The 142,449-nt window shown below is 52.0% G+C and overlaps 3 protein-coding genes across 13 annotated transcripts in view; 1 reads left to right on the top strand and 2 right to left on the bottom strand.

Annotated features, from left to right (window-relative positions):
- Positions 1–6,586: 6,586 nt before the first annotated feature.
- Positions 6,587–7,979, bottom strand: LOC100424564 (uncharacterized). The gene has a single exon (XM_002805692.4). It carries the CDS (start codon positions 7,977–7,979, stop codon positions 7,194–7,196), a length of 786 nt encoding a protein of 261 aa, XP_002805738.4. The 3' UTR covers positions 6,587–7,193.
- PALD1 (phosphatase domain containing paladin 1) lies at positions 6,587–116,995 on the bottom strand. 11 transcript variants are annotated; one of them, XM_028826536.2, is made up of 20 exons: positions 116,599–116,995; positions 49,518–49,731; positions 46,727–46,829; positions 45,986–46,165; positions 44,610–44,774; positions 43,292–43,452; positions 42,989–43,064; positions 42,071–42,222; positions 41,618–41,717; positions 41,295–41,399; positions 38,130–38,225; positions 37,625–37,753; positions 37,040–37,156; positions 36,801–36,956; positions 36,324–36,506; positions 34,697–34,837; positions 34,405–34,476; positions 28,416–28,556; positions 10,478–10,633; positions 6,587–8,475 (listed from the first exon to the last, which is right to left on the bottom strand). In XM_028826536.2, the coding sequence occupies exons 2-20, from the start codon at positions 49,700–49,702 to the stop codon at positions 8,323–8,325; spliced, it is 2,571 nt and encodes an 856-aa protein (XP_028682369.2). In that variant the 5' UTR covers positions 49,703–49,731; positions 116,599–116,995; the 3' UTR covers positions 6,587–8,322. The 11 variants fall into 11 exon arrangements, with proteins under 11 accessions (XP_028682369.2, XP_015002940.2, XP_015002939.2 ...); XM_015147454.3 differs by lacking the exon at positions 116,599–116,995 and adding an exon at positions 97,634–98,257; XM_015147453.3 differs by lacking the exon at positions 116,599–116,995 and adding an exon at positions 97,232–97,769.
- An 18,106-nt stretch (positions 116,996–135,101) lies between these two features.
- The window catches only part of NODAL (nodal growth differentiation factor), a 10,513-nt gene continuing 3,165 nt past the window's right edge, over positions 135,102–142,449 (top strand). The window contains exons 1-2 of the mRNA XM_028826539.2: positions 135,102–135,314; positions 141,797–142,449. The exon at positions 141,797–142,449 is cut by the window's right edge and continues 45 nt beyond it. Of these exons, the coding sequence (XP_028682372.1) occupies positions 135,122–135,314; positions 141,797–142,449 (846 nt within the window). The 5' untranslated portion in view covers positions 135,102–135,121. The remainder of the gene's footprint in view (positions 135,315–141,796) is intronic.

The following is a 142,449-nucleotide window of genomic DNA, read 5'->3' on the forward strand; positions in this document are numbered from 1 at the left end:
GCAGTGGCATATGCCTGTAATCTCAGCACTTTAGGAGGCTGAGCTGGAGCTGGATGGATCATTTGAGGTCAGGAGTTCGAAACCAGCCTGGCCAACATGGTGAAAACTGCCTCTACTAAAAATACAAAAATTGTAAGTAAGATTGGCCAGGTCCAGGTGCATTCTGCCTCTGCACAGTGAATAAATCATGATGACATGGGTTTTGCAAAAGAGAAAGATTTATTTGCAAGAGCAATACATGAGGAGGTAAGAGAACAGCTCTGAAAACCACCCCCACCCAACCCCTGAGGATAAAGGTTATGGATATTTACAGGTAGGGGAAGTGGGATGTTCTAAATCATGGGGAAAGGTGACGGGCATTGGGAAAAAATGAAGTCACAGGTTCCTCCTGAGCAAGGGTAGTCAGGCTTCAAGGCACTTCATAGGGTGCATGAACAAAAATGGCAGCATTTGCATGATCTGAGGGTGGAGTTGTCAGCCCTCTGACATCAAAAGGCCACCCCTTGGGCACTTGGGCAGTCTCGGGTGAAGGATCGGGGTCTCAGCTAGTTTGAACTGGACAGGCGCTGGCCAAGTTCCTAAAAAACAACTGAAGTGAACATTACCATGGTGACCCAGGAATGTTATCTATAAAGTAGCCAGTGACGATTAAGTTCCAGTGTTCAGCGGCGAGGCCTTCAGCTACCACGGCCTTCAACTTCATAGAAAAAGCTTGGGGGGGAGAATAAAAGAAGCAAGCCAAAGCAAGCAGGGTAGGTAGACCTGATGGAATCAGCCCGTTTTCAATGTTGTGTGTAAAGAACTTAGCGCAGGCCTCAGCACACAGTCAGTGCCCAACAGACCCTGGCATCTGCCCTGCCCTCCTTTAGGCCAAGGTGGAAAGGGAGAAGTGCTTTTTCTCCTTTTCCCTTAGGCTGCCTAGAGGCAAGAGGGGCAAGGATCAGTCTGCTATTGCAAAGGAAGGGACACCATCCAGAGAAGGCAGTGACTGGCCAAGGTCCTCAGCAAGCTCTAGAATTAAAGTCAGTCTGGAGCTTCCTGTCCCAAACCTGCTGTCCTGGGCAATGCAAAGGAGGCAGGTTTTCTGGAAGCCAGGTCGTCTGCCCTAACCCAACTGCAACACATTTATGGAAATGCCGGCTACACTCTCCCAGGCCCGATGTGCCAAGCGTTCTCCTGCTGTTGGCTTCCTCTGGGAAACCACCAAGTTAACCTTCCCAATGACTCTCCCTGGCCCACCAACCCCACCTCTGCTCTCATCATTGGATAATTCTGCATGGCTTCCCTCAAGAAATACTAAGAAATGCCTTCATCCCTCTTACTGGCTCCTCTAATGCCAGAGGACAGCTGAGCTGAGGTGCTGCATTCTGAGAGCCAGTGGTGCCCTCTGCCCCTGACCCCTGCCATCAGTCATGAGTAATGTCACTTCCATACCACTAACTCAGATACTCCTCAGCTGGACTCTTCTGCTGCAGGACTCCTAATAACATACCCTACAGAACAAGATAATTTCTGCCGTGAGCACCTGCTGTGCCTAAGGCTCAGCAATAGGAACTTCACAGCCATAAACTCTGATCCTTCCATCCTTCCACTTACCCTACAAAATAAGCATTTTCTTTCTTTCTCTTTCTCTTTTTCTTTCCTTTCTTTTTTTCTTTCTTTTTCTTTCTTTTCTTTCTTTCTCTCTCTCTTTCTTCTTTCTTTCTTTTTTTTGAGATGGAGTCTCACTCTGTCGCCCAGGCTGGAGTGCAGTGGCATGATCTTCACTCACTGCAACCTCTGCCTCCCAGGTTCAAGTGATTCTCCTGCCTCAACCTCCTGAGTAGCAGGGATTACAGGCGCCCACCACCATGCCCAGCTAATTTTTGTAGTTTTAGTAGAGATAGGGTTTCACCATGTTGTCCAGGCTGGCCTTGAACTCTTGACCTTAGGTGATTCACCGACCTCAGCCTCCCAAAGTGCTCGGATTACAGGCATAAGCCACCACATCTGGCCCAAAATAAGCATTTTAATCCCACTTACAGTTGAGGACATTGTGTCTCAGAGAGGCAGTGTGATTTACCCAAGCTCTTTTGAACTACTTCACTGTGGGGATGGATGCTGAAACCACGCTTGCTGGCTGAGCAGGAAGGGGTGTGTGTAGCACATAGTATTAGGTGGCCAGAGAAGCAGGCGCGGATGCCACACAGCCTGGGACAGCACAGAGAGGAGAAAGGCCCAAACACCCACGGGGCTGCATGGGTCACAATGATACCTTTTAAAACCAGAGCCCAGGGAGTAGGAGTGAGAACAGGGAGGGAGATAAAGATACTGGCTGAATTTTCACAACTAGTGGATGGTTACACTGTACTTGGGTGAATAAAGGATGAACAGCTTTTTGTAAGAGAAAACCAGTTACAATACATGTGTGCCAATTCTGCAGATACAGTTTGAGGTTTCTTTACTGAACACCACAGGAAAGGACCAGGCAGGCGATGGCCAGTGGGCAGCTTCATTCTTCCTGTTCATCCAAAACCAGTTCTTGTGACAAGTAGAGAAACCAAAGGCCTTTTGTGGATGGGCCCTTCTCAGGGTCTGGCCAGATCTGAAGACTGGCTAAAGGATGGGAGGGAAGGTGCAGAGATTGTGAAGAGCTCAGACCTTCAGTGCTATATGGTTTTGGGGTGTGGTGGTCCCACCCAACACCAAAGGCCCTCGGCTCCCCCTCGGTCCACAGCATTGCTGGTTCCTTGTTCTAGAAACTCCGGAAGAAGCCGGGCGCGGTGGCTCAAGCCTGTAATCCCAGCACTTTGGGAGGCTGAGACGGGCGGATCACAAGGTCAGGAGATCGAGACCATCCTGGCTAACACGGTGAAACCCCGTCTCTACTAAAAAATACAAAAAAGTAGCCGGGCGAGGTGGCGGGCGCCTGTGGTCCCAGCTACTCCGGAGGCTGAGGCAGGAGAATGGCGTAAACCCGGGAGGCGGAGCTTGCAGTGAGCTGAGATCCGGCCACTGCACTCCAGCCTGGGCGACAGAGCCAGACTCAGTCTCAAAAAAAAAAAAAAAAAGAAACTCCGGAAGAGAGGGAAGTGGGGTCCTGGCTGGTTCTGGCCTATCACACTGCCACTGTTCAAACCCTGCCCTGCCCTAGCTCTCACACCTGGCGAAAATGATTTGTTCATTCTCTCTTGTCCCTGCAATGCCACCAGCTCCTGGAAGGCAGGCTGTCCCTGTCCACAGCTCCATGGTGCCTGGCATGGTGCCTACTTTGTGTAGATGCCCAATTTTGCAGTGATCTGCTGCATCACTGCCCACAGCCCATATGCACAGACCTCCCCCTTGCACAAGTCCCCTTATACACAGAACACTAAGGGCACTCAACACCACGCTCAGGGGTGTGTGTCCCGGGTGGACCCAGCTGATGCCCGCCTAGTCTGGGCAAACTGGTGTGACAGGACCCCCAGAAGATTGAGGGGCTTCCAGGAAAGAACATGTCTTAAGGGAGTGGGAGCCAGGCATATCAAGGCTGCTAGCTGGGGTACCGGGTCTCCACCAGGGCAGCAGGGAAGACAGGGTGGAGGCTCAACCAGGGACCTGCGCAAATCCTTGGTTGAAAGTAGGCACAGACCCAAGGTCTCGTCCCACCTGACACCGCCCAGCATGGGCACCTGAAATGGGGGTGGGGGTGGGGTCAGGGTTGTCTGAAACCCTGGAAGCAGTGAGGATGCCACATGACAGTGACCACATGTGTAGGTCAATGGGGGACTCCTGAGCACTCACAGGGCTTGGAGAGAGAGACTGGGCAAAGTCAGCTAAAACTGTTTGTATACTCACAAGCACTGTCAGGCACTGTCCTAAAGGTTAGATGTGTATTAATTCATTTTTTATTATATAATTCAGCAATATGTACTGGTATTTAAGAAAGAGACATAACAAAGGATGTAACAAAACATCACTAGTGGCCGGGCACAGTGGCTGATGCCTGTAATCCCAGCACTTTGGGAGGCCAAGGCAGGTGGATCACCTGAGTTCAGGAGTTTGAGACCAGTCTGGCCAACATGGCGAAACCTTGTCTCTATTAAAAATGCAAAAATTAGCTGGGCGTGGTGGTGCATGCCTAAAATCCCAGCTACTTGGGAGGCTGAGGCAGGAGAATCGCTTGAACCCAGGAGGCGAAGGTTGCAGTGAGCCGAGATCGCGCCACTGGACTCCAGCCTGGGCAACAGAAAAAGACTTTGTCTTTAAAAAAAAGAAAAAAAAAAAAAAAAGAAAAAAATTGCTAGTTTAGATTAACACAGAGGAAATATCAGACTAAATGGTACTTTCTTAAAATGAGCTGATAAGTAAAAGTTGTGTATGTTTATGGTGTATAAAAGGATGTCTTGTGGTATATATACATTGTGAAGTGGCTAAGTCAGGATATTTAACATGCGCCTTACCTCACACTTATCATTTGGTGATACATAGCTACCAAGTTACGAGAACACTTAAAATCTACTCTCGGCAAATTTCAAATACACAACACTGTTATCAACTGTAGGAAACATGATATACAATAGATCCCTTGATCTTACTCTTAACTGAAATGTTGTGATCTTTGACCAACATCTCCCCAACCTCACCCCATTCCACCCCAGCGTCTGGTAACCACCATTTTACTCTGAGTTGGATTTTTTTAGACTCCACATATGGGATCATGTGATATTTGTCTTTTTGTGCCTGGCTTATTTCACTTATGATAGTGTTCCCCAGGTTCACTCGTGTTGTCACAAATGACAGGATTTCTTTCTTTTTTTGAGACTGAGTTTTGCTCCATGGCCCAGGCTGGAGTGCAATGGCGCGATCTCAGCTCACTGCAACCTCCACCTCCCGGGTTCAAGCGATTCTCCTGCCTCAGCCTCCTGAGTAGCTGGGATTACAGGCGCTCGCCACATCTGGCTAATTTTTGTATTTTAAGTGGAGACGGGGTTTCACCATATTGAGCAGGTTGCTCTCGAACTCCTGACCTCAAGTGATCCACTCACCTCGGCCTCCAGAAGTGCTGGGATTATTAAAGATGCGAGCCATTGCGCCTGGCCAGGATTTCCTTTTTAAAGGCAGAATAGTGTCCCATTGTATACAGACCACATTTTTTTTATCCATTCATCCACTGATGGACACACTGGTCGAATGTCTCGCTACTGTGAATAGCGCTGCAGTGAACATGGGGTGCAGACACCTCTCTGACACAGATTCCATTTCCTTTGCATGTGTACCCAGGAGTGGGATGGCTGGATCATACATAGTCCTATTTTTGGTTTTCTGAGGAACCCCCCCAGTGTCTTCCAGAACGTGTGTACTAACCGACAATGCCACCAACAGGGTGCGAGGGTTACCTGTCTCCACATCCTCGCCAACACTTCTCTTCCATCTTTTCCTACAGCCATCCTAACAGGTGTGAGGTGGTTTCCAGTGGCCTTTCCCTGGTGATTAGTGATACTGAACATTTCTTTCACATGCCTGTGGGTCATTTATGTGTGTTCTTTTGAGTTACTTTTTTACTATTGTATTGTTTGGGTTTCCTTTGGATTTGGGATATTAACCCCTTATCAGATGGATGGTTTGCAAATGCCGTCTCCCATTCGGCAGGCTCCCTAACTCTGCTGATTGCTCCTTTGCTGGGCTGGGTTCACTCATTTAACAAGAGGGCTGAGACGATGCTGACCAGCAGGAGCCACTGAAATGTGGGTCAGTGCCACTCATGTCATTGCTAAGCGCTCTCCCACAGGCTAGAGCAGGCCCAGGGCAACTTCGGGACACACACAGGCACACCCACTCACTCCTGTGTGTCTCCACCCAGCCCCTCCCCACATCCCAGGGAGAGAACTGCAGAGCCACCCCACTCCCACCCTCCCCCACTCCGGTGTACACAGCTCTACACTGGTGTCTGGAAGCCACACAGAGCATTCTAGGACCCAGAAAAGACAACTTCCATACCCTGCTGGGCTGGGGACGAATCCCCGGGGCCTTCTCTCCTAGTCTGAGGAGAGCACCAGCTCTAGGGGTGGTGGGGGCTCTCGGTTCCGTTCTGCCCCCCCAGCTGACCTCAGAACTACAACCTTGTTCCCCTAACCCTGCAAGCGCCGGGGGAGAGGCCTGGAGTCAGTGCTCTCTCTACCCCACCCTCCCCACTGCCTCTTTAAATGCCAGCATTCAACCAGGGGTGAGGTGTGTTCAATCAACCAGGCGCCCGAAGGGGTCCAATGGGGTCCACACGGGCTAGGGGAGAAAGTGGAGGCTGAGATCCACGTTTCTTCACAGGCCCCCAATTCCACTTTGCTCTATACCGTTTCCCTAGATGCAGTAGTCCTTCATACATTAGCGAGAATTCACCGGTTCCTTTGCTTTCTTCAAGGAGGAGCTCAGTCTGACATCCAGTTTAAGAGGGTGAGGCATAACTGGGAACGCGTGTCTGCAAAAACCCGACCGCTCTAGAGCTGGAAGTGCCAAGAGCAGGTGCTCTTGACCCACTCTGCCCGCCCACCCTTACTCTGAAGGGGCAGGTACCCCAGCCTGTTGTAACAGTTCCAGAACGTCTGACACTAGAGACGCATTAGCAGCCAGGTGCACTCACATTTAGCTGTTTTTAAAGCTTAAAAGCTCTGTACAAAAAAAAAAAAAAGTCACAAATGAATCCTCACAACACCCCTGTGAGGTAGGTAGGCAAGTATTATTCTCCCATTTTACAGATATGGGGAAACTGAGGCAGAGAGGTGATGTGATCAGCCAGTGGTCCCAGTTCAGCTGAAAGTCAGAGCCAACCATGAGAATACAAATGATCCGTCCCCATTCAGTCCTATCTCTGACTCCGCATCTAGACCTTGTCTGCAAAGAAATTAAAACTTTCAATTCATGCAAAAATAAAAACAATAAACCTGAAAAGGTAGTGAACAGACATACAGTAGTTTTGCAAAAGAATTCAGCCAAGGGGGTCAAATATTTTCCAATACTGGGTAAATGGGAACAACTTCGGCCTCCTCCTCTTTTCAAACATCATGACCAATGGCACATCCTTTTTTTTTTTTTTTTCTTTTTTTCCTGCAGAAGTACACGATCCTAACCAAAGACAGGCTTTCCTGGTCCCAGTGAGCCAAGCAAGGTGGACAGCCTCCTCACTGTTCAGCTCCTGGGTTTCAGCAAGCACCAGTCCCCAGCTGGAAGAGCTGCAAGACTCAACTCAAACATGGCACTTCTCTACCACCTGCTCCCAGCAGCCCTCCCGCTGTGTGGACAGAGTGGATCCCAGCAGCCTCTAACTCAGCAGGGTCTGGCCTTTTCTGCTTCCACCAGGAGGCAGGCTCAAAGATGCTCGGCAAGGACAGCCTGGAACCCAGGTGATCCCCTCCCACCACCCTCAGTGCACCCCTGCACACCTCACTGTCCATGAGGACCACCCCAGCAACCGCCCTTGGCCAGCACTCCTTGGGGCTCCTGCTGCAGCAGGTGGGGGCACCAGGCCATCCTGGGCCGCTGGGACAGGGAGAGGTGCCGGGGGAGCTGCAGCTCCAGGCCGTGGCTTCCTCTGTGCCTCCTGCCCAGGTTCCCAGGCAAGTGGAGCAGGCCTCTTCCACTGTGCTGCGTCCGCATCCTGGAAGCTCTTTCCTCCCCGAGAGGGGCTCCCCAAGGTCTCCAGCTCCTTGAGAAACCTCCACCATCCTGCCAGCCCCACCAGGCCAGGTAGGTGTTCTTCCTGCAGTCTCCCAGGTTGGAGATGCGAGCATGAGAGTCCAGAAAACTGGGTGAAGCTGCCTTTCACATAATAGGTCTATCCAGAACACTGTCCCCTCCACCCACCTCAGGCTTCGAGACGCCCGAGGGCAGTGCTTGGGCAGCAAGAAGGGGAGCGGCAATGGCAGAGCAGCAGGAGTAAGGAAGTGGGGAGCTACCAGTGGCCGGGTCTGCTCTGTGCCAGGGGCTGCCAGGCCAATCTGAGAGCAGGGAGAAGAGGACAAAGACATCCACAGTGTCTCGCAACTGGGGGAGTGAGCTCCTTGGAGGCCAAACGCCAGCCTGTTTGCAGATGCACACAGCAGAGTGTGCACCTTGTGAGCACTCCAGTGAGTGCTGCTCCCTGGAGGTCAGCCACACACCTTGGTGGTTTGCAAGAGATGGCTGTGCTGTCTCCCTGTCCTATAAAAAGTTCTTTCTAAAAAGGCTCCCAACTCCGCCCAGTCTCTCTAGGAAGCAGGGGAATCATTTCCTCAAGACCAGCACCCCTCAGGGCCACTCCCAGCCAAGAGCACCTCAGACACCCCAGGCCCGCGTGGGGCCCTATGGGTAGGGGACAGGGAGTAGGTCCCCCTACAGCAAGTCCTCGGGGGCGGAGGGCTCGAGGCTGCAGCTCTGCGCCTGCCACCGGTAGCGCAGCCTGGAGAAGGGCTGGTCCTCCCCGCTCTCCAGCTCGGGGAATCCCAGCTCGTTGAGGATCTCGTAGATGCCAGCCTTCGATGCCACCTGGGAGGAGAGCAGAGGCAGGGCAGTGTTTCAGGGGAGGGAGGATGCCACTCAGGCCACTGAGTTCTGAAGATGAGTCTGTGGCCCGTGAACTTGGTGACCTGAACAAGTTTGCACCTTGACTTCTGTTAACTTCTCTGGGCCTCAGTTTCCTCATAGGAAGGAAAAGGCTCTACCTCACAGGACTGTCTCGAGGAGGACTCTACACGTACAGAAGTACTGGGCAGACAGTGAGTGCTCCATGCAGAGAGCAGCAAGGGAGGCCGGGCACACGCTGGGCCCTGTGTGGCTCAATGCTCCTGCATGGACGCCCAGGAGCGGGCCTGCAGAGGGCTGGAGGAGGAATACGGATGCAGGGGCAGGTAAGGCTATGGCCTCTGCCCCAGTTGGCCCCCCTGGATGCTCAGGCCTGTCGCCTAGCAGCCCAGACCCTGGCGCCAGACTCAAACCATCCACAACCAGTCCCCTTCTTTCTCCACCGTCCTGGGGGTGGGGAGGGTGCAGCCTCCACTTAGAACAAAGGAATGGGTCCATCCCGCTCTGGCCCTGGGGCCACCCTCACTGCCACCCTCCACTCATCCGCAGGAGAGAGGGGCTGAGGTCCCCTGAGGATGGAACCCACACTTCGGCCTGGACTGGCAGCCCTCCTTCCTTGACCTCCCCCAGTAGGGGATTCAGCTGGGGAGGGGATCAAGCTTCCTCTCAGCCCCAGATTCCCCCAGCTTCCGCTCTCCAAGCAGAACCAAGCAGGAAGCGTCCTCATCCCCTTCCACCTCCACCCCTCCCCAGGGGCTCACAGAGGAAGCTGAGCCCAGGCCTGCTCAAGAGGGTGGCCCCGACATGGCCTTGGTGTGACCACATCAGGTCTCCTGACTCAACACACATCACATGCACCGGGGGCATTTCAAATGCTTCTCCACCTGACGACCTGAGGCCCACCCTCAAAGCCTGCCACTCTGCCTCCACTCCTTCACAGCCCTGAGTCCACCTCACACCTGCCTCAGTCCCCGTACCCTTCCTGTGCCCACTCTGGCCGGGTCACCAGCCCCTGCTCTCCACCCACCCACTTCCCAGGAGCTAATTCCAGCCTCTAGTCCAGATTAGAACTGCCAGGATCTGCTGGTGAGGTCTGGAGGGGCCAGCTTCCTGGCAGAGGAGTAATTACAGGCCGCTTTGCCAAGGAGGGAAGGAGGCCTCTCTTCTGACCTAGAGGTGCCAAGGTGGCAGCTCTGCCTCTAAAACAGCCAAGTGGAAGACGAGCCAGGAGGCCAAACAGAGAGGATCCAGGAGGCTGGACAGCGAGGGTGGTGTCTTAGGTCAGGATATGGTGGGCTCTGGAGCCAATCAGTCAGCCCTAATACCAACCTTGAACAAGTCACCCACCCTCTCTATGCTCAGTCTCCGTCTCTGTAAAATGGGAGAGCAACAATCACACCGTGCTAGACCCGCCTAGTACAGGCTCCAGCAGACAGCACTGTGTGTCTCCCCACGTCCCCACGGCAGCCTTCGGGGCTGGCACCCACAGGATCACATCCCCTCCATGTTAGTGCTAAGGCCAGCAGCTGTGGAGGAGTTGGCTCACTGGTACAAGGCCATGGCTGGAGGGAGAAAGGGGCAGGGCCACCTCGCAGAGCACAGGTGAGGGCTGACCACAATTGTGGGCATGAAGTGCCCAGAGCCGCCATCCACGCAAGGGTGGCTGTGCTGATGTGTGCTACAGGGTCCCAGTCCCAAAGGCTGCCCTGCTCTGTCCCCCACCACTCTGTCCCTCCCTCCTCCTCATTCATCTGTTCATTCATCAAACTCATCAACTGCCTGCCAGGCGCAGACAAACTGCTCGGGACCCAAAGTCAGATCAGACAAACTCTTGGCCAAACAGAAGCCTTCTGCAGAAAGGGGGATGGAAGCTCTTCCCGCCTGTCACGGGCACAGCACGGCTGTGACCCAGCTCCATCTGCAGGAGGTAGCTAAAGAGGCCCTCTCGGCCTCAGCCTCCCCTCACCTCCTGCATCCAGGTGCTGAAGGGCCTCTGCCAGGAGCCGGCCTTCTCCAGGTGGAGGTACGCATTGAAGAGAATCAGGCAGACATAGCGTTCTAGGTACTGCAGGCTCCGCAGCTGCAGCCTCCGCATTTCCTGCGCCTCTTTAGCTGCCTTTGCCTGGAGGACAGGACAGGGTGCGGTCAGTGTGGGGGGTCAGTGTGCCCCCAACACACAAACATACCACCCCGCTGCCCTGAGCGCCAAGGTTGATCCAACCTCAGAGCCAAGGGCACTGCCACCACCTGACTTACAGGACGAGCAAGCCAGGGCTGTGGGTCAGGAGCCCACTTCCCACCTGAGAGGCATGGCCGGCCTCCCGGCCTCCCTCTCCTCGTCATGGAATCACAAGCACTGTCCTGCTCTGAGGGGTGAACGGGGACAGCAGGAGAGCTCATTGCAGATACCCTCCACGGTGCCTGAGGTGCGCTGAGGCCCTCCCACATGGCAGGATCCATGTCCAGGGTGGGAGGACCCTTACTGCCACTTCCTGCCAACTCCCAATCCTCCAAGGACCAGAGGAAAGGCTTCACTCCTCTCTCTGCAGCCCCTCAGGCCTCCCGCAGGGAGGGTATGAGTGCTCTGACCAGTGGCCTGGGAGGCGCCGATGGCAGGGGTCATTAAGGCTGCGTTCTTGGGGCTCTGCCGTGTGGATGCACATTAACCTCCTCCCGCCGACTGACCCGCTCCTGCACTGGGCCTACTGGGTGGGTGAGTTCATCCTCCAGCCTTGAAAGGGAGAAACCCCATCTTAGCCTCTGGGCCCAAAGGTCCCTAAGTGACTTCCAAAAGTGAAAGGGGTACACGTACAGCCCTCACCCTCTCCAAGGCTGGGGACAGGTAACAAGAAAGGCTACCTGGCCGACGAGCAGCAAGAGATGAAGCAGCTGAGGAGAGGGTTTGGGAGAGGAGGTGTGAGTGCAGGGGAGACTGTGGGGCATCGATCTTTTAAGCAAGCAAGCCTAAGCATGTTCACGGGAAATGGCACCAGGCCACGTGCTGGGGCGAGAGGGACAGCAAAGTCAATTAGAGAGGTTTCCCAGAGAGTGTGGGAGTGCCACTGGGCCGTGGAGGCCTGGTGGATTTGCACAGACAGAATGTGGACCAGATGGGGGAAACACAGAGGTGAGGCTGGTGCCTGGAGTATGGGGGCTGAGAGGGGCTGGCCTGGCTGGAGGAAGAATGAGGAGGGATAAGAGGTGGTTCTGCCATTCTGCTGGGCTGGATCTATTATGGAAGCCACCTGTGTCACCTAGAAAGTTTATCCCCAGGTCAGCGGTTCACAACCTTGCTGTCCATGAGAAACATGAGCAACTTTAAAATGCAGATGTCTGGGCCCCACCTAGAACAATCCAATGAGAATCTTAGCAAGGTGTGGCCTGGGCATCGGGGTTGTCAAAAGCCCTCGGGGTGACTCTCTATAGCCAGGGTTGCACACTATGGCTTCAGTACTGGGGAGCCATCGAAGGCTTGAGAGTATAAGTGACCCGTTAACAGAAGACGTATGGGAGATTTGTGCTCAGGAGGAAGGGAACTTAAAAGAGAGTCCTTTCTAGGTTCTCCACAATGTGGGGGGTCAGGGGACAGGCCACAGGCCAGGGATAAGACCCAAGACATGCACAGCCGGGTTCTCCTACAGGGCACCCTGCCCACCCTGCTCCTTCCACCCCTCACAGACATGTCACCCACCCAGCACCCTCCCCTGCATGCTATGGAAGTGGAGTTTGGAGAGTGAAGGCCATACCTCGTCTCACACCCACCCCCCAGACCCACAGCAGCTCTCCCTGCTCCAGGAAAAGGACGTGGCACAGGGGTCATCCCTCGGGCACCAGGAACATCTGTGCGAGGACACAGAAAGACCCAGCCTCTGGGAGCCGGAAAGGGCTGTTCGCCTCACAGCTGGGCTGCAGCTGGAAGCCCTTCCGCACAGGAACACGACGTCAGACTACATGCATCTCCTCCTCAGCCCTGGGGTGGGCTCTGCGGCCTCAGACGTGGCATGGCCCACAGTCCCAAGAATCAGAGCTGGAGTAGCCTGAGCAGGGCCTGTGGTCCCCAACCTCCCACTTCTACCTCCACGGCCTCTGCTGTCTTTGCCTCCAGGGTCGCAGAGTGGACGGTAACTTGCAAAGCCTGCCCACCCATCCACCCAGAAGGAGCTCTGGGGCCCTGGAGATGGGGGCAGGGGTGAAAGGTGGACAGTGGGCTGTGCCCAAGAGGGGCGAGGGGACTAGAGCCAGCACTGTGACTCCCTGGGAGACGTGAGTCCCATAAGCTGGGTTCAGGTCCTGGTTCTGCCATTTAAAGTCACAGGCCCCAGGTTTGTGGAGGTAGGATTTCTCAGCAAAGTGAGGGATAAGAAGGCACCTGTGCACCACAGAAAGCTCACTAATCCACTCATCCATCCAGCAGGGAGGGGCCGCTACACCATGCCTATCACCCAGCCACAAACTGGGGATGCAAAGATGAACTACTCACAGGCCCTGCCCTCCGTGCCCGGAGGGGATGGAAATCATTTCAAAGCAGCCAGAACAGCTGCATTCCAGGATGACAGAAAGGGGAGAGCGGGGCTCAAGGAGGAGGGGACATCCAGGGTGGGTGAGGTCTACAGAGGAGGTGGAACGGTGTCTTGAGAGGGGGAGGGCATGAAAGGCAGGAAGGGGGCCCAAGAATGAGATGAGTCCCCAGAGTACCCCCTCCCAGGGTGGACAGAGGGGGAAGAGCTCATGGCGGTAAGAGAGGGGTGAAGGTGAGAGGCCAGGCCTGGAGTGGGTATGGAGGCCAAGCCAAGGCCTGGCCCTGCAGACAGAGGCCAGTGAGGGCTTCTGGGGATCTGAGGATGGGAATGGCCTGTGGCTGCCGCAGAAGGGATGGGGCCACTGGGGGCAGGATTTGTTTAGAGACTGAGGAGTGAACAACAAAAAAGATTTTACCTAAATATAAACCGCAGCCAATACAATGCAACCCTGCCTATCTGCAAGGATGGACGGTCTGCACCACAATGCAACTGGCTGCTCTCCACCCCACCCCTTAGGCTGCTGCTTTTTTTTTTTTTTTTTTTTTTTGAGACGGAGTCTCGCTCTGTGCCCCAGGCTGGAGTGCAGTGGCGCAATTTCGGCTCACTGAAAGTTCCGCCTCCCAGGTTCACGCCATTCTCCTGTCTCAGCCTCCTGAATAGCTAGGACTACAGGCGCCCGCCACCGCGCCCAGCTAATTTTTTGTATTTTTAGTAGAGATGGGGTTTCACCGTGTTAGCCAGGATGGTCTCGATCTCCTGACCTTGTGATCCGCCCGCCTCGGCCTCCCAAAGTGCTGGGATTACAGGCATGAGCCACCGCGCCCGGCCCCCCTTAGGCTGCTTCTATCCTTCCCCAAGCTCCATCCCAAAGCCTAGAGCCTACTTCAAAACATTTTCTTAGAAGGAAGGAAAGGAAATCACCCACAGTTCCACTGGGCAAGAGCCATTCTAAACTACTTTCAATTAAAGAGCTCAGAGGCAATGTGCTATGGGCGTGAAACGCCCTCAGCTCTGGCTCTGTGCCATGGACATGACCACACCAGCACCATCCTCTCCCACAGCCATGGGGATGCCTGTTGCAAGAGACACGGGTAAGGATTAGGTCTGAGGAAGATTCTCTGGGGTGAGAGGTGGAGTGGCTCCTTCTGAGCTCTACTGGCAAAGGCAGAATTATCTCCGAATTCAGACCATTGTGTACAGGTGACGCCTGACCCCCACCCCCAGAAGGTTTCGAGGGCACGTCTTGCTGGATCACAGGTCTGTGATTTGAGACACACGCCCATCTTCCTGTCAAGGCCCTGGTTTCCTTAACACCGTCCCATGTTAGCACCACTGCCTGGGGAGGAGGATGGGTCAGCCACCTCCTGTCGATAAAAATAGTGGAGTTGTTTATAAACGGCCTGGCAGGCCAGGCTGTCATTAGCTGTGGTGGAGCCGGACGAGGCTTCCTCACCCATTGGACTGAGCCCTAAAATAGAAGAGGGCCAGGAAAGGTGGCTGGGCCACTGGGTACTTCGGGCCTCTCAAACCTCCAGCCCACCTGGCATCGAGGTAGCCCAGCGTTGCCAGCGGGGGCTCTCATGAAGCTCTGCTATTTGCCGAGCCACCAGGGAAAGGCCCACTGAGGCAGGGCTGGGGAGCCTCCCCAGGCTACCACACAAGCAGAGCACGAGTGTTGGGGTCTACTGAGTGCCACCTGCGGGTCAAGCATGTCACATCCTGACCTGAGGATTAGACCTTAACACATTCTCCTAGCAACCCTGTGAAGGAGGCGAGACCATCCTATTTTGCAGATGAGGCTCAGCAAGGTTGTTTTTTGTTTGTTTGTTTTAGCACATGCTTAATTAACCCTTCAAACAGTAGGCATCCTGCCCAAACTCAGAGTTCTGAGCTGGGAGATGAACCCCAAGACCCAGCTCTTCCTACCACCCTCCCCTGCTTGGCCACAGTCAAGCCCACCACTCCCTGCTCACTCTTGTCTCTGTACCTTCACCCACACTGTTCCTCCTGCCTGGCTGGGTTTCCTCCAGGCCTATGATAAGCCCCCCACTCTCCCAAAGTGAAGCCGCCTGCTCCAAGCCTTTTAGCCCAACAGCCCTGCCCTTCTCAGTCTCCTCTGCCCTCAGGCCGAACCTTTCAATTAAAAGTTGCGCTAAATTCCACCTTGACAGATTCTAATTGCTTCATCAAGGCAGGGGCTGTCTCAAAACAACCATAAACCCGGGGCGGGCACCAGCCCATAACCAGGTTTACCCCACCCCCTTCTCCCCACCGCACTGGGGGTCTGCACAGAACCTGGTATGCAGCAGGCGCTCACTGAGCACTCCTCCCCAGGCCCCTCTTGTGCTGGCTCATGGCTTCTAGTATCATCTTGAATCCAGATCCTAGACAGACTCTGAGGATTGCAGACTGGGACATGTCAGCGGCTCAAGTGCCTCACATGGATAAGGGTCAGGCAGCCCAAACCCACAAAGCATGTCCCAGTGAACCTCCTGAGTGCACCCCAAATCTGCTGCGCCCATAAGCCTGCCCATCTCCGTGGCAACTCCATCCTCCCAGGTACACAGGCCAGAACCCGGGACTCCTCCTTCACTTCGCCCTTCTCAACTCCACGGCCAATCAGTAAACCCCACTGGCTCCACTTCAAAACACCTCCAGAGGCTGACCACCTCTCACCACCCTGGTCCCAGATACCCTCTGCTCAGCGACAGCCCCTGGCTGGTCCTCTGCCACCTCTCCTGCCCCCTGCTGTCTATTTACAACATAGCACCTAAGTGACTCTACAAACAGTAAGTGGGTGGCTCTGCCCAAAACCCTGCAACTTCTTCCTTTGCACTCAAGAGTAGAAGCCAAAGTCCCAGCAATCCCAGAAAAGGCCCTACAGTCTGCCTCCTGTCCCCATAACCTCTGACCTCCTCTCCTGCCCTCCCGTTCCCTCGCTCTGCTCCTCAAACACACAGGCAGCTCCCACCTCGGGGACCGCACACAAGCCACACCCTCTGTCTGGACTGTTCTTCCCCCAGACGCCAGCACGGCTCCTCCTTCAGGTCTGTTCAACGCCACCTTCCCATGGAGTCCCTGCCTAACCACCCTACTTATTTAAAACTGCAAGCCCTCATACCGCCCCGTCGGCACCTCCTAACTGTGGAGTCCTAATTAGGGAAAGGAGTCAGGCTGGCAGGACCAGGAAAAAGCAAACAGAGAAAGCAGATAAGCTCCAAATCTGCCTTTCTTCATGGTCCAGGACACGGCCCTCCTACGCAAATGACACAATCTTCCAGTGTCCAGCTATCACCAGACCCTCGGCTAATAGAAAAATGCAACTTAGCTCACTGCAACTTCGGCATTATCAGTACTGCACAAAGCTCTCTTCAGCAAACAGCACAAGCGCTGTCCTAAAAAATCCCCAGCCTGGCCAGGGGCGGTGGCTCACACCTGTAATCCCAGCACTCTGCGAGGCCGAGGCGGGTGAATCACGAGGTCAGGAGATCGAGACCATCCTGGCTAACACGGTGAAACCCCGTCTCTACTAAAAATACAAAAAATTAGCCGGGCATGGTGGCGGACGCCTGTAGTCCCAGCTACTTGGGAGGCTGAGGCAGGAGAATGGCGTGAACCCGGGAGGCGAAGCCTGCAGTGAGCGGAGATTACGCCACTGCACTCCAGCCTGGGTGACAGAGGAAGATTCTGTCTCAAAAAAAAAAAAAAAAAAAATTCCCCGCCAGCTTCTGTCTCCTTGCAACCAGCTTCTCTCTTGCTAACTTGCCCACTGCACCCTTGCAACGTGTTTCCATACTTTCTCTAAAAATCTGCCTTTCTTTACCTTTTACATACATTCTCTAAAAATCTGCCTTTCTTTACCTTTTACATACTTTCTCTAAAAATGTGCCTTTACTTTTTTTTTTTTTTTTTAAACACCGCAACCAGCCCTTTACCTTCTTTAGTAAGCAAATTCTTCTTTGCTAAACCTTTGCTAAACAAAAAACCATGTAATACCAGCCTCAGATAGTTACAACCTGTGACACTTAGAGGCTCCGCTTCTCCCAATGGACACCGCGCTGTCCAACAGACCACAGCCCTGATGTGTGTGCTGCCTGCCACAGGTCTCCCTCACTAGAGTACAGACTACATGAGGGCGGGGGCTTTTGCCCTTTGTTTGTGTGGCATCTCCAGCACCTAGCGCAGTGCAGTTGGTAGGTGTGTAATAACTGTTTGTCAAATCAATGAATGACAATCATGTGCATCTTGCATTTTCATTCATCCCAGCTTCACAGGACACCTCGGTTGCCTATGCCAACCCCTTTGCCTTTCAGAAAGGGAGGCTGAGGTCAAAGAGGTGAAATGACCTGCCAGGGTCACATGAAGAGTAGGCAATAGAGCCCAAGCAGGAACCCAGGCCTCGGGTCCACCGGGGAGGCCACACACTTGAAGACCTGGACGCAGCTGAGGCTCAGGAGAAGACAGCCCCAGAGGAGAAATAAGAAGAGCCAACAACCCAGGCAACAGAAGGAGACCATCTCTACCAAAAGAATAACAAAAAAGAGGCAGGTGTGGTGGCACGCACCTGTAGTCCCAGCCACTCAGGCCTGGGAGCTCAGGAGGGAGGATGGCTTGAGCCCAAGAGGTCAAGGTTACAGTCAGTGAGCCATGACTGCGCCACTGCACTCCAGCCTAGGTGACAGAGCGAGAGTCTGTCTCTAAAAAAAAAAAAAAAGAAAAGAAAAAAAAAAAAAAGAGGAAGAGCCAACAAGGCCAGGCTCAGGGTCTTCATCAAGCCAGCCAGAGAGCAACTCTCCCCACCCTGCCACCCCCTGCCATTACTGAAGCCTAAAGCCTCCTTGGTATCCCCTCGCTCACCGACTCAAAAGAAAGAAACCTGGCCTGGTGACCTCTGCCTCCAGCTGAGGTGGGGCCCAGGCTGGGGAGGCAAGTGACAGTCCCCGAAGACGGCCAGTGGCTGAAGGGCAGGTTCCAGGGCCGGGAGCCCACCCTCTTCCCAAGTGCAGCAGCAGCCACTGTGTGTGGTGGGTCTCCACCGAGTCCCTGCAAACTGCATCCTCAGGCCAGCCCAGCGTTGGGACCCCAGCACAGGAAGTACCTAACCTCTGGAAGGGAGAAAATCGCCCTCAATCCATACGGGTAACCCATTTTCCAAAGGTGACATCATATTTTGTTAAGTAATTTCAAAGTGTGAAGGGACTTGACCTGGTGCCGTGGGCCACTCTGCATGCCATGAGTTCAACAGACGCTGTTCAGCAGCACCTCTAGGCCAGGCACAGAGATTTAACACTGAGAGGACACGGTCTCGTTCCTCAAGAGGCCCACTGTGCCCGCATGTAGCCCACGGAGCCTGCCTGGCAGCCCAGCCACCCTGCACACCCCACACACCCCATCCCACCTCCCGTGGGCCCCAGACTGGTCTTCACCACCATCCCTCAAAGCACGCAGAACAAGGGTAACAATTCCAGGTGACAGATGGAAAAACAGGGGTCCAGGCGGCCAAAGTGACTTGCCCAAGGTTCCACAGGGAGTTACTGGCAGAGCCAGAGCTTCCAACCCCTGACCCAGGGCTCTTTAGCTTGCTGCAGAAGAATGCCCCGTCCTGGAAGACCAACAATGTGGACAAAGTACCAAAAGCGTTAAATAATGAAAGTGCAGTCAGGCTTTCCTATTTATTTATGCAATGATTTACTCAACCTTCCCTCCATCCACTCACTAGAAAGACATTTGTGGAGCCCCTACTTGTGCCAGGCAGGGTGCTGGAGTCAGGATTTCAGAAGTGGACCTTGCAGCAGAAACAGGGATCTCTGGTAACAACCACAATCGGGACAATGGGAGAGGCAGGCACTGAGACAGGGTCTCTGGGGATTACCCAGGGGGTGAGGGAGGCGGTGAGGCTGGAGTTGAGATTAAACCCCTCCCAAGCCCACCAACAATTCTAAGCCCAGTGGTGCACACTTAGAAACCACAGCTGCTCAATGGATGTCTGTTGTTGAATAAAACAGGAAAGTCCTCCTGGAGAATGGAAATATCAGCTTGCCCTACAATGGGAAGGAAGAGAGATGAGCGGTCTCGGCAGCCAGGTATGGTGGCTCACACCTTTAATCCCAGCACTTTGGGAGGCTGAGGCAAGAGGATGACGAGCCCAGCAGTTTGAGGCCAGCGTGGGCACCAGAGCAAAGACCCTGTCTCTACAAAAAAATTTAAAAATTAGCCAGGCGTGGTGGTGCATCTCTGTAGTGCCACCTACTCAGGAGGCTGAGGCAGGAGAATCACCTGAACCCAGGAGGTTGAGGCTACAGTGAACTATGATTGCACCACTGCACTCCAGCCTGGGCAACAGAGCAAGACCCTGTCTCAAAGAGAGAGAGAGAGAGGGGTCTTGGCTACTGAGAACATGTGTCCCACACATGCATACACACACGAGAGCACATGTGTACTCACATGCACACTCACACACACACTCCGTTCTGGAAGCCGTTCTAGGCTGGGTGTGAAAGAGCCCAGGAAGCAGCCTTTGCTTGGGTCCTATTTTATGTGACAGCTCACAGCACTGCAGGGCTGCCCAAGTTGCTCCGGACCTCCTCCCGAGACACATTACCTACTGGAACCGCGTCTCTGGGGAACAACTTTGGCAGCCAGGGAGCCAGGGTGGGTTTTTTTTTTGAGACGGAGTCTCACTCTGTCGCCCAGGCTGGAGTGCAGTGGCGCCATCTCGGTTCACTGCAAGCTCCGCCTCCCGGGTTCACGCCATTCTCCTGCCTCAGCCTCCCAAGTAGCTGGGACTACAGGCGCCCGCCACCACGCCCGGCTAATTGATTTTTTTTGGATTTTTAGTAGAGACGGGGTTTCACCGGGTTAGCCAGGATGGTCTCGATCTCCTGACCTCGTGAGCTGCCCACCTCAGCCTCCCAAAGTGCTGAGATTAGAGGTGGGAGCCACCGCGCCCGGCCAACAGCCAGGGTTTTCAAGAGGCTGAGAGAGACCCTGCCTGGGGCTCAGAGCCAGAGCTCTCTGGCCTTTTATTTTTCTTAAGAAATGACTTCAGCCCTTGGGACACAGAGCTGGTCTCTCTGACTTCCTGGCAGCTCCTTTGGTCGCAGAGACAACTCTGCACCAACCCAGGCAGTCACACAGTAGTGGCTGGCAGCTTCCCTTCCAACCCTTCCCTTCTCTGCCATCGCAAGATTGCCCCCGGGTTGTGGCTGCCACAGCAAGTCGAGGAGTTGGGAGCCAGGTTCTGGTCCAGCCTCCAGCCAATCACAAAACTTCATTAGGCCTCAGTTTCTTCTCAGTCAAATGCGTCTAATAAAATTTGTCCTGGTCTCACCATCTGTCTGAGGACCACAAAAGACAAAAGGTGAGTTCTTAGAAAACTCAAATAGCAACCAGGTGCAGTGGCTCACACCTGTAATCCCAGCACTGTGGGAGGCCAAGGTGGGTGGATCACTTGAGTCCAGGAGTTTGAGACCAGCCTGGGCAACATGGCAAAACCCCATCTCTAGTAAAAAGACAAAAATTAGCTGGGAGTGTGGTGGCAGGTGCCTGTAATCCTAGCTACTTGGGAGACTAAGGCAGGAAAATCACTTGAACCTGGGAGGCACAGATTGCAGTGAGCCAACGTTGCGCCACTGCACTTGTCTGGACAACACAGCAAGACTCCGTCTCAAAGAAAGGGGAGGGGAGGCGAGGGGAGGGGAGACAAGAGAAGGGGAGACGAGGGGAGGGGAGGCAAGGGGAGGGGAGGGGAGGCGAGGGGAGGGGAGGGGAGGGGAGGGGAGAGGAGGGGACGCTCAAAAAGCACTGCTCAAAGTTAAAGCACTACAGTCTTTATACAATAAATCCCGCTTTGAGACCAGACGACGTTGCCTTCTCCCTGTGTGGCTCCCTTCACCTCAGCTGTTCTTCAAACTCTTCCCAAGGGAAAACAGGAGACACAGGCTGTTTTAAACACCAAACACTAAGAATTAACGTCACCAGCCAAAGCCCAGGAAAAGTGCCGCTGGCATTAATGATTCTAGCAGGGCCTCCTCCAGGCGCTCTGACTTTGGTTTTTGTCATAAATATTTTCCCTTTCCAAGCCCACAAGGAAACAACGAGGTGAGCCGAGGGTGTCACCGCCCTGGGCTGGCGGCCATGTTGGATTCTCCTCAGCCAGGGCCCGGCATTCTCACTTCCATCCAAAGCGCCGGAAGTGGCTTAGTTCAATGGATTTTCTTTCTTTCTTTTTCCCTTTTGAGGCAGTTTGTTTGTTTGTTTGTTTGTTTTGAGATGGAGTCTCACTCTGTGACCCAGGCTAGAGTGCAGCAGCATGATCTCAGCTCACTGCAACCTCTGCCTCCAGGGTTCGAGTGATTCTCCTGCCTCAGCCTCCCAAGTAGCTGGGATTACAGGTGTGCCACCACGTTCAGCTAATTTTTGTATTTTTGTAGAGACAGGGTTTCACCATGTTGGCCAGACCGGTCTTGAACTCCTGACCTCAGGTGACCCTCCCACCTTGGCCTGCCGAAGTGCTGGGATTACAGGCATGAGCCAGAGTGCACAGCCTTGAGGCAGTTTTTAAAATGCCCCAAGCATCTGGTCCCTTCACATGCACGGGGCATCCGAGCCTTGACTCAATCTTGCACACACTGGAGAACAGAGGGGCATTGCCATAGGCTGCAGCCCCTGAAGTCGGGCTGCTTGAGACAGGCATAGGCAGAGAGAAGGGTCGAGGCTGTTCCCTCAGGGAAGGTCTGTCCCAGTGGAAAATATGTGCCTAGGCTCAGCTCCACCACCTCCCAGCTGCACCCACAACCTGTGTCTGGGATGTGTTCTTTTCCTCGTCCTTCTCCTGCTCAGTCTGCGGCTTCCTCAAGGGCAAGGACCATGGCTTCCAGTTCTGTTTCCCTGCAGCAGGGCTCAAGGTGGGCAAGAAGAGATGAAATGGTGCCTCCTCCCACTTGGGAGGCCATATGGCATGGCGGAGAGGCCCAATGTGGGAGTCAGGGGCTGGGTCTTGCCCCCCTCCTAAATCTGCCAGCAGCATATTCTTGGGGCAAGCTCAGCGCCTCCCTCCTCAAATGTAAAACCGGAACCAACATTAGTACGCCCTTTATCACACACAGGCAAAGTGAGGACTGTGGTCGTGAAAATGTCTATCAGCCCAGCATGGGCACCTCTCGGACTAGTTCCAAGTTGGTCAAGGAGATATCAGGACATGTGTGGCCGGCACTGGGTCTCTAGTGACTCCCCGTCCCTCCGCATGAGCCTCTACCCCATCCCTCTCCCTGCCGGCTCTCACTCCAGTCATCCAGACCCTCCTCACAGACTCCAACCACATCCAAATCTGGAGGAACATTAGGTCTTGCTGAAGCCAACATCTTTGCCTCATTTTTAGACAAGCATCTCCCAAACCAACCCATCTACTGGAGACAGGGAAATCAAAGGAAACAGCAAGCACGGAACCTGCCTGTCTGTCCCCACCACACCTGAGGGGAAGTCTCTCATTCTGGAAGTATTGCAGTTAATTAACGTAGATGGAATGAGAGAGCCAGCAGATCACCATTCTGCAAGTTGGCGATGCCCAGAAGCCAGTCATAACAGGAGAGACGACAGGACCTTCCAGCCTCAACAGCAGCATATGGCACCCCCAGTAACCATTCTGGCCACAATGAGCCGGAATCTCGTGAAGCCTTGGACGCGAACCATTTCCAGGAAGCACAGGCCAACTTAAACCTAGGGGTGCAACTAGCAAAATTACCTCCAGGAAGCCCAGGAAGACAACCAGTTCACCTCACAAATATATTTCAGAGGGGGAAAGGAGAACTGTTGAGATTAAAAGAGACTTAGGGCCACGTCAATCAAATGCAACATGTGGATCTTGTTTGGATCCTGATCCAGCTGCAGAAGGCCTGTGAGATTAGTGGAAACATCTAAACATTGACCAGATATTTGCTGGTAAGTAGCGACTGTCCATTGTTTAAGAGGCAATAATGGCGGTGTGATTACCTTCTTTAAAAGATCCCCCTTCTTTAGAGGTACGCACTGAAATATGCACAGAAGTAGCGTGAGGACTGGGATGTGCTTTAAAATAATTCAGTGCAGAGCTCAGAGGGCTTGAGATGAAATAAGACTGGCTGAGATGGGTACTTACTGCAGCTGGGAGGTGGGCACACGAGGGCTGAGGAAATTATACTCTCTGCTTTGAAATTTTCTGTTTGAAACATTCCAAAATACTTAAAAATATAAGTTCGTACGTTTTGACTCATTCAATAATTCTACTTCTAAGTATCAGCCTTACAGAAATAATCCACACAACGGAAGAGCCACATGCGCTACGAGGTCCACATCAGCCCCATCCTAGAAGATGACAGGAAAGAACGTGAAGGGCCGGCCACACATGCTATGCACAGGAACAGCGTGGGCAACGGCACTTCCACTCACTGCGTGGTATGTGAACACAGAATGTGATGATGTAAGGGCTCCTCGGCAAACACAACAAAACGCCCAGGAGCCGGAGCTGTTGCTTAATTTTGTCTTTCTCTGCCCTACTAGAACGTCAGCTCTGCGCACCTTTCATCACTGGCCCCCGCCCAGTGTCCGCACAGGGCCCAGCACTGAGGCGGCACATGCTGGCTGGGCACATGCTGAAATGCACAAACACAGCCTAGGTGAGCGGCCAGAGACGTCCCATGGGCCTGCCACAATCACAGCTTCCAGACAGGCTGCAGGCAAGTGCACGAAGCCCAGAAAGAAAAGGGCAAAAGTAAAATCATCGCTATCAGGATTCTGGGAGACTCTTTGTTCTCCCTGGGCCATCTAAGCTTTTGGTACTTACTGTCCTTATTCCTGCTGTGCAACCTCAGGGTGCAAATGAAGATTCATGCACATTCTGAGCCCTCCTCTCTGATCCACAAAAGGATATTGACCTCCAAATTCTTCCACTGTTCCCAACTGAGGGCCCTGGAATAGCTTTATTGCTGAAGAAGCACAAATGCCATAACACAGGAGCTGTGTTCTTAACTGCTTATTATTAACGTATAAGCTGACTGCTGAAGCTGGCAGGGGGCCAGGAAAAAGAAATTCACCATTTGGGGGCTCTGGGGAGTGAGGGGCAGGAAGCCAAGTAGACACATGCTGTTGAATTTCAGGATCCCAAGTGGACTCTCGGGACTTTGGAAAACTTCAGATGGGCCAAATGTGGACCGAACCTAGAACATTCCCAGGCAAATTAAGCCAGTGGAGGGGATAAAGCCCTGCCCAAGCCTGAGCTCAGGTTCATTTACATCCAGAGACTGTGGGGGATCTGACCAGGCTGATGGCACCCCCTGCACACACAGCACCCGGCCTGCTCTGAGCAGAGAAGCACAGACCCTGCTGGAGGCCACCTGGGGACTTCTGGGTTTGAAACCAGAAGGATAGCTGATACTGCAGGGGAGACCTGACTGCCAATTTCCAGAAGTCACCATTAGAGGGAAGGGGTGGTCGGGGCCACTGCCTTTCTTGAGCCTCCACAACCTCCCAGCAGCCCACTGGGGCAACATGGATGAGATCCTTGGGTCAAGGACAACATGGTCTGGGGAGGAACGTGGGCTGGGAGTGAAGACCGTTGCCTCTTATCTCCACTCAGTCACCAATTCATGGTCGTTAACCTGAAAAGGTTTAACACAGAATGACCATATGATCCAGCAATTCCACTCCTAGGTATATAATCAAGAGAAATGAAAACATACGTTCACACAAAAACTTGTACATGAATCCTCACAGCAACATTATTCATAATAGCCAAAAAGTTCTACAACAAGCCAAATGCCTATCAGCTGATGAACAGACAGACATAATGGGATATGTCTATACAACAGAATATTATTCAGCCCTGAAAACGAAGAATACATGCTACAACACAGATAAACCTTCAAACATTATGCTAAGTGAAAGAAGCCAGACACAAAGGACCACAGAGTGTATGATTCCATTTATATGAAATGGCCAGACCATGCAAATCCACAGCGGCAGAAAGATCAGTGGCTGCCAGAGGGTGGGGGAGGGGAAGTGACTGCTAGTGGGTGTGAGGTTTCTTTTCAGGGTGATGAAAAATGTTCTAAACTTGATGTGGTGCTGGATGCACAACTCTGTGAATGTACTAAAAACCACGGACTCATGCACCATAAATAAGTGAATTGCATGGCACGTGAATTATATACATCATGAATTGTATGTCAATAAAGCTGCTGTAACGGAGATTGTGGGGGGATGGCAGGTCCCCCAGTGTGGTCCCTGCCAGCATCAGTATCATCTGGGAGTGTGTTAGACCTCCAGACCTCCAGAATCAGAAGCTCCAGAGTGGGGCCCAGCAGTCTGCATTTTAACAAGCCCACCAGGTGATTCTGAAGTCCACTAAAGCTGGGGGCCGCTGCTTAGAATATGTGGCTCTCAGCCTTGGCTATGCACTGGAATCACCTGGGAGACTTCAAAAACAAGCCCCGTGCCCTGGCCAAGACATCCCCACCAACTAAATCAGACTCTCTAGGAGTGGAGCTCTGCCACAGCATGGTTTAAAGCTCTCAGATCTCTTGGACATGCAGGGTGCAAGCCCCTGAACCAGAGGGTGTCTCAGTCCCTCAGCTCTTCAGTGCCTCAAAGAATTTGGCCAGGTAGGTCACTGGCGCCACCTGGTGGCCATATTCTAGAATGACTCTACATCTTGCCTCTGGGCCCTCCAAGGGGCCCTGGGGCTCAGGGATCCCCGTCCTCCCACCGCAGAGGTCACAACCAACCTGGCCTTTGGAAAGGGGGTGGGTGACCTGGTGGGAGTGGTAAGAATCCTCAGCTGGCTCTGCTTCCTCTCTCCTCACTAAAAAACACTTCACATTCAGAAGGCAGCCAGAGTGACCACCTCTAACACCCCACCCACCTTCCTTCTCCAATGCCAACAGAGTAAAGCAATCACCTCTCACAGCCCCAACCACCTTTCCCTCTCCAATGTCCAAGGAGGAGTGCCAACTCACCCACACCAACTCATCTCCAACAACTTCTATGTCATCAGATGCGTGCACCAAACCACCTTTGCTGCCTCTAAACTCGTTTTGCACCTTTCGGCCCCCTGGCCTTTGCCATGCAGCCCCTCCCACCTGACACACCTTCCCAGGCTCTCTGAGGACACTGCTCCAGGCCAGCTCTGGGGGAACCCTCCTCTCTCCCCAGGGCTCAGGCCCTGTCATGCTCCCTGCTCCACCCTCTGGGTGCCTCACAATGGACTTCCAGGGCTGCGGAGATGAGAGGAAGGGAGGCCTATCAGCTTCAGAAGTCAGGGAGGTAGGGGCTAACAGACCCTGGCCAGCATGGGATAGAGGGTCTAAGATGCTCTGAAGCAGGCATCCTTTTTCAACTATTGGGCCTCTAGCTGGAGACTGAACTGGAAGCTTCGATTCTCAACCCTCTCAGCATCCTCTGAAAGTGGGAGGAGCTCAGCTTCTTAGCTCATTGCTGCCACAAGACCATTGTGAGAGGGACCCAAAGGTAACTCAAAAGGAGACTCAGGATCCAATCTAACTATGGCCCTGAAGAAAATAGTTCTTCCTAAATTCACCAAAATCCATCTTCTGAAACTCCTTAACCACCTTCCTCTCCCCACATTTAACAGCCTTTTTTTTTTTTTTTTTTTTTTGAGACAGTCTCTCTCCATCACCCAGGCTGGAGTGCAGTGGAGTGACAACAGCTCACTGCAGCCTCGACTCCTCAGGCTCAAGAAGTCCTCCCACCTCAGCCTCCCAAGTAGCTGGGACCGTAGGCCAACATGCCCAGCTAATTTTTTTTCTTTTTTTTGTAGAGACAAGGTCTTGCTATGTTGCCCAGGCAAGTCTCAAACTCCTGGCCTCAAGTGATCCTCCTGCCTACGTCTCCCAAAGTGCTGGGATTACAGGTGTGAGTCACTCTTCCCCTGGCCTGGCAGCCTCTTAATCTCTCCAAACTCCCCTCCCAATTGACCTCTGATCTTGGGCCCAGGTTGACCCCAGATGCCTTACCCTGCCTTCTAGCTAGGCATCCACCCTTTGCCCCAATCAGGGCCTGATCCATGACCCTGAGCAAAAGCTGGGCCCAATCAGTCATTGCCCCAATGTGTGCACAGCTGCAGCCGAGCATAGGGCTGGCTTGGGGCAGGCCCCCTCTGCAGGGGCCACAGGCAAGAGCTGTTTCTAAGAATTGCTGGCCAGCAGTGGGGAACACATGGCTGGCACATACAGCCCCCTCTCAGCACCATGGAGTCCTCACCCCCTACCTGCTGGCTCGCACCACTGCCCCTCCCACTCAGCACCTGCCTCTGTCCCAGAAGGCAATCAGATTCACTGGGCCAGAGAGGAACAGAAGTGAGCACTCCACACAGAGACCCAGGAAGAAAACTCCAGAGCCCACATTAGCCTGTGGTCATGGGACTGGGCCAGTAGGGCTGAGTGTGACAGAGCAGGGAGTACTGGGGACTCAGGCAGGCTTAAGGGCACATTCTTTCCAGATAGGCTGAAAATCCAGATTATTACATGAAATCTGGACTATTATGAAACTTTTTTTTTTTTTTTGAGGAGTCTCACTATTGCCCAGGCTGGAGTGCAATGGCACGATCTTCGCTCACTGCAACCTCCGCCTCCTGGGTTCAAGCGATTCTCCTGTCTCACCCTCCTGAGTAGCTGGGACTACAGGTGCCCACCACCACGCCCGGCTAATTTTTGTATTTTAGTAGAGATGGAGTTTTACCACATTGGCCAGTCTGGTCTTCAACTCCTGACCTCAGGTGATCTGCCTGCCTCGGCCTCCTAAAGTGCTAGGATTACAGGCATGAGACACCGTGCCTGGCCAAAACTTTATTTTTATAATGTGATGAGTTATTTAAAAACAATTTTTACTGAGCAGACCAAAAAACACCCCATCTGGGAGCCAGCCCCAGACCCAGGGCAGCACAGACATACCTACATCCCGAGATGACGGCCTCCGTGCTAGCTGTGAAACAGCCACTCCAAGACCCCAAGGGTCCCCACCCACCACGACCTGACTCCTGTCCGGGACCTCTGGTCCCCCTGCCAGGACTCAGAAACTAGAGGGTTAATGCCTGGCACCACAGGGCTCCTGGGTGTTCACTCTGATCGGCCACATCCTTGATTGGTCCCAGGGCCGCAGCAGTTGTTGAATGCTTTGAACGTGGCCCCTGCACGCATCCCCCCCACCACTCCAGAATCTGGTATGAGTGGGTTGGGGCTGGGGATGTGTCCATTTCATGGATCACTTCCACTTCCAGAAGGTGGAAAAGTGACCAGGAGCCAAGGAGGGGCCCCTAGCAACCCCAAAGCCACATCAGCCACTCCCTGGGCCGTGCACACCTGGAAGGGTGGCTGGGGTGGGGCGAGGGCTCACCTGGCGGTAGGTGCAGATGATGATCTCCCGCAGGTGGTAGTGCATGGGCGTCATGGTCTCACTGACGGTGTCCAGCGCCGCGTCCACCTCCTTCTTCACACGGTGCCCATCGGGCAGCAGCTGCACCACCTTCATTACTACCTGGGGCCAGAGAACGGGGGTGAGCAGACAGAAAGCTGGTGGGGGCAGGTGAGAACCCACAGCCCCAGCACCAGGCTTGCACCCTCACCAAAAGGCCACACCATTTCTAAGGCCCAGGTGCTGACCACAGAGCCCTGCTCCTCAGTTCTCAGACAGAGGGAGGACGGGGGATCCTGGACATCTCAGGGGCCAGGCTACCCAGGTGCTTTTCTTTTTCCTCCACAATTGGGATTTATTGGTTGTGTTGAGGATCAGTACACAGACATTGCAATTTGTACCGAAAATCTAAAAAAGGTATGGATTATGATTCCTTTTTAGTTATCCCATTGACATTTTTTGTTGTTGTTTTATGGAGACAAGAGTCTCACTCTGTCATCCAGGCAGGAGTGCAGTGGCGTGATCAGGGCTTACTGAAACCTCAACTTCCTGGACTCAGGTGATCCTCCCACCCCAGCCCCCCGAGTAGCTGGGACTACAGGCCCATGCCACCACACGTGGCTGATGTTTTGTACTTTTAGTAGAAACGGGGTTTTGCCACGTTGCCCAGGCTAATCTCAAACTCCTGGGCTAAAGCAATCCACGCCCCCAGCCTCCCAAAGTGCTGGGAAGTTATTCCATTAATTTTCCAGCCTAAAATTTGGAGATAAATTGTTCCTTAAGAGAGTATTAAGTACCAGTATCTTCAAGTTCTGAAAAGCTGTGGCATAAAAGCCCTACCAATCCACAACTTAGTATCTTGCACACCACACAGATTTTCAGTGTCAGAGCACATCAACAGAGTTACTAGGAAAACAGGACTGCCACAGCCAAAGACATCACAGCGTGCACCCACTTCTCACAGGAGAGCCACAATCAAGAAGTGGTTTTCGTTAGGAAATAATTCTACAAAAAAACATGGGAACCAAAGTGATTTAAGATGTTCAAGACATATTAAATGCACGACTGTGACTCCAAATTGCCATTTTGTATGCTCTGTATTACACGATACAAAAACCACCCCAATGCACCCATGGAATGTTAAGTTGACCTAAGGTGCTTATTTTTGTTTTGTTTTGTTTTGTTTGGGATGGAGTCTCGCCCTGTCACCCAGTCTGGAGTGCAATGGCAAGATCTTGGCTCACTGCAACCTCTGCCTCCTGGGTTCAACCAATTCTCCCGCCTCAGCCTCCCGAATAGCTGCGATTACAGGTGCCTGCCACTGCACCCAGCTAATTTTTGTATTTTTAGTAGAGATAGGGTTTCGTAATGTTGGCCAGGCTGGTCTTGAACTCCTGGCCTCAGGTGATCCGCCCACCTAAGTCTCCCAAAGTGCTAGAATTACAGGCGTGAGCCACCACGCCTGGTCGAGGTGCTTATTTTTTAAGCAGTAGAAATCCTGCTTCAAACGAGGCCTCATGCAGAACTTTGATCTATAAAACAGATAGCTGTCACATACCAGGGCTGGAGGGGTGAGGAGGGGGTGTGAGAAGCCTCCCCACCCTCCTCCTAACCTCCAGGAGCCCCAGGTACTGCGCAGACACTCAGAGTTGGACACCACTCATCTGATATTATCCCCCGCCCAGGCCAGGTGCAGTGGCTCATGCCTGTAATCCCAGCACTTTGGGAGGCCGAGGTGGGGAGATCGCTTGAGGCCAGAAGTTCAAGACCGACCTGGCCAACATAGTGAGACCCCATCTCTGAGTAATAAGAAAAAGAAAAAGAAAAAGAAAAATGATATAATCTGCCCTTTATTGCAAGGGAAAACTGAAGCCTGTTTAGGTCACTCTATGGCTCTTCCCCCCCAGGCCCTCTCAGCCATCCTGTGCTGAGTTCCCCTCCAAATCTGTCTACACTGCACCTCTCTACAGCTGGCACCTGATCCAGACCTCCATCCCCCTTTGCCTCCACATCAGTACCCCTCTGACCAGCATCTCCACCTCCTCCCAGCCCTCCCTCTCCCTGGTGGCCAGAGAGGTCTTACAAAAGTATAGATGTGAACCCATGTTTGTATAATTCCCAGGCTTTGATCTCTTCATGGCTTCCTTGCACTCGGCACAGAAACTGGGGCCCACAAGGCCCCCTGCACCACCCGGTCCCAGCCTATTTCTCCAGCCTCACCCATAACCCCTCCCACCACCCACCCCCACCACTCTGCAAGGTCCCCGCAGAGCCCTGTCCTATGGTCGACAGCCACCTGCTCATCTGCTTCTGCTTTCATGCCTGCTCCCCACTAAGTGAGGGGCTTTCTCCCAGCACCTGGAGTGGCACCTGGCACCTGCCCGATGCCCCAGCAACAGCTGCCCAGTGAATGAATGAACACCTAACTCGCCCTCTTCTCTCTCTGGCTGCCACTTAAGAACAGGGAAAGGCCTTTCCCCAACTCGTGTGTTTCTCAGAGAGTCCTGGCCTGGGGCTGGGCACCCCAGCAGCCAAGTGGGAGGAGAAAAAAGAATAGTCTGGAAGGAACTAGTGGCAGATCTGGCTAAGGCTGTGCCCAGGGGAGCAGGAGGGAGCTGCCCAGTCCACACCTCCAATCCCAGACTCTAGGCAGGTCCCCAGGAAGGTGCAGGGAACTGTGTCCCCTGGGGGCCACCTCAGATAGGACTGCAGCTTTTCACAGGGGACCCAACTCCTGGCCTCTGCTGCAGCTGTTCCTCCTCTGAACTCCACATCTCGACAGCTGTCACGACCGCAAAGCCAGAAACTCGAGGTCATCCTAGGTGCCGTCCTCACCCCACATCCAGGAGCCCACAAGACCTACCAATGAGGACTGGGCTGCTCCTGCTCACCCTGCAGCCCCTCCTCACTCAGCTCCTGCCTCTCCCTCCACTCCCCAAACCACACAACTGCCTGCTGGGACCCCCAGACTGAGAGTCTGATCACAACCTCCTCTGCCTCCCTGCTGGCCTCACAGTCAAGGTCAAACACATAGTGCAACCCTCCAGGGCCTTCACAATCCGGGCCCCCACCCCTCAGTCCTGCCTGCTTCCCTTCTGACAAATCACAGCCTTACATCGTTCCTGTCCTTTCCAGAATCCCTCCTTTGCACACTTGATCTTTCTACACACTCCTCTCCTCACCAAGCATACTCACTAATCTTCCCCAAAGGCACTCAAATGCTGCCTCCTCTATGAAGCCCTCTCAGGCTCCCTCAGCTGCACTCTTGGCCCTTAAAACCAGTGTCTGCTCTGGGCCTCTTCATGCTCTATTGAATATTCCCTTCTCCCCAACAGACTGTTGGCTCAGCAAATGCTGAACTAATTGCAAAGGAAGCTGGTCTAGATTATCTGGGGGTGGGTGAGGATGGGGTATACAGGGGTGTCTTCAGGTCACATGATATAACTTTGGAACACAGGCTCTGAGGTTCACAGCCTGGCTTATACCCCAGCCCCACCTCTCTGATGTGGCCCTAGGGTAATAAACTTGTCTCCCCAGGCCTCATTTTCTCATCTACAAACTGGGAGCAGTAAAAGCACCTACCTCCTGGGGGCTGGGAAAGGAGACAGGGGGAGTACATACAGCTCCCAGCACAGGGCCTGGTGTAAGGAAGCAGAGGCCTGACCATCACATTCGAAGGACCAATGCGAAGACTAAATTCTGCTGGAAAATAAACCCTCATATATATGGTCAAGTGGCTTTCAACAAGGGTGCCAAGACTTTTCAATGGGGAAAGACAGACTCTTAAACTAATGGTGCTGGAAAAACCAGATATCCACATGCAAAGGAATAAACTTAGACAACCCTTACCTCACACCATATACAAAAACTAACTCAAAATGAATCCTCCCCCCCAAAAAAAATCCTAAAACTTAGGATTTTAACCTAAGAGTTAAAACTATAAAAGTCTTAGGATAAAACACAGGGGAGAAGCTTCATGACATTGGAGTTGGCAGTGATTTCTTGGATACAGCACCAAGGGCATAGGCAACAAAAGAAAAAACAGACAAACTGGACTTCATCAAAATTAAGAACTTTTGTGCATCAGATGACACTATGAATGAGTAAAAAGTCAGCCCACATAATAGAAAACATATTTACACATCACCTCTCTTATAAGAGATTAGTTTCCAGAATATACAAAGAACCAAAACTCAACAACAATCCAATTCAAAAATGGGCAAAGGACTTGAACAGACATTTCTCCAAAGAAGATATATGAGTGGCCAATAAACACATAAGAAGATATTGAACATCACTAATCATCAGAGAAATGCAAATCAAAGCCACAAGATACCACTTCATACCCAGCAGGATGGCTATTATCAAAAAAAAAAAAAAAAAATTGGCTGGGCATGGTGGCTCACACCTGTAATCCCAGCACTTTGGGAGGCTGAGGCAGGTGGATCATCTGAGGTCAGGAGTTCGAGACCAGCCTGGCCAACATGGTGAAGCCCCATCTCAAGAAAGAAACAAAGAAAGGAAGAAAGAAAGGAAGAGAAAGAAAAGAAAAAACAGAAATCGAGTGTTGGCGAGGATGTGGAAATATTGGCACCTTTGTGCATTGCTGGAGGGAATGTAAAATGGTGCATTTCCTGTGGCAAACAGCATGGTGGTTCCTCCAAAAAGTAAAGAGAATTACCATAGGACCCAGTAATTCCATTCCTGGGTATATGCCCAAAAGAACGGAAAGCAGGGACTCAGCTACGTGTACAATGCACTTCATAGCAGTATCATTCATGACAGCCAAAAGGTGGAAGCAAATAGTGTCCTTTGATGGAGGAATGGAGAAACAAAATGTGGTCTATCTATACAACGGGATATTATTCAGCCTCTAAAAGGAAAGAAATTCTGACACATGCTACAATGTGGGTAAACCTTGAGAACATCACACTCAGTGAAATGAACTAGTCATAAAACACAAATACTGTACGATTCCACCCATAGAAGATTCCTAGAGTAGTTACATCCATTGAGACAGAAAGTAGAACAGGGGCTGCTGGGAGGGAGGATGGGGAATTATTACTGAATAGGAGGGCAGAGTTCTGTTTTGCAAGATGAAAGAGTTAGATGGGTTGTGGCAATGGTTGCACAACAACGTGAATGTACTTAAGGCCACTGAACTGTACATTTAAAAATGGTTGAAATGGTACATTTTATGTTATGCATATTTTACCACAAAAAGAAAAGGAAAAAGGAAAGAATCAGAGAATCAGCCAGAAGAAGGAAGGGAGAAGGCACAGCATATGCAAAGGCCCAGAGGCTGCAAGAGCTTGGGAAGTGTGAGGTGCTGCACAGCAGTCAGGGCCTCAGGACTGTGGCGAGGGCAGGGGAGGGGCAAGTAGCGAAGGTAGCCAGTGACACAAGAGCCAACTGTGTTGCCAGCTGCAGGTCAGCCATGGGTCAACTCTGAGAGACGTTGCCATGACTCTTGGAATGCCTGAGAAGATGGCCTGTGGCATGTGGCAGGTGCACAATACATGGATGACTAAATCTGTAATGTTTGTGGCTGGCCATCCAGTGCCCTAATCTGAAATAGGGGAACAGGCAGAGCAGAGCAGGCTGGTGACCCACACAAGGTCATCAACCACAGCTGGGTTGAAGGTGCTGAGAGGTTGTTATCAACATTACCCAGACAAGACGGTGGCCAGTGACCTCCCCAAGGCACACAGCAGCCCAGCAGCAAGGCCAGGCAGGGAGGGGTCCAGCCCACATCTCCATGGCCAGCCATCTGCCAGGGCCCCAGAGCCAAGCTGTCCCATGCCTTGCTGGGCTCATCTATAAAATGGGAACAGGGAAGCACTGATATGATGAGGTGGCAGAGGTGACAGCATTGGGACGTGCTTTGAGGACCCCTAGACCTGTGAGCAGGAGTCCTCCTCCTCCTCCTCCCATTCCAAGGTGCTCCAGGGACCCCGCAGGGCATGCTCACCTGAAATTCACCCTTAGTGAACTTGGCATCAGGCACACTCACGAGCTCCTCCTCACCCACGTCGGGGAAGCCCTGAGGGAGGACAGCTGCTGAGACAGAAGCCCCCTCCCAACGCCAGGAGCCCCTTGCTGGGGAGGACTGGGGGGCTGCCCAAGACTGAGGGAAGGGGCTCTGGGACCACACCAGGCTATCTGTGCCCCTCACACCCTCCTGCAGGACCTGTGTGCCTGGGACCTGAGTGTCCACTCCCTTCTGGGCATATCTCTAATCTCCCTGGAGAGGCCACACATACCTGGATGTGCCAGAAGGCCAGGACAGCCACCACCATCGCAGTCGTGGTACGGCCCTGGCCGCTGAGGCAGCTGAACACGAAGCCAGTGCCTGGGTCCTTGGAGAGGGAGGCCCATAGGGTCTCCAGCAGCTGGTCAAAGTCCTGGGTGGGGAGAGCAAGGTCTGGGTCAGCGGGTGCCTCCTGGATGCGCAGACCCCAACGGGGCCCCCCGTCCACATGGCAGCCCCATCCACATGGCAGTCCCAGCCACTGTCCTCAGGCCAGAAACTCTCAGGCCCCCAAGCTTGCACACACAAACAAAACTCACCAGAGTGCATGAGACTATGTGCGTGTCAACAGCTGCACCTGTGCAGCTGTAACCACCCTCACACCAAGCACCCGAACAGGATGTGTGAGCCAACACAGTACGCACCTGGGGCTCAAGGTGCCCGCCCTCCACCACGCAGGACATGCACCTGTATGCCACCCCTGTGTACTGCGCCCCTGGGCTGCACATGGACCGCTGGGCCTGCCACCCACCTGAGCTGGACCCAACCCTGGTCCCACGATGAGGATGGGGGCCTGACCTCAGAGAAGCCTGGCAGCACACGGCCACTAGGGGGCAGCAGACCGCAGGCAGTGAGAGCCGCAGAGAGATGCGCCAGGAGGGGCTCAGGCAGGAAACGGACCCCATTGCCAGAAACACACAGCACACAGCGACCCACCTACAACACACGCACCACAACACACGCCAGACACACAACACCACACAGGGATCCACGTCCCGTAAACACACTATAGAGACACCCACAGTCACAGACCTACAGATGCCACACACAAGCATTCCTAACGATCCCTCCACAAACCCTACCACACACACCACACCACTCCCCTAAAGATGGTTTTCCACACACAGCCCCCAACACAGACAAGGGAAACATCACAAACTCCATAAAAACACATGCACACATACAGCCACACTCCACACGCCACCCACACACTCCATACACAGTCCCCAACTGAGACACACACACCACGGACACCACGGACATGCTCACCCTCAACACACACACACACACCCCTTATAACAAATACACACACACACCTGTAACAGAATATACACACATCCTGATAACACACACACCTATAACACATACACCCATAACACAATACACACACATACACCCTACAACACATAACACATGTACACACACCTTATAACACATACACACACGTAACAGAATACACACCCCACTAACACACACACACCTATCACACACACACGTAACACAATACACACACACACCCTACAACACATAATAAACACATGTACACACACCTTATAACACATATGCACACATGTAACAGAATACACACCCCGCTAACACACACCTATCACACACACACGTGTAACACAATACACACACACACCCCCTACAACACATAATAAACACAGGTATACACACACACAAAGCTTGGAAGGGATGTGAATAAACCACTTGGGCCAAATAGGAAAAACCCCAGGAGACCATCCCTGGGCCCCATAGAGAAGCCGGGGCCATTTCATTCTCCCAGAGCCCAGGCCAGAGGGGAGGCAGGGAGGCCTCCCGTCCTTCCCCAGAGGCCTCAGCCTGAGCATCACCCTCACCTCCTCTCGGGGAGCACAGAAGTCCGGCATGGGGATGCGGTGGTAGGTGAGGCCGGGGCAGGTCCTGCGGTGCTGGCTGAAGACCTCCTGCGTGGTGAGGCAGGTCTGGAACCTGTGGGTCGGGGGACCCTCCTTGCCCGGGGAAGGCTCACTTAGATGGGCCTTCAGCTGGGCCTCCAGGGTCTGGAGAAGGGCAGGAGGGAGCACACAGGCCACTGGGGCAGGCTCTAGGCTGGCCCTGGCTTCCAGTCCCATCCCTGACCTTCCAAGCCTCAGGGGTCACAACCACCCCCAAAGCCAGGCAGGTTACCAGAGCACTTTAGTGGGAATCCTGAGTTGGCTACTCCCTGACACTGCTCCTCCCGGGGCCTCAGATTCTCCATCTGTATACAGGAGCGTGGGACCTTCTGAAGACCCTCCCAGGCCACTCCCCAGAAGCCTCGGAGGAAGGGGTGCCTAGAGGGCAGGGGGCCTCACCTCCAGCTGGTCAGGAGTCACAGGGGGCCCAGGCCGCTGCAGGCTGTGGGTGTGCCCGTCACACTCCAACACGGCCTCCTCCCTCAGGCTCACCCAGACGACCTTCCGCAGCCTCCTCTTGGCGTCTGTCAGGTAGGCCAGGATGCTCCCCAGGGCCTGGGCACGGGAGGGCCGGCAGTGAGCCCTCAGCCCTCCCTCCTCAACCCCACTGGGGGACCCAGGCCCCTAGGAGAGGTCACCTTGGCGCTGGGCTGGGCTGTGCCGTAGATGGGCATGCGGGGCACCCGCCGGAAGTTGGCCACATCCATCTCTCTGACAGTGCTGAGTGCGTCCGGGGAGACCAGATCGTCCTCCCGCTGTGGGGAGAGCACTGAGCCTGGGACCCACAGCAGCCGACTGCAGCCGCAGGAAGGGTCAGGACCTGGCCCAAGGCAGGCAGCGGGTGGGGTGGAACCCGAGCTTCACAGTTTACAAAGCACTTGGAGCTTCCCCCCAGCCCTGGCAAGAAGAGCAATGGTGCTCACTCTCCAGACCAGGAAGCTGAGGCTCAAAGACAAGAAGCTGGAGGCAAAGATCCTAGAACCCTGCCCAGAGCTCTTGGGTTTGAGACTGAGGAGAAGGTACCAGAACAGCGGCCAAAGCTGCAAATACTTGCTGGGGCCTGAGCATGACCCCATTCTGCTCACAAGAGGATCCCAACACCCACAGCCTCTCTTGTTCACCCGCGAGTGCAATGCTTACCCCAACCCCACAGGAATCCAGTGTTCAGGGGCCAGGGCCAGTACACAGCCATGCCCACTTCCCCGACTGCCAGTCACACTCACCAGGGAGCCCTCAGCAATGAGGTCCCTCGGAGCCACAGGGCCTGCTGAGCTCAGCGTCACGGGCAGGCGGTACAGCTCAGGGTGGGCACACAGCCAGCGGCTGAAACTGAGGGCAAAGGCCAGCGGGTACTGCAGCCCGAGGCAGAGAGACAAGGAATTCAGGGGCACAGGGCCATCCTGAAATCTCCCTGCCCACACCATGGCAGGGGAAGCCCCAGGAGATAGCCAACATGGCCCGGGGCAGGGACAAGGGAGTGGCTGAGAGAAGACCTGCACATCTGGTGTCCTGGCTAAGGACAGAAACGAGGGCCCAGGGGAGAGAGGTGGGGTCTCCCTGTGCCCAGCTGCTCAGGGACTACTCCTGAATCTGGGTCTCTCCTGGTTTCCCTTCCCTCCCCGGTTCCTTGTTGGGGAATCTCCCTCCACAGCAAGTCAGTCACTGCAGTGGGGAGGCTGGAAGAGGCCCAGGAGGAGGGGACATGGGTCTGCTCCTCCCGGGCCCCACCTGCTCATGAAGATAGTAGTTAAACAGGATCAGGTAGAAGTACCGCTCCAGGCTCCGCAGCGCCCTCTGCCAGATGCTGTGTCGGCTGCCGCTTCCCTGAGAGGGAGGACAGGGTGTTAAGGAAGGGCCTGTCCCCATCTTGTCCCTGTCCCCATCCCTGCAAGGGCAGGAGTTAAGCCTTGGAACTCTCCAGAAGACAGTCTTCCCCTCCCTTCATGACACAGTTCTGCCAGGCTGGAAGTTCTTCTAAGTGTCTCACCCTATCCTAGTTGCTGTGGTTATCTGCGGTCCGGGGAGATATGTGGGTGACCACACCAGGCACTGTGGTTCTGGGTGCAGGGTTGGTCTCCCCAAGCGGGCTCCCAGCCCCGAGACAAGCAGGGGCTCCCTCACTTAGCTCCAGCGACCCCCAACAGGTCAGGGTTGTGCACCCTCTGTGTTGAGGAAGACAAGTGTGTGAACACCCTTCCCCGAGCCAGAGGCCCTCCCTTAAGAACTGGAACCTGGAGGGGCTCACGCCTGTAGTCCCAGCACTTTGGGAGGCTGAGGCAGCCAGATCGCTTCAGCCCAGGAGTTCAAAACAAGCTGGGCAACATGGCAAAACCCCATCTCTATAAAAAATACAAAAATCAGCCAGGCATGGTGGCACATGCCTGTAGTCCCAGGCACTCATGAGGCTGAGGTGGGAGAATCGTTTGAACCTGGGAGGTTGAGTCACCAGTGAGCTATGATCTCACCGTTGCACTCCAGCCCAGATGACAAAGCGAGACCCTGTCTCAAAAAAACAAATGAAAAAAAAAAAAAAAGAAGAACTGGGGTCTCTCCACAAGAAATACAAAGACCCTCACAGCAGTGCTCCGGGGAGCCATCCTAATTACTCCTAATTTACAGAGGGAACCGGAGATTCAGAGAAATGAGGTGACTTCCTGAAAGTCACACAGCTGACAGCAAACAGAGCTAGATTCCCCGTCTCCTGACTCCGGCCCAGCTTCCTCCGCATGGTGGGTTGTCTGAGAGAACCCCAAGGGCCCTCGGATCTCCAGGTTCTCCTGCTGGGTCAATAAATACCCTTTGGAAGGCAAGTGAGATTCAGAGAGGCCCTAAGAAGGGCCACGCCCTTTGGTGAAATTTAATCCCATCTTTGGGAATCTCCACCAGGGGTCGGCAAACTTTTTCCACAAAGGGCCAGACGGTAAATACTCTAGACTTTCAGGCTTCAGGGTCCCTGATGCAGCTACTGAACTCTGCCATCCTAGCATAAGAGCAGTCGTGGGCCAGTACAGAAGAGAACAGCAAGACTGTGTTCCAGTAACACATTTACAAAGACAGGCGGCAGGCTGGATTTGGTCTAAGAGCCATAGTTTGCTGATGCCTAATCTAGACTAAGGGGAGAAAGAATCCTAAATACACAACAGCCTTCATTTTCATGAAGCTGCTCAACAAAGAAGTATTTACACTGATGGGGAACTGGAGCAACTCAATTGTCCAAGAAGAGGGGGACTGTTTAGTAAATCACAGCAGGGGTGACATTCCAGGGACTCTGGCAGGCTCTAAGTACTGTATGGGATTTTTTTTTGGTTTGGGTTTTTTTGTTTTGTTTTGTTTTGTTTTTTGAGACAGGGTCTTGCTCTGTTGCTCAGCCTAGAGTGCAGCGGCGCGATCATAGCCCACTGCACCTCGATCTCCTGGGCTCACGGGATCCTCCTGCCTCAGCCTCCGTGATAGCTGGTACTACTGGGCAAACACCAGCTCCCTGGTAGTTGGTACTATGGGTGCCACCACACCCAGCTAATTTCTGTATTTTTTGTGGAGACAGTATTTCACCATGTTGGCCAGTCTGTTCTCGAACTCCTGACTTCAAGTGATCCATCTGCCTCAGCCTCCCAAAGTGCTGGGATTACAGGTGTGAGCCACTGTCCTTGGCCTTTAAAAAATATTTTTAAAAAGAAAAAGATCCAGTGTTTTGAGAGGCCAAGGCGGGAGGATTGCTTGAGGCCAGGAGTTGAAGACCAGCCTGGGCAACATAGCAAGACCCCATCTATAAAAAAGTAAGGTGTGGTGACATGCACCTGTAGTACCAGGTACTCAGAAGGTTGAGGTAGAGGAATCCCTTGAGCCTAGGAGTTTGAGGTTGCAGTGAGCTATGACTGCACCACTGTGCTCCAGCCTGGGCGACAGAGTGAGACCCTATTGAAGGAGAAAGCAGACCCTATTGAAGGAGGAGGAGAAAAAAAGAAGAAAGGAGAAGAAGGAGGAGGAGAAGAAGGGAGGGAGGAGAGAGGGAGAAGGGAGAAGAGAAGAAGGAGGAGGGGGAGAAAAAAAGGAGAAGTAAGGGTAAGGAGGAGGAGGAAGAAAAGGCAAGGAAGAGGGAGGGAAGAGAAGAAGAAGGAGGAGGAGGAGGAAGAGGAGGAGAAAGAGGGAGAAGGAGAAAGAGGAAGAAGGAGAAGGAAGGAGGAAGGAAGAGAAGGAAGGAGGAAGGAAGAGGAGGAGGAAGGAGGAAGAGGAGGAGGAAGGAGGAAGAGGAGGAGGAAGGAGGAGGGAGAAGGAAGAGGGGGGAGAAGGAAGAAGGAAGAGAAGGGGGAGAAGGGGGAGGAGGAGGAGGGGGAGGAGGAGGAAGAGAAGGAAGAAGGAGGAGGAGGAAGAGAAGAAACAAGAAAGCAGCAGCAGCAGCCACCTCTGTGGCTTTTAGATTCTTTCCATGCGCTGTATGATACAAACACTATCAAGCCCACCTCCTTTCGCTAGGGCATGGGTACAGGGTCTGCTGAGACATCCTAGAGCCATAAGTCTTTCAGAAGCAGCCAGCTGGACCAAACCCCAGTCTTCCCAAAGAAACACCAGGAGTTTTACTAGTGGGAGGCCATGAGTGGCCTGGGGAGTATCTGAGTCCAGGGGCCCCTGCAGCCCTGGCCAGCAGCCCCTTCCTCCGTCCTGTTTATTCTGCAGCTGAAGGGACCTGGTCAGGGAAAGTAAACTTCCCCTCTTCCTTGTCCTTCCTGCAGGCCCAGCCGCCCTATCTCCCCTTCCTCTGAAAACTGCTCTTCTCATGGGAGATGCAGCAGCCAGAAAAAGTCAGTCTGAAAGAAGCCAGTCAACATGCCTAATGAAATCAGGCCGCGGGGCTCACAGGGAAGCAGGGTGCTCGCACATCCTTCCATGCCTCACCTGGGCTGGGCTCTCCAGTCGGATACCTTCTAACTTCTTCTGGTTTTCCAAGACCACTTCTTTCAGGTCATGCAACTCGGCACAGGCAGTGATGGCTCTGTCCACCTGGTGCCAGGGACCAGGGCAAGGAAGAGGGAGGTGAGGGGGGCGGTGGGGAGCAGGGTCAAGGCAGAATGGCAGGAGAAAAGAGAAAAGAAAGGGAAAGAAAAAGATTGGCAGAGAGGTGGGGGAGGGTATCAGGGAGGAAGAGAGCCCCGACCAGTGAGAGGAGTGACCGTCCCCTCCACCACCTCTGCCCCAGCCCCTTGCCATCCCTAGCTCACCTCCTCCACCATCCTCCTTCCCTGGGACACCATGCGGAGAAAGCTCTGGATCAGCTGGAACTGCTCCATGGGCAGGGGCTTGGCCTGTGTGGGGGCAGCCCTGTCGAGGCAGGGGTCAGTACATTAGCAGGGCTCTTCCAAAGGTCTCACACAGCCACCTGCCTGCTGTCTCCGCTCATATGGCCGCTGGGGGACACCAGACTACAAGTTCCTTCTGAATCACGTTGTGGGAAGCAGGGGACAGTTCCCCAACTAGGGAAACTGAGGCCCAGAAAGGTCAGGTGACTTTCTCCAGCTCTCCCAGCAAGTCTTACGGCAAACCAGGAAATGAACCCCAGATGCCAAATGTCCATCTCTGGCTCTGGGCTCCTAGACATGTCCCCACATTGTGGGGCAGCCTGTCCCCTCCTCGGCCCCACAGCCCTTCAGGACGCTGGGCCCTGGGCCACTCACTCTGGCTGGGAGGTGATCCCACTGCGGCGAAGCAGGATGAGGGTGCCCAGCACCATGCCCAGGTTGGTCCTGCCCACGCCCATCTGGCAGCTGAAGACGAGGGCTGGGGGAGGCCCGTGGGCATCACAGAGCTGCAGCAGGCTGGGGGTCTCCTGAGAAAGACCATGAGGATCAGGCCCCAGTGAGGCCAGGAAGTCCTGGGCTGAGGCCTGAGCAGCGGAAAGCATGCCATCAGCCCACCCTGCCCCACCGTCTGCAACAAAGTGGGCTCCAGTAGGTGTCCCGGCCTCATCTGCCAAAGCCACAGCCTCATCAGCTCCGCCTGCTCCCTCCCCAGGCCTTGGAGGAGCTCAAAGAACTGGAAGTGAGAGCAACTCCGAGGGCATCAGGCCAGTATTAACACCTCCTGCAAGATGCCAGTGGAATAAGATAACGTCCTGAAGGGGGCTGGACAGAAACTCTGCCAGGACTCAGGAAATGTCAGTTGAAGAGTCTATAGGGCAAGAGTTGTTAGCTCCGCTAAAGAAATGAGGAACTGAGATCTAGAGCGGTGAGGCGATTAGTCTGGGGCCACACAGCAAGTTGGCAGCCCAGCCACGGCCAGCAGCTAGTCCAGTGGTCAGTGATGGGCTCTGTCATAAGAGACTGCACAAGCACACACCTATACACAGGTGCACACACCTATACACAGGTACACACACACAGACACACACAGACAGGAACACACAGATACAGACACTTAGACATGTACACACACTCCCCAGAGACACACACCAAGGCGCTGACACACACAGACATATACACGGAGACAGACACCACCATACATCCACCCTGATGTGCTCACACACACACCACAGAACGAGGGCACCTCTGTGGGGACAACTCTCAAGACTCCTCCCCCGTGCCCGCCCCACTTACCCGGAGAACACTGACAAAGGCGTCCAACTGGGCCTCCAGGGGACTCCCTTGCTCGGGCAGAGGCAGGCGGTGGTACCTGCCAGGTGAGGGAGAGCGGCCTATGGGGCAGGCACCCACTCTGGGAATCCCCCTCACTCCCTATTCCCAGGCACTGTTTGGAAACGGGCCCCACTGTGGGAGACATGGGTGGGGGGCACTCGGCCCAACCTGCAGATGGTGAAACTGAGGCTGCAGCTGGGGAGCAGGACCTGCAGCACCCATGGCCGGCACGTGGGGCCAGGGCTGAGGGCGGCCCCGTGGTACCTGTAGGTGGGCTGCAGGAAGAGGGGTCGCTTGTACACCTCCTCTGTCACATGCACGTCGTCCTCACCACGGATGGCCACAGCGTGGGGCTCCCCCTGCAGGTCCTCGATGTTGTGGTACACATGGTATGTGTTCTCACTCAGCTGGGCAAAGTCGTGGATCTAGAGGGAGGTGTGGGGGTCAGAGGGCCATGCCTGAACTTCAGGTCCCTCCGAGTGTCCTGGCTGAGAGCTCTGGAGTAACCAGGCCATGCAGAGGCCACAGGCAGGCTTCTGCTCGCGCCCCCCGCCCCGAGGGAACTGCATGGCCAGAGGTGCTCTCTATGCCCTTCCTGGGAGTTCTGAAGGAATCGGGGTGCCCACAGTGGCCAGGCAGGAGGGCTCTGCCCAGTGGGTGCAGGAATTCACAAAGCCACCAGTGCCAGGATGGGGGAGGTGTGGTCAGCTGAGAGCTGGAGCTGAGGGGACACAGGAGGCCTGGAGGGGATGGGAGAGGGAGAGAGCTGGGTGCCGGCACAGCCTTGGTTCCTGCCATGAAATTTCTGGGGGCACCGGGACCCCACACTCTATTTACACACCTTTGCAGTGTGTCAGCTGTCTCAGAAGCCTCCACAATTATGGAAAACCAGGAGGACAGAGGATCTTGAAACAGGCCCACAGACCCACCGAGGGAATTGACTCAGAGCCTCGGGGCTCTCAAAGAGTTGAACTGCAGCCTTGGTCCTTCTGGTCTAGTGCTCTTTTCACTCGCCCAGAACCCCCATCCCCTTTTTTTTTTCAGATAGTTTCACTCTACAGCCCAGGTTGGAGTGTAGTAGTGTGATCTCAGAGCTCACTGCAACCTCCACCTACCGGGTTCAAGCAATTCTCCTGCCTCAGCCTCCTGAGTAGTTGGGATTACAGGCATGTGCCACCACGCCCAGCTAATTTTTTGTATTTTTAGTAGAGATGGGGTTTCACCATGTTGGTCAGGCTGGTCTTGAACTCCTGACCTCAGGTGATCTGCCCTTCTTGGCCTCCCAAAGTGCTGGAATTACAGGCATGAGCCAATGCACCCGGCCCACCAGAATCCTTTCTAAATAAAGACGTTGAGCATCAAGGAGAAAAGCAGGGTGGGAAAGGGGCAGAGGCAGAGAGCTAGAATAGGAAGTCCTTCCTCTGGCTGCCTGTAAGCCAGCCTTGCAGCCAGCCACTCACCCAAGCAGGGCACAACAGTGGGGGAACATGGGCCAGTAAGAGCAGGTGGCCTGGCCCCAGAAAGAGCATCTGCAAAGCTGGGCTGTGGGCTGGGGTCTCCCACACACCGCACTGGTCCTCACCTCTTTGCGGATGGCCAGCTCCAGGCTCTCTACCCGGACCCCAGGTCCAAGGCCCTGGAGGTTCTCATGAAGGTTCTGCTTGTCTCGAGGTGTGTAGGACACGAAGTCCTCATCTGCACGCAGGAACAGCACAGGTTCCTCCCGCAAACAGAAGATGACACACTCCTGCCAGGAGCCCCACGGGGAAGGAAGCCATCACCATGATCCCGCACAGACAACCGCACAGACACCCACACCACTGGCACACCACAGGGCCTCTGCCCAGGCTGTTCCTTCCTCTTTAAGGGCCCTGCACCCCACGCCATCCCTGCAACCTGAATTCTACCCAAGAAGCAAAGCTCAGTCCAAATGCCACCTCATCATGACCCTCCCGGTCAGCAGTGACCCCTCCCTCCTGTCAGGGCCAAGAGTCCTTCATCTGAATCTCCTGGCATTAATTCCTGCTTTGTATTATCAATGAGTGCATCTTTTCCCCCTTGATGGACCACAAGTTCCTCGTAAGCAAAATCATGTCCTGGTCATTTACATGTACCCATAATTCCTAGCACGATGTCCTGGATAAATCAGGTGCTTGATGAATATCAGCTGAAGAAAAGAATGCCCCATGACCATGCAATCATTCATTCACTGAGCACCATACAGGCAGAGGGAAATGTGTGGGCAGACGGTCCCCTTGAGGAACTTATCATCAAGATAGGAAGATGGGACCTGTGCACAGCCCACACCCCCAACCCATTCTGTCTCACTCAAAGCCTTTCCACCTTAACCCCAGGGTCAATTCAGATGCAGCTGCACCCAAGAAACCTACAATCGCAGCAGAGCCTCAGCCTGTGTCCTAGGGACACGCAAAACCCTGCTTTGACATCCGGCAGGTAAGAACAGTCCTTGAAAGCAGGCACTTGGGAGTTCAGCTGCCCGGGTTTGAGTCTTGGGGTACCACTCATGAGCTGTGTGACCTGGAGCAAGTCACTGAGCCTCTCTGGGCCTGTTTCCTCCTCTGCAAAATGGGAGACAAACTGCCACTCCATCACAGGACTAACGTCAGGACGTAAGTGTTAGCGGTGATCACCATTCAGCAAGCTGTCAAATTATGAGCTGGCTCCTCCTGTCACCCGGTCATGCCCCCTACTTCCCCCGAAACTCCCAAGTAGGGTCTATGAAGGCTTCTGACCTTGTGCCCCGCCATCCACTCAGGACATGCAATCAATATCTACCAGAATTTCCCAACCAGACCAACCGCAGTGACCGTCCTGGCAGGCGGGGCCTGGTCCAGGCCACCACCCTACCTCCCCAGCATGCAGCAGGCCCCTCCAGCGCCTCTAAAGCTGCCCCTCTGAGGTGGGGCCTGGCTTCTGCCTGGGAAGTGACATGCTTACCCTATGTCCGTCCTTCTGGAGTTTCTGGAGGACCCGCCTGAACCCTGAGAGGCTGGGCTGTCCCATGCCGAACACAGCGAGTCCACCCTGCACCTGCCGGAAGTTGGGGGCCCCACAGCTTCCCACGGTGCCCAGCATGTCCATCTTCTCAGTGACATCTCGCACCAAAAAGTAGCGACCCTGGCAGGGGAGAGCCACAGGAAGGTCACTCAGATGGCTCAGGGGTATTTTCTGCAGATGGAGCTCTGTTCTGGGCTCCAGGGGACAGGGAGGGGGGAAATAGGGGCAAGAAGAACATGATCCTGCCCTCAAGTTGCCTGCAGTTCATGGAAAACATAGACACAATATATAACTCTCTGTGATCTGGGGAAGGGTGTCATAAAGTGCAGGAAAAGGAAAGACAACTCCTCCAGAGGGGACATCAGAGAGGGCTTCCTTCATGTGGGAGGTGACGTCTGAGCCAGGCCTGGAGGAAAGAGCAGGGAGACGCTCTCCAGGGGCAAAGCTGGCTCTAGGGTAGGAGGTCCCCTGAAAGGGGCTTTTGTAGGAAGGCTGAGCTGGGAAACCAGGAATCAACCAGAGGACCACAGTGTTAGCTCCATCCTAGGGCCCTGCCAGTTCTGAAGATGGGCAGAGAGATGGGGAAAATGGGGGAGAGCCAGAGGGAGGTGAGGGAGGGAACTCATGAGAGATAGGGGTGGGAGGTGGCGGGTGGGCTGGCATGGTAACGCCTGAGCTCACCTGCACCAGGTAGTGCTCAGGGGTAGCGTCCGAGAGCCGGCCCAGCGTGTAATGAGCCTTGAGCAGCTCGTCATGGATCTGGAACTCCTCCTTGCAGTTGTACCTGTGGGGGGCAGAATGGAAACTAAGTCAAGGAACCTCCATGGTCAAGGCCAGCTCCACCCTCACAGAGCCCACGGCAGGGAAACCTCTGTGGCTACGATTTGTGGCAGAGACTGCCTACTGTCCCTCAACATCCACTCTTCCCTTCTTCCTCAACAAGAGAGCCCCAGGGCTGTGACTGGGGACTGAGCCACCCAGCTGAAGACTACATTTCCCAGCCTCCCTTGCAACTCATTGTGGTCACATGATTGAGTTCTGGCCAATGAGATGTGACGAAAAGTGTACAAATTCCAAGCCATTCCCAAAAAGAAGAGGTGCCTTCTATTTTGTCTTCTCCCCTTCTTCCTGGCTAAAATCCAGAAGTGATGGCAGAGGTAGAACATCTTAGATCATAAGAGAAAGCCACATGTTGAGGATGTTGGAGCAATGAGGGAGAAGGGGCCTGATCACGGAGCAGCCATCCCAGCCTGGACATCCTCCTGGACTTGCATGTAACAGATGAGCTTCTGTCCTGAGGAAGGCATCCTATCTGGGTTACTTTGACAGCGGCCTAGCCTGTACCCGGAAGAAGACAACATAACTGGATGGTCCCTCCATCAGATTGTGTCGGAGGGACAATCCCTACGCTGCTAACTCCACACACAGCGAGGTGGTTTAGAATGCAGGATTGGGGCGTGAAGCCCAACTCCACCCACCACTTGGTAACTCTATAGCTTTGGACAAGGAGCTCAGTTTCCAGGAATTCCTACTCCCAAGACTGTCCTGAGAATTAAATGTGCTAATGATTGTAAGTGCTTAGCCCAGTGCCTGGGGGCACAGAAAGCTTTTATTAATATAATTGTAGTTCTACCTCCACACAGGGCTATTTCAAACAAAACCCACAGATAAAAATCAAGATTTCTGCAGATGCTAAACCAGGCAAAAGTCCCAACCACTCAAGCAAGATTTACTGTGCCCTCAAGACACAACAGCTCCCTTGCTGATGATAACAATGAATATGACAGGGCCTCCCAGAGTTCATGATCTGATGGTAGGTCCTCTTGACAAAAGAAGTGCCTTTTGGAAAGGCAGGAGGTGGAATGGGTGGGGCAGAGGAGCACTAGAAGAGGCCTGGGTTCCCACTCCAGCTCTGCCTCCTTGTACCACGTGACCCATGGGGAGCAAGTCTCTCTACCTCCCTGAAACCCAGTTTTCACATCTGAGCTAAAATGCATTAGATCAGGGGTTGCCATTCCTTTTCTGGAAAGGGCCACACAGTAAATACTTGAAGATTTGTGGGCCATACAGTGCCTGTTGCAACTACTCAATTCTGCCATTGAGGTCCTAAGCATCCACAAATATTGTGTAAGTGAAAGGAAGTGTCAACATTCCAATAAAACTTCATTTGAAAAAAATGGGCCACACTGGGCCTGCAGGATGTAGTTTGCTGACCCCTCTACTGGATGATCTCTAGAGGTCCCTTCCACTTCAAACATTCTACACCCCCAAAAAGGGCTGCATTCATGGCTGGCTCCAGGCCCTAAGCACAGCGCCGTGTACAGGATTTTTACGGCTGGTCAGCAACTCTTCTGAGACACACCACTTGGTTAAATATTCTGAATGTCATCTCTGCTTATGTTAATAAGGAAACTGAAGCCCAGAGAGGGAAAGGGACTTTGCAAGGGCAGAGCCAGGCCTGGGGCACGAGTCTCCATGCTACCTTCAGGCCCCAAACCACTTTTGTCATCTGTCAGTACAGAGACTACATATCAAGTCTCTTTTATATGACATTCCTTTTCCTCTCCTTATCAGAAGGCCAAGAATTGATTATGATGACAGTTTTCCTGGCAGGCCCCAGAGCTGGCAGGCAGGGTTTATCATTCCCACCCTCAGGTTTCCTTACACAGAAGGTCCCATCTGCTAAGTCTCTGCCAAACTTTGATGTGCGTAACACATTTAATTCCTAGCTAGTCATCTCCTGCTTCCTGCTTCCTGGAAGACCCAGAGGAGGGAAGCACAGTGGGCAGAGGTGTGGAAAGTACGAGGCTTCCCAACGTACCAGGAGATGGATCCAATGTCCCCTTCATCTTCCTGTCCTCCCCAGCACAGCTGTCCAGCACCCACCCCTTCCTCCAAGCCCCACAGGGCAGACAGGGTTTCAGGGCCCACCTCATGACCTTCTTCCTCTGGACGCACGCAGTATGTCCAGATCTCAGAACACCAGAACACGCTGCCAGAACAAGCCCTGATGGGCATCATTAGGATAGCCGACTAGCAGCTTCCAGCTCCTTCAGCCCAAGGCCCTTCAACAGCCTGGTGTTAGCCTCAGTTTTGAGCTGTGATTATTGTCGGTGAAAAAGAAATCTCAATTTCATCCATCAATTACATAAACTTCTTTTGAAAATGTTAAGCCAAAAATTATTTTCAAAGGGGGGGGTCCCCCAGCCACGCCTCCTCCTCCGCATTCCCTCACACTGTGGATGTGGTGAGTAGCATGGGCTCAGAGACCCATAACAGAGACCCAGTTCTGCCAGGTGCATGCAGTGTGACTCCCGATGAACTGCTTCATTTCCCTGGGCCTCAGTGTCATCATCTGTGAACCTGAATCCAGCCTGCACATGTTAAGTGCCGTATGCCACTGTACTCCCAGGTAAGTCCCCCTGCCCACCATGTCTCCCAGGGACATGGGCACACTCCACCTGCCACTCACGTGATCACGACAGGGGCCACCTTGTTGGGGATGATGGACTTGGCCTTGCTGTTATGCAAGCTAGTGGTCTGGAAGGAGTGGACACTGAGGGAGTGCCGACCGTCCATCGTGCCGCTGCCCTGGAGGCCCTCAAAGGGGGTGCCTGCCGAGACAGTCTGCTGGGCTGTGCTGGCCGTTGTACCCATAGTCTGCTGGCAGCCTCAGGACCCCAGACCTGTGGAATAAGAGGGTATGCAGTGAAGGAGGGGATGGGAAAAGCCACAGCAGGAGACCTGAGCCACCTCTCGCCCTCCATCATACAGAGGGAGGCAGTTCACTCTGCAGCTGGAGACAGAGGGAGGCTTGCCACCTACACCCTGGGGCCCAGAAGATCACATGCTCACAGAGTGCCTGCTCCATGCCCAGCCCTTTACCGATGCTTTGGGGGAGTCATGGACGTAGAGACACATAAAGATGCAGTCCCCAACCCCTTTAGTTTGCACTCCTCTGGTGAAAATGAGACAGAAAGAGGTGAAACATCCACAGCAGGCCAGGGCCTAGAGTTCAAAGTGACTGTTTCAGGTGGTATAGACAAAGGCCAGACCTTCCAGGCTAGGAGAAGCAGGAAATGTCACCAAGAGAGGAGAACCAGGGGCAGATAGATGCAAAGAGGGAAGTCAGAATTGGATTTGAAGGCTTTGGATGGGAATGGATACAGGAGGACATACAGCCACGAATGTCATAAAATAAGGCCAGGGAAGTCCAGATTAGGTGAGCTCTCAGCAGATCAAGTGTTCAAAGAAAATACCAGGCCCCAAACTCAACATCAACATCAATATCTGAATTGGTGGCCGGGAGTGATGGCTCATGCCTATAATCCCAGCACTTTGGGAGGCCGAGGCAGGCAGATCACTTGAGGCCAGGAGTTTGAGACAAGGCTGGCCAACATGGTGAAACCCCATCTCTAATTTAAAAAAAAAATACAAAATTAGCCAGGCATGGTGGCACACACCTATAATCCCAGCTACTCAGGAGGCTGAGGCACGAGAATCACTTGAACCCTGGAAGTAAAGGTTTCAGTGAACAGAGATCCAGCCACTTCACTCCAGCCTAAGTGACAGAGTGAGACCCTATCTCAAAAAAAATAAAAACAAAAATAAAAAAAATCTGAATCAACATCAATATCCTCAACAGGCACAGCTCCCACCCCACTTGAAGAACGCCGGGGACCCTCGAGGATTCGGCAATCCTCCTGCAAGTCTCCTTCCTAAGGAAATACTTCAGGATGTGTGCACAAAGTGGGTACCAGGATGTTTTGTTGACTGGGGTGTTGTTTATAATCACACAACACTGGAAACAACCTGCAGCCCGCAGCAGAGGATTTGCTGAATAAATAATGAGACATCTATAGGGTAGAATGTTAAACAGCCATTAAAAAAATCATATTGGCTGACACGGAAAGACATCTAGGACACAGCAGGTTGCATAGCAAGTGAGGGCACAGCCCCACCTTAACTCATGAAAGGGCGTCAGGATGAGTCCGAGGGACAGACACCAGGATGCTAGCACGAGTTATCTGCAAGTGATGAGATTATGGACGATTTTTATTTTCTCCTTTTTGCTTATCTGTATTTTCTAATTTTTCTCCTCCAAACATTGGGTAATATGGTTAAAACCTATTTAAAGAATAAAGGAATGGCTAGGAAAGATGGCTAGGACATCTTTTAAGGGCTGGTCAAGGGATGGGGGAGTAGTGGCTCAGGAGTCCAAGAGCCAGAGCTGCAGAGGAGGGAGGGGGCTGGGAATTCCACAGGGACAGAGGGCGACAGAGAGGCGGGACAGAGGCTCAGGGAACTTTCTGGGAGCTCAGTGGCCACTGGCCCTACATAGTACTGATGGTCCAGGATTGGGGATCAGGGCAAGCTGCCCTGCCAGCCCGCCACCCCTTGACTCTGCAGAAACACAAGGACAATAAGCATCCCTAGAGCACAGCAACCTCCCCAGCTGCCCCCATCAGGCACAAGCTGCTCCACATCAATAGGGACTGTCTGCTCCCAACCATCCACACTCCCCCCGGGCCTCCCATAAGCAGCAGCATCACCTCAAGAAGTGGAAGGTAGGGTCATGGGGCCAGCATGAAGCTGGGGTCAGGTCAGTCTGAAGGCTGAGCTCACTGTCCTTTCTTCCCCAGGTCCTGAACCAGAGCTCTAGTCCCCAGGTGGGGACGCCAGGCCTCCTCTGCACCATGCACTCAGACTCCTACCCTAGAGCCACCTCCCATTCAGGGACTCTCGGAGAGAACAACTCCAGACTCATCGGCCCTCCCAGAACCTTCTCAAACAGGCACCCGTCCCTCTCCAGTCTGGAAAGATCCCTCCACCCCCACCCACGCCTGTCACCCTTGAAAACTCCCAGGAGCCTTGTGATGGCTTCGTTAACATACACACCTTGTGTTTATAAGAGCCCCATCTCCATGGTGCTCCACACCCTAATTTCTCCCTCCCCTTCTCTCTCTTTTTGGCAAGGGTGGAGGGAATGAGCCTCTATGTTTCCAAACAGAAAAACAGGCAGATCAGAGAGGGGAAGGAGCTCCACAGTGGCCCCTCACTGGCCAACAGCAGAGCGGAACCTTCTGTCCACCTCACTGGCCCTGGCAGGCCCCAACAGCCCTCATCAAACTTTCCCAGACCCCTCCCAGCAGCCTGGGCCAGAAGGACATGTGGGAACAGCCTGGAGAACAAGGGCTCAGGGCAGCTCTCCCAGGGGAGAGGATGGGCAGGACACAGAAGGGTCTGCAGAAGGCAACAGCTGGCCACAGCTTCAGGCCAAGGCCGGGCATCAGGGCCCGTCCCCACAGGGCTGGGCTCGGCCTGACACCTCCGCCTCTCCTCCCCTGCCTGCCCCCGGCTCCAATTCCAGCCACCATCACCTCTCATGGGCTCCAGAGGCAATGACAGGCTGCAGCTGCTGCCCTGCAAGGGTGGCCCAGAGACGACACAAATGTTCACAGCTGCGGGCCGCAGGGGTAGAACAGGCAGCTAGGGGTGGGAGGAGGGCAATGTCCTTTGAAAATCGAGCCCACCTCCAAAATATCTGGGGGGGGGCAACCTCAGGCTTGTCACACTGTAGCTCTCACCCTGAAATCTCTCTCAACTCTGCCAGAAAGAACCTCGCCAGCGTGGGGCCTTCCTCCTGCTGGCCACACACAAGTGGCCTTGGGCCACTTCCTTCCCCTCTCTGGGCCTCAGTGTCCACAGCCACTGTAAAATGATAGTGAAGGGTGGGATGGTCTGAAAGCCCCTTCAGCTTCAGGGGGATCTGGCGCCTCAGATCAGTGGTCCTAGTGGTCACAGCACTGCTGTCGCCTGCCAGGGACAGGGGTCAGCAAAGGTAGGGGTGAGGTGGGGTGCCTAGTGCTCAAACCTCTGCTAGGGAAAGACAGGGTGAAGCGGGTTGGGATGAGATGTCCCTGCATGGTTGGTGAATGGTTTATGCCTTTATTTCCTGTCTTCTAACTCTCCTTTTGTCATAAGTGAGGGCTGCCCCTGCAGGGACAGTGGAGTATGAGGCAGTGCCCCTGGAGCTCACAGCCATTTTCACATCACATCGCAGTGGGATCTGGAGATGTCGCTTATGATACCACTCTTCTAAACAACAGTCATTATCAGACCCACCAGGGACCACGTGAGCCCCTGGTCCCCTGCCCACAGACACTGGGCTGACGCACCTGGCCAGCTTCAAGTAACTCTGTACCTGGTACTCTTAAACCACTCCCCACTCCCACTATGGGTCCTCACGATTCAGGTTAACTCAACAAGCTTGGAGAATCCTAGCGATCCTAGACAGAAGCCTGACTGTGCCTTATAAAACTAGCTACAAAGAAACTGCAATTACATTTGCGAAGTGGGATTTGCAATACTTGGGAAACCTCGAAACAAAAATATCACAATGGCCTGGGTGTCCACCATGCGGGGCGCGGGCCTTTCCCTCAAAGACACTCCCCAGTTTAACACCCCCACTGAAGCTGAGCCACTGCAGCCTTGTCACTGATGAGTTCTTCAAAAGAAAAATGTAACCTTAATTTGCCTAATGGGTTATCTTATTAGTGCAATAATACCTAAAGACAAATATTACCATTTGTTTACTGTTTACTTTTTAAACACAATGTGTTTAAATATTTTGATAGTTCTCTCAATGAAACATATTTCCTTTGTAACCCCGCATATTTTATGTATTTAAAAGCATTCTGAGAAGGAGTCCATGGGCTTCTGCTTGGGGGTCCTTGGCACAAAAAAAAAAAAAAGAAAGAGGAAACCAGCCAGGTTTGGTTCGTGCCTGTAATCCCAGCACTTTGGGAGGCCAAGGCGGGCAGATCACTTGAGTTTGAGACCAGCCTGGCCAACATGGCAAAACCCCGTCTCTACTAAAAATAAAATTAGCCGGCCATGGTGGCGGGCTCCTGGAATCCCAGCTACTCGGGGGGCTGAGGCAGGAGAATCGCTTGAACCCAGGAGGCGGAGATTGCAGTGAGCCAAGATGGCACCCCTGCACTTCAGCCTGGGCGACAGAAAGACTCCATCTCAAAAAAAAGAAAAAAGAGGAAATCTTGCTTGAAGGGAATAACATTCCCCACTGCGAACACAGGCCCTCTTCCACCTTCTCTGCTTCTATTATTAACATCCCAAAGCCCTCATGAAGTGCCAGGCACCTTGCTGGATGCTTTTTGTCATACGGATCCCCAGAACCCTATTAGGATGAGGCCTCATTGTGTCCATTTTCAGATGAGGACAGCTGGTCTTTGGGAAGGGGCAGCAGTTGATAACTGCCCCTCAGCTTCCTCCCTGCCTCTTTAGACCTCACCCTACCAGCAAAAGCAGCTCATATTGTCCCCTTCCCTCTTGGATCTGAATGACCCCCAACCCCATTCACTCCATTCTCTGTGGGAACACCCTGACGAGGCCTCCCAGAGAGATACACAGCTTCCAACAGACGGTCGGGGACTCCAGGACCCATCTCACCCATGGAAGCCCTCAGTATCCAGCTAAAAAGCCACAGAATCATCCAGGCTGCAGCTCCAATGGCATTTGAGAAAGTCTGGCACACAGACATGCCATTCTCCTGCCTCTCATGGCAGTCAGAAAAGAAACTGACTGGCTGGGCGCGGTGGCTCACGCCTGTAATCCCAGCACTTTGGGAGGCTGGGGCGGGCGGATCATCTAAGGTCAGGAATTCGAGACCAGCCTGGCCAACATGGCAAAACCCTATCTCTACTAAAAATACAAAAATTAGCCGGGTGTGCCAGCAGGTGCCTGTATTCCCAGCTACTTGGAAGGCTGAGGCAGGAGAGTCGCTTGAACCCAGAAGGCAGAGGTTGCAGTGAGCCAAGATCGCACCATTGCACTCCAGCCCGGGCGACAAGAGCAAAATTCCACCGCAAAAAAAAAAAAAAAAAAAGAAAAGAAAAGAAAAAGAAAGAAGAAAAGAAAAGAAAAGAAAGGAAACAAAACTGACCTATGGAGTCCCTGGCAGAGAGGTTACCTCATTTCCTTAAGAGGACTCAAGCTTCAGAAGGTGGGACATTAGCTCCAACTCACCCACTAGCTGCCTGATGCTCCAATGTACTCGCCCAACCAGCCAGAGTGGTAAGCCTCTTGTCAATGGCAGTATTCAAGCCCAAGGGAAGCTAGAGATGCCCATTCTGGGTCCTAGGGTAGGGACAATAGGCTAGAGGTTTAAGAGCCGATTCCTAAATATCTTGGGAGTAGAAGTCCATTGCTTTGTGTACGGTTCTGGTGGAAATGAACCATCACCATTCCAATCTTGGTTTCCCCACCTCGAATCCAAAGCTCACAAACCCCCACTTTCTTTGTTCTTGCCAGGGTGCAGCAGCCACAACCTCCCAGCATGTCAAGCCCAGTGGGCTTGAAAAAGATGACTGGTAGCTTTTCCAAAGTAGAGTCTGGCTTCTCAGACTGTAGCAGAAAGGTGGCTATCTGACATTGACCCCAGCCACCACGCCAGCCCCTTTTTCCTGCCCTCCCTGCCCGCCGGAATCCCAGACCCTCTGGCACGATCCCAAGACCCACCTTAGAGATGCTGAGACCACAGCAATCTCCACAAACAGCTGTCACTGCAGGACCCTATCGCTGCTGAGGCCTAACCACTCAACAGTCCCTGCCCTGTATCCCCCAAAAAGCAGATTCAGAGCTGGCCACATCCCTGAAGGTCATCTAGCTGCTGTGGTCTGAATGTTTTGCCCTTAAAAATTCATATGTTAAAATCCTAACCCCAGGCTGGGCACAGTGGCTCACACCTATAATCCCAGCACTTTGGGAGGCTGAGGCGGGCAGATCACCTGAGGTCAGAAGTTCGAGAGCAGCCTGGCCAACATGGCGAAATCCCGTCTCTACTAAAAATACAAAAATTAGCCTGACGTGGTGGCACACACCTGTAATCCCAGCTACTCGGGAGGCTGAGGCAGGAGAATTGCTTGAATCTGGGAGGCAGAGGTTGCAGTGAGCTGAGATCACGTCACTGCACTCCAGCCTGGGCGACAGAGCCAGACTCTGTCTCACACACAAAAAAGAAATCCTAGTCCCCAAGGTCATGGTATTAGGAGGTGGGGGCTTTAGGTGGGGAGGGGTAATTAGTTCCTGAGGGCAGAACCCTCAGGAATGGGATCAGTGCCCTTATAATAGGGACCCCAGAGAGCTGCCTTGTCACACCTTCTGAGGGATACGGCAAGAAGGCAAGATCAATGAAAAAGTGGGCCCTCATCAGATACTGAATCAATGCCTTAGTCCTGCACTTCTCAGCCTCTAGAACCATGAAACATAAATTCCGTTGTTTTTAAGCTACCCAGTTCATGGTGTTTTGGCATAGCAGCCTGAACGCACTAAAATATTAGGGGCCAGGCGCAGTGGCTCACACCTGTAATCCCAGCACTTTGGGAGGCTGAGGTGGGCAGACTGCTTGAGCCCAGGAGTTCAAGACCAGCCTGGGCAACATAGCAAGACCCCATCTCATTTACAAAAAATAAAAAATAAAAAAACATAGTAAAATGCTCTCTTTCCTCAGATGAGGCAACTGAGGCACAAGAGAGTGATATGCCCCCATTCACATGGCAAGTGGCCACAAGGACAGAATTGGGACTCAGGGCTCCTTTCTCCAGACCCAAGCCTCCCTCGCTGGGCTGCACTGCCTCTGGCCTGAGGCAAAGGGGAAGACTGTGTTGTGAACACACAGAGATGTGCCAGTACGGAATCACGCTAGTCAGTCACTGTGTGTTGGTTGAGAGCGTGTGACTCACATGCCTGCCAGGGGGCAGGGGTGGGGAACTCACTGGGGGTGAGATGGGGTTTGAACAGCTGCCTGAGACAGCCAGAGACCCTGAGTGCAGAGAGGGGGACACCAGGAGGGCCAATGGGTGAATCTCTGACTGCAATGTGTTTGATGTATATTATCTCATTTAATCCCGACCCAAAAAAGAGGTGCCGACTCTTAACAACTCAATATCAAGTCAGTTTTTTAAAAATGTGAAGATGTGCAAAAGATCTGAATATACATACAGATGCCAAATAAGCACATTAAAAAGATGTTCAGGATCATTTGTCATCAGGGTTATGCATTAGAATGACAAATTTAAAAGACTGACGATACCAACCTCTGGGGAGGATATGAGTAACTGGAACGCACATACACTGCTGGTGAGCAGTGAGAGCGTACAGCCACTCTGGAAGACAGTTTTGTAGTTTCTTACAAATGGAGACATACCCTTCTCATATGACCCAGCATTTCAACTCTTAGGTACCTATCTAGGAGAAATACAAATATGTGCAGAAGAAGACTTGTGCACAGCAGCATATTCATAACAGCAAACATTGAGCCCAACTCAATGTCCATCAACTGATGAACAGACGAACACAATGTGGTAGATCCATACCATAAAATACCACACAGCGGCTGGGTGTAGTGGCTCTCGCCTGTAATCCCAGCACTTTGGAGGCCAAGGTGGGTGGATCACCTGAGGTTGGAAGTTCGAGAGCAGCCTGACCAACATGGAGAAACCCTGTCTCTACTAAAAATACAAAATTAGCCAGGTGTGGTGGGGAATGCCTGTAATCCCAGTTACTCGGGAGGCTGAGGCAGGAGAATTGCTTGAACCCAGGAGGCAGAGGTTGCGGTGAGCCCAAATTGCGCCATTGCACTCCAGCCTGGGCAACAAGAGTGAAACTCCGTCTCAAAAAAAAAAAAAAACACAACAAAAAGGAGCAAACTACAAATAGACATAACCATATGCGTGAATCTCAAAGCTGTCACCAAGAGAAACAAGCCAAGCCCCAGACACTGTATAACCCCATGAAAACTGCAGGAGCAGAGAGCAGGTCGGTGGAGGAGGGACTCAACTGCACAAGGGTGCGTTTTGGGGGATGGAACTGCTGGGGATAATGAATGTGGTGGCCACACAACAGCGTACATTTGCCAATGCTGATCAAACTGAACACTTAGGACGGGTGTGGTGGCTCACGCCTGTCACCCCAGCACTTTGGAAAGCCAAGGCAAGCAGATCACCCATGGTCAGGAGTTCGAGACCAGCCTGGTCAACATGGTAAAACCCCATCTCCACTAAATATACAAAAATTTGCCAGGTGTAGTGGCACATGCCTGTAGTCCCAGCTACTCAAGAGGCTGAGGCAGGATGATCGCTTGAACCCAGGAGATGGAGGTTGCAGTGAGCTGAGATTGCACCAATGTACTCCAGTCTGGGTAACAGAGCAAGATTCTGTCTCCAAAAAAAAAAAAAACAACAACACTTAAAAAGGGAGAATTTCATTGTATGAACTCTACCTCAATAAATCTATTAAAAACAAGACGTGCCCCCGTCCCTTTGTCCCACAATGTTCTCCTCTCATGACACGTTCCCACTCAGCTCCGTAATTCATTGGCTGTGCAACCTCGGCTCCATAACCTCTCTGGGCCTCTGCTGCCACTTCTGTGAAATGGGAACAACAGTAGCACCTCCCTCATGGGGTAGTTGTGAAGGTTAAATAATATCTTGTGGGTAAAGACCTCAGAAAAGGGCCTGGCCAATAAAGGTAAGGTGATACTAGGCGTTTGGGGGACACTGGCCCATTGGCCTCTGAAGCTGGGTGGGCTGTGCCTTGTGAGTGATCACTGAGGCCTGGAAATGTGGCTGGTCCACACTAGGACATGCTGCAAGTGGAACATACATACCGGATTCTGAAGACTAGCTACAGAAAAAAAAAAAAAAAAAAAAAAAAACAGTAAAATATCTCATTAACAATGTATATTGGGGCCAGGCACAGTGGCTCGTGTTTATAATAGCACATTGAGAGATCGAGTCAGGAGGACTGCTTGAGCCCAGGAATTCGAGACCAGCTTGGGCAACAGAGAAACACTGTCTCTAACAAAAATAGAAAGAAAAAAAAATTGGCCAGGTGTGGTGGTGCATTCCTGTAGTACCAGCAACTCAGAAGACTGAGACAGGAGGATCGTTTGAGCCAAAGAGGTCAAGGCTGCAGTGAGCCGTGATCACACTACTGCACTCCAGCCTGGGCAAGAGTGAGACTCTGTCTCAAAAAGTAAAAAACCAAGAACCAAAACAAAGTTTATGCTGATTACATGTCAAAATGATAATCTTTTGATATACTGCGTTAAATAATATATGTTATTACAACAAAGTTCACTCATTCGTCTGTATTTGAGGGCAGCTATTTGAAGTGCCACACAAGGCTAGGCGTGCTAGCTCACACCTGTAAGGCGCTGAGATGGGTGGATCACTTGAGGGCAGGAACTCAAGACCAGCCTGATCAACATGAAAAAACTGTGCCTTTTTTGTAAAAATACAAAAATTAGCCAGGCGTAGTGGCGCATGCCTATAGTCCCAGCTACTCGGGAGGCTGAGGCAGGAGGATCGCATGAACCCAGAAGGCAGAGGTTGCAATGAGCTGAGATTGCACCACGACACTCCAGCCTGGGCAACAGAACAAGACTCTGTCTCAAAAAAATAAAAATAAAGTGCTGCACATGGCTCCTGTGAGATTTCTACTGGGTGGCACTGCTCTGAGTCTTAAGTCCTCTGTGACCCTGAGGACACCTCCTGCTCAGCCCAGGGTACTCAGGACTGAGCCCAGTGCCTGTTGCAGGTAAGAGTTTAATAAATATCTGTTAGAGGCATGCAAAAGCCCCAGAAAGTTGGTGTTTTCATTCCCATTGAACAAAAAGAAAAGTGAGGGCTTGCAGGAGTGGCAACTCTTCACATCCTGACCCCTGGCTGGGGACATAGGGCTTAGGCTCTGTGAATCACGGGCTCTGGGCAGGACACCAGCTGAACCCCACTTCTATCATGCATTAGTCACATTATCTTGGGTTCATGACTTAATTTCCCTAAACTGTCTCCCCAACTGTAAACCGGGGACCACTGGTACCTCCCCTGCTGGACCATATGAAGATGAAATCAGTGAATGTGTGCAGAGCAACACCTGGATGGCTCGACGCACAGCACAGCAAGGGCTCCAACTCCTCAGCTGCCCTCATCTCATCCCCCTACACCACGGCTGACCCTGCACTGAACTCCCAGCAACCGCCAGCTGCCACCGACGTAAACCTTCAGGACCAAGACTAGAACTAGGGGCCTCGCCCAGGTGCCATCTGTGAATGGCCAGCAGTCCCTGGCTCTCAACCTAGGCAGCCAGCAGGGCAGAGTTGGACTGGGCTGGGCCACAGCAGCCACCCTCCCTTAACAACCACGATCATCACATCACTCTCCTCATTCTGCTTTGTCCGGGAAGCCATTCAGGGGAGGTTTCCATCTGCTCCTGGCCTTCCTCAAGAACCAGGAGGCCCCAGCTCTGCTCTGGGCCCTGGGGCAAGTCCTCCCCCCCTGGAAGAACAGGTGCACAGCCCAAGTCAGCCCAGTTCTCTCCAACCCTCTGCCCCCACCAGGTTTGGGCCACTAGTACCTGACTGGCCTATCTCCTTCCCTTTCGAATCTGATCCAAGAGGGCAGGGCAGAGTCTCATCATTACTTTACCTCTCCACCCTCTCTGGTTACTGATGATGGGCCAAGGCTGGTTTTCAACAAGTAGGCACCAAAGACGGGGCCATCTACTTCAACAGCAATGGAAGTTATTCCTGAGTAGTGAGCTGTAGGGTGGTATTAATTTTCTTCTGTTTTGCTCATCCATCACTTCTAAATATCTTACAATGAACATGATTACCCTAGGAACTTTTTTTTTTTTTTGAGACAGAGTCCCTCTCTGTCACCCAGGCTGGAGTGCAGTGGCACGATCTCGGTTCACTGCAAGCTCTACCTCCTGGGTTCACGCCATTCTCCTGCCTCAGCCTCCTGAGTAGCTGGGACTACAGGCGCCTGCCACCATGCCCGGCTAATTTTTTTTTTGTATTTTTAGTAGAGATGGGGTTTCACCGTGTTAGCCAGGATGGTCTCGACCTCCTGACCTCGTGATCCACCAGCCTCGGCCTCCCAGAGTGCTGGGATTACAGGCGTGAGCCACCGCGCCCGGTCAGGAACATTTTCTTTTTAAGTGAAGTTATTTGTATAAGTTTCCAAGTTGGACAAAGGGCACAACTCTTCACCCAGAGAACCCTCACCCGGCCCACCCCAAAGCACCCCATGCTCCTCCAGCCCCGTGTCCTTAACCCTGGCCCTCTGCCAGATGCACTCTGCCCACTGCAGCACATGTTCCCCTGATAATAATTCCACTCATACAGCCTGGTAGGATTTTTGTGTCTTTGCTACAACCCTCAAGGGAGCTGAGAATTAGGATCCCCATTTTACAGAATAGGCTACAGCTGAGCTAAGTCAAAGACGTGAACCTCCCAGGTGACAGGCTTCATGGAGGCAGAGGCTCTTGGCCCCGACTCCTTCATCTCTTGGGGGTCCCACAGACCCGTCCTTCATGACCTCTGCCCCTCAGCCTCTTTCTCTTTAGAACTAGGAAAAGTCCAATAAAAGCTAAAATAAAGCTGTCTGGGGGCTGGGATCACAGGAACCCTTCACCTGCTAAATTATCTCTTTCTCAAGTGTTTTTATATTTTTCTAAACTAGAAAAAAAAGTTTAAAAGTTAAAAACAGAAATTAGAGGACGTGTGGAAACGCAGCCCTTTGCTCCGCAGGCGGGGCTACCACTGCAGGGGCGCAGTCCTGAGTTCCAGGCTTCAGCCTGCAGTCCCTGGGGAGCCTTTGAAGCGAGCACTGAGTCCTGGCAGGAAGGAGGCCTCATGGCTGTCACACACTGAGATGACAAGTCAAGGTGGGCATGGAGCAGGAAGCAGGCAAAGGTGGACAGAATGACCGGACGGCCCACAGAGGCACTGTGGCACATGGAGGCCAGTACCCAGGGCCAGCAGAGTGTGGGGATGCAAATCAGGTCGGCCCATTGAGCTGGGAGAAGCTGTGGAGGGATGGGGAAGTCCCTGCCTGCCCTCAGAGAGCAGGGGCAAGCCTCCCTCTCAGCTCACCTGGCAGGCGGGCTCTCAGGATGACAAAGCCTGCCCCACAGCCAGCAGCGGTCCCCGGTTACCAGGTGCAGGCCAGCCATCACGGTCTGCAGGTTCCTGGAATTCAGGACCTTTTCCAGCACCTCCAGTTGCCTTCCTCTAAGTGGGTCTGCTCTGCTGTTCTGTCTATGGGATCTCAGATTGGGGAGCGGGGAAAGGCTATAATAAGCATTCTGAGGACAACTGGGAAAATCTGAGGATGGAGTATATGCTGGATAAATAAGTTAACATCCTTGGATTGTGCCTAAAAGGAGAATGCCCTTGTTCTTAGGAAATACAGGCTGAAGCGTTCGGGGGTAAGGCCTCTTGATGTCTGACATTCATATGGTTTAGAGAGAGAAGTAAATGAACAAATCTTACCTGGTGTTGGCAGACAGGAGACAGTTTACTTACTGCACTCTTCCTATTTTTTATTTTTTGAGACGGAGTCTCACTCTGTCACCAGGCTGGAGGGCAGTGACACGATCTCGGCTCACTGCAACCTCCGCCTCCCAGGTTCAAGCAATTAATGACTCAGCCTCCCGAGTGGCCGGGACTACAGGCAAGTGCCACCACTCCTGGCTAATTTTTTTATTTTTTTATTTTTTGCAGAGCTGGGGTTTCACCATGTTGGCCAGACTGGTCTCGAACTCCTAACCTCAAATGATGCACCCACCTCAGCCTCCCAAAGTGGTGAGGCATAAGCCACCGCGTCCGGCGAACTCTTTCAATTTGTCTGTAGGTTTAAAATTTTTCCAAATAAAAAAATGGGGGTTAAAAAATTTCAAAAATAAAACTGAGAAGTGTTAAGGGGTCTTATGAGAAGTGCTCCATGGATTCCTCCTGGTTCTGCCCGAGGACCCAGAGGACGCACGCTAACTAGAGGGAGACAGCTTGTGGCCCACAGGCCAAAAGGGGTCGCTCTCAGGAGCAATCTGTATGATCCTCATAGTTTCATATTTCCCACTCTAATTAGCCACCCGTACTTTGAAATCAATGAATTTCAAATAAAAATCTAGATCTCGGCCGGGTGCGGTGGCTCACGCCTGTAATCCCAATACTTTTGGAGGCCGAGGCGGGTGGATCACGAGGTCAGGAGATCGAGACCATCCTGGCTAACATGGTGAAACCCTGTCTCTACTAAAAACACACACACACACACACACACACAGACTCTAGATCTCTGGCTTCTCTTGGTGAATTAAAAAATGTACAACAACAAGGTGCCACTGGAAGAGGTGAGCGGGGGCTGGACTCGGGTAGGGATCCTCGCAGTCTACCAGGCTGGGCCTCCACATTGCACTTGGGCCCTGCCCTGGCCTCCTGTGGGCTAGAAGGGGACTGTGCTCCCAGTCTAACCCTGTCCTGGGGTGGGCCTTCCACTGCTGTACCGTGTTCACTTGTGTCCCAGAACCTGCAGAGCTTCCTCACTTTTCCCAAGCCTTTCCAACCCTGGCCTCTTGGCCACTGTCCTATGAATGAGCTTGGCCCTTGCCCTCAGGCCTCAGCAGCCCAGACACAGACCACACTTTCTTGGCACGCTCTGACCACACTAAGAAGAGGTCACTGCCTCCCTAATTCTAACCGCTGCCACTGAGCTGTCTGCTAACACCTCTAAAGCTTTTCTCCCTCGGGCTCGGCCCCTGCTTCCCGCTTCTTGGCCTACAGCATGGGTTTTCTGGTCCCAAGGCAGGACTGATATCCCCATTGGGAAATCTCTCTGTGAGAGACTCAAGCCCTGAAGCTCTGGTCCAGCTTTTCAGCCTGGGAATGGCCCAGATTTAATCAAAAAGCTCACAATGCCTTCATCCCCCAGAAGCAGGGACAGTCAGTGGAGAACACAGCTGCCCAGAGCCAAGACTGCATTCCCTACCTCCCTAGCAGCGAACTGGGGCTATTAAGCAGCCTTTAAGAGGTGTGATTAGGCCTTGAGGGCTCTGTCCTTATGGTGGATTCCATGCCTTTTTTTGAGAGGGAGTCTCGCTCTGTCGCCCAGGCTGGAGTGCAGTGGCATGATCTCGGCTCACCGCAAGCTCCGCCTCAAGGGTTCACGCCATTCTCCTGCCTCAGTCTCCTGAGTAGCTGGGACTACAGGCACCTGCCACCACACCCGGCTAATTTTTGTATTTTTAGTCGAGATGGGGTTTCACTAGGCTGGTCTCGAACTCCTAACCTCATGATCCACCTGTCTCGGCCTCCCACAGTGCTGGGATTACAGACATGAGCCACCATGCCGAGCGCTCAATGCCTTTTAAAAGAGGGATTTGGGGAGTGAGTTTTATCTGTTTCACATGCTCATCTGCCCTTCTGCCTTCTGCCATAAGAGGACACAGCAAGAAGTCCCGTGCCAGATGCCAAGCAGATATCAGTGCTGTGCTCTTAGATTTCCCAGCCTCTAGAATTGTAAGTCAAATAAATTTCTGTTCATTATAAATTACCCAGTCCATGGTATTCTGTGATAGCAACAGAAAATGGACTAAGACAGGGACATAACGGTCAGTATAAGATGCCAAGTTCTGGAATCCTTCCTTACAAGACCTCTTTCCTCCCTGTCTCGATCCTGCTGCCTGGACACAGATGTGATAACTAAAGTTTCACAGCCATCTTGAACCATGAGCCCTCGAAGCCATGACCTGGGAACGGTGCAGTGGACATCAAGTTCCCCAAGGAAACTAGGGTAGAGCTACTATACCAGACCTGGTCTGCAAAACTCTGGGCTTAGACAGGACGAAGAAATAAACTTCCAACTTGTGTAAACCACTGTTATCTGGCTTTTCCTATTACTTGCAGCCAAATCTAATCCTGATTAATGCACTCTGTTATTTTTAGGTTTGGCCCTCAGTGATCACATGCCACATGGGAACAGGAGAGAATTTCTTTCTTTCTCCTCTTGCAGGAGAATGTCAAGTTTCCCCACCGGTGAAAGCCAGGCTACACTGTGGGCTGGCAGCTCCATGTTTGGGCAGAGTGACTCCAAGATCCTGAGAGCACAGGATCCAAGTGCACAGTGTACAGAACACAGAAGACATAATCCCTGCCCACCAGGGCCTGCAAGATAGCGGAGGATATGCACACATGAAATGCGTACTGTTAGGGCACCATCAACTAACTGCGAGACAGCATGGTGAAGCAGCTTTCCCTGAGTCAGCGGCGATTTTGAAAGTCCCAAGCTGCTAAATGTTTGTTCCACTCTATAGATAGAGACGTGGCCTCTACTGCTTCAAAGTGGCAGAGAAAGACCACAAGCCTCTCTCCATCTGGAGGGCAGAGTCTCTTTTGCCCTCTAGGGAGCCTTCTGAGCCAAGGATGTCCCTGGGAAGCAAGAAGGTGTTATCTGGATGGGAGGGACGCTGCCCTGTTGGTTCTTTCAGGAAGGAGCAGAGGGAGCGGTGTGTAACAATTAGGAAGGAGCTGGTCAACTCAGGGAAAGGCAATGCCTTCTTCTCCTGAAAGAGCCTGAGCTCCTGTCCATCTCCAGGTTCCATGCAGCCAGGTGTTGGGGGCAAATGCCTTTGGGGCGGGGGGCCCAGGGAGAATAGGGTTAAGAGTATCTGGAATGCTCATGTGCTCAGTTCCAGGAAGTCGGGCATTTGGACATTTCAAGGTCAGCAGGAACTCAGAGGGACCTGAGACCTCACCCAGGGCTCTGCCCTGCTGTCACTCTCCTGGCTGCCACCAGGGAGTAGGCCCAGAGTGCCAGTGGGAAAGCACGCTTCAGCCCTACTTCCAACCTCCAGCAATCTCGCAGGGACTTAAAGAATCATTTCAAGGAGCTGGGGAGAACCATGACCTGGATTCTGGGCATCTGTCTCCATCCCACCCACCCCTGTGGCCTCCAGTCTAAACTCCTTTGCCCAGTACTCAAGTACCCCCTTACCCACTCTTATCTCAACACCATGAATTTGTCCCACACATCCCCAATATTTTAGGCAAATCCAGATCCCAGCTGCCCTGAGTGTTGAACAGAAAAAAAAGCCCGACTAGAAGTTTTCCTCCAGCCCTGACTTGCCAAGAGTTCAGCACAGCCCACGCTTATTTCCATCTGGACGAGATAGACGAGTGGTTTTCAAACATTTCAGCAGCTGAATTCTTTGTGCAAAATCAATGTTTCCTGAAATCCCTGTGTGTCAAACAGCCAGGAGCAGCGCTGGTGTACTGGCTGCACACTCAGAAGAAGCTGCAGCGCTTCCTGCCCTGAGACCCACCCTGTGCCCTCCTAGAGAGAAGAAGTTCCAGAGCTGCCCCACAGAGCTGCTCAAGGCCCTCAAGGCCCTCCCAGGACATAAGGCCCTTCCTTGCCCTCACCCTTGTGGGTCCCACAACCAGGCATGCCAGCCCACCCTCACCCCCTTCAGTACATCCATCAACATCCAGTGGAAATGAATGGGCCTCCTGCTACAAGCCGAGCAGCACTCAGCCCGTGCTCCACCCAGCCTGGCCCTGACCCCAGTGGCCTGGTGTTTCCTAAGTACATGCCTTACCTCCCCACTCCAGGTCTCATGTTCCCTCTGTGGGGCAGCCCCACTAACAGCGTTCACACTATAATAGTTGTAGATTCCAAATGTCACTTTATCAAGTGCATTTCGCACTGGCTATCTCACTGGAACTTCAGGACAACCTTATGAGGAAGGGAGAAGCACAGGGCAAGTGTCCCATGAAGCAGGTGAAAAAAACAGGCCAGAGAGTTCTCCACAAGACAAGACAGAGCCCAGCCTCCGTTTCCTCAGCTGGCTCTTCCTGCACTCCACCTACCACTCCCTCATTCCTCTGCAGAAGCCACCCCAGCTTTCCCAAAGGACACTGGTAAGCTTAGAGCAGGGACCGGCAGGAGGCAAAGAACACATGGGACCCAGGGGGAGAGTACCCCTTCCAGAGCCATGGCCTCTCACATGCCCCTGGCAGCCAGATGCCCAGAGTAAGTAACAATGGAGCTAAAAATAGGGCCCGACTCTGGGGGATGACAGGGGGCCGGGTGGCCAGCTGGAGGAAACATCTGCCTCAGAGAACAAACCCAGAGGAAGCTGCCCTGCTGCAGGGTTCCCCTACTGTGGGTGCAGGGCACATGAAATGTCTAGGTCTGTACCAAGGGCAGCGGCTCAGACCAGCCCCTCACCTGCCCTGGGCCTGGTCCCACAGCTACCACAGGCCTGCACACACACACACACGCCGTACAGAGTCGAAACCCACCTTGGGCACCCATGTGTGTCTTAGAGTTGAGAGCCAGAAGTACCTTTGAGACCCAAGTCTGACCCTTTCATTTTACAAAGGAGGAAACAGTCCACGGGTGGCCGGAGACCTGCCCACAGTCACAAGAACAGTGGGGTGGTGGTGTTGGGACAGGGGTCTCCTGCTCCTCACTCTCTACGGCACCCCCCGCTCATGCGCATCACTGGGCACGTCCAGCCAGGGCCAGGGACGACCCTGATCCCAAGGAGGCAGATTCTACTTTAAGCATATCAGTTGGACTCAGGGCACAGCATGTGGCAGTCCAGGAGCACACTGGGCTGGCCCAGCCCTTCTCCAACCTGCTGCTCCCCAACTCTCATGCCCTAAACTCCAGCCAGTACATCTCCTCACAGTCCCCAGAATGGGCACCATCAACAGGCCTTGGCAAATAATCAACATCAATAACAAAAATAATATGAAAGCCGAGGAGCATCTTACTGGACCAGGGGGTGGGAGCGGGGTGTTCTGCAGTGTGTTTACGGCAGAAATGTTGCCTTTGAAGATCCTTGACATGTTCCATAAACAACAAGGCTGGGCCGTCTCTCAAATGGTCTGGTCCAGCCAGTTTTCCTGCAGCGACAGAACAGATGCTGCTGTTTCTTCTGTGGAGCAGTGGAAGTTTGAGGGCTACACACCAGCCCCTAACTCACTCATTCCACATCTTCCTGACTGGCTCAGCCTTCTTGTCCAGCCCACTCCCTGCATCAGGAGCCTTCCTTACCCTCCCCTCCATGCCTTCCCACCACAGGGGTCTCCCTGGGGGCCCACCAGGCAGGAGCTGGGGCTGGCCTTCAATGGCATCCTCTGGGCCTGGCCTGTGCTTGGTACAAAGGAGCCACCTGGATAAACAAAACCGGGAAAATTTTTTAAAAACAATAAAAAGCTAGCCTGGGCAAGATGGTGAGACCTCATCTCTACTAACACATACATACACCACACACACACACACACACACACACACACACACACAAACATACAAATGTAACAATTAGCCAGCGTGGTGGTATGCACCTGTGATCCCAGCACTTTGGGAGGCCAAGGCTGGCAGATAGCTTGAGGCCAAGAGTTCAAGACCAGCCTGGGCAACATGGCGAAACCCCATCTCTACTAAAACTACAAAAATTAGCCAGGTGTGATGGCGCACACCTTTGGTCCCAGCTACTTGGGAGGCTAAGGTGGGAGGATCACTTGAGCCCAGGTCAAGGCTACAGTGAGTTGTGATCACACCATTGCACTCCTGCCTGGGCGACAAGAGTAAGACCCTGTCTCTAAAAAAAATTTTTTCTTTTTTTTTGAGACAGAGTTTCACTCTTGTCGCCCAGGCTGGAGTGCAATGGTGCAACCTCGGCTCACTGCAACCTCCACCTCCTGGGTTCAAGCGATTCTCCTGCCTCAGCCTCCAAGTAGCTGGGATTACAGGCACCCGCCACGATGTCCAGCTAATTTTTTTTTTTTTTTTTGTATTTTTAGTAGAGATGGAGTTTCACCATGTTGGCCAGGCTGGTCTTGAACTCCTGACCTCAGGTGATGCATCCACCTTGACCTTCCAAAGTGCTGAGATTACAGGCATGAGCCACCATGCCTGGCGTAAAAAAAGTTTTTTTAATAAAAAGATAATTTTTTAAAAGGATCAACTTTGCAGGTGTCTGTGTTGTGAAAATAAACCAGACAGCACAGATGGGGTTTTAGCCCAGGTCCCAGAATACAACATACAGCCCATAAGTGGCCACCATGTGTTGAATGCCTAAAAGAAAACGCTGGGCGGAAGGTGCTGACCTCTGACAGCCCCCACCCCCAGGTGAGAAGGCTAAGGAGGAGGACACATGGAGGTCAGAGGTCAGGGAAGCCCTTTCAGGTCAGAAGAAAGACAGAGTGACTCTAAGGGGCTCCTCTCTGAGAGGCAGATCCCACCCGTGAGAGAGTTGCCTGGCTGAGACCCCTGGGTCTCTCGATGAGTCGTGCCCTCCCCGCCACTCAGAGGGGCAAGAAAAATGGGGCACCTATCGAGTCCCCTGGGCCCCTCACTCACTCCTGAGGACCAAACGTGTTAGCACCTTGAGCAGGATTTGAAATCACAAACACCAAATTCTTAACCCGATGGCTTCCACCTCCACTCCCCCAGGCTGTGTCTTTCAGGTTCGTTGGGGGAAAGGACAATAATGGCAGCAGGTAACATGTGCTGAACTCCAAGAGTGTACCAGGCACTGGGCTCAGCAGTGCATCTGTCATCTAATTCTACAGTTCTGAAAGCAGGCTCCACAGACTCCAGGGCCCAGCGCCTTCCTTCCAGGGGTTCAGGGGTCAACAGGATTCTCACGGCAGCACTAACGCGTCACTGCCTTTCACTGGAATGACATTTGGTGGCTCAAAAGCCATGGGGGATGAAACTGCTAGAGGCTCAGGAGAAACAAGGCAGCAGCCCCAAAATGGGCCGGTCTCACTGTGTTCCCAGAGACATGCACTCGCAGTGACAAAATTCACCAATGTCACCATGATGAGGCAGTAAACATGATTAATTTCACTGAATCTTAGCCTTTGGGTATATGCCCACTTGACATTCTGTGTGATAAAATGGGAAGTGCATGTAAGGCCCAAGAATGACAGGGGTCTAGAAATCACACAGAGTTCATCATAGTTGGAGCTGACCCAGCTTCTGGTCCAAAGAACATTATTTTTATTTTATTTTATTTTATTTTTGAGATGGGGGTCTTACTTTGTCACCCAGGCTGGAGTGCAGTGGCACAATCACGGTTCACCACATCCTCAACCCGGGCTCAAGCCATCCTCCCACCACCTCAGCCTCCCAAATAGCTGGGACTACAGGTGTGTGCCATCATGCCCGGCTAACTTTTGTATTTTGGGTAGATATAGGGTTTGGCCATGTTGTCCAGGATGGTCTCCAACTCCTGGGCTAAAGTGATCCGCCAGCCTCAGCCTTCCAAAATGCTAGGACTATAGACATGAGCCACTACACCTGGCCGGGAACACCATTTTTACTTGACAGAATGACCAAGAGACAAACAGTGGGTTTTCAGATATGAGTATTTGGCAGACTTTTTTTTTCTTTTCTTTTCCTTTTTTTTGAGACAGTTTCTCTCTTGTTGCCCAGGCTGGATCTCAGCTCACCACAACCTCCGCCTCCCAGGTTGAAGAGATTCTCCTGCCTCAGTCTCTTGAGTAGTTGAAATTACAGGCATGCGCCACCACGCCTGGCTAATTTTGTATTTTTTTTTAGTAGAGATGGGGTTTCTCCATGTTGGTCAGGCTAGTCTCGAACTCCTGACCTCAGGTGATCCGCCTGCCTCGGCCTCCCAAAGTGCTGGGACTTGTAGGTGTGAGCCACCGCGCCCGACCATGGCAGATATTTTCACAAAAATGAATAAAGTGAACCTGTCCCTTCAAAGAAAACAACTGACTGAATTTGTTGCCAATAATAAAGCTGGAGCTGGGAGCTTTCAGGGGACAATTATAATTTTGGAAAGCGTGTGTCACCCACTGTGAGTTCAAACGCTGCTGAAAACAGAAAGATTTTTCTGATAATAGGTGTGTTGATAGTAATAGATGTGACTTTTTTTAAATGTTGACAGGAAATGTATCCACATTTGGAAGATCTGTGTAACACACAGGGCCAATATTTCCCCAAAGACAGATGCCTGATATTACAAAATCCCGTAACAGAGCCATTCACACTGCAACACAGTCCAGAGGATCTTAACGTGACGAGGTACAAAATGTTCATTAATGTGCTTTCAGACTCCACATTTCAACTAGCTTTAAGAATCAACCACCTGTCAAATTTTTATGTAGGATCAAAGGAAAATATCTAGACGCTAATAAAATATTCCTCCCTTTTCACAATACGTATCTGTGGTGAAGCCGATTTTCTTCACCATACTTCAGTCAAAACAATGTATCACAACAGATTGAGTGCGGAGGCAGATGTGAGAATCCAGCTGTCTTCTGTTAAGCCAGACACGAAAGAGGCTTGCAAATCTGTAAGGTAATGCCGCTCTTCCCATTCAATTTTTTGTTTTGGAACATGTATTTTCCAGGAAAAATAATAGATTTTATTTATGTTGCCATATAATAGGTTTGTTATAAATGAATTTATAAATATGTGTTTTTGTTTGTTAGTTTTCTGAGACGGAGTCTTGATCTGTCACCCAGGCCGGAGTGCAATGGTGCGATCTCGGCTCACTGCAACCTCCACCTCCCAGGTTCAAGCAATTCTCCTGCCTCAGCCTCCCGAGTAGCTGAGATCACAGGCACGTGCTACCATGCCTAATTTTTGTATTTTTAGTAGAGACAGGGGTCTCTACTAAATGTTGGCCAGGCTGGTCTCGAACTCCTGACCTCGGGTGATCCGCCCACCTCGACCTCCCAAAGTGCTGGGATTACAGGCGTGAGCCACCGTGTCCAGCCGAAATATGTGTTTTAAATATACTGTTTCAATTTCCAGTGTGGTAGCTATTGATATATGTATATAAGCCACACAGAAGCTCTTAGAGTTGTCCATTTTTAAGTGTAAAGGAGCCCTGAGAATACGTTTACAAACAGTTTGATTTCACCTTCATAACCCTTACCTTACTCCCATTTTTGCAGGTGCAGATATTGAGGCCCAGACAGTCCGGGTTAACTTGCCCCAAGGGTGCGCAGGTGGCTGAGCACAGCTCAGTCAGGCAGCAGGCTTCCCAGGCATGCTCTTTATAGCTGCCCCTCATCTTACATTACTCTCCCAAAGGAAGTGCAGAAGGATAAAAGAAGACGTGATATGAGGGAAGCCACAGACATGAAAGAAGAGAATGTAAGTAAATATTTGTATAATCTTGGGGCAGAAAAGAACTTTCTACACAAAATTCTGGAGGCAGAACACATAAAAGTTAAAGATGGATAGATCAGACTGCATAAAAAATAATCAGCTTTTGACCAATCAGAAAAAAACAAAACACGAAGTCACAAGGCAAATGACAAACTGGATAAAAATATTTTCAACATATTTTTATTATTTCTCATTCTCTTTTTTTCTTCTGAGACGGAGTCTCGCTCTGTCACTCAGGCTGGAATGCAGTGGCGTGATACAGGTTTACCACAGCCTCCACCTCCCAGGTTCAAGCGATTCATGTCTCAGCCTCCCGAGTAGCTGGGACTACAGGCGCGTGCCACCAGGCCTGGCTAATTTTTTTATTTTTAGTAGAGACAGGGTTTCACCATGTTGGCCAGGCTGTTCTTGAACTCCTGACCTAAGGTGATCCACCCACCTTGGCCTCCCTAAGTGCTGGGATTACAGGCATGAGCCACTGTGCCCGGTCTATTATCTGTCATTCAACATACGGATTATTTTTCAAACAAATGGGAAAACAAGTACATCTTGAAAGTAAAGCAGACCAAAAATAACAAGCAAAATAGAGAAGAAATACAAATGGTCAATGAACATGAGACACAACGTCCAACCTAACTCGTAATGGAAAACCTAGAAATCGGCCGGGCGCGGTAGCTGACTCCTGTAATCCCAGCACTTTGGGAGGCCAAGGCAGGCAGATCACCTGAGGTCAGGAGTTTGAGACCAGCCTGACCAACATGGAGAAACCCTGTCTCTACTACAAATACAAAATTAGCTGGGCATGGTGGTGCATACCTGCAATCCCAGCTACTCAGGAGGCTGAGGCAGGAGAATTTGAACCCAGGATGTGGAGGTGCAGTGAGCCGAGATCATGCTACTGCACTCCAGCCTGGGCAACAAGAGCGAAACTCTGAAAGAAAAGGGGAGAGCGGAGGGGAGGAGAGGCGAGGCGAGGGGAGGGAAGGGGAGGGGAGGGGAGGGGAGGGGAGGGGAGGGGAGGGGAGGGGAGGGGAGAGAAAAGACCAGACCCAGAAACAATGAGAATCATGCAGTGTCCATCATCACATTGGAAGTGAACCAGGGTGGAAACGCCCGTGTGGGCATGGGCACTGGGGACGGACTCTCTCCTGAGCACCTGGCAGGATGTAAACCGGTAATAATTCTAAAATATCTTTAAAATGGCCTTTTTAGATTAATGGAACCAGGTAGTATTTGCTTATGTTGGCTTCTTTCGCCCCATATCCTGTTAGGGATATTCATCCACCACTCCATCCATTTTCATGACTACACAATGACGTCCATGATACATTCGACTTCAACCATTGTGAATATGAAAGATATTTCTAGTTTTTCACTAATGTCAACAAAACTGTCCTGCAGCCCCTTTGACCCTGCAATCCTTCTATCAATGTATCCAAAGGAAACAGGAAAAGACAGGGCCACAAAGGTATCCAGTACCGTTTTGTTGATATTAGTGAAAGATTAGAAATATCTTTCACACCAACAGTGCTTGAAGTTGAATGTATCATGGACATCATTAAGGTCATGAAAATGGATGGAGCAGCAGATGAACATCCTTAAGATGACATGGAGCGAAAAAAGCCAACATAAGCAAATACTACATGATTCCATTTATCTAAAACTCAGAAACAGGCAAAACTAGTCTATGATGTTGAAAGTCAGGCAAGAAGTCCTGTTGAAAGCAGGAAGAGGGTGTGGTGCTGGGATACAGAAGTCTGTGTTTTTTGTAGAGATGGGGGTCTCGTCTCACTATGTTGCCCAGGTTGGTCTCGAATTCCTGGCCTTAACTAATCCTCCTGCCTCAGTCTCCCAGGGCACTGGGATTACAGGCATGAGCCACTGTCCTTGGCTCTTTTATGGATGTTAAACTTCGAATGAAGTAGCAGCTTATTTACTGGTGTAAAAAAATATCTACTATATGTCTAGTTTAAAAAAAAAAAATAGACACCACAGTATTTTAGAGTTTTGTTCCATTAAAAAGGGGGAGGCCTCTTGTATACAAATGTGCATGAACATAGATATGCATGCACACGGACACACACACACACACACACACACACACACACAGAGGAAAAATGTCTGGAAGGATGAATCTCAAAACATCAATGGTGAACTGTGGTTATCTCTGGAAAATGGGATCTCAGATGATTTTTCTCAACTTCCTGGATATCTTTATTTTCTCTCATTTCCCTACAATAAAAATACACTATTTAGAGAAAAAAGAAAGACAAAAAAAAAAAAAAAAACTACAGTGGCCACTGACACCAGCAACCATGGTTCTGCATCAACCTGACAGCCCAAGAGACCCTGACCCCACAGGGTGAGGACGCTCCCGAGGTGCCAGTGCTGGAACGCTCAACACCTTCCCGTGGGAAAACTGGCCAGTGAGGTCAGAAGGAGCTTCGCAGACCCTGGCACCATCCCTCACCACAGGCCCGTGGCTTGGCCTCTCTGAGCCTTGCTCTCCTACAGGGCAGTGAAGGTTAAATAAGGCCACGATGTCCTGGCCAGACCAGGTTAGTTCTCAGGGTAGCTCTTACACCCAGGCTCCCCCAGGTTCCAAGGAGGCCCACGGAGGCCGAGAAACTTCCTCACCTCATGCAGCGGGCCTGTGAGGCCTGGTTTTCCCCAGAAACAACCACAGGAGGCACCCTGGCCCACAAGGTCCTCCCCACAATTGGAGTGCGGTCCGGAGGCCTGACCCCAGGAAATCCTCTCCCCTCCCTGGGCCTCAGCATCTCCAGGAGTAAAAGGAGCAGGCTGGGCATTGCACTTGACCTCATGTAGCCTCCCTCAGTGGCAGGAACAGTGGGATGGCTTATCCAGACAGGAAGTGACCTTGCCAGATGAAAGACATTCCATCAGGAGCCCCCACCTGCTGGTGGCCTGTGGGGTCATGGGAGCCAGGAATGGGTGGGCATACAGAGACCAAGGAGGAAGCAGGATTTACTGCGGAAGGCCAGGCACACGGCAGACCCCCGGCAGGGAAGTGACTTCATTTCACACATTGTCCTCTTCACTTCCACCCCTGGCATGGGAGGAACTTAACCCTAAGAGGGCCATATTGCACCAGCTCCAGCCAACTCCACATGGACCAGAGCAAATGAGTTCAAGTTTTCTCCTCTCCCCCACCCCTACAATCCCCAATTCACAGATAAGGAAACTGAGGCTCGGAGAGGCTGACAGAAGCGCAGGGACTCCAGCACCTGTCCCATCATACTGAGCCACACAGTGGAAGATGTTAACTGATGGTCGGGAACTTGGGGAAGGCTTCCTGAAAGAGGATGCAGCTGAGCTGGGCCCTAAAGGATGAGCCACATTTGACAGACAGGAAGGGGGAGGAAGCGCACTCTGCGCAGAGGGAGCAGCATGGAGACAGAGGTGCTTCCTGCACAGTATTGTGGGAAGAATTAAGGAGCTTGTGAGGCCAGAATATAGGATGAGGTGGGGTAGGCCGAACCCCAGTCCCTGGGGACCGTGCCAGGATCTTAGGTGTTGCTCTGTGGGGTGTGATGTGCTGCCCAGCTGTGGCAATGGGATAGAAGCACAACCACGGACTGTGTCCACCTAGTGGGGCTGCAGGGAGGAGGCAACATGTGGAGGCACCTGAACAGGGGGTGGGTATTGCTCTGCGACATCTGGGGCGCAAAGCTCACCCCACCACCCCACCAACCCCAATCAAACTAAGAAAGAAGTTCACAGTACCAACAGTACCATATGCCAAGGTCTGTACCACATGCCAGACCAACGAGCAAGCAGGGTGTTGAGTGCCGACTGCCTGGGTTCGAGCCTCAGCTCCACCATGAGCAGCCTGATGCCCCTGACTGAAGCTCCACCTCTCTATGCTTCAACATCTGTCAGTGAAGCCCAAGCCCATGCCCACCTCTGAGGCCATGAGAACTAACTGATAAATCCTCTGTACAGATCCACCTGAGTGCCACAGCTGGGGCGTGACAAAGAGTCACTACCATATCATTTCTCCAAATAGCCCTGTGGCTACAGATTGTGGCCATTCTGATGCACCAGGAGGCTGAGTGACTTGGCCTAGAACCCACGGCAAAGAAACAGTGGAGCAAAGATTCCAACTCAGTGCCTAGGCTCACACCAGCCCATCAGGCAAAACAAAACCCACAAGACTGAAACCTGCACCTGCCAGCTGTGGCTCTCCAGGCCCCCAGGCAGCTTCGGGCAGCACTCTACCACCTCAAACCTCCAGTGGCAGAGGGAGGGGCAGGGAGAAAATGCCAGGCCACGGGAGAGGAAGAAAAATATTTTTAAGTTTCTCCCTCTTCCTGTTTATCTGTCCCTTCCATCCTGAAGTCCTGGTAGCTGTTTTTTGCACGGAAAGTCCTGCCAAGAGGGACATCCTGCCGTGTGGCCGCCCCAGGCCAGGCCTCCCCTGCCAGCCTCACACTACAAGCTCTGAGGCCCACCTCCCTGCAGACACTCCTGCCTGGCCCAGAGGCTGCATAAAGAGGCTTTCAGAAGAAACTGGGGCCCAAGAAGGGGACCTGGAGCTGGGAGGAGGGGCCCATACCATGGCACCAATCAGCTCCACACTCAGGCCAGAGAGGTGACAAGAAGGATTTGAAGAAATAACTCTAAGCCTGGTATTGAAGGAAGGGCCAGAGCCAGAGCTGGGGTCAAGAACACACAGCACTGGCTATAGATCCAGGTAGAACTGGCATTCAAACCTAGCTGGCCCACAACTTGCTGTGTGCCCTTGGCTAAGTTACTGAACTTCTCTGAGCCTAGTTCCCTTATCTGTAAAATAAGGATAATGTTAATACCTACTTCATAAGGATGTGGTAAGGATTACATAAGACAATGTAAGGAAAGTGCTAGCACCTGGTAAACATAATAAACGCTATTTATTGCCAGTGTCACCATCAAGCTGATCCCCTCACTCAATCCCAAAGACGTATGATACCTTTTTTTTCTCCTTTTTTTTTGAGACAAAGTTTTGCTCTTGTTGCCCAATCTGGAGTACAATGGGGCGATCTCGGCTCACTGTAACCTCTGCCTCCTAGGCTCAAGCAATTCTCCAGCCTCAGCCTCCCAAGTAGCTGGGATTACAGGCGTGCACTACCACGCCTGGCTAATTTTTGTATTTTTAGTAGAAACAGGGTTTTACCATGTTAGCCAGGCTGGTCTCAAACTCCTGACCTCAGGTGATCTACCACCTTGGCCTCCCAAAGTGCTGGGATTACAGGAGTGAGCCACCGCGCCCGGTCTGTGCAATACCTTTCAAATATGCTCAAAAGAACAACTACAGCCTCAAAAAAACAAAACAGGACAGGCAGAGTGGCTCATGCTTGTTATCTCAACACTTTGGGAAGCTAAGGCAAGATGACTGCTTGAAGCCAGGAGTTTGATACCAGCCTGGGCAACACAAGATCTCATCTCTATAAAAAATAATTTTAAAGATTAGCCAGGTGTGGCGGCACGCTCCTGTGGTCCCAGCTACTCGGGAGGCTGAAACAGGAGAATTGCTTGAGCCCAGGAACTTGAAGTTGCAGTGACCTAGGACCATGCCACTGTGCTTGCTCTGGCTTTGGTGATAGAGCAAAACCCCATCTCTAAAGAAAAATAAATGTTAACATTTTTTAAAAGAAATGAATTCTGACACATGCTATAATATGGATGAACCTTGAGGACATTATGTTACATGTTTAAATAAGCCAGACACAAAAGAAGAAATATTGTACGATTCCACTAATATGAGATACCTTGGTCACATTCAGAGACAGGAAGCAGAACTGTGGGTGCCAGGGCCTGGAGGAGAGGGAATGGGGAGTTAGTGTTTAATGGTGCAGAGTTCCAGTTTGGAAAGAAGGAAAAGCTCTGGGGCTGGATGGTGGTGATGGGTGCACAACAATGTGAATGTTCTTAATGACATTAAATTATACAATTGTAAACGGCCAAAATGGTAAATTTTATGTTATGTATATTTTACCATGGTAAAAGAAAATTAAGGCCTCATTAAAAAATGTTTTTAATAGGCCAGGCACATGGCTCACGCTTGTAATCCCAGCACTTTGGGAGGCCGAGGCGGACGGATCATGAGGTCAGGAGATTAAGACCATCCTGGGTAACATGGTGAAACCCTGTTTCTACTAAAAATACACACACAAAAAAAAATCAGCCAGGCACGGTGGCACACACCTGTAGTCCCAGCTACTCAGGAGGCTGAGGCAAGAGAATCGCTTGAACCCAGGAGGTGGAGGTTACAGTGGGCTGAGATAGTGCAACTACTGCACTCCAGCCTGGGTGACAGAGCAAGACTTTGTCTCAAAAAAAAAAAAAGTTTTTAATGCCTCTGTTCATTTCCGTCTCCACCCCTGCACAGCTCAGGATGGAGAGATGGAGCAGATATGGAAAGAGCTAAAGGCATCACCACCCAGAGAGTTGGCACAGTCACGAGAGCTATGCAACAGGCGCTGAGGAAAGACCCAAACGCTACCTCGGGTCAGGGAGTTGGCGGCCTCGTGGCTAGGCGTGCACTGGCCCCAGACAGGCTGGGTCTGAGCGAGGCATCTGTGCACACGTGCACCCTCCAGGAGCATGTGTGAATGGAACGTGTGTGCGGGGCCCTGCTCAGATCTTCATTCACGAATGTGCACCGTCCCAGGCTCAAGATGCCAGTACAGCCCCTATGTGCTGATTGGGGTCTGTGCCTGGCCAGCCCATAGCACCAACATCCAACAAAGAGCAAGCCCTCCCCATCTCTCCCAGCACCAAGCACCACACAGGGCAAACTGCAGTCTAGCCACTCTCGCTGGAGGCAGGGATGGGGAAGGAGGCGGGCAAGGAAGGCAGAGAAGACTGCTGCTTCGTGGGTACACCCAGTGAAACGAGACTTGGAAACATGGCCCTCCAGAAGCTCCTCACCCCCAACTCCAGCCTGACCACTCTCCCACGAGGCTGCAGCTGGGGGTCAGAGGTTGGTAAGACTGGACGGTGAAGGGAGGAAGAGGGTTAGACAAGCTAATCGAGTTACCACGTGACCCTGAGCAAGGCTCTTCCTCTCTCAGACCCTCTGGAACCTCCTCCATCTCCCTCTTGGTGAAAGGAGGATTCTACCCCAGCACCCAGCAGTTCACCTGGCTCTACGTCCTAGAGAAGCGGGTGTTCATGTTCATCAAGAGACACAAAAATGTTCACAGTAGCTTTATCCATAAGCACCAAAAATGGAAACATGGCAAAGGCCCAACAATAAGAACAAGAATCAGCAAATTGTCCCTACCAAGGAGCCCTACTCAGCAAGGAAAGGAACAAACCACTGATACCTGCAGCGACACAGGTGACTCCCTCGGGGCTGATGTGGAATGAAAGATACCAGATAAAAGCAGCTCATACCATATTAGTCCACTTATACAAAGTTCAAGAATAGGCAGGACTGATCCTCGGGAAGGCGGTCAGGAGAGTGACCACCTGCAGGGGTGGGAGGGTGGGGAAAAGGACTGGGAAGGGGCACCAGGGAACCTCTGGGGCACTGGAAATCTACACCTTGATCTGGGTAGGGAGACACAAGTGATATAACCGCAGCAACTCATCAAGCTATGCCTTGATTCACTATCTGGAAATTAGATATCAATTGACAAAATAAAATAGAAATAGCTAATAACTCATACTCTGCTTTCCCCTGAGGACTGCAGTGAGGCTATACTAAGAGGTTGTGTGTGGAAATATGGCAAGGGTTGGGTTATGGGTAAGAACATGGGCTGGGAGTCCGAAAGACCAGAGTTCAAGTCCTGATACTCCCTAATGGGATACTTTTTCTCCCTTTTTATTTTATTTTGTTAACCAGGTGTTGTTGCTGTTGTTGTTGTTGTTGTTGTTTGAGAGAGAGTCTCCCTCCGTTGTCCAGGCTGGAATGCAGTGGTGCGATCATGACTCACTGCAGCCTCGACCTCCCAGACTCAAGCAATCCTCCCACCTCAACCTCCCAAGTATCTGGGGAACTATAGGTACACACTACCACAGCTGTCTAATTTTTTTTACTTTTGTAGAGACAAGGATCTCACTGTGCTGCCCAGGCTCCACTCAAACTCCTGGGCATCAGTGATCTTCCTGCCTCAGCCTCCCACATACCTGTAAGTGCTGGGATTACAGGTATGAGCCACCACACCCAGCCTACGAGATTTTTTATTACAAAAGTAACTTGTACTTACTGTCACAAGTCAAAGGTCTATACAGAAAATGCTTATGCCCTTCCCATCCCCATCCAAGCCCACCTCTTAAGCTTCCTTGTGCAACAAGCTTTTGCCCTTAACAGGACAACACAAACACCCCTCCCAGCCAATACAAGTAATTCCAACACCATTGTATTAAAACCAGTGTTTTTGTTTTGTTTTGTTTTGTTTTGTTTTGTTTTGTTTTGAGACGGAGTCTTGCGCTGTCACCCAGGCTGGAGTGCAGTGGCCGGATCTCAGCTCACTGCAAGCTCCGCCTCCCGGGTTCACGCCATTCTCCTGCCTCCACCTCCCGAGTAGCTGGGACTACAGGCGTCCGCCAACTCGGCCAGCTAGTTTTTTGTATGTTTTTAGTAGAGACGGGGTTTCACCGTGTTAACCAGGATGGTCTCGATCTCCTGACCTCGTGATCCGCCGTCTCGGCCTCCCAAAGTGCTGGGATTACAGGCTTGAGCCACCGCGCCCGGCCTTAAAACCAGTGTTTTAATACCAACATCCCTCCCAGCCTATACAGGTAATTCCAACCCTGTCTGCTTAATGGTGGCAAGCCATTTCATTGCATCACCACTCATTCAACAAACAGCTGCGAAGTACTGACCCTGTCAACCAGACAGGCACAGACCCGGACCCTCATGGAACAGATCTTCCAACAAGAGAAAGAGAGGGAGGCAGGGAGGGAGGGAGTCCACCCGGGGACACGATTATGATACACTGTATACATTGTGATGTGGGCTACCAGGGGCTGAGGCTGAGCTAGAAGATGGGGAAGATAGGGAAAGGACATATTCTAGATAAGACAGTCATGGAAGGCCTATGCCGACGTATGAAGACAGGAAGGCCCCGGCCATGTGAAGAAGCATGCCCAGCAGCAGAGGGAACGGCCCGTGCAGATGCCCTGCGGTGGGAAAAACACAGAACTGAAAGGAGACAGCGAGTCTCCGGTTTACTGCTGCGAAATCCTTGTGCACACAGCCTTGCATCCTGATAGTTTACTTCTTTAGGACAGGTTACCAGAACTCGGGAGGCTGAGATAAAGATGTGCATTTAAACAACTTTCAGAGATACTGCCAAATTACTTTTCCAAAAGGCTGTCGCATTTTATACAGCAACCAACGCTGCTTCATGCTTAAGAAAGCCAGCTTCCCCACATCCTGCCTAGTTCAACATGTTACCGATCTTTTTCATTTCTGCCCACATAAAAGCTCCCTACTTCGTTGTCTGCAGAATGGGAGACATGACCAGTCCCCTTCCACAGGATGCTGTGAGGCTTAACTGAGAAATCCCTATAACCTGCCAAGCCCAGTGCCTCACACAGAGCAAGCCCCTGTCCGCAGGAGCAGGCTCTTACCATCCTTTCCATGCAAATGCCCGGAGGTAGCTGCCAGTTCCATAATTACCCCGCTGACAAGCGGAACTTCTAAGGGAGCTCTGAACACTCAAACCCACAAGGTTCACATGGCTGTTCTGGAGTCAGGGATATGGGGAAGAAGAGGTGGCAACTGTGGTTCAGCCAGAGAGCCCTGGGCAGGGAGTCAAGAGACCAGGTTCCACTCCACCTTTTTGAGGATCATTTTCTCATCTGTAAAATGGGCTCATGCATTCTCTCTTCCTGTAGCCATCCTACAAACATTTCTGGGATACCACCTATATGTGAGGCACTGTTCTAAGAGCCAGAAATACAGAGCAAAAATCCCTGCCTCATGCACCCTAGCAAGAGACACAGAAATAAACTATATAAATTAGTAAAATAGTACAAAAGGAGATGCAGGCAAGAAGTGAAAGTTTAGACAAGGTATGCAGGGGAGGCCTCACATGAGAGTAAAGACCTGAAGGAAGTGGTGTGGCAGCCCTGTGCCTCTCTGGAGAAAAAGCACGCCAGGTGGCGGGGCTAGCCTATGCAAATGTCCTGTGGTGGGGTGATCCTAGGGTACTGAAAGAGTCATGAGCTAGTCAGTGGGGCTGCGACAAGGTGAGCATGAGGCTGGGTATTGGATGGTGGTGTCCTGGAAGCCACTAAGGACACTGGCTTTCACTGTAAGGATACAGGGAGCCCCTAGGGAGCTTGGAACACAAGTGCTCTGACCTGAGTTTTAAGTTCTGACAAGGTCTGCTAGCTGCTGTGTTAGAAGAGTTGGTTGGGGACAAGGGCAGAAACCAGCAGAAACATCAGGTGGCACTGCAACAGTGCAGATGATGCTGGAGGTGGGGCCAGCGGCGGAGGACAGGTGAAGACATGGCTCATCCTGCATCCATGCTGAAGGTGAGGCCAGTGAACCTCCTGGCACGTCTTTTCTGAAATGTAAGAGAAAGAGAGAAACCACGGACAGTTTTGCAGTGTTTAGCCTGGACACCTAGAAGCATGGGGTTGCTGCCAACTGAGACAGGCCAGACTGGGGGGAAGTGAGTATGCAGTGAGGACTGAACAGACAGACAAGGGAAGGGGGCCACCGCCGCCCTCAGCTGCAATCTTAGAAGGAAGCAGCATCGCAAAAGAGGAACTGGTCCTGAGGCTCACACAGGCCATTGTGGAAAGCAACACAAAAGACAGAGGAAAAGAGGATCCGGAGAGGAAGTCAGCGTGGCATGTCTGACCCGCAACAGACATCACTGTCTGCAGAGCCCAGGCTGTGGCCATGGCTGGGCTGCTCACAGACCCACTTCACGGGAGGGGAAACTAAGGAAACAGTTCTACAGTAAGCACCTCTTGTTTTGGCGCCAGAAACGGGCTACAAGTGGTAATTCATGCCTGTAATTCCAACATTTTGAGAGGCTGAGGTGGGAGGATCACTTGAGCCCAGGAGCTCAAGGTTGCAGTGAACTGCAATCATGCCACTGCACTCCAACCTGGGCAACAGAGCAAGGCCCTGACTCAAAACAAGGAAGCAGCAGCAGCAGCTGGAAAGGGCCAGAATGAGCCAAGGTAGGGGGGCAGGCAGCAAGTGAGCCCATTTGCTTCCTACAGCTCACACCGACTACCCCCAAAAATGGGACTATGGAGTGAGACACAGTGTCCTCGCCCACCAAGGGAGACCCCAGGATTCCCAAGAGGTGATGCAGGACCCTGGGTTGCCAAAACTGAGAATACGACTCAATCCAGACTCCATGAATGCCTGCTTGGGGATCTGTGAAATTTTTAAATTGAGATATAATTCACATACCATAAAATTCACGCTTTAAAGTACAGATGCTCCTTGATGTAACCATGGGGTTTCACTCTGACAAACCCATCATAAATTATACATATCATAAGTCAAGGCCGGGTGCAGGGGCTCATGCCCATAATCCCAGCAGTTTGGGAGGCTGAGGTGGGTGGATCACCTGAGGTCAGGAGTTCTACACCAGCCTGGCCAACATGGTGAAACCCCATCTCTACTAAATACACAAAAATTAGCCGGGCGTGGTGGTGGGTACCTGTAATCCCAGCTACTCAGGAAGCTGAGGGAGGAGAATCGTTTGAACCCAGGAGGCAGAGGTTGCAGTGAGCCAAGATCGCGCCACCGCACTCCAGCCTGGGTGACAGAGCAAGACTCTGTCTCAAAAAAAAAAGTCAAACACATATTTAATTCTGGTAACACAGCAGACAGTCCTTGACTTACGATGGTTCCACTTATACTTTTTCAACTTTACAATGGTAGAGTGATACAAATCGCAGGATGTAAGGAGGTCCTTGACTTACCACGGAGTTATATCCAGATATACCCATCGTTAAGTTGAAAAAGCATAAGTGGAACCATCGTAAGTCAGAGACCGTCTGTATATGACTTAATGTTTTTTAGTATATTCACAAAGTTGTACAACCATCACCACTGTCTAATTCCAGAACATCAAACTCAAAAGTTAAAGACGTACCATATGACCAAGCAATCCTACTGCTGAGTATATACCCAAGAGAATCAAAAACAAGTATCCAAACAAATGCTTGTACATGAACATTCATAGCAGCCAAACAGCTATTCACAATAGTTGAAAAGTGGAAACAACCCAAATGTCCATCAAACAATAAATGAATAAACAAAGTGTGGCCTATCCATACAATGGAAAGTTATTCAGCCATAAAAGGGAATGGAGGACTGATACTTGCTACAACACAGATGAGCCCTGAACACTATGCTAAGTGAAAAAAGCCAGACACAGAAGGTCACATATGACATGATTCCCCTTATACAAACTATCCAAAATAGGCAAATCCAGAGACAGAATGCAGATCCATGGTTGCCAAAGGCTGGGGGAGGGGAAACTGGGAGGGATTACTTAATGGATAGATGGAGTTTTCCTTTTGGGGTGATGAACATGTTTTGGAACTGGAAATGTTTGCGGTGATAGTTGCACAACATTGCAAATGTACTAAATGCCACTGAATTGTACACTTTAAAAGGATTATCTTTAATGTTAATTTCAAAAAGTAATGAGAGCGGCCGGGCGCGGTGGCTCAAGCCTGTAATCCCAGCACTTTGGGAGGCCGAGGCGGGCGGATCACAAGGTCAGGAGATCGAGACCACAGTGAAACCCCGTCTCTACTAAAAATACAAAAAAAATAGCCGGGCGCGGTGGCGGGCGCCTGTAGTCCCAGCTACTCAGGAGGCTGAGGCAGGAGAATGGCGGGAACCCGGGAGGCGGAGCTTGCAGTGAGCCGAGATCCGCCACTGCACTCCAGCCTGGGCAACAGCGTGAGACTCCGTCTCAAAAAAAAAAAAAAAAAAAAAAAAAAAAGTAATGAGAGCATCCCCTGGTCCTCTGAATAATCATCTCATAAGCAAGCAGTGCCCTACAATTTGAGCCTCAAGTTTGCTCCTGTGTTTACAATCCAGTTCCTACTCCATGAAGGCCAAATGGTATCATCTCACCCAGCACAAAGAAAGGTTGTGATTCAAATAGGAAAAAAAGGGGGTGGGGAGGAAGAACAGAGCCACCCCATAGCCCATGGCAGCCTGGAGGTGCCCATTCAAAGGCCCAGCTTCTTAGCAGTCAGGACCATGTGCATGTTGAGAGCATCTGCGTGAACTGAGCAAAGCCTATCTCTGTGCCAAATCCCTGGTTCCTACAAGAACTGGGTTTAAGAGCCACTACAAGCAGATTTCAATAATGCCACTATTCCATGCTTATCTTCAATCAAACAAGCCAGCTTTCCAGGTATCAGGCGATGCCCTATTAAAACAGACATTCAGGAATTGCTCACGTGCAGTCTAGGCTTAAATGTGAGGTCTGATTACCCCAAACCATCCCATCAGCCCAACATTATTAGTACTTTCCTGTACAGCAGGCCCAAGAAACAGAGGCAGGGGACACAAGAGAGGTCCAAGGGCACAGTTCTCTCCATCAACCCAAGGTTGGCAGTGTAGGTGCAGTTAACATCCTTCCAATTAAAGTCACATTGTTCACTGGAAATGAGTTGGCTTTCTGGTTTTACTACTATTTCCTGGTTTTTAAAATAGTTTTGTAAAAACTTTAAGTCTAAGGTGTTTATGCCTGGTCTTATACACATTTCAGTTATAGTACAGTAAGAATAATGTCAATCAGCAAGTGAGGGGTTTGTTGTTGTTGTTCAAAAGGGACTCTTGAGCTCAGGAGTTCAAGGCCTGGGCAACACAAGACCTCGTTTCTATTAAAAAAAAAATTTTAAACACACGCCTGTGGTCCTAGATACTCAGGAGACTGAGAAGGAAGGAACACCTGAGCCCAGAAGGTTGAGGCTGCAGTGAGCCATGACTGTACCACTGCACCCCAGCCTGAGCAACAGAGTGAGACCTTTAAAAAGAGAGAGAGAGAGGGCCGGGTGCAGTAGCTCACGCCTGTAATCCCACCATTATGGGAGGCCGAGGCAGATGGATCACCTGAGGTCAGCAGTTCAAGACCAGCCTGGCCAACATGGTGAAACCTCATCTCTACTAAAAATACAAAAATTAGCTGGGCATGGTGGCAAGTACCTGTGATCCCAGCTACTCAGGAGGCTGAGGCAGGAGAATCACTTGAAGCTGGGAGGCAGAGGTTGCCATGAGCTGAGATCACACCACTATACTCCAGACTGGGCAACAGAGCGAGACTCTGTCTCAAAAAAAAAAAAGAGAGAGAGAGAGAGGGAGTCTACAAAAAACCCATATGTTGTATGACTTCATTTATATGAAATGTCTAGAATCGGCAAATCTATAGCAATAGAGAGCATGCTAGTGGGCTGGGAGTGGGGAGTGACTACTAATGGGTACGGGGTATCTTCTGAGGTTGATGAAAATGTAAAATTAAACTGTGGTGAGACGACAACTCTTTGAATGTATTAAAAGCTACTAAATGGTTGGGCGCGGTGGCTCACGCCTGTAATCCCAGCACTTTGGGAGGCCGAGGCAGGTGGATCACGAGGTCAGGAGATCCAGACCATACTATCTAACATGGTGAAACCCCGTCTCTACTAAAAAATACAAAAAATTAGCCAGGCGTGGTGGCGGGCACCTGTAGTCCCAGCTGCTGGGGAGGCTGAGGCAGGAGAATGGCGTGAACCCGGGAGGTGGAGCTTGCAGTGAGTCCAGATCGTGCCACTGCACTCCAGCCTGGGCCACAGAGCGAGACTCCGTCTCAAAAAAAAAAAAAAAAACCTACTAAATGGGTGAATTGTACAGCATGTGAATTAGATCTCAACAGGGCTGTGAATTGGGAGTCCATGTATTACCCACATTTGAGCAGCATTCAGCTGGAGAAAGGGAGATATCCACAAACCCACCTATGCAGAGCTCCCTGCCAGGTCCTCCCCCTCCCCCTACAGGACTCCTGAGCCCAGGATGGGACCCCAGGTCACAAGATAACCCCATCCTGGGTGAGCAGGTGGCTGCCCTCGAACCACCACACAGGATTCCTATCTCCTGGAACCCATGTCTTACAATTAAAGCACTACTTTGAACTATTAAGTTAGGAAAGACTTAAAAACAATGAAAACAACCAACTTTAGGATGCAGGGGATGGGGTTCATTTACACATCGACGGCAGCGTCAAGGAAAGCAGCATGACATAAGACTTGGAGCCCCTGGGACCCCACTGGCTGGGGTTGGGGTGGAGCCAGGAGGGTGAAAATCTGAGCCCAGGCAGCCCCTTCCTCAGAGGCCACAGGCATCCCATCCTCCACCCATGCAGGCCAGGCAAGATGGCTACTGGGAGGCCCCTACAAGCTGCCTGAAGAGACTTTGGCAAGGGGCAATTTCCCAAGGGTCCCTCCTCTATCAACCCAACAAACTGCCCTGTCCTGGACCTATTCCTTCCAGTGACACTTCAGAGAGATGGGAAGAAGCCCCCACCGGTGGCAGCCAAGTTGGGGTCAGTGGTGAAGCGGCAGGAGGACACATCCACCCAGACCACCAGGACGGGTCACCAGAGAGGCTGTTTTGGACACTGATGCTGTTTGATCCAATGCCACCCTTCTCCAGGACCTGCTCTACATTAACCACCTCCAGGAAGGCTTCTTCCCATCTCTCCCAAAGCCTCGCCGGGCTCCAGCTCAGGACATGTGCTCAGAACTCCCATGGCAGTGCTGGGGTCCCTCTGCATGATACATGGCCGGATGAAAGCAGACTGAGTTTGGGCTCACCCCGAAAATCAAAAACCACACAAATTCATGTAGAGGTACAGAAAAAAGACCAAAGGACACTCGGCACACTGCTGATAGTGTCACTTCCGGGGACCAGAGAGAGGGGAAGGAGGGGAAAGGGGACTTTGACATTTTACTTTCTATGAAGCTACTACTAGAATCTTTTGTGAAGATTATTTTAGGCCAGGCATGGTGGCTCACGCCTGTAATCCCAGCACTTTGGGAGGCCAAGGCAGGCAGATCACTTGAGTCCAGGAGTTCAAGACCAGTCTGGGCAACAGGGCAAAACCCCGTGTCTACTAAAAATACAAAAATTAGCCAGGCATGGTGGTGCACAGCTGTAGTCCCAGCTACTCAGAAGGCTGAGGTGGGAAGATCATTTGAGGACAGGAAGTTAAGGCTGCAGTGAGCTAACACTGCACCACTTCACTGCAGCCTGGGCAATAGGAATGAGGCCCTTCTAAAAAAAAAAAAACAGAGAAATTTTACACTATTTTTAACATATCTCACACATTGGAATACTACTCACCAATAAAAAAGAAATGGAACTGATTAAATCATCCAATAACAGAGATGAATCTCAGAAAACATCATGTTGAGTAAAGAGGCCAGTCACTAAAAGCTACCTGTTATATGAGTCCATGTATGTGAAAAATCCAGAAAAAACAAAATCATAGTGACAGAATGTAGATGAGTGGGCCTGGGCCCAAGGTGGGAGTGGTGACCGGCTACAAGGGAACATAGGGCCCTTCTAGGTGATGGAAAATGTTGCCAGACTTGTCTAGGAGGTGGCTGCATGCCCATGACTTTTACCAATACTCACCAAAGTACACACTTCACGCAGGTGGATTTTATGGTGTACATATCTCAACAAAACTGTTTTTTTTTTTTAAAGAAAAAAAAGTACGGTAGTAGAGAAGGGAATGGTGAGTAACGGCTTAATAAGTACAGGGTTTTCCTTCAGGGTGATAAAATGTTTTAGAATGTGATAGAAGCGGTGGTTGTACAACATTGTGACTATATTAAATGCCTCTGAATTGTGGGCTTTAAAATGGTTTATTTTACTTAAATGGATTTCACCTCAGTTAAAACAAAAAATTAGGCCGGGCTCAGTGGCTCATGCTTGTAATCCCAGCACTTTGGGAGGCCAAGTCGGGAGGATCACGAGGTCAGGAGATTGAGACCATCCTGGTTAACATGGTGAAACCCCATTGCTACTAAAAATACAAAAAATTGGCCAGGCGTAGTGGCCAAGGCAAAAGATGATGGTCAAGGCAAAGCTAAACCACCACTCGGATCAGGCTGATGAGTTTTTTGGTTTTTTTTTTTTTTTGAGAGACAGAATCTCACTCTGTTGCCCAGACCGGGGTGCAGTGGCGTGACCTCAGCTCACTGCAACCTCCGCCTCCTAGGTTCAAGCTATTCTCCAGTCTCAGCCTCCCTAGTAGCTGGGACTACAGGTACCCACCACTACACCTGGCTAATTTTTGTATTATTAGTAGAGATGGGGTTTCGCCATGTTGGCCAGGCTGGTCTCGAACTCCTGACCTTGAGTGATCCACCTGCCCTGGCTTCCCAAAGTGCTGGGATTACAGGTGTGAGCCACAGTGCCTGACTGGCTGATGAAGCCTTCTAGGCCCTGCCAACCAGGGTCCCGGGGCCCTGAGAGAGGGCTGTCCCTGGGAAGTGCAGGGGTTGGCACCAACCTCAATGGTCCCAGGATGAAGGGCTCAGTCACTACAGGGCAGACGTCAAAGCGGAAATGTGGTGGGTGGTGATGGCGCCAACCTAGGCAACAAGAAGCAGGAGCAGAAGCAGGTGCAGATCAAGAACCTGGAGGGCAAGTTCTTGGTCACCATGTGGTCCAACGAGGAAAAAAAAAAAAAAAAGATATTGACCTTGATATGTCAACAATGATTGAACAACTGACCAATGAAGATAACCTGCCTCCTGAAACTTCCTCCTGGAGGAATACCTGGCAGTAACCTCTCAAATCCTAAACAATGGGCATAACTTGCTAGAATGAAGCCAAGAAAAATTAGATAAAATGATGCTCCAAGAACAACAGCTTGCCCTCATAAAGGGAGCACAAAGATGTTCTTGGATAACTCTGCCATGAGAAAACATCTGCACAGCCACAGTCCCAGAGTCCTCATCTGTGAAGAGCATGGCAAAGCTCTTGTTGAGAGCTCAAAACCAGAACGACACCAACCAGTCTGTGCTGGAGAGAAGCTCTTTCATGGCACACGGTGGGTCTGCGGGAAACACTTTTTATTGGACTTCAATTTGCGCACATGTGTGTGAATCCATACCAGAGACAGGACCCATGTGTGCCCCTTCCGTGGTTGTAATAAGAAGTTTGTGGCTGGGCATGGTGGCTCACGCCTTTAATCCCAGCACTTTGGGAGGCCGAGGCAAGTGGATCACTTGAGGTCAGGAGTTCAAGATCAGCGTGGCCAACATGGAAACCCTGTCTCTACTAAAAATACAAAAATTAGCCGGGTGTGGTGGCACACACCTGTAGTCCCAGCTGCTTGGGAGGCTGAGGCAGGAGAATCGTTTGAACCCAGGAGGTGGAGGTTGCAGTAAGCTGAGATCATACCATTGCACTCCAGCATGGGCAACAAGCATGAAACTCTGTCCCAAAAACAAAAAAAAAAAAAAAAGTTTGCTCAGACAACTAACCTGAAATCTTACATCTTAACACACACCAAGGACAAAAACAATCAGTGAACAGAAGAGAGAGAAGCCCTTTCTCCACCATGGAAGTGCCTTCCAGAAGTATAACAGGGAATAAACATACCTCTCCTTTGTATATTTTTTCTAGGAAGAATTTTAAAAATGAATCCTACATACTTAAGGGAGGTGTTCTGAAAAATAGTTAAAAAAAATTTAACTTTAACAATAAGATAACATTGCTAAGATGTTCTATCTCGCACTGTAATCTCATCTCAAAAACATGGTGGTTTGTGAAGTATGATCCCAACAGAAGGACAATTCATGAATTTCACATGAAAAGACAGTTCTTTATACGACACTGCTAAAAATGGGATTTCTTTCCATATTCTTACAAATATGAAGCTCATCTATTGTTTACAATTTAACTTTGTATTTTCCAAGTATGCATATTGGAACGGGGGATGCTTAGCAATGCTATGTGTGTATTTTCTAAAGGTTGATAACTTTGCTTGCAGTAATTTTTCTTTAAAACAATGGGCAGTTTCGGCCAGGCACAGTGGCTCATGCCTGTAATCCCAGCACTTTGGGAGTCCAAGGCAGGCAGATCACCTGAGGTCAGGAGTTGGAGACCAACCTGGTCAAAATGGCAAAACCCTGTCTATACTAAAAACACAAAAATTAGCCAGGTGTGGTGGCACGCACCTGTAGTCCCAGCTACTTGGGAGGCTGAGGCAGGAGAATCTCTTGAACCCAGGAGGCAGAGCTTGCAGTGAGCCAAGATCACGCCACTGCACTCCAGCCTGGGTGACAGAGTGAGACTCCATCTCAAAAAATAAATAAATAAATAAATAAATAAATAAATAAATAAATAAATAAAAGAAAAGAAAAGAAAAGAATGGGCGGTTACATGTATACTTCAAAAGTATTTTCCTGTTTAAAAAAAGTATATGGGTTTTCTTTGCTATCTTCATTTTGGTTGTATTCTTTGATGTAAACACATTTTCCATCATTGCATCATTCAGCTATATTAAATCATGTAGTATCAAATATTAGATGTGATTTAACAGTGCTAATCAATTTAAATCCATTTTAGTCTTTTTTTAGAAAAATATTGGGGCCGAGCATGGTGGCTCACATCTGTAATCCCAACACTTTGGGAGGTCACGATGGGCAGATCACCTGAGGTCAGGAGTTTGAGACCAGCCTGGCCAATGTGGTGAAACCCCATCTCCATTAAAAATACAAAAATGACAGGCCAGGCACAGTGGCTCACGCCTGTAATGCCAGTACTTTGGGAGGCCAAGGCGGGCAGATCACAAGGTCAGGAGATTGAGACCATCCTGACCACCACGGTGAAACCCTGTCTCTACTAAAAATACAAAAAATTAGCCAGGTGTGGTGGCAGGTGCCTGTAGTCCCAGCTACTCGGGAGGCTGAGGTAGGAGAATGGTGTGAACCCGGGAGGCGGAGCTTGCAGTAAGCCGAGATCACGCCACTGCACTCCAGCCTGGGCGATAGAGCGAGACTCTGTCTCAAAAAAAAAAAAAAATACAAAAATTAGCTGGACGTGGTAGTGGGCACCTGTAATCTCAGCTACTCAGGAGGCTGAGGCACGAGAATTACTTGAACCTGGGACACAGAGGTTGCAGTGAGCTAGGAACGTGCCATTGAACACCAGGCTGAGCAACAGAATAAGACTCCATCTCAAAAAAACAAACACACAAATAAAAAATATATTGCCAGATGCTGATGTTCAGTGTACTTTCTTTGCCGGTTCAGTCTCGGAAGGTGGCGCTCAGTTGCAGAATGTGTTGTACCTTTCAGCACCTGATGTACATATCCCGCATAACAGAAAGAGCAACGATAAAATAGTGATCCTAAAAAAAGTGGGGGACACATTCACGGGCCACTCTGTGACCAGCAGGAAAGGGGTTAACTCCTTCAGGAGACTCTCCATTCCAGGAAAAGGAAAAGGGGAGGAGAAGTCCCCTCTATGCTTTCTAAATAGAATCTTCCAAAATATGTCCCAGCGTCCCAGGCCTCCACTCTGGGAAGGCCAGACAGAGGCCGGCACAGCCCGCAGAGAGGAAGGGCCTGGGGCTCAGCAGGATGCAGAAGCTGGCAGGGTCCCAGGTCATCTCAGGGCACCCACCCCTCTCCCCACCCATGGGCCACACCCAGCCTGTTGGCCATTTCCCAGGGTACCCACAGCCCTCGCAGCACCACATCCTCCCTCCTCATGGAATTTCTGAAAGCCCCAACTCCCTAGGATCCCAAAGCATTGGCAGTGACACACCCAGTTCCCAAAGATGTTCCCTACTGCCTTCCACGGGTGTGCAGATGAGCTAGACACCCCACCTGCCTCTCTCATCAGTGCTCAGCTTCAGCCCAAGCAGGCGCACCCTGTGGCCAAAGCCAGCCCACATGCCAGTTATGGGAAATATACAAAACGCTTCCCAAGGCTGTCACACCTCTGCCACACTGCTCTTTCTGCTGCAGAAGCCTTGCCCTCCCCCTTTTCAAACTCCTGGCCATCCCTCAAAGCCCACGTGAAGTATCACACACACCCCATGCCAGCCATTCCCTCCCTCCGGCTCAAACTAGAACTAGCACAGACCCCGTTACAGAACCAGACATGGCGTCTGCATGCACCTCGCTCACCTCCTGGTGGGGACTGAGTTTAATCTACCTTCGAAGCCCCTGCACCTCATACTGAACCCAGGGCCAAAAAGCTCAGGAACCCACATCAAGATGCCACTCTGGTCCCTTCCCACCATCTGGTCCTGTGCTGAGCACCCTGGCCTCTGCTGAGAGACTAATATCATGGGAACAACAGAAGCACCTAATGTTTATGGAGTACTTCCTAGGAGCCAGTGCCTTGGGGGCTCTCTGAGATTACCTCCTTTCATCTTTGTGACATTCTCATAAGGGAGTTGTTATCCTTAACCCGGTGACACAAGGGACTTGAGGCACAGAGAGGTTAAGTTTCTTGCCCTGGGCCACACGGCTAATGAGGGAGGGAGCAGAAATTCAGACCCAGGTGGTTTCTTTCCGGAGCCAGTGTTCTTAATCACAACAGGTCTATTTGCAGGTAGGAAGATGGTCAAGGCAGATGTGTCAGGAAAAGCCCTGAGTGGAAGAGGAACTCAGGGATTATAAAGGCCAGTGCTTCCAGACCTTCTCTTTCCCCAGGTCCCAGTCAAAAGCCTCGGAAGGGCAAACAGAGTCTCCTCCCAGACTAAGCTTGCTGCTCCCAGGCAGAATCCTGTGCTGAGCACCAGTTACAGGAAACATAAAAAGCCCATCTGCAAGGGCCTTGGCCCGAGACAGGGGTGGCACATGGCTGGGCTGCCCTCTGGGAGGCGAGAGCCATGATTCGGGACTATTCTTAGCAAACCACTGGCTCCCCTCCCAGAGGCCCAGCAGGCAGCAGGCCCAAGCTTCCATACGCCTGCCCAGCCTGCCATTTCCTGACCCCGTGTATGGAGGTCCCACAGGGCTAAGGAGGGACTAGTGGGCACAGACTGAGGACAAAGCCCTCCAGCTTTCACATGAGAGATGCCTGGCCCACCCAGCCTGCTCCAGGACTCACCCAGAGGCCCAGGGCCATGCACCCAGCTGCCGAGGAAGCCCTGCAGAGTCCTGGCCACAGGGGACAGCTCATAATCAAAGGCCCTCACCCCGACATCAACTGAGCACTCACTCCATGCCATGCACTGGGCCACATGCTTTGCACTGATTTTCTCCCACTGAACCCACAAGGAGGTAGAGGTTAGTGGCCCCACTCTAAAGATGAGGAAACCAAGGCATTAATTGACTTGCTGGAGGTTACATGGTGCATTAGTATCAAACCATATCTAGAATCTGGGCTGGCTCTCAGGTGCCAGGTTGGGCAGAGGTAGACCTGAGCATAGCAAGGTGGTGGACCCCTTCCCTGTGCAAGCCCGGGGCTTAGCGAAGAAGGAGCCCGCCCCAGAGGGCAGTGGCTCTCATCACAGATGCAGCCGCATGTGCTCTCTCTCTCCCCCGAGGGAATCTCCCATCCCTGTCAAAGACCCGCAGGCTTGCGTTCAGGAGAATCCCCAAGCAGTTCCTCCTCTATTCTGGTAGGCAAAGAATAGCTGGAGCACTCCACCCAGGCCACACAGCCTCACTTCAGGAAGCCTCTGGAGACCCAGAAAAGATGAGAATCAAAATTCAAAGAGCACCTGCTGGCGTTTAAGGCACAGCCCAGCCTTGTAATGCAGAGGTGGAGAGGCCAAATGACTCTCAGAGGAAAACACAGGAGACTGAGCTTTTGGGGGTCCTCAAACCCCAAAGTGAGAGTCTAGAAATAAGCTCCACCACAGAGCACCGGTACCATCACCACTCCAAACAGGACCACTCCCGGGCACTGTGTCACGCAGGGAAAGGGTGATACCCAGGTAACGCGCGCCTCGGCCCACCTCTCAGAACCCACCTGTGTCTGGTTCCGGGCCTCTGCTGTCAGCTGGCTCTGGCAAGCATATGTGTCTGTGCCCCCCAGGAGCTCACAGCCAACTCCATTCTGCCCAGGTACTTGAGCGGCTTCCCTGTGGCTCCAAGTCTTGTCTGGGAATGTCGGTTCCCATCCCCGTCTGTGCTCTGGTGGGTCTACCTATACGTCTGTCCACTTACATGTCTGCCTCCCACGTGGGGAGATTCAGATCCCAGCGATGGTGTATTTCTATGTACATGTCTGCAGCCCATACGTGGCCCACGCTGATGCGTTCATGTATTTCTGTCCCCGCACACGTCTGTGTTCCCCGGGTAGTTTGCTCACCCCCATCATCCTCCTGTGTCTGTCCTCATGTACATATGCATCCAGTTCCTCTATGTCTCTGCCCACGCAGCTGTAAACCTGAGCACACACGTGCACTCACGTCTCTGCCCCCATGGGTATCCCCCACAGGTGCCTGGGTAACCCACGTCTGTGCACCACCTGTTTTGAGGCAGGCAAGTGTGTTCACACAAGTTCTCACAGTGCCAGCCAAGAGTTTCGGGTGAGCTCAGCAACTCCCACTCCCAGAACTGCACCCAAGGCCACGAGCATGAGTACACTGCCACCTCCACAAAGTGTTCCAGAAAAACAGAAACCTGCCAGGGACAGTGAGGGAGGGGGCAGGGCCCCAGATACAGCAGAGCCTCACAGAAGTGAGGTCAGAGCTGTGCCAGGAATCACCCACCTCAAGTTACCTGGGCCCTACTGTGCCCACCCCCAACACTGGCCAGGGAAGTGGGGGGGTGCATGCACCACCTGGGGTCTGTCTGCACTCACAGGAAACTGACCCAGTGCCTGCCAGTCTCCCAACCTACCCCCAACCCCCAGCGATGGAGGCTCTTCAGAAAGGAAGTGAGGACTTCCTCCTGTTTGCCTCTGAACCTCCTACAAGGCTGGCTCTAGACCCCAAACCCCAGGAGCCACAGGGCAAGTAGGAGAGTCCCATGCTCAGTCCAAGCCAAGAAACCAAATGGGTTACTTCAGAAATCCACCAGCAGGAAACAAACAAACCTGGGAGTGGGTGGGGATGGGTGCAAGAGAACCTCCTCAGCGCCCCTGCTGCTCCCTGCCCTTGGAGCAGGGTAATAAGTAAGGGTGGGCATGGAGCTGGAACATTTCAGCACATTTGCTTGCTTGCATGGAACTGGATCTCTGCTGCCCTGGCAGTCTCGCAGCCTGTATTACTCATGTAGCAATTAATGGTGTGTAGCCTCTTGGCTTTCCACTATCACCAGTCCAGGACTGGTATCGAAACCCTGTATCAGTGAACTTTGTGTGTTTATGTCCTGTTTTCCCCCCAGAGGCTGAGCCTCCTGAGGACAGAATCCTTCAAATCTCCCCCACCCACACACTCCAGGGGCATGGCCCAGTGCTCTGCCTGGCATTTAAGAGGTGCTCAGCCACTGGGTTCAGGTTGTTCTACCCAGAAGCTAAGGAGTTGGTTGGTGCCTGGGCCTCTGGCTGGGAGAGTAGCGATGCCCATAATATTCCCGGGGCCATGAAGCTTTACTCCCACCTCTGACAACCCAAGAGACATGAAAGAGCTCCAACCATTCCGGCCACCTTCAGGAGCCCGGTGCTGCCGGTCTCCCATAGGCCACTCTCTCTCTGACAGGTCACTGCCCCTTCAGGAAAACCCTCTGAAACTGAAAAATGTACTCTCCTCGGAGACCCAGGCCTACAGAGGAAGACGGCCAGACTGGGCCAAGAATCAAAGCGTGTGCCCGCTGAGACTTCTGGACTCATCCTGGATCTGCGGGCCTCACGCCCCCTAGCGATGAGTCCCAGCACCCCATCTCGGTCATGAATCGGCTTCCCTCTCCCCAATCTCCCCCTAACTTCGCGGGGAACCCTAGATCCTGGCCGTGCTCCCAGGTCTGGCAATGAAAAGTGGAACTGTCGCCAGCCCATGCCTACACCAAACCCAGGGAACTCGGGAGAGGGGGTAGCCCAAGGTCCAACACACAGAACCACACAGCAATTGCTCCCTGTGAGTCCCTCTTGCCTCCCAGCGATCAATACTGAGCTGGTGTTGGGTGAAGGCCCAGGACCTCACCTCCCCAGAGGATGGGGAGTTGGTGTCTGGAGCAGCCTCGGAATGGGGGGTGCCGGGGGATTCTGGATTTGCCCGCCCCTCGCCAGCCCCAGGCCGGGACACGTCTGTACCTGCCAGCCCGCGGCTCCGGGGGGCATCCGTGCTCCTACGGCAGGCGCGCTGCGCCCGGACTGCGGGCGCCGAGTCAGGCAGCGGCGGGGCGCGCCCGGCGCGGGCTCTGGCTCCGGCTCGCTCCTCCCAACTTCCCCAGCCCATGCGGGGACAGAGGCGGCTCCGGAGGTGGGCAGGCCAGGCGGACCAGGCGAGGCCACGCAAGAGGGAGCCCGCACTCACCGCCAACTGGAGCTGAGCGCCCCGGCCCTTGCGCGCCGAGCTGCTGCCCGCGCCCCGCGTCCCCAGCGCCGAGGGGCGGATCCGGCCAGGCCGCCAATCACCGCGTCCGCCCCCGCCCGGACCGCGAGCCCCGGCCCCACCGCGAGGGGCGGGGGGCTCGGATTTAAAGACACACTCACCCCAGCCGCGACCCCCGGGCGGGCGGAACGCGGGCCCCACCTTCCCCGGCCGCGCTTCCTCCCTCCGCGAGGAGGAAAAGTTTGGGGCGGGGGAGACTGCCCGGGAAGCCAGTTCCTCTTCCCTCGTCGCTAGTGCGGCTCCTTCTGGAAGACACCCAAACCCTACATCCAGCCTCCTGGCTGCGAGAGGCAGCAGCGCTCTGGGCGCCACACCCCGTCCCGGACGCCGGCTACCCGTGAGACCCGCTGGCCTGGCTTCCCTCGCTCCTCTCTGCTTTACAGGCAGGCCGAGCCTCGGCGGGACCGAGCCCAGCACGTGGGCTCCAGGCTGGCCTCGCTGTGCTGTGCGACGGGAGCTAGAAGATAGTGCGCCCTGGACTTTTGCCTCCCACGTGTCGAAGGGGAGCCCCTAAACAGCAGACTGTCCTCCCAAGCAGGGGCTCCTCCCACGCCCCGGGGTCCTAAGAAAACGCGCCCCTCGGCCCCCAGAGGCGAAAGGAGAACGGCAGAGCAGAGTTTTGGATGGAGAGGGGTCCCTCTGCCCCCACCCCATCATGCGGTTTCAGGCAGTGACCCGCACCATAGGCCTGCCCCCCACCACCCCTCACCGCACCTGCGCGGACTAGCACTAGGTGGCAGCCAGCCCCGACGGCCCCACACGCCCCCGCGAGCACGTGGGTGAATGCACCCACGTGCGTGCGTTCACTCCTCGCTGGCTGGTGCTTCCTAGCGGAGAGATGGGCTTTGTTGTGGTTGGTGAGTCACTTCCTCCCTCTCGCGGCTCTACACTCGGGAAATCCTTCTTTCTCACCTGTTACCACGTGCCTCACCCCCATTCGGGATGGAGCGGGATTTGGGCGAGCTGGGGTTGCCCCAGAATGAAGGCAGTGTAGGCACCACCTCTGTCAGGCTGGAGAGTGCTGGGCTGGGAGAGGGGAACACATTCCCCATGACCCCTAAGAATAACTGAAGACAAGAGAAATGACTCATTGTGGTGGTCTCACCATGTCCCCAGCACCTAGCTCTTAAGTGCTTCGCGATGTTGTAAGGTCAATACTTTTCTGATCCCTATTTTAATAAATGAGGAAACAGGCCCAGGGAAACTTGCCCTCAGCTCCATACCTCCTCCTGCGCCACCCAAGGTGTGTGAAAAACGACAGCAGCAGAGAAAATCCCATAGTGGCCTTGGGAAACAGACCTGACCTTCAGAGTTCAGCAGAGCTAGGCTCAAAGTGGCTCACAATTTACTGGCTGTGTGGTCTGGGAAAAGTAATGTAAGTTCTCAGATTCCCAACTTCTGCATCCATAAGATGGCTTCATCCTCCTTCAAAGAGGTGTTTGAGAAGCCAGTGAGCTGGGCAAGTAATGTCCAGGCATCATGTGTGGCACACTGTAGGACTCCATCCTGGGCCACAGTTTCCTTCCTTCTTCTTCTTGCCACAGCCACGTATCCCATCCTGCCCCCTGCCAGACTCCCCAACTGAAGCCTGCCATCCTGAGGATGCATTCCAGGATAATGCCCTCCTCTAGGTCAGGACTAAGGCAGGGGCAGGCATGTGTGTGAGCAGATGCAAAATACACATTTACATACATGTGCATGCATACGCACACATGTATACACATACATGTCCATATATGTATGCCAATGCACATGTATACATTATAAACATGCATATAGGTATGCATGCACATATATATACATACACAAACATAGCACATACACATATGCACATACACACATACAAATATACACACTTTGCTTCCCCTCACCTCACCCCCTGCCCGGCAGATGCTGGAATCCATGACTGTGTGCCTCTCTAGCTCCCAGAGAACAAAAGCTATGTCCTACCTGTGCCTGACCTGTCTTTTGGTCCACAGCACAGTGCCTGGCACGTCTTCATACGTTCATTTGTACTCACCACACACACAGTAGGTGTTCCTGTTGAACCAAGCAGAAAAGCCCAGGACAAAGATGTTCTCAGGAAAGCCTGCAGTCACAACCCTTCTGGCTCTAACAGCCTCAGGGTTCAGCTGGTAGGTAGGGGGCTGAGGGCTTGGAGGTTCCTCGGGGTCAGGCCACAGACTGCATCCAAGCCACAGTGCCCAGCCTCACCAGCCCACCACCAGCCCCTCCAGAGGGCCTGCCAAGTCCCTACTCAGAATAGCAAGTCCTGCAGCCCTGGCCATCTGCTGGCCATGGGGCTAGGAGAGTTCCTGCAACCCCAAGAAAGATTCGCAGTCAGATCTGCCCCGCCCTGGGCCTGGGAGGGGAACAACGACTGAATGTTGAAGGCCACAGAGCAGCCCTGGGTACACCCAAGAGAAGGTACTCTGCTGTCTCCCCAGCCCCAGGCAGGAAGAAAGAATCAGTCAAGCCAGCTCTCACTTGAGCCAATTTGAGCAGCTCAAACTGCAGCAGAAGATTCCTGAGAAATCTGGAAGCTCAGAGGAGAAGCCCAAAATCCCCTGAGAAAAGATTCATGGGTCCCAGACCAGGATCTCAGGAAGGAGAGAAGTCGGGACTGACCCTCACTCACCCAGCACTCCACCAGCACTGCCAGCACCCACCTCCCACACACACAAGCGCCCAAGACACCATGTTATCATGCTTGTGTTGTTCGTGTGTGAACTCATATTTGCAGGGATCCATGTTTGTGCAAGTGTCTAGTGGGAGCGAGTGTGGCTTTATGAGTGAGCATGGGTGTATGTGTGTTTACGTGTAGCACACACACGAAGCACCTGCCACAGTCCAAAACCAGACGAGCTGCTGCTGCAAAGAATGTAAGTAACCTGTTACTCACACCCCGACAGACTCGCCTGTGGCCGTCCACTGCCCTGTTAGCCCAAGCAAGGTGCTGGTGCTCTCAGGAGAGAGCTCCCAAGTTCAGTCCCTGGGCAGAAACATGAGCTGTGGGAACCCCAGATTCCCTTGAGAGAACGCTTAAACCAAAAATTATTTCCTGACAGGCACAGATGACTCGCTGGAAAGCAGAGGAGCTGGATTCAAACCAGCAAAGATGAATCCTGATCAAAGACAGGAAACAGGCCCTAGCTGCTCTTCCCCTGACATCTGCCACAGCTGGGGAACACTGGGCCTGAGGAGTGGACAACATCAGAACACGGGCTGGCCTGGCCTTGCTCCTTGTAACTGCATTACTGCCAAGAACAGGAATCATGTGCACCCTCCAGGGTGGGAGTTTTGGGGCCTGCGATTTCCCCCTGAGCCCAGTGGTCTCTGAGCTTCAGGCAAACTCATCCCTGATGCCTGAGTCCCCACACAGACAGATCCCCTGTCTGCCATCTGCCCTTCCAGGCCCACTGCCCCATCTCCAGCATCCAGCACTCCCATTTTTTCGGCCCCCTTCTGTGTGCAATCCTAAAGACAAGGGCTTTAAGCAGGGCAGACCTGGGCTTGGATCTAGCCACAGCAACTTTACCACCATGTGACCCCATGCTACAAGTTACCACATTGCTCCAAGTCTCCTCATTTGTAAAATGATGCAAAGAGCAGTTCTTGCTTCCTGGGAAAGTCTGGAGGATAAAAGGTGCTTGGCACTCAGCCAGTACTTACTGATGACAGCTGTTCCTGTCATTGCTGTTGCCACCCAAGCTCAAACTATGACCTAGCCCTGAACCTGCCAGGGCAGAGGGGTGTTTGGAGCCTGAGTTCAGGTTCCTCCTCCAGGCAATTTGCCTTGGACTCCTCCCCTATCTGCCCATGGGATCTCTGTCCACTCAGGACTCCTTCCCCTCCCTTCCCTGCCAGGCACTGGGACCCGAGCACCCCCGCCTGGCACAGGATACATGTTCGGTTATCGGCATCATACTATGGGCAGGATTATTCCTTTAATTGTTTATACCCTTCTTTGGGTCTAAGCCTAAGGATTACATCCCCCAACTCCCAAATTCACACACAAGATTCAAACCTTTTTTTTACCAAGACCCAAAGTAAGAAATACATTTTACACCGGGGCCGGCTACACAGTTATGTGAATGTGTGTTATTCACAAAAAACGCTTAGCCTTACTGCATTGGATGCATCCTGCTTCCTTCGACAGAGCCTCAGGCTGGAGTGCAGTGGCGGTGGCACAATCTCGGCTCACTGCTGCCTCCACCTCCTGGGTTCAAGCAATTCTCCTGCCTCAGCCTCCCAAGTAGCTAGAATTACAGGTTCCCGCCACCATGGCCAGCTGATTTTTGTATTTTTAGTAGAGACAGGGTTTCACCATGTTGGCCAGGCTGGTCTTGAACTCCTGACCTCAGGTGATCCACCTGCCTCGGCCGCCCAAAGTGTTGGGATTACAGGTGTGAGCCACCACGCACAGCCCTCTAATCTATCTTATTCTATTTCGTTTTGTTATTGCTGACTGCAGGGCACTACACTGATTTTGCCCGTGACCTGCAGTTTGAACATGCTGCACAGAACAATGAGATTCCTAAGAGCAGGCACCAGATCTTGCTCCCCTCCCTCCCCACGGGACTACTTAAAGGCCTGACTGAAGAGCACCCAGGACATGTGGCAGGAGGGTGATTCTAGCTCCAGAACATTCTTCAGGTTCTACAGGGAGATGCTCCATCAGATCAAGAGAGAAAAGGAGGGAGGAATCCTGGCTCATTCATTCCACAAATATATTTCATTCATTTATTTAGTCAGTCAGGCAGGGTACTGTTTCTCACACCTGTAATCCCAGCACTTTGGGAGGCTGAGGCGGGTGGATCACCTGAGGTCAGGAGTTCGAGACCAGCCTGGCCAACATGGTGAAACCCCATCTCTACTAAAAATACAAAAAAATTAGCCAGGCATAGTGGCACGCCCCTGTAATCCCAGCTACGTGGCAGGCTGAGGCACGAGAATTGCTTGAAACTGGGAGGCAGAGGTTGCAGTGAGCTGAGATCATGCCACTGCACTCCAGCCGGGGCAACAGAATAAGACTCTGTCTCAATTAAAAAAAAAAAAAAAAAAAAAATTAGTCAGTCTGCCAACAAACATTTATGGAGCCCCTTCTATATTCCAAGACTGTTCTATCCCCTGAGAAGTGAATGAGGCAGACAAGTTCCTGCCTTCATGGAACTGACATTTTAGTGGGCTGGGAGGACAGTAAACAAGTACACAACAAAAAAAGAAGGATCATTTCTTCTGGCCCCTGCAGGGCTGTCGGGGAGAGAGTGAGGGCCCATAGATAGACAGCTGGCCCCTGTCTGAGGGAGAGTGCTCAAACACCCAAGCTCCATGTGGAAATGCTCTTTAAGTACCCACTATGTGCCTGACCCTGGGCTCAGGACACAGATGAGTAAAACCCTGCCCTGCCCTCGAGGTGCTCACAGACCTGTGGGAAAGGCAGACAAGTCTCGGATCATTTCAGAGCCCTGTGTTTCCTGCAGGGTCGGGGTGGGACCAGGGTGCTGGAGAAGCACGATTGGTGGCACACAGCAGGACAGGATGCAGGACCTCCCAAGGCAGCTCGGGGTGGGGAGACGTGGGTGCATTCAAGGGCCCTGCCATCTCTAGCAACATACGGAGGTTTGTTCTGGCTTCTGCATCAGACAGACGTGAGTTTTCATTTGGTTTCTGCCACTTAGCTGTGTGACCTCAGGCAAGTCACTTAATGTCTCTGAGTCTCAGTTTCCACATCTATAAAATGGGGATAGTCATACCTACCTTGATGAGTTTTGAGATCAAATGAACTAATAAATTTAAAATTGTTATCGAATAGCTGTCTGAGAGGAAGCTCATAATAGGAGTTGTGGTTATCAACATCAGAAGATTTCTCTCCAAGGCTTGGTCCTTCTGCCCACACCTCCTCGCTCTCTGAGCCAGCACTTGTACAGAGCCCCCTGAGGCATGCAGAGACTCTCCAACCCCTACTGCCATCAGAAAGGTGGTCCAAGTGGCCTTCTACTGGGTCTCGCTGCAGAGTCCCCGGCTCTGGACACTGAGAAAGACGAGAGGTGGGAGAGGCTGCCAAACCCTGCAGCAGCGGGACCATCCATCCCTGAATAAACAGGCTGTCACCCCTTCCCTCCCACCCTCTCCCTCCTTTAAATAACTCAGATCTGGCCAGGCACAGTGGCTGGCGCCTGTAATCCCAGAACTTTGGGAGGCTGAGGCAGGCGGATCACCTGAGGTCAGGAGTTTGAGACCAGCCTGGCCAATGTGGTGAAATCCCATCTCTACTAAAAATACCAAAATTAGCCAGGCATGGTGGCAGGCGCCTGTAGTCCCAGCTACTGGGGAGGCTGAGGCAGGAGAATCACTTGAACCCGGGAGGTGGAGGTTGCAGTGAGCTGAGATTGCGTCATTGCACTCCAGCCTAGGCGACAAGAGCGAAACTCCGTCTCAATAAATAAATAAATAACTCAGATCTGTTGCCCAGTTGTCTCCAGGCAACACCACTCCAGGCTCCCAAGGATGTCTAACTCCGACAGAGCCATTTATGAAGACACTGCAGGGGAGGTGGGGGTGGGGAAAGGGTCAGGGATCTACAGAGGCTGGGCCTGACACAACCTCCCAGGGGCTTTCACGTGACGAGCTCCAAGGCTGACACTGCTGTAGGCTAGCAGACACTTGGAGGGGTTGCTTACCAGGCACATTCCAAAGGCTGAAGCCCATAGACTTGCTAGGAAGGTCCGAGACTCTGTGAAGCTTTGGGCACGAAGAAGCTGAAGCGGTGCCTTGGAAAGGCCAGGGTTCAGTTTCCTGCATGCCAGGCTCAGTGCCAACCCTCGCTGGCTGTGTTATCCCAGCCAGGCCACCACTCTGAGTCTCAAAGAACCTGAGTGCTAGAAGACAGCTTTGCTGATGGGTGGGAAAGAGACATTCTCACACTTTTCTGTCAGGATCCATGCAAATGACAAGGACACAGGCCCTCTGCCTCAGCAATTCCATCCCTAGGACTTTCGCCTAAAAATGTGCTTGCATGTGTGCAAACTGACAACTGAACAAGGCTATTCATAGTTTGAGTGAGATGATGAAAGAGAGGATTGAAAAGTCTTTCAATAGAGAGATGATTAGCTAAACTATGGAACATCCAAAATGAGGAACACCATGCAGCTATTTTAAAACCCAAGGCAGATGTATGTAGGCTGAGAAAAAATGCTTGCTACAGTAAGGGGCAAGGTTCAGAGGTGGACATGGACAAGGATGGCCACAGTGGTGTTGACCATGACAGTGGGTGCTGGAGGCAGCCTCGGTATCTGTCTCTAGGGTGATGAATAAGTCACATGGATTCCAACCACAGAATCCTGTCCAACAGTTACACCCACCCAGGTGCATACACAGAAATATGCAGTGAGCTTGGAAACCCAGTATCCAGGGATAAGAGTAATAAATGTATAATACTATTGAGGCTGGACGAGGTGGTCATGCCTATAATCCCAGCACTTTGGGAGGCCAAGGCCAATGGATAACCTGAGGTCAGGAGTTCAAGACCAGCCTGGCTAACGTGGAGAAACCCCGTCTCTACTAAAAATACAAAAATTCCCTGGGCATCGTGGTGCATGCCTGTAGTTCCAGCTACTTGGGAGGCTGAGGCAGGAGAATCACTTGAACCCAGGAGGCAGAGTTGCAGTTAGCTGAGATCATGCCACTGCACTCCAGCCTGGGTGACAGAGTAAGATCCTGTGTCAAAAAATAAAATAAAATAATAAACCACACTTACACTCATAGGCTTGTATACACACGGTCAACCTCTGGAAGGCTGTAGAAGAGGCTGGAAAGAGGACTTAGTCCTAAAAGGGACTGGGGCCTGGGAGAGGGGAGCAGACTGACGTCCCACTATCCTACTGTATAGTTGAGTTTTTTACATCATGCATTTCTGACATTCTAATAATTAAGTCATTTGTCATTTTAATTTGGAACGTTCTTACATATGTACAAATGTAGAGAGTAGTATAATCGATTCTATATACCCATTGTCCAGATATGACAGTTATCAAGATTTTGCCACACTTGCTTCATCTACTGTTTTCCATTTCCTTGTTGGAGTGTTTTAAAGCAGCCCCCAAATATCACACCATTCACTCCTTCCTCCATCAGAATACAACAGACATAACAAATGCAATTTAAAGAAACAGAGTCAGGGCCGGGCATGGTGGTTCATGCCTGTAATCCCAGTACTTTGGGATGCCGAGGCGGGCAGATCACCTGAGGTCAGGAGTTTGAGACCAGCCTGGCCAACATGGTGAAACCATGTTCCTACTAAAAATACAAAAATTAACCAGGCGTGGCGGCAGGCACCTGTAGTCCTAGCTACTTGGGAGGCTGAGGCAGGAGAATCGCTTGAACCTGGGGACCAGAGGTTGCAGTGAGTCAAGATTACGCCACTGCACTCCAGCCTGGGTGACAGAGCAAGACTCTGTCTCAAAAAAAAAAAAAAGAAAAGAAAAAAGAAACAGTCTGAGAAGCAAGTCAGTGCACCCTGCCAGACCTGGAGCAGCCCTGTACTAAGCCCCCTTGCCTCTGCTTGACTATTCCCAGCAATGAGGAGTCACAACCTGACTCAGTCTCCTTCCTTGTGGTGCTGACTGAGATCTAGGCTTCTCAGAAGGCACAGACACCAGCCAGTCCACCCACCCTTTGCATCTTGCAGGCACCCAGCAGCAGGCAGGGGTGGCCCAGGGGAACCCAGCCCAGCTTATCGGCCTGCTCACCTCTACAGCAAACTCAGAAGCATAATGTATGCAATGCACATTCACTTCAACTAGCAGATGCGGGAGCTCCGCTGGCTTGGAAGGCCCCTCCAGACACCCCCAGACAATCTGAGACAGGCATTCACGGTCTGGCAGTTCGGCAGTTCGGAGTAAACAGTCGTTCCCCAGCCTGCCTGTGTATGCATTTGAATCACTGGCAGAGGGGTTACACGACAGACTCCCAGGCTCCGCCCAGCCCTCCTCAGCCAGAATCTCCAGAGCTGAGCCTGGGAAAGCCCGCTAGGAGGGTGTAAGGCCATGGTAGAGTGTTTCACATTTGAGAATCCATGTTCCAAGGGACTCCGAGGTTTTCCTCTGGCTGATAGGCCAATCTGACCCTTAGCCGCCTGCCAGCCTGGGGGGTGAGATGTTCCCAACTCCAGCTGGCAGGGGCCCAGCAATGCCAGCTCCTCTTAAGGGTGTGCTGGCCAAGGCTCAGAAGGAACACATGCAGCCCTAAATCCAAGGTGCCTTCCGCGGCTAGAGGTAATGGATTCAGAGATGGTACTGTGCCCCCTCCACTGTGGGTAGATAAAGGCAAGCTTTAAAGCCAGGCTGCCGGATTTAAATCCCAGCTCTGTCCCTTACCAGCTGTGTGCCCCAAGTCTCAGTCTCTTCATCTATATAGGCCATAATAAGAGTCCTGCCTCAGGAGAATCGCTTGAACCTGGGAGGCAGAGGTTGCAATGAGCCAAGATCACACCACTGCACTCCAGCCTGGGCGACAGAGTGAGACTATCTCAAAAAAAAAATACACACACACACACATACACATACACACACACACAGAGTCCCGCCTCATGGGCTAGGGTGAGGCTGCTGTGCTCTGCCCACTACACCCCGTCCATAAGAAGTCCTGGGCAGGGGCTCCTTGTGGGGCAAAGGCAGGGAATGGGGGCTCCACACTTGAGTTCCAGGGAAAGAAAGTTTCCTTAAAAACTTTGCCTGGTGACCAGGTGCGGTGGCTCAAGCCTGTAATCCCAGCACTTTGGGAGGCCGAGCTGGATGGATCACCTGAGGTCAGGAGTTCGAGCCCATCCTGGCCAATGTGGCGAAACCTCGTCTCTATTAAAAATACAAAAATTAGCTGGGTGTGGTCGTGGGCGCCTGTAATCTCAGATACCCAGGAAGCTGACTGAGGCAGGAGAATCACTTGAATCCGGGAGGTGGAGGTTGCAGTGAGCCGAGATCTCGCCATTGTACTCCAGCCTGGACGACAAGAGCGAAACTACATCTCAAAAAAAAAACCTTGCTTGGTGGACTGCACCTGCCTTCTTCCTAGTAAGAGAGGCAACTACCCTGACAGAGGGAAGCCCAGGGGCCAGGCTCCATAAGGGCCATCACGACAGGTCAAGGCCCCTGACCAGGCTTCTGGAAACTAGAATCCTCGTCTCATTCCTGCCTTCCCATGTTTACATTGGGAAAGCCAAGGAGCCTCTCAGCCTCAGTCTCCTCATCTATAAAATGGGATAAATAACCCCTGCCTTGTGCGTTATCACAAGGTACTGTCCTCAGACCCCATCAGTGGGAGGTGGCGGGGGCGGGGGGGAGCGGGTAAACTGCCCATTTGGTGGCAGGTGGCGAACTTCCGATAACTCAGGGACATTGTCACAATGAGCCCCAGGGCACTCCTTCCATGAAAATCAGGGCGGGGAGCTCATAGTGAGGAGTTAATCTAACTGCCCACCTCATCCAAGAATCCCCTCCATGCACTCCTGTCCTGTCCTGGGTGTGTTCTGAGTGCTGGCTACTGTGTCAGAATCATGATCTCACTCCTCACAAAACCCCTAGAGCAAATTCCATTGCTATCCTCATTTTATAAATGAAGAAATTGAGGCACACAGCAATTGAGGAACTTGCTCAATGTCCCCCAGCCCTCTCTGACTCCAGAGCTCTTGTGTTCGGCTACTAAACTGCTGCCTGACTTGAATCCTCCCAGTGACAGGGATCTCACTCCTTCAGAGGCCATCCGCTTCTGAGATGTGTGCTGGGTGTTAGGATGTCCTTCACCTTTCTCCACACGTGAGCCCGACATCCACTTCTCAGTGGCTCCCCTCACTCTCCAGCTAGTCTTTTACTTCCCCTTGCCTCCCACCCCCCACCTCTGCCACTGGGACCACCAGAGCATAGGTACCTCCTCCCAGGGGGCTGCCTCTCAAATATTTGAGAAACACCATCTCATACCCCGACCCCCAGGCTTCTCCAGCTAAACATCCGAGGACTTTCAAAGGCTAGTGGGAACCTCTAGGACCAGAATAGGCCTTAATTGTGATTCTACCTCCAGCTCCCCAGGGGACCTCTTTCCCAAGGGGGTCAAAAAGAGAATGAAACCCTGCTTTCTCTCAACACTCAACACCTCCCATACCCCCCAGAAGCTGGTCTCCTGGCTCTGACTTCACACCTACCTGACGTTTGACACTTAGAGACCTGTGGACAAGTCCCTTTCTGCACCCACTAGGCCCGCCCGTCAGTTGTCCCCAACTTCAAGTCTCTGAAGAGGGTGCAGGAGTGGGCTGCTGCTGGCAGGAGGAAGCGAAATCGTTAAAATGCCCACTGTTTCCTTACAGGGAGAGAGGGCGAGTCCAGGATGGTGGGCTGGGGTGGCTGTGGAAGGAAGGAAAGGGCCCATGCAGGGGACTCTCGAAGCCCTGGCAGCATCCCGGAGGTGGACTTGCTAAGTCTGCCTGCCCCGGGGCCCTTGCTTTCTCCCCTCAAATTCCTGCCCCTTCTCCTCAGAGTGTTCCACATTCTCTCACGTTCTCTTACAACTTCCCCCACGCTTCTCAAGGAGGGCATCTGCCATCTCCAAAAACCACTATTTTAAAAGCCTCGGTGATTGTTTAATGGGTAAGGAGTTCCAGCCTGAGAAGATGTAAAGGTTCTGGAGACGGATGGTGCTGATGGTTGCACAGTTACGAGAATGTACTTAATGCCACTGTAGTGTTTAATTAAAAATCGTTAAAATGGCCGGGCACGGTGGCTCACACCTGTAATCCTGACACTTTGGGAGGCCGAAGTGGGCAGATCACCAGGTCAGGAGTTAGAGACCAGCCTGGCCAACATGGTGAAACCCCGTCTCTACTAAAAATACAAAAATTAGCCAGGCGTGGTGGCGGGCGCCTGTAATCTCAAGTACTCAGAGGCTGAGAAAGGAGAATCGCTTGAGCCCAGGAGACAGAGGTTGCAGTGAGCCAAGATAGTGCCACTACACTCCAGCCTGAGCGACAGAGTGAGACTCTGCCTCAAAAAGCAAAAGAAAAAACAAAAGGTTAAAATGGCAAACTTTATGTTATGTATATTTTACCACAATTTTTTTTAAAGATAACCCACCAAATGCAATAAAATAATTGTCCTCCTCCAACAAAAGGCCTCCCCACAAAGTCCCAAGGGTGCCTGAGGTCCTGTTCTGAATCAGGAAGACCAGCATGTGGAGGAGGTGGAGACCCTGGAGGTCTCAAAGCCCCTCTCCCCTCCAGCCTCCCCAGTAACAGCCCTGGGGCATGGGGCAGGATCAGAACAGTAAAGGGCAAGAGACTCCCCGTCCAAACCCCACTCAGAAGAGCAGAGCTAAAAGGAGCCAGAGAGGGAGTACCTGGCCCAAAGTTAACAGCAAGTTAACAATGAAACTGGGGCCTCAGAGGGTAAATGTCTGTGGGACCCTGGCAGGGGTTGAAAACAGAAGACCAGGACCTTTCTCCCTGCTGTCCTCCGTCCTGAGGAGGGACCAGCCGAATCCAACGAGCCCCCTCAAGCTCTTCATTCACCTGTGAGTTCGGCATTCTGCCTGTGCAGCCTTGGCACGTGGAGGCTTTACCCCTCCCTGAGTGGCAGCGTAATGTCTTGGAGGGTGTCAGGCTTTGGAGTCAGACTGGCCTGCCTGAGTCCTGACTCCACTCTGTAAATATGTTTCTTAGACTCAGGCCCCTCACCTGTAAAACTAACATAATCACGCCTAATTGGCGGGGTTATTTTGAGGATGACGGCAAATGACATAATACCTATGGAGGACCTGATATATAGTAGGTGCTCAGTAAATATTCATTCTCTTCTCCTCCCTCCCTGGAACCCAGAGACTCTGCCTTCTGCAGAGTCAGCAGCACCAGTGTCAGCCCCTAACTGCCTGAGTAACCAGGGATAAGTCTATTCCCTTCTCTGAGCCTCAGTTTCCCCACCTGTAAAATGGAAGAGAACTAGGGGAACTTTCACCAGCATATATAAGCTGCTTAAAAGTGTATGTAGAGGCCGGGCATGGTGGCTCACTCCTGTAATCCCAGCACTTTGGAAGGCCAAGATGGGCGGATCTCCTGAGGCCAGGAGTTGGAGACCAGCCTGGCCAACATGGTGAAACCCCATCTCCACTAAAAGTACAAAAAATTAGCCAGGCATGGTGGTATGTGCCTGTAATCCCAGCTGCTTGGGAGGCTGAGGCAGGAGAATAGCTTGAATCTGGGAGGTGGAGGCTGTAATGAGCCGAGACTGCACCACTGCACTCCAGCCTGGGCGACAGAGCGAAACCCCATCTTTAAAAAAAAAAAAAAAAAGGAAGTACAGTTTTAGCCTGGAATACCCCAGCAACTGAAATGAGTGAATTGCTGATACAAAGCAACATTATGGATGAACATCACAAAGCTAATGATGAATGAAAGAAGCCAGGCCAGGCACAGTGGCTCATACCTGTAATACCAGTACTTTGGGAGGCCGAGGCGGACGGATCACCTGAGGTCAGGAGTTCAAGATCAGCCTGGCCAACATGATAAAACCCCATCTCAACTAAAAATACAAAAAAATTAGCTGGGTGTGGTGGCACATGCCTGTAATCCCAGCTACTCAGGGGGCTGAGGTGGAAGAATTGCTTGAACCCGGGAGGTAGAGGTTGCAGTGAGCCGAGATCATGCCACTGCACTCCAGCCTAGGCAACAAGAGTGAAACACTGTCTCAGAAAAAAGAAAAAAAAAAAAAAAAACAAGGAAAAAGCCAGATACAAACAAGAACACAGCATAAGATCTCATCACTTATATGAAGTCCAGGGACAGGCAAAATTAGCCTATGACAATCATCAAGGCCAGAAGAGCAGCCCATGGGTGAGTGGCGACACTGACTGGGAGGGACCTGAGGGGAACTGCTGGGGTGCTATAGCTTGATCTGGATAGGGGTTATGCGGACAAATGCATGTGTGAAAACTCATCAAGTTGTAACTTTAGGATTAGTACATTTTACTGTATGTGTATCTTCATCATCCCCTTCACCTACTAAGTTCAACCTCACTTCTTTCCACACCGGTCAAGTGTGGTCTGTCCTCAGGGCCTTTGCACTAGTTCATACGTCTTCCTAGAAGGCTCCCCATCCAGATCTTCCTTTCTTCCAGTTAGGTGTTTGCTTAAATGTCGCCTCCTTGGAGAGGCCTCCCCTGTCCCCACATCTGAAGCGGCCACTCAGTTCCTCCCTACTGCATCCCCCTATTGTAATTCTCAGACAGCACCTGTAGTCCTTATCTGATGTTTTCCTGGTTTTGTTTGCCTGTTTGTTTATTGTCTGTCTCCCTCCACTAGGATATTAGCTTCATGACAGCAGGAATGTATCCATCTGGGTTTAAATCTTGGCTTCACCTAGAGCAATGTCTGGCACACAGTGGGTACTAAATTAATATTATTAACTAGGTATTAATGTCTAGAGCAGGTAGAATTACGTCTGGAGACTTTACACTCCTCTCACTACCTCTTCTCCTCCAGGTGGTGAGTAGAGAGTAAAGTCATAATTCTACCTGCTCTACCTGTTCATTTTTTGTTTTTTGATTCACCCCACAAACATTCCAGAGAGACCTACAATGTGTTGGGTGCAACCTGAACTCTCCAGGAGTTCCCCATGGGGTAGAGGAAAAAGACCCACGCCAGATCTTTCTAGTGGAGTGTGAGTGATGGACAATGGGGCATGTGTCCAGGCCTGGGGGAATGCCCAGAGTGAGTGGCTGGCTCAGTCTCCCAGTTCCCAGGGCTGGGAGCCCAAAAGGGCTCCTGGGTGTGGCCATGGATGCAGCCAAGTAACAGGAAAGCCTGTGCCTTGGCAGCAAGCCATCCCCTTCTAAAAAGCCAGAGAGCTCAGCCAAGGCCAGCCACTGTCCCCGCCTGCAGGCCCAATCACCTGCTGCCATGGCAACTTGTCTTGCCAAGCCAATGGTACTGGGCACAGGAGGCACAGTGCCAGGGGGCACAAGGCATCTGCCAGGCTCCCTTGTTCTGGCAAGGGAGGCACCTTGGCCAGCTCACGCCACAGCTGGGAGAGTTGTGTGTTGTTCCTGCATATGTGTGTGCATGCCCTGCACAAGCATGCACAATTGTGCCCAGTGCAACAGTGGGCAGCCTCTCCCCAGCTGAGACTGGGCTTTCAGTAGGGGTAAAGAATTGTTCAGTGATAAAAGCTCCCATTTACTGAGCATTGATTACATGCCAGGCACCAGAAAAAGTACTCTTCATGTATTTCCTCATTCAAGTCTCACAACAATCCTATGAGGCAGGTAGTATTACCACTTTACAGGGGAGGCATAGGTTAGTTAAGCAATTCACCTAAGCCTCACAACGAGGAAGCCCCAGAGCCAAGATTAGAACCCAGGCATGGGGCTCCAAAGCCTTAATGTTAACTTCCAGGAGCAGTCTCTCCACAGTTAGATCAGGTCTCTGGCCTGAGTTGCCCCTAGTCCCCTTGCAGGACATGCAGGTAGACAATCGTGATGCCAAGCTGAGGGTGGGGGCTCACACCTGTATTCCCAGCACTATGGAAGGCTGAGGTGGGAAGATCGCTTAAGGTCAGGAGTTCGAGCCCAGCCTGGGCAACATGGTGAAACTCCATCTCTACAAATAATACGAAAATATGCCGGGCATGATGGCACATGCCTGTAGTCCCAGCTACTCAGGAGGCTGAGGTGGGAGAACGGCTTGAGCTAGGGAGGTTGAGGCTGCAATTAGTCATGATTGTGCCATTGCACTCCAGCCTGGGTGACAGAGCAAGACCCTGCCTCAAAAATAAAAACAAAAACAAAAAACAGAAAAAATCACAATGCCAAGTCATAAATCTCAAAAAAGCAAGTGCCAAGGGATCTCTGGGACTGAAGACATATCTGCCATGTGGATCTCAAGTGGGGGGCCCCAGGATTTGCATAGGAGCTGTTCCAAAATCTGAGGACTACCGTGGGTACTCATCTCCAGAGGTGAAGCTCTGGTTTGGGAGGCCACCTGCTGGACAGATGGCAGCAGGACAACCTTGGCAGCTGGGTCTCCACGCCTCTCCTTCATACGTGTTTCCTGGGTGCCCACTGTGTGCCTGGCACCACGCTAGGCACGGGAGAGGCAGAGCAACACAGACAGTAAACCAGACAGCCCTGTGGAGCTTGCAGTTTGGTGAGGGTGGCAGACATTAACCCATAGCCCTAGAAATAAAGGCATAATTCCAGCTGACAGTAAGTACTCAGGGTGCTCTTAGGGAGTGTGACAGGGGGTCATGGGGAAGGCCTCTCCAAGGAGGTCATCCTTAAGCTAAGACTTGAAGGCTAATTAGATGTGTGCCAGGCAAAGAGTGGGAGAAAGGGCATTCCAGCCAGAGGGGACAGCAGGGGCGAAGGCCCTACAATGGGAACACCCACATCACACTCCAGAAGCAGAAAGAAGGCTGCTGCAGCTGCACAGCAATGAGCCCAGAGGGCTGAGGCCCGCCGGCCGGGGTTCTGGAGCTTGCATTTTCTTTTCTTTTTTTTTGAGACGGAGTTCCGCTCTTGTTGCCCAGGCTGGAGTGCAGCAGCACAATCTCAGCTCACTGCAACCTCTGCCTCCTGGGTTCAAGCAATTCTCCTGCCTCAGCCTGGGATTACTACTCCCGAGTAGCAGGCATGCACCACCATGACCAGCTAATTTTGTATTTATAGTAGAGACTGGGTTTCTCCATGTTGGTCAGGCTCGTCTTGAACTTCCGACCTCAGGTGATCTGCCCACCTTGGCCTCCCAAAGTGCTGGGATTACAGGTGTGAGCCACCTGGCCCGGCCTGGAGCTTGTATTTTATCCTACAGGCAATGGGAGGCACTGAAGGTGTCAGTGAGGGGAGTGATGCCATCCCATCTAGCGCAGTAGCTCCTGAGAGGAGTGGATTCTGGAGGGCCAGGGTGGAGGCAGGGAGGCCCCTCCTGGACAACTGCAGGGAATTGTCCAGGAGAGAGATGCCCCTGCAGTTGTCCAGGAGAGAGATGATGGTGGCTGGGACCAGGTGGTGACAGAGGAGATGGGGAGGAGCAGGTGGATTCTAGAGAGCCATTTTGGAAGTGGGATCCACAGGGCTGGTTTGGGGTTGGATGTTGTGGTGTTGGGGGAGGAAGGAATCAGCAACCAGGGGCTTGGCTGCAGAGAGAACGCTGGAGAAGGCACAGAGGAGTTCAGTCTTGATGAGTGGAGCCAGAGATGACTATGAGGGAGCCCACGGGAGACGCACGGGTGGGCTGGTGGGTGCAGGGGTCCAGAGCTGTGAGGACTGGTCTGAGGTAGACAAAGGCCGGGCACCATGGGTATTGGTGGGTTTTAAGCCCCAGGATGGGTGAGGGTCTCTAGGAGAGGCAGGGGAGAGGAGAAGTCCAAGCACAGCCTTGGAGGGCGGGCCCAGGGGAGGGGAGGCCTGGGGCAGGGGGAAGAGGCTCAGAAGACAAAGAGAACTGAGGAGGGGCCCAGACGGCGGAAGGGAAGCTTAGCTGCACAAAAGCTAAGAGGTGGGGAGCATTTCAACCGTGTCAAAGGCTGCTGTGCGGCCAGGCAGGGCTAGAGCCAATTTGGTAACACGGAATCTCTCTTATACAACCCAAGCCAGGGCAGACGCCATGGTGGGTGGAGGCAGGAGGCAAACAATGGAACGGGGTGAAGGGTGACCGTGAAGCGGGGAGTGTAGGGAGACGGCACCACGGACAACTTGGCTGTGGAGAAGATGCGGCAGCTGTAGAGGAGAGGGCTGGCTGTGAAGACGAGGGCACAGGGCAGAGTGGCAGGCACCTGTGGGGTGGCTGGGGGGGGAGTGGGAGGGGGAACGCAGGACAGGCAGGGCTTCGAGCTTTCCAGCCTCTGTTCCTTCCACTTTCACCTCGTGTCTGCAGTTACCCCATAATAACCACCCCTAACTCAGATGAGGACAGCTGAGTCCCAGAGAAGATCCCAACGTCACAAGGAGGGCTCTGCCTAAGCTGGCTCCGCACACAGCAGGCTGTTTGGAGTCTGCCAAGACTCATGCAGAGGGCATGTGGGCCCCTTGACCAAATCTGGACGTCCTTCCCTCCCTGCCAGGTTGGCACTGCCCAGCCCTAGCAATCCCCCATCCCCACCCATCCGGGGCAGTGCCACAGAGGACAGCAGACAGACCAGGCACGGCCAGAGAGATCCATTTTGAAGGGGCTTGACCCTCCTACTGTTGGGGGAGGGGGCTTCTAAAGGAAAAGAACACAAAAATAGAAATGCAAAAATTAGGTCCCGGCCTTGCAAGGGTCTGAAACTTAAGGGCTTCAATTAGCCTCAGGGTAACTCCGCCTCTGACTGCAGTGACCTTGAACAAGTGACTTCACCTCTCCGAGCCCCGGTTCCTCATCTGAAAAGGCAGCCGTCAGTATAGTGCCAGCGGGAGGGCTAACTGAGGTAACTGTGCAAAATGTTTATAACAAGGCAGTGTCCCAGTGAGCGCTGGACAAACGGTGGCAGTGGCTCTTTTAAACTGGGCTCCTTGGGACTTGGAGTGGGGCAGGGTGGGGGAAGGGTGAAGCAGTGGGTAGGCGGATGGCGGGGGATAAAGGTGGGGGAGCCGCTCTCTTCCTGAGCCCAGGAGCAGCAGTAACCCCTTGTTTAGCAGTGCAGCACCGTGGTAAGGCGGTGATGGTGTGCGGAGCCCATCCTGCCTCTCCTGCCCACGCACTAGGCCCAGCCTGGCACCAAATGGGGGCTACCCGCGTTTGGTGGCGCCCCACAATTTACCAACCAGGCACATCCCACCCTTCCCACCAGCAGCAAGAGAATGAGGCCACTGGACAGAAACCCAGCGAGGGGACGGGACAGATGGGAGGGGACACACCCTGCTGAGGGCAGAGCCCTGGGTAACCCCCACCCCGCCCGACCACAGGCCGGGGCGGGAGCTCGCGCCGGAGCGTCTCTGTCTCGCTAGGCTCGTGTCCCGGCCCCGGCGGCGGGACCCGCAGTGCGGGGAACAAGGGAGAGGGGCGGGTCCCCCTTGGCGGCGACTACGCTCCCCGCCCGGCGGGAACACTCACCGCCGCCTCGGGCCTCGGTCCTCTAGCTCCGCAGCCCGTCTGCTAGCAGGCTGACTCACCCGGGTCGCCCTCCGCGCGCTTTCCCACGGGGGCGGGCGCCTGGGCCTCCGCCTCCAGCCCCGCGGGCCTGCCAGGCGCGCTCACCTCACCGGGCTCCGTCGGTTCTGCCATGGCTGGGGCTTCCGCTGGGCGCCTTGGCTGTGCCAGGCGCCTGGCCAGGCGCGGCGGGGCGGGCGGGGCAAGCGGGGCTGGGCCCTGCGTCGCACAGACCACTATGCCTCCTCGCTGCAAACAAGAACGCGAAGCTAGAGACAGGGAGGCACGCCGACTCCAAGTCCAGTGCTCTTTTCCTCTGCCTCGGCCTCCTCCTGCTGACAGCAATCAAGAAAAGTACCCTTTCCAGCCTCATTTATTAAGCACCTATTACGTACACCGGGCACTGAGTGAAAGGGTCCGGAGGGGCCTTCTGTCCCCTGAAAGCTCACAGTCCAAGAGAAGGTGGATAACACGGAACTTGGTGTAAGGACCTTGAGAGAGGCTGACTGGGCTAGAGAAATCCTCCAGGCTGGCTTCCTGGAGGAGGAGGCCTAAAGAATTAAGATTTTTTTTTTTTTTTTTTTTTTTTTTTTTTTTTGAGACAGAGTCTCCCTCTGTAGCCCAGGCTGGAGAGCAGGGGTGAGATCTGGGCTCACTGCAACCTCCGCCTCCCGGGTTCAAGCTATTCTCCTGCCTCAGTCTTCTTGGTAGCTAGGATTACAGACCTCCGCCACCACTCTCAGCTAATTACTGTATTTTTAGTAGAGACTAGGTTTCACCATGTTGGCCAGGCTGGTCTCGAACTCCCAGGCTCAAACAATCTGCCTGCCTCAGCCTCCCAAAGGGCTGGGATTACAGTCATGAGCCACCACACCCAGCCAACGTTTATTTTTAAATGGTAGTGGAGAGGATGCTTTATGGCCTGGAAAGATGTTCAGGTTTCATAAAAGAAGTAGTTTACAGAACAGTTCACATGGTGTGATTCTTCTAAGTGCACATAAATGCATGTGCACATCAATACCTAAGTGCAAGGGGCAGGAAGAATGTACCCCCAAAGGATTAACCATGGTTATATCTAGATCACGGGGTTACAGGGGATTTTTCTCTTCCTGTATATACCATTATATAGTCTGCACTTTTTCTACAGCGAATAGGCATGCATTTTGTGTTTAAAAAGCACAATACAGGACGGGCACGGCGGCTCATGCCTGTAACCCCAGCACTTTGGGAGGCCAAGGTGGGTGGATCACCTGAGATCAGGAGTTCGAGACCCTGCTGACCAACATGGTGAAACCCCATCTCTACTAAAAATACAAAAATTAGACGGGCTTGGAGGCAGGCGCCTGTAATCCCAGCCACTAGGTGAGACAGGAGAATCACTTGAACCTGGGAGGCGGAGGTTGCAGTGAGCCGAGATCATGCCATTGTCCTCCAGCCTGGGCAACCAGAGCGAAACTCCATCTCAAAAAAAAAAAAAAAAAAAAAAAAGGCTGGGTGCTGTGGCTTATGCCTGTAATCCCAGCACTTTGGGAGGCCAAGGCGGGCGGATCACAAGGTCAGGAGATCGAGACCATCCTGGCTAACAGGGTGAAACCCCGTCTCTACTAAAAACAATACAAAAAATTAGCTGGGCGTGGTGTGGGTGCCTGTGGTCCGGAGGCTGAGGCAGGAGAATGGCGTGAGCCTGGGAGGCAGAGCTTGCAGTGAGCCGAGATTGCTCCATTGCACCTCCAGGCTGGACGCAGAGGAAGACTCCGTCTCAAAAACAAACAAACAAACAAAAAACCGAAAAAAAAACAAGGCACTGTATGGCCGGGTGCCCTGGCTCACATCTGTAATCCCAGCAGTTTGGGAGGTCGAGGCAGGTGGATCACCTGAGGTCAGGAGTTCGAGACCAGCCTGGCCAACATGGAGAAACCCTGTCTCTACTAAAAATACAAAAATTAGCTGGGTGTGGTGGCAGGTGCCTGTAATCCCAGCCACTTGGGAGGCTGAGGCAGGAGAATTGGTTGAACTCAGGAAGTGGAGTTTGCAGTGAGCCGAGACCGCGTCATTGCCCTCCAGCCTGGGCAACAAGAGTGAAACTTCATCTCAAAACAAAACAAAACAAAACAAAAAAAGCACAATAGCACAATAAATAAGAACTAAGCAGGCAGGGGAGGGAGAGCAGGGGATGGTGTGTGTGGGAATCGGCTGCACTTCATCAAAGAGTGGGTAGAGGAGAGGGAGAAGAAGCTGTGCAGGCCTGGAATGTTAGGAGACACTTCCACCCGCTGGCCTCAGAGTTCCACCAAGCACAAGACAGCCGAGTGTGGAGACAGGGCTAGGAATCATCCGAGATGTGGAAACGGAGGCTCAACAAGGTCATGTGCTGGTCTGGGTTGAGCTGGGAGCAGGATCTAGGTGTCCTGCCCTCCATACCCCAGCCTAACTGGTACTAATTTAAACAACCCTCCCGCTCCCCCACCTCTGCCCTCAGGGAGTTTCCTTGGCTGCACTTTCCCAGCAAGGACGATTTCCCCAGCAGGGCGGGTCCCTTCAAATTTTTGTTGCTGACCCCACCATCCCTGCTGGGGCAGCTTAGGACCTGAGGCAGGTACAGACAGAGAAAGGGTATGTGACCTTAGATCTTCCAGTGGGGAAGGAAAGACAGACAGGGACAGAGAGGACAGAAAAACAGAGCTGAGGGGTAGGGTAGGAGGGCAGGAGTAGGCAAGAATAGGCTGGGAAGGTTGGACTGGAAGCTCCCCTGGGAAAGAGGCTGGTGTGGCCAAGACAGGAGGTGGGGGGAAGTGGCCCTGCGCTTGGAGTCTCCCTCACTCCTCATAACCCCAGCGCTTTCTGGCTCTGAAACAGCAGCCTTTGTCAGGGAGTGCTTGCAGTGCAGGTTGGTGGGAGAATGATTGGGGGATGGTGGCATGAACATGGGAGCAATGGAAGAAGGTCGGGGAGGCCTTGTGGTTTTGTAACGTCTCGAATCATGAGGAGGTGATCTCAGCTTTAGATTGTCTATTTCCCATTCCCTAAAGATATGTGGGGTAATTTGGGCAAACAGACACAGAGTTAACCCCTGCCACTCCTGACACCCAGAGTGAAGGGAAAGGGCTAGGAGAACATGCTGGGGTCTTAGCTGTTTGTTCCCTCCTGACAACCAAGGCAGGGAATGGAGGTTAGAATCAAAATAGTCCTGGGCTCCAATTCTAGCCACTTAGTACCAACTTGACCTTGGGCAGGTATTCCACGCCTTCGTTTTCTCATCAGTAAAATGGGAATAATTATACCTAGAGAATGCAACATCAAAGGAGCTCCTTGGAGTCATACATTTAATGGTTACCCTGTACCTAATTTCAGGATAAAAATGAGACATGTCCGAAGCACTCAGCACCATGCCTGGCACAAATTTGGTAGCAACTGGTTTCAAACAAATTTGTCCATCTATGGGATGGACACATACTTGGCACAGCCCCCACTGCTGTCCTGATTCCCAAGTGTCCAGAGGTTTTGTTAGTAGACCTAGAATGAAAGACTCTGAGGGTGGTTGGTGGGTGAGAATGTATGCAAGTCACTTCCAGCGAATGATCTACTCAGGGAAGCTACTTCCGGCCCCACTGGGTCTCTGCTTAATCGTATTAGCTCTCCCAGGCTTCCCTGCATACTCAGCCAGGTATGGGGTATGTGCATCTTCCTCACCTGCCTTTGAAGCCTGGGGCCCTTTGATGTTAGTGGGGGATGCACCAGCCTGGGGCTCTTGAGAGCTCTGGGGTCAGTGGCCAACAAGGAATAGGGACTGGGGAGTTTGAGATGATGTAAGTGCCCCCAACCCGTGCCTGTGTGGACTTTGGAGTCAGACTGCTTGGGTTCCAATCCCAGCACCGCTGTTAATGAGCTGTGTGACCTGGGGCAAGTCACCAAGCCTCTCTGAGCCTCAGATCCCTCATCTTTAGAAATACCTATCTTATGTGTTTGTGAAAAGCCAGAGAGCGAAAGAGAGGGAGAGAGAGAGACAGAGAGAGAGAGAGAAGAGTTTATGCTCTGTTTCCCATCTTACCTAAGACTCTTTGAAAGAGCAAGGATTCCTGGGTCCCACTCCAGGGACCCGGAGGCAATAGACCTACAAGACTGATATCCTTAAAAGTTTTAGAGCACTTTTAAGCTCTAATAGAAGTATATTCTATTAAGTATACTGTTTCAGAAGTATAAATGCTATAAACTTACAAAGAACATCAAAGTTTATTTAAATTTTTTACACATATTAGTTTTATGAGTTTCAAATAAGATACATATAGGATATCTGTAATTTTTTTGAGACAGGGTCTCACTCTGTCACCCAGGCTGGAGTGCAATCACAACTCATTGTAGCCTTAATCTCTTGAGACCAAGCTATCCTCCCACTTCAGCCTCCTGAGTAGCTGAAATTACAGGTGCTTGCCTCCACACTTGGCTACTTTTTGTAGTTTTTGTGGAGACACAGTGTCATCATGTTGCCCAGGCTCGTCTGGAAGTCCTGGCCTCAAGCAATTCTCCTGCCTCACCCTCCCAAAGTGCTGGGATTACAGGCATGAGCCACTGTGCCTAGCCAAGTTTTATAGTTCTAAAGTTTATTACATTGAATTTCATTTTTACAGCTTTAGTAAGGTATAATGAACACACAACTGTGAATATTTTCTTTTTCTTTTTCTTTTTTTTTTTTTTTTGAGGCAGGGTCTCACTCTGTCACCCAGGCTGGAGTGCAGTGACATGATCTCAGCTCACTGCAACCTCTACCTCCTAGGCTCAAGCGATCCTCCTGCCTCAGCCCCTGGAGTTGCTGGGACTATAGGTATGCACCACCACACTCGATTAATTTTTATATTTTTTGCAGAGATGGGGTTTCACCATGTTGACCAGGCTACAACTGCAAATATTTAAAGTGTGCATTTTGATAAGCTTTCATATATATATACAACCATCACCACGATTAAGAAAATTAATAGGCCAGGCACAGTGGCTCACGCCTATAATCCCAGCACTTTGGGAGGCCAAGACGGGCAGATCACCTGAGGTCAGGAGTTTGAGACCAGCCTGACCAACATGGTGAAACCCCGTCTCTACTAAAAATGCAAAAATTACCCAGTCACGGTGGCGCGCGCCTGTGACCTCAGCTACTCCAGAGGCTAAGGCACGAGAATCACTTGAACCCCAGAGGTAGAGGTTGCATTGAGCAGAGATTGCACCTCTGCACTCCAGCCTGGGTGACAGAGTGAGACTCTGTCTCAAAAAAAAAAAAAAAGAAAGAAAACGAACATATTTATCACTCCCAAAACTTTCCTTCTGCCCTTTGTTATCCCTCCCTCTTCCCCATCCCTAGGCAACCCATTGATCTGCTTTCTGTCACTATACATTAGTCTGCATTTTCTAGAATTTTATAGAAATGGAATCATCCAGTGCATACTACTTTTTGTTGGGCTTCTTTCACTCCACATCATTGTCGTATCATTGTTTTGAGATTCATCCCCTTCATGTGTATCAATAGTGCATTCCGTTTTATTGTCAGATAGTATTTCAATATATGGATATACCACAATTTGTTTACTCATTCACTTTTTTTTTTTTTTTTAAGAGACAGGATCTCACTCTATCACCCAGGCTGGAGTGCAGTGGCGTGATCATATTTCACTGCAGCCTTGAACTCTTGGGCACAAGTGATCCTCCTGCCTTGGCCTCCCAAAGTACTGAGATCACAGCCACCATGCCTGGTCATTATCTGTTCAGCTTTGAACTTGAATTATCAATGGTCTTTTGGACGATTTTGAATTTTGAATAATACGTTTTTAATATAAATGCTTTTTGAAGATAGCCCATGTTGACGGAAACAAAACAATAAAATTGAAAATATGTTACTCAAAGATCGCAAAACTAAATAAGTATAAAAGAAATATCAATAAATTATCAGAAGCTGGTTTTGTAAGTTTCTATCATTTATACTTTTGAAGTTATCAAAGATTAAATATGACTAAAACAGAGCACTAGGACTTTTAGAGCTCCCTTTATGATTAATAATTGCTCCCAGTGATAACCGTCATCAAGCAATTTTGGGAGACAATGAGTTAATTGCACATATAAATCTCTGGCGCAGTCAGTGCCCGGCACACAGTAAGCACTCCCTAAGTGCTTAGTGTTATTCTTAGTTTATTTAGTGTTTATTCTTAGTTCTGATTCTTTTTTCTTTTTTTTTTTTTAGATGGAGTCTCGCTCTGTCACCCAGGCTGGAGTACAGTGGCGAGATCTCGGCTCACTGCAAGCTCCACCTCTCGGGTTCACACCATTCTCCTGCCTCAGCCTCCCGAGTGGCTGGGATTACTGGGATTACAGGCACCCACCACCACGCCCAGCTAACTTTTATGTATTTTTAGTGGAGATGGGGTTTCACTGTGTTAGCCAGGATGGTCTCGATCTCCTGACCTCGTGATCCCCCCGCCTCGCCCTCCCAAAGTGCTGGGATTACAGGTATGAGCCACCGCTCCTGGCGTTTTTTTTGTTTGTTTTGTGTTTTGTTTTGTTTTGTTTTTGAGACAGAATCTCTCTCTGTCGCCTGGGCTGGAGTGCAGTGGCACCACCTCAGCTCACTGCAACCACTGCCTCCCAGGTTCAAGCGATTCTCCTGCCTCAGCCTTCCGAGTAGCTCGGATTACAGGTGCCCGCCATCACGCCCAGTTTGTATTTTTAGTAGAGAGGAGGTTTCACTATGTTGGCCAGGTTGGTCTCAAACTCCTGACCCCGGGTGATCCACCCGCCTCAGCCTCTCAAAGTGCTGGGATTAGAGGCGTGAGCCACCGTCCCCGGCCTCATTTTTTTTTGAGACATAGTCTCACTATGTTGCCCAGGCTGGAGTGCAATGGCACAATCTTGGCTCACAGCAACCTCTGCCTCCTGGGTTCAAGCAATTCTTCTGCCTCAGCCTCCTGAATAGCTGGAATTACAGGCACCCACCATCATGCCCGAATAATTTTTGTATTTTTTGTACAGACAGGGTTTCACCACTTTGGCCAGACTGATCTTGAACTCCTGATCTCAGGTGATCCGCTTGCCTTGGCCTCCCAAAGTGCTGGAATTACAGGTGTGAACCACCGTGCCCGGTCAGTTCTGATTCTTATTCATGGCTTTTCTCTCTCTCTCTCTATCTTCCTTTCAAGCACAGAGCCTTTCTCCCACCCCCAGGCTCAGAGTTAGGTCATCAAACTCCAGCTTAACTTCAGCACCAGTGACTCCCCGTGGAGGGGAAGTGGGAAGGTAGAAGGCAGAGGCAGCTGGCCGGGCTGTGGGAATCTCTGAGAAGCTTCCGGGGTGGGAGGGGAGGGCACCCTCCTGGTGGTCTCTCTGTTTGTTTCACAAAACCTTCCCATTCCGCGGGGGTTCCAAGGCCAGGCTGTGCCTTCACCTCCTGACCCTGTGGGAAGCACAAGCCTCGACTTGGCTCCACCCCAAGAGGCTGGGGGGCCCTGGGAGCTGGAGGAGCCTGAGTTTCAGAGTCAGACAGGCCAGGCCCTGCCAGCTGGACAATGTGGGGCCAGTCACTCTGTCTGAGGGTGGTACCAGCCCTGCTTAGGTCACATAGCTCCTGCAAGGGCCACGAGAGAGACTGGAGGCATGAGTGATGCACACAGAAAGTGCAGTAACACGAATCGTGTCCATAAGGAGATGGGGACACAGAAGCCATTGTCTTGCTGATGTCCAGATGTCGGCATGCCAAGACAGCGCACCCAGTATGTGAGACCCACTGTGTACCCGACCATGTGCTCAGGAGAGTGAGGTGGAAGAACTTGAGAGCAGTGGAAGCTGCTGACCTGAGGGACTTATGTCCTTTTGGTGACCACCGCACCAAGAAGCGCCTTCCCTGTCTTTGCCTTCTTACCTCTGTGTCCTGCAATGCAGACACCGGGTTAAATGCGTTCATTCAACAAACATGTACTATGAACACTTGCATGTGTCGAGAACTGTGCTAACGACTGGGGTCCAGCAACGAACTAAACAGAGAAGCTGCTTATAGCCAGCCTAGTGCTGGGGAGGGGAAAGGATAAAAAAGAAACACACAGTACAAAACAAAATAAGGTAATTTCTTTTTTTTTTTTTTTTGAGGCAAAGTCTTGCTCTTGTTGCCCAGGCTGGAGTGCAATGGCACGACCTCGGCTCACTGCAACCTCCACCTCCCAGGTTCAAGCGATTCTCTTGCCTCAGCCTCCCAAGTTGCTGGACTTACAGGCATGTGCCACCACGCCCGGCTAATTTTTGTATTTTTAGTAGAGACAGGGTTTCGCCATGTTGACCAGGCTGGTCTCAAACTCCTGACATCAAGTGATCTGCCCGCCTCAGCCTCCCAAAGTGCTGGGATTGCAGGCATGAGCCACTGCACCCAGCCACAAGGTAATTTCTGACCATGGAAGAGCTGTGGAGAAAATAAACAGTGATAGAACAGAGTGCAGGATGTCAGTTTAGATGGGGGAAGCTGGGAAAGACCTCTCTGTGCAAGGAAAGTAATAATAAGTGACTCTGCTGGGACAAGGGAGCATCCAGTGTGGGTTCTCAAGTCACAGTGATTGGAGCCCCTCACAACTTTACCACCTGCTAGATTCTCCACGTTGGCAAGCTGCTTAACCTCTCTGAGCCTCAGTTTCCTCACCTGTAAAATGGGAGTAACCATCCAATCCACTTCATAGGATTGATAGGAGAGTGCAAACACATTATGGTAAGCATTTATAGAATAATAGATTATGTCTATCTTATCCAGCCTGTGCCACCTACCCACAATGCATGAGTTAGTAGCTTTGGAGAAGGACAATGAGATAAGCCCAACCCAAACACTCCTAACTGACTCCAGAGTGTCTTTCTCTCATCTAAAATATAACAAGGGGGGCTGGGAGCAGTGGCTCACACCTGTAATCCTACTACTTTGGTAGGCTGAGAGGGACAGATCACCTGAGGTCAGGAGTTCAAGACCAGCCTGCCAACAAAGTGAAACCCCATCTCTACTAAAAATGCAAAAATTAGATGGGCGTACTGGTGCATGCCTGTAATCCCAGCTACTCAGGAGGCTGAGGCATGAGAATCACTTCAACCGGGAGGCAGAGGTTGCAGTGAGACAAGATCAGTCCACTGCACTCCAGTCTGGGTGACAGAGTAAGACTCCATCTCAAAAAACTAATAATAGGCCAGGCGCGGTGGCTCACGCCTGTAATCCCAGCACTTTGGGAAGCCAAGGCAGGCGGATCACGAGGTCAGGAGATCGAGACCATCCTGGCTACGGTCAAACCCCATCTCTACTAAAAAAAAAAAAATACAAAAAATTAGCCGGGCATGGTGGTGGGCGCCTATAGTCCCAGCTACTCAGGAGGCTGAGGCAGGAGAATGGCATGAACCTGGGAGGCACAACTTGCAGTGAGTGGAGATCACACCACTGCACTCCAGCCTGGGCGACAGAGTGAGACTCCATCTCAAAAAAAAAAAAAAAAGAAAAGAAAAAACTAATAATAATTTTAAAATAAAATAAAATATAACAAGGATCTCCAGGGCCAGGCAAATAGATGTAATAAGTTAAGGATTGACTCTAGCACTTAAGAGAATAGACCCAGCCGGGCACGGTGGCTTACACTTGTAATCCCAGCACTTTGGGAGGCCAAGGCGGGTGGATCACGAGGTGAGGAGATCGAGACCATCCTGGCTAACACAGTGAAACGCCATCTCTACTAAAAATACAAAAAATTAGCGGGTGTGGTGGTGGGCGCCTGTGGTCCCAGCTACTCGGGAGGCGGAGGCAGGAGAATGGCATAAACCCAGGAGGCAGAGCTTGCAGTGAGCTGAGATTGAGCCGCTGCACTCTAGCCTGGGTGACAGAGCAAAACTGTCTCAAAAAAAAAAAGAGAGAATAGACCCTGCCTAAAGGAAATAGTGACTATTTGGCTTTAGGGAACCTTTGCCATGTTGAAATGAGGGCCCAGAACTTTCTTTCCATTTCTCAAATGAAGAGAAGAAAACAAAAACATTTTTATGAACAATCTCAAAAATTACAGGCATGTGACACCACACCCGGCATCTTCAAGACTTTTCTTTCTGTTTTCATTTTGTTGTGTTTGAGACAGGGTCTCAGTCTGTGACCTAGACTGGAGTACAGTAGTACAATCATGGCTCACTGCAGCCTCAACCTCCTGTACTCAAGCCATCTTCCCTCCTTAGCCTCCTGCATAGCTGAAACTACATGCGTAGGCCACCACGCCCAGACACTTTTTTTTTCTTTTTCTTTTTTTTTTTCTCGAGGTGGAGTCTCGCTCTGTCACCCAGGCGGAGTGCAGAGGCGCGATCTCGGCTCACTGCAATCTCCGACTCCATGGTTCAAGCGATTCTCCTACCTCAGCCTCCCAAATAGTTGGGATTACATGCAAGCACCACCACGCCCAGCTAATTTTTGTATTTTTAGTAGAGACACGGTTTCACCATGTTGGCCTGGATGTACTTTTTTGTTTTTTTTAGAGATGAGGTCATGCTATGCTGCCCAGGCTGGTCTTAAACTCCTGGACTCAAATGATCCTCCTGTCTCAGCCTCCAAAACTGCTGGGATTACAGGTGCGAGTCATGGCAGTCAGTAAAAAACTTTTAAAAACAACATAGTTGGTGGCAGACAAAACACCACATCAGCCGGGGCCAGCTGCAGGCATGGTGGTTTGCAACCTCCATTTACTGTATACCAGACCCTTTGCCCAGCACTTTGAAGACTACAGTGCAAACCAGCACCAGGCTTGCTGGTGGGAAACTCCCAGGGGCTCGAAGATCTTGTCCCATAAACAAAGAATGGCTGGATCGGAGCCTGGATAAGGAAGGGGTCTCGGGGAGAGTGCCTGAGGGGAGAGAGATCATATAAGGAAAACTTCATGGTAGAAGAGACTCTTGGGCTGGATCTGTGGGATAAATAGGAATGTTTTGTTGAATGAAGAGGAGGCAAACTCATTTTGGGCGGAGAAAGAACCGCTTTGAACTTTGGGGAAGGGCAAGTATTTGCATGGGGCTGGAGTGCTTCTGGGCTCCAAGGGGTTTGCAGGGGAGGGCTCTGGAAACCAGGCGGGAGATGGAGGCTCATTTCTAGCTTGAGATCACAGAGAGCCACATGTGCCCAGCAGAGTCACTGGATGGCACCTCTGAGCCTGGGCATCAGCCTCCAAGACCAACAGTTGGGGGTACAGACTAAAGGTAGAAGCAAGAGACTTGTCTTAGACCTGCCTTTACGAGACTGAATTCATTCACGTAGGTTGCAGACTCCAGCAAACAGTGGGCAGTTATAAACCAGGGGCTGGGGTCTCAGAGAGAAAGGAGTCAGGGGTCCCCCCTGCTCCTAGGCAGCTCACAGTCTGATAGGCTGGTGGCCTTCACTGAAGAGAGTTTAGACAACTGCTCTATGATGCTTTACTTTGTTTGTTGATTTTCTTCTTCCTTTTTTTTTTTTTTTTTTCTGAGACAGGATCTCACTCTGTCACCCAGGCTGGAGTGGAGTGGTGTGATCATGGCTCACTGGAGCCTTGACCTCCTGCCATCTCAGCCTCCCAAGTAGCTGGGACTACAGGCACAAGCTGGCTAATTTTTTTTTTTTTTTTTTTTGAGACGGAGTCTCGCTCTGCCGCCCAGGCTGGAGTGCAGTGGCCGGATCTCAGCTCACTGCAGGCTCCGCCTCCCGGGTTCATGCAATTCTCCTGCCTCAGCCTCCCCAGTAGCTGGGACTACAGGCGCCCGCCACCTCGCCCGGCTAGTTTTTTGTATTTTTTAGTAGAGACGGGGTTTCACCGTGTCAGCCAGGATGGTCTCGATCTCCTGACCTCGTGATCCGCCCGCCTCGGCCTCCCAAAGTGCTGGGATTACAGGCTTGAGCCACCGCGCCCGGCCCAAGCTGGCTAATTTTTAAATTTTTTGTAGAGACAGGGTCTCACCATATTGCCTAGGCTGGTCTCAAACTCCTGGTCTCAATCGATCCTTCCATCTTGGCCTCCCAAAGCACTGGGATTGCAGGCACCAGCCACCACACCCCGCCCTGATGCTTTACTTAGAAGAGGGCTCTGCTGGCCGGGCGCAGTGGCTCACACCTGTAATCCCAGCACTTTGGGAGGCCGAGGTGGATGGATCATCTGAGGTCAAGAGTTTGAGACCAGCCTGGCCAACATACTGAAACCCCATCTCTACTAAAAATACAAACTTTAGCCAGGCCTGGTGGCACTCACTTGTAATACCACCTACTCAGGAGGCTAAGGCAGGAGAAGTACTTGAACCCAGGAGGCAGAGGTTGCAGTGAGCCAAGATCGTACCAGTGCACTCCAGCCTGGCGACAGAGTGAGACTCTGTCAGAAGAAGAAGAAACCAGCCTGGCGACACAGTGAGACTCTGGAAGAAGAAGGAGGAGGAGGAGGAGGAGGAGGAGGAGGAGGAGGAGGGCTCTGCTAAATTGCTGCGGCGGCAGTTACAGGTTTATAGAAGAGGAGACTTTAAAACTATGTCTTGACCGGGTGCGGTGGCTCAAGCCTGTAATCCAAGCACTTTGGGAGGCCGAGACGGGTGGATCACAAGGTCAGGAGATCGAGACCATCCTGGCGAACACGGTGAAACCCCGTCTTTACTAAAAAATACAAAAAACTAGCCAGGCGAGGTGGCGGGCGCCTGTAGTCCCAGCTACTCGGGAGGCTGAGGCAGGAGAATGGCGTGAACCCGGGGGGCAGAGCTTGCAGTGAGCCGAGATCACGCCACTGCACTCCAGCCTGGGCGACAGAGCGAGACTCCATCTCAAAAAATAAAAAATAAATAAATAAATAAAACTATGTCTTGATAGATGAGTAGGAGTTTAGGAGTTTACTGGGGGAGATAAAATACAGACAGCAGGAGGAAAGAACAAGTGAAAGGCAAGGGTGCTTGGGGGCCCCACTTTGGGAATACGGGGTTCATTCAATCACTTAGCAAATACTCACTGGTACCTGTGTGCCAGGAGCTATGCTAGGCACAGAGGGATATGACGAAGCAGGTGCCCTCCACCCTCACAAAGCTTAAGCTTTAATTCCTGGGTACCTCAGTTTCTCCATCCCTGAAAGGCTTGCCGCACAGAGAACATCAGTGAGGGGTGAACAGGATTGCTTACGTAGGCAACATATACAGGCGCCCTGGCTGTACAGGAAATGCTCACTAAACACGTGTCCTTGATTCCCTGATAATCTAGCTCTGAGTTAGCCTGCCAGAGACTCACTAGACAAGCAGGCTTGTTCGATGAATGAATGAATGACTAAATGCTACGTGCACTATGCATTTCACACACATTTACTATTTATAGCATTCCTGTCAGTAGATATTATTTGTCTCCATTTTACAGCTGAGCAAGCAGAAGCTTCAGGATGCTAAGTCTAATATCCCTAGGTAGGAAGTGGCAGAGAAGCATCCAGATTCTGCCTCCTGGAGGCTCAGCTTCAGGGTCCAAGCACTTAACCATGTCACACATTGCTGCTCATGTCAAGGGAGGGTCCCAAATGTCTCGATGGAGAGCACTGGAAAGCATCTGAGAATCTCAAGGGACTTTGCCCCCACCCTCCTGCCAGCTGGGATGGCCTCAAAGGTTATCTCCCAGGTCAGAGAATCTGACCGTCAGTCTGTCTGGGGCAGAGGAAATGAGAAGGTGTCATTCCTCACCTGGGAAAAGGGCACTTCTGGTTTTTCTTATACGAAAGAGATCCTGGACCAACTAAGGTCTTTAAAAAGTGAGGGTGACTGTTAGCCTCGGTCCTAAAAAAGCAACAGAGATTCAGGTTCTTCCAGGGATAGTGCCAGAGCCCAAGAAAGTTCAGAGATGGATGAGCTTTGTCAGCTAGTTGCTCTTGCGGGTCAGAGAGAAATTCCAGGCCTCCACAGGGCTCTAAGCCAATACACATCAGAAATGAGCTGTCTGCAGCTGTTGGACCCTGGGAAAGGCAAGACATTGAGAGTTTTCTTAAAAGTCTTAGTACAAAGCACATTTTCACTCCTCTTCTATGGGGAAGCAACGGGTTTGGGCAACAAGCAGACTGACCCTTCACATACTGGCTGTTTCCACTTGTAAATTTGTGGCTTTGGGTAAATTATCTGAGCTTCTGTTTTCTCATCACCTCTGAAGTGGGGATGAGGATAAAATCAATGCAATTATTAGCAGAATGTCTAGTGCATTAGGTGCTCAATAAATGTTAGCTATGGTTATCATTCATTTTACCTTAAACAGTTAGTGAGCACCCATTAAGTGCCTGTAGTGCAAGGGACATGTGATGAATAAAGCTTTAGCCCTAATTTCAAGAAGCTTCTGGGCTGGGTGTATTGGCCCATGCCTGTAATCCCAGAACTTTGGGAGGCTGAGGCGGGTGGATCACTTGAGGTCAGGAGTTCAACACTAGCCTGGTTAACATACTAAACACACTAAAAATACAAAAAAAAAAATAGCTGGGCATGGTGGTGCATGCCTATAATCCCAGCTACTCTGGAGGCTGAGGTATGAGAATTGCTTGAACCCAGGAGGCAGAGGTTGTAGTGAGCTGAGATTGTGCCACTGCTCTTCAGCCTGGGTGATAGAGCCAGACTCCATCTCAAAAAAAAAAAAAAAAAAGAAGAAGAAGAAGAAGAAGAAGAAGCTTCTGGTCCTGGATGGGAAGCATGCCATCGTTTTTGTTCGTTTCCAGTCTCAGTGGATGAGGGTGCTCTGAGCTGAGCTGAGCATGTTTAAACAGGGACCACCTACACACTAGGCCACATGGTGATCTGGTAGACTTGGGTTCTGGAGCTGGTTTCACTGAGTCTGACTCCCGTACCTCCATCTAGTTGTCTGTGCCTTCCCTGTACTGCCATCCTTGGAACCTGAGTCCTGGTCAGAGGCTCCCACAGCACTAACCACAACCTGTCATTTTTGTATTTATATGTGCATGACCTGGATGAGGGTGCCTTCTGCCTCTGGGGATGGGTCTGATACAGAGGGCTGAGGCTGAGTCTCTAGGCTGGGGAAGTCAGATGACAACCATGGACCACTCACAATAATACCCGCATGCATCATCCTCTACAATGACATCAGGTTTTAGAGCTTGTAAAGCATTTTTTTTTTTTTTTGAGACAGAGTCACTCTGTCACCCGGGCTGGAGTGCAGTGGCTGGATCTCAGCTCACTGTAAGCTCAGCCTCCTGGGTTTATACCATTCTCCTGCCTCAGCCTCCCGAGTAGCTGGGACTACAGGCACCCGCCACCTCACCTGGCTAGTTTTTTTGTATTTTTTAGTAGAGACGGGGTTTCACCGTGTTAGCCAGGATGGTCTCGATCTCCTGACCTCGTGATCCGCCCGTCTCGGCCTCCCAAAGTGCTGGGATTACAGGCTTCAGCTACCACGCCCAGCCAGTAAAGCATTTTTACATTCATTTCGTTTAGTCTACATGGGAGGAGTAATCTCTAGACATGTTTTGCAGATGAGGAAACAATGTAGAGAGATGAGTTACAAACTGCAGCAAGAACCCTAGCCCACGTGGGTCCCAAAGTTGGCTGATCAGAATCACTGGAGGGCTGGGCATGGTGGCTCATGTCTGTAATCCCAGCACTTATGGAGGCCAAGGTGGGCAGATCACTTGAGGTCAGGAGTTCGAGACCAAGATGGTGAAACTCCTGTCTCTACTAACAGTACAAAAATTAACCAGGCGTAGTGGCATGTGCCTATAATCCCAGCTCCTGAGGCAGGAATTACAGCTACTGAGGCAGGAGAATCCCTTGAACCTGGGAGGTAGAGGCTGCAGTGAACCGAGATCATGTCACTGCATGCCAGCCTGGGTGACAGAGTGAGACCCTGTCTCAAAAAAAGAAAAAAGTATCACTGGGATGTTTGTGAAATATGTAGATGACCACGCCCTCTCACCAAATTCTAAATCTGAAGGTTTGGGTCTGGACTTGAGAATCAATACTTTGGCCAGGCGCAGTGACTCACGCCTGTAATCCCAGCACTTTGGGAGGCTGAGGTGGGTGGATGACATGGCAAAACCCCACCTCTACTAAAACTACAAATATTAGCCGGGCATGGTGGTGAGGACCTGTAATCCCAACTACTCGGGAGGCTGAAGCAGAAGAATTACTTGAACTGGGGAGGCAGAGGTTGCAGTGAGCCGAGGTTGTGCCATTGTACTCTAGCCTGGACAACAAGAGCGAAACTACATCTCAAAAAAAAAAAAGGGGGGGGGAATCAATAGTTTAACAAACACCAAGGTGATGCTTATCTTCAGGGAAGTCCAGACATAGTGCCATTCACTGAATTTTTTTTTTTTTTTTTTTGAGATGGAGTTTCGCTCTTGCCCAGGCTGGAGTGCAATGGCGCAATCTTGGCTCATTGCAACCTCCACCTCCTGGGTTCAAATGATATTCCTGCCTCAGCCTCCCAAGTAGCTGGGATTATAGGCATGTGCCACCATGCCCAGCTAATTTTGTATTTTTAGTAGAGACAGAGTTTCTCCATGTTGGTCAAGCTGGTCTCGAACTCCCAAACTCAGGTGATCTGCCCACCTCGGCCTCCCAAAGTGCTAGGATTACAGGTGTGAGCCACTGCGTCTGGCCTCACTGAATTATTTACTTGTTTTTAAATTTCTCTTTTTTTTTTTTAAGAGGGTCTTGCTATGTTGACCAGACTGGTCTCAAACTCCTGGCCTCAAGCTATCCTCCAGCCTTGGCCTCCCAGTGTGTTGGGATTACAGGCATGAACCACCACACCTGGCCTGAATTATTTACTTAACACAGATTTTTTGAGTTCCAACGATGATGATGGTATATACTGTGTGACAGCAGGATGAACAAGACAGTTCCAGCTTTAGGAAACTAACAGACCGTCCAGGGCTCGTGTGGTGGACAGCCCAGGTCTCCTGAATCTTAGGTGAGGCCCCCAGCTAGGTGGTACAGCCTCTTCCCCTAAGACAGAGGACGAAGGCTTGGAGCTCCTAGTTGAGCCTGCTGGACCTTTCTCCATTTTCTAACACCTGCTCAGGTCGCAGCCTATGGTTCTTTTGTTGTTGTGTTGTTGTTGTTTTCTTTTTTTGAGACAGGGTCTCACTCTGTCGCCCAGGCTGGAGTCCAGTAGCCCGATCTTGGCTTATTGCAACCTTCGCCTCCCAGGCTCAAGCAGTCCTCCCACCTCAGCCTCCAGAGGAGCTGGGACTACAGGCGCACATCACCATGCCTGGCTAATTTTTATATTTTTGGGTAGAGACAGGGTTTCGCCATGTTGACCAGGCTGGTCTTGAACTCCTGGGCTCAGGCAATCTGCCAGTCTCAGCTTCCCAAAGTGCTGAAATTACAGGTGTGAGCCACTGTGCCCAGCCAGCAGCCTACAGTTCTTTGGAGCTAGAGGCATCCTGTGAAAGAAGCCAGGTGTATAGAGCACTTAGCTCTGTGCCTGGCACTTAGTAAGTGTTCAGTAAGTGTTGGCCCGCAGCTAACGTGCTTGTCAAGGCTAGGTAGGTGGGGGGAGCTGGGAAGAGAAAGAGCCCTCAGGTGTAAAGGAAAACGGATGGGGCCTGACACTGGAGCGGGGATTTACATTCCTTTAAAGGTCATTCCAGCCCTGACTTGACTTTGCACCTGGAAGGGAGGAGGCCAGACAAGGATCACTCTTGTGCAAATAAGGAAAGCAGGGCCCAGAGATCAAAGTGAGTGGCCCTGAGCCGCCACCCAGGTCTTCTGTGGCCCTGCCACACCAGGCAGGGATTGGGGGATGTGGGCAACAAGGGTAACACCTTTCCTCCTGAAATTACTGGGGTGATGTCTGCCTGTAGGGGAAGAGCCTGATGAACCAGGATCATCCCGTTTGCTCCTTCCGGCTCCAGCTTCTTCTGAACACTCCCTTTTCAGACGAAGAAGTCATCGTCCCAGTCCCTCCTGCCTTCTGTCTTCCCCAGGAGAGCACTTCAGTATTTGGTAGGGCCAGGGGTGCTCCCCGAGGCCATCTAGACAGTGGCCAGGGAGGCTGCCCCGGCCAGATTGGGCCAAAGTCTGCCTGAGGGCCGCCAGGATCCCTTGGCATTCTCTTCCTGCTTCTTGAGGAGCCAGAGGTCCATTTGCAGCGTGAGTGGAGAGGATGGGGCAGGGATCCCAGGTGAGGCCGAGTAAGGAAGTTGCAGTTCTGACCCGGGAGTCTGCCGGGACAAGCCTGCTCTGTCTCAGCATCAAGGCCTTTGGTACCTACAGGAGCAGGGTGCCAGGGTGTCCAGACCAGGCAAACCAGGAGCCCTAGATCCCGTCCCTGGAACTAGGTCCTCCGCCAGCTTTGCGGGCCTCCTCCGCACCAGGATCAGGTCTCGCCCATCCCCAGCAGGAGGTCTCTCTGCCCCCCACCCTCCGGACGGGGGTTATATGATCTTAAAACTTCCCCGGAGGGAGGAAAGGTGGGGGCGGGGCGGCTGCTGAGGCCCAGGATATAAGGGCTGGAGGTGCTGCTTTCAGGCCTGGCCAGCCCACCATGCACGCCCACTGCCTGCCCTTCCTCCTGCACGCCTGGTGGGCCCTGCTCCAGGCGGGTGATGCGACAGTGGCCACTGCGCACCTGCGTACGCGGGGGCAGCCCTCGTCGCCGTCCCCTCTGGCGTACATGCTGAGCCTCTACCGCAACCCGCTGCCGCGGGCGGACATCATCCGCAGCCTGCAGGCACAAGGTAGGCTATGCCGCTTGCCGCGCTCCGCTGGGCACCCCGGGGCGCCTCCGCCGCTTCCAGCCGGCGGACTCGGGAAGTGCTCTGGTTTGGGGGCCTGCGGCTCCGAGCCGGGCTTGCAGCCGCCTGGGCGTCCCGAGTCCAGGGCCTGGCTCTGCCGGTGTCTCCGCGTCAGCAGGCTCCGGGTGCAGCGTCGGTGGCTGGGGGCGTATCCACGGCCCAGTCGGGTAGGGATTCTAGCGTTCAGGGTGTGTCCTCGACGGGGACCATAGTCTCTGAGTTTTGATTTGGGATTGCGCGGAGTGCAGCGCAGAAGGGTGGGAGGCGCTGATCGCTGCCGTCTTGTGAAGCTGCTTATCCCGGCGCCTGGGTCTGCGCATCTGTAGGATAGGTGTAATAAATAGCACCTCGTCTATCAGACTGTGGAATGCGCGAGACGACAATGCGCGCGAAACGCTCAGCGCAGTACCCGGCACGGCACAGTAAATGGTCGTTGGTATTACTGAAATGGTTCCTTCTTGGCGAATTTTTTTCTTTCTGCGAGTGAGGGTGAAGGGGTCCCGGGGTGTGACGTCCGGAGTATCGGCAGCTGAGCTGGTAACATCGGAGATTCGGGCTCACGGTCCGGAGATCAGGGATGGGCTGTCCCGAAGTCGCGAACTGTGGCAGCCTTGGGTCCTCCAGCCGCGCCGGGGAGGTGTCAAGTGTCTCAGTTAACCCCGGGTTCGGGGCCATGATTTGCAGGGGAGTGGGTGTCTAGGACGGCAGGGATCTGAGGGTATCGCCCTCGAGTACCTGGCAGCGCTTTCTGGGCACCCAGCGCGGCGAGCAGGTGGGTGCTGCGGAGGGGGAGCCCCTTCCGCGCCTCAATCCACATCCCGCCACCTGGGCAGTCGCGGCCGCCCGCGCCTTCCTCCGCCTGAGGGGGCCAGACGGCCCTCCCCGGGGCTGGGGCGCAATCCACATCGGCTAATCTGATCCGACCTGCCGCCTGCCCGCCCCTTGTGACCTGATGCCGGGGGCTCCTCGCTCCCGCGTCTGGGGTCAGCCAGCCAGTGACCCTCTCCAGAAGGGTCATCTGGGGACCAGCCAGAGTAGGGGACACCCTCGGGGGCGGGGCAATGAGAAATTTGCTGGATTGCTCGGCCCCTCCACCGAAAAGCGGCCGGGGATGGGAGTGGTCAAAGAAGGGAGGGAGCGCTTTTCCAGTTCACTCCCTTCTGGAAAGTTCGAGATGTGTGCGGTGATGGACAGGAATCTGGAAAACTGGGTTCTAGGCCTCAAATCCTGCTTCCTGATTCCCTGTTGTCCCTGGCGCGGCTTGGGTTCTCTTTCTGCCTTCCCTTCTGTAAATTAGGAGACTGTTCTCTTTCAGCTAAACACTGTTTTTCGTTTTTTCTTCGAGACGGAGTCTCCCTCTGTCGCCCAGGCTGGGGTGCAGTGACACGATTTCGGCTCACTGCAACCTCCGCCTCCCAGGTTCAAGCAATTCTCCTGCCTCAGCCTCCCGAGTAACTGAGACTACAGGCGCGCGCCACCGCGCCCAGCTATTTTTTTTATATTTTTAGGACAGACAGGGTTTCACCATACTGACCAGGCTGGTCTCGAATTCCTAGCCTCGTGATCCGCTTGCCTCGGCCTCTCAAAGTGTTGGAATTACAAGCGTGAGCCACCGCACCGGGCCTAAACACTGCTTTTGAGTGTACAGCGGCATGCGGCACATTTACGTTGTGAATCGGCCTCATTTTCTAAGAGCAGTGGGAAGAGCCCGCCTGGAGGGAGACTGGAGGAGAAGGGATGTCCTAGCCCTACTTCTTCCATCTTGGATTTATTTCGAATAAGCTGCACCGCAGTTGCATGAAAGGGATGTTGGAGTCCAATTGGGTTTACATCTGTATCTGTTGATATTTAACCTTCACCTTGGACCTTCAGTTTTCTCATCTGCAAATGGTGAGATGAGAGGAACAGTGAGGAGATTTAGAGAATGCCTGTGAAACACTTGGCACACGGGAAGCCACTGGTGGTAACGACCCTTATAATTTATGAAAATGTAGAGTGGGCACTCAGTGTCAGGCCCTCACAGCCCTGCCTCACAGCCCTGTCTGGGGACAGTGGTGTCCGACAGGAAGAGAACCCAAGGGCGTGAGCCCAGCCACTTTCTTCTTCAGAAGGGGAGGTGGGGCCGGGCGCAGTGGCTCACACCTGTAATCCCAGCACTTTGGGAGGCCAAGGCGGTCGGATCATGAGGTCAAGAGATCAGGACCATCCTGCCCAACATGATGAAACGCCGTCTCTACTAAAAGTACAAAAATTAGCTGGGCATGGTGATGCGCACTTGTAGTCCCAGCTACTCGGGAGGGTAAGGCAGCAGAATCGCTTGTACCCAGGAGGTGGAGGCTGCAGTGAACCGAGATTGCACCACTGCACTCCAGCCTGGCGACAGAGCGAGACTCATCTCAAAAAAAAAAAAAAAAAAAGAACTGGAGGTGGGCCAGGAGGACATCAGGGGCATCTGTGTGGCTAAGTCTGCATTCAGCATATGAATGGGTTTTTGGGTGTCCGTGAATCCCTTCCTCATACCCACCTTAAAATCACATTTGTTGTATTTGGATGCATTTGTTTTTTTCTGAGAACATTCCTACCTTGCGTCAGGCACCAGTGACACCCACAATGTTAGAACTCTTATTCTAAGATGAACCAGAGAACCTATCAGCCCTGTCCCAGGGCGCCCTGGCAGCAGTGGGAGAAGGCAGGAAGGGTGGTGGAGTCACAGACTTCTTTCAGCAGGAAGGAGCGGTCTCTTCCCTACCCAGCCTTGACCACTGTCCATCCTGTTCACAGGGGACTTTGCACTTCTGTCCAGGTCCCTTGTGGCCTGTCCGGACACCTTCGTTTCTAACTTTTGGACCTGGGAAATAATGAGGCAGCTGATGATGGCCAGTGTTTATTGAATTTTGGTTGTGCTGGGCAAAGCACATTACATGAATTATCTGTTAATCCTAACACCCCTGTGAGGTGGCTACTCTTACCATCTCCCGTTTTTTGTTTGTTTGTTTGTTTTGTTTTGTTTTGTTTTGTTTTGAGACGGAGTCTGCTCTGTCGCCCAGGCTGGAGTGCTGTGGCGTGATCTCGGCTCACTGCAAGCTCCCCACCTGGGTTCACGCCATTCTCCTGCCTCAGCCTCCCGAGTAGCTGGGACTACAGGCGCCCGCCACCATGCCCGGCTAATTTTTTTTGTATTTTTAGTAGAGATGGGGTTTCACGGTGTTAGCCAGGATGGTCTCAATCTCCTGACCTCGTGATCCGCCCGCCTTGGCCTCCCAAAGTGCTGGGATTACAGGCGTGAGCCACCGCGCCCGGCCCCTCCATCTCCCTTTTAAGAGAGGGAAACTGAGGCTCAGAGAAGGAAAGTAGCCTGACCAATGTCAAACAGCAAGTGACAGAATTTGAGCCATCATGGGGGGACTCAGGGGCCCCGCTCTTAACCTTTGAGCAGGAGTGCCTTCTTCTAAAAGAGTTTTTTTTTTTTTTTTGGAGACAGTTTTTGCTTTTTGTTGCCCAGGCTGGAGTGCAATGGCGCAATGTCGGTTCACTGCAACGTCCACTTCCTGGGTTCAAGGGATTCTCCTGCCTCAGCCTCTCAAGTAGCTGGGATTACAGGCGTGCACCACCATGCCTGGCTAATTTTGTTTTTTTTTTTAGTAGAGACAGGGTTTCACCATGTTGATCAGGCTGGTCTCGAACTCCTGACCTCAAGTGATCCACTCACCTCAGCCTCCCAAAGTGCTGGGATTATAGGCGTGAGCCACCAGACCTGGCCAAGATAAAGTGTTTTTAAACTCACTGCCCCAAGCCTCCAGGTACAGGTGGCAGCAGTGGGTACTGAGTAATGTTAGCTTCCTCCCCACACTTCTGGGGAAAGCTGCTAGTCAGGGGCCGGTTATTGCCTCCTATAGGTGCTAATGAGGAGGGAAGTGGAAATTAAGTGAAAAAGAGCTGCTGGAGATGGGGTGGGAGAAGCTGCCACAAGGCTGAGATTGGGAGTGGCCCCTTTACAATACAAGCTGGATTTCCCAGAGAAATTCACTTCCTCTCTGACCAAAGATCCTCTAGGAGACAGTCCATGAATAAACTGTTATGCAGCCAGGCTAGAACTACATTAGAGATCATAACTAACTCCAGAGTCTATTCACAAAGAGTTACAAACTCCCTGTCTTATTTCTAATGAATAACCCCTGACTTTTATTTAGCAATAAACCTTCAAACCTCTTTATTTCTCTGGATCCTTGTGATAATTAGAGAGGGTGGTGCAGCATTATTCCCATTGCAAAGAAGAGGAAACTGAGCTTGAAGAAAGTTCATCACTTTTTTTTTGAGACAGAGTTTTGCTGATGTCACCCAGACTGGAGTTCAGTGGCGTGATCCCGGCTCACCGCAACCTCCACCTCCTGGGTTCAAGCAATTCTCCTGCCTCAGCCTTCCTGAGTAGCTAGGATTACAGGTGTGAGCCACCACACCCAGCTAATTTTGTATTTTTAGTAGAGACAGGGTTTCTCCATGTTGGTCAGGCTGGTTTCAAACTCCCGACCTCAGGTGATCCACCCGCCTCGGCCTCCCAAAGTGCTGGGATTACAGGCGTGAGCCACTGCGCCCGGCATCACTATTAAGTGACCTGAAAATCCACAAATCTGTGCTATTCCCAGACATCAGGGAAAATCAATCCAGGACCAGAATAAATGGAGTGTGCTCCCCTACTCCTTGTCATCCAGTTTGGGTTTGGTTGTCTTGGGTGAGTGGAACAGGGCTGGGTGTGTGTGTCTTCCGGGTGATGATCTCTGAGGTAGGTCCAGTCTGAGCATCTAACAGTTTATTCATCTATTGTCTCATAGAGCATCTTTGGTCAGAGAGAAACTGAATTTCTTTGGGAAATAATCCACCTTGCATTGTAATGGGGCAACTCCCACTTTCAGCCTTCTGGAAGCTTCTGGGTGCATGCGATTGCTGTGTGCCCTAGGTGTGTGAATGACCTGGGAAAGGAATGGGCGAGCATCCTGTAGGTGGGTAGTCATGCCTAAAAAGCCTTTAGAAACCTATTTGTAAGGTTGCCAAAAACTCTTAGGAACCGGGGAGTGGGCAGAGGGTGACCAGTCTTTGGCTCCTTCTTTTTTTTTTTTTTTTTTTTTTGAGATGGAGTCTCGCTCTGTCGCCCAGACTGCAGTGCAGTGGCGCAATCTCAGCTCACTGTAAACTCTGCCTCCTGGGTTCATGCCATTCTCCCTCCTCAGCCTCCCAAGTATCTGGGACTACAGGTGCCTGCCACCACACCCGGCTAATTTTTTGTATTTTCAGTAGAGACGGGGTTTCACCATTCACAAACAGTCTCAATCTCCTGACCTTGTGATCTGCCCACCTCAGACTCCTAAAATGCTGGGACTATAGTGTGAGTCACTGAGCCCGGCCCAGTCTTTGGCTTCTACTGCCTGTGCCTCCCTGAGAGCTCTGAGCTTTTCCATGATATTCACATTTAACTCAATGTGTCTGTAAAACAGGCCACTCTGTTTTGTCTTTTTTTTTTTTTTTTTTGAGACAGAGTTTCACTCTTGTTGCTCAGGCTGGAGTGCAATGGCACTGTCTCGGCTCACTGCAACTTCTGCCTCCTGGGTTCAAATGATTCTCCTGCCTCAGCCTCTCGAGTAGCTGGGATTACCGGTGCAAACCACCACACCGATCTAATTTTGTATTTTTTTTTTTTTTTTTTTTGAGACAGAGTCTCGCTCTGTCGCCCAGGCTGGAGTGCAGTGGCTGGATCTCGGCTCACTGCAAGCTCCGCCTCCTGGGTTCACGCCATTCTCCTGCCTCAGCCTCCCGAGTAGCTGGGACTACAGGCGCCTACCACCTCGCCTGGCTAGTTTTTTGTATTTTTTAGTAGAGATGGGGTTTCGCCATGTTAGCCAGGATGGTCTCGATCTCCTGACCTCATGATCCGCCCGTCTCGGCCTCCCAAAGTGCTGGGATTACAGGCTTGAGCCACCGCACCCGGCCTAATTTTGTATTTTTAATAGAGATGGGGTTTCTCCATGTTGGTCAGACTTTATGTACCAGAGGAGAGAGGGGAGAGGGAGATGCAACTCATCACATTTTTACTGACTGTCCTCTGGCTTTGCAAGTTATCTTGGAAGGGGGACTGGAAGAACAGTGATTTGGAGTCTGGGCTTGGCAGTTGGGCAAATCCAGGTTTACTCTTGGCTCTGCCACCTTCCAAGAATGACACCTTGGTCAGGTCTTTTAACCACTGTGAGCCTCAGTTTTCCTCATCTGTAAAAGGGACTCAAAAATCTTACCAATTCACAGGGTTGGGGTGAGAATTCGAAGGTAATTCTATATAAGGTAAGGCCTCCAGCAAGAGCTATGTTGGTTGTGACATGGACTGAGGCTGGGGGAGGCCCTCACTCACCCTGCTTCCTTCCTGGTTTTCTTCTACCCAGATGTGGAGGTGGATGGGCAGAACTGGACCTTTGCTTTTGACTTCTCCTTCCTGAGCCAACAAGAGGATCTGGCATGGGCTGAGCTCCGGCTGCAGCTGTCCAGCCCCGTGGACCTCCCCACTGAGGGCTCACTTGCCATTGAGATTTTCCACCAGCCAAAGCCTGACACAGAGCAGGCTTCAGCCAGCTGCTTTGAGCGGTTTCAGATGGACCTGTTCACTGTCACTTTGTCCCAGGTCACCTTTTCCTTGGGCAACATGGTCTTGGAGGTGACCAGGCCACTCTCCAAGTGGCTGAAGCACCCTGGGACCCTGGAGAAGCAGATGTCCAGGGTAGCTGGAGAGTGCTGGCAGCGGCCCCCCACACCGCCTGCAACCGATGTGCTCCTTATGCTCTACTCCAACCTCTCGCAGGAGCAGAGACAGCTGGGTGGGTCCACCTTGCTGTGGGAAGCCGAGAGCTCCTGGCGGGCCCAGGAGGGACAGCTGTCCTGGGAGTGGGGCAAGAGGCACCGTCGACATCACTTGCCAGACAGAAGTCAACTGTGTCGGAAGGTCAAGTTCCAGGTGGACTTCAACCTGATCGGATGGGGCTCCTGGATCATCTACCCCAAGCAGTACAACGCCTATCGCTGCGAGGGCGAGTGTCCTAAT

The sequence above is a fragment of the Macaca mulatta genome, chromosome 9 (assembly GCF_049350105.2).
Source record: "Macaca mulatta isolate MMU2019108-1 chromosome 9, T2T-MMU8v2.0, whole genome shotgun sequence".
Classification (NCBI taxonomy): Eukaryota; Metazoa; Chordata; class Mammalia; order Primates; family Cercopithecidae; genus Macaca; species Macaca mulatta.

Coding starts and splice junctions, on each gene's coding strand:
- LOC100424564 (XM_002805692.4), bottom strand. CDS start 7,979: ATGTCTTTGTCCTCTTCTCCCTGCTCTCAGATTGGCCTGGCAGCCCCT.
- PALD1 (XM_028826536.2), bottom strand. CDS start 49,702: ATGGGTACAACGGCCAGCACAGCCCAGCAGACTGTCTCGGCAGGCACC. Junction 36,957..37,039: donor CAGCCCAGCCCAGCGCCAAG/GTGACCTCTCCT, acceptor TCCCGTGCCCAG/GCCCTGGGGAGCATCCTGGC. Junction 10,634..28,415: donor TCATCTGCACCTACCGCCAG/GTGAGCCCTCGC, acceptor CCTGTCCTCCAG/GCAAAGGCAGCTAAAGAGGC.